The sequence below is a fragment of the Sesamum indicum genome, linkage group LG1 (assembly GCF_026168435.1).
Source record: "Sesamum indicum cultivar Baizhima isolate 11 linkage group LG1, ASM2616843v1, whole genome shotgun sequence".
Taxonomy (NCBI): domain Eukaryota; kingdom Viridiplantae; phylum Streptophyta; class Magnoliopsida; order Lamiales; family Pedaliaceae; genus Sesamum; species Sesamum indicum.
In genome coordinates, this window is record NC_142657.1 from 15,521,823 (window position 1) to 15,643,325 (window position 121,503).

The 121,503-nt window shown below is 35.3% G+C and overlaps 14 protein-coding genes across 28 annotated transcripts; 11 read left to right on the forward strand and 3 right to left on the reverse strand.

The window, feature by feature from the left end:
* The first annotated feature begins 4,853 nt into the window (after positions 1-4,853).
* LOC105162853 (pectinesterase 1) lies at positions 4,854-8,077 on the forward strand. The gene is made up of 2 exons (XM_011081010.3): positions 4,854-6,037; positions 7,289-8,077. Exons 1-2 carry the CDS (start codon positions 5,005-5,007, stop codon positions 7,963-7,965), a joined length of 1,710 nt encoding a protein of 569 aa, XP_011079312.1. The 5' UTR covers positions 4,854-5,004; the 3' UTR covers positions 7,966-8,077.
* Positions 8,078-9,555: 1,478 nt separating this feature from the next.
* Positions 9,556-14,545, forward strand: LOC105162863 (alanine aminotransferase 2). Its single transcript, XM_011081020.3, has 15 exons — positions 9,556-9,883; positions 10,663-10,713; positions 10,827-10,877; positions 11,002-11,067; positions 11,152-11,213; positions 11,650-11,728; positions 11,822-11,926; positions 12,080-12,190; positions 12,395-12,532; positions 12,646-12,720; positions 13,059-13,179; positions 13,266-13,420; positions 13,618-13,692; positions 13,947-14,150; positions 14,260-14,545. Exons 1-15 carry the CDS (start codon positions 9,665-9,667, stop codon positions 14,374-14,376), a joined length of 1,629 nt encoding a protein of 542 aa, XP_011079322.2. The 5' UTR covers positions 9,556-9,664; the 3' UTR covers positions 14,377-14,545.
* Positions 14,546-14,998: 453 nt separating this feature from the next.
* On the reverse strand, positions 14,999-18,342 carry LOC105162872 (proteasome subunit alpha type-5). Its single transcript, XM_011081034.3, has 10 exons — positions 18,186-18,342; positions 18,067-18,112; positions 17,891-17,972; positions 17,715-17,795; positions 17,174-17,287; positions 16,988-17,089; positions 16,353-16,411; positions 15,780-15,882; positions 15,445-15,510; positions 14,999-15,348 (listed from the first exon to the last, which is right to left on the reverse strand). The coding sequence occupies exons 2-10, from the start codon at positions 18,078-18,080 to the stop codon at positions 15,256-15,258; spliced, it is 714 nt and encodes a 237-aa protein (XP_011079336.1). The 5' UTR covers positions 18,081-18,112; positions 18,186-18,342; the 3' UTR covers positions 14,999-15,255.
* Positions 18,343-18,899: 557 nt separating this feature from the next.
* Positions 18,900-30,589, reverse strand: LOC105162882 (1-phosphatidylinositol-3-phosphate 5-kinase FAB1B). Of its 2 annotated transcripts, none has more exons than XM_011081053.3 (12): positions 30,478-30,589; positions 29,028-30,316; positions 27,405-28,163; positions 25,560-25,713; positions 25,071-25,415; positions 23,884-24,720; positions 23,437-23,768; positions 22,927-23,050; positions 22,660-22,830; positions 20,378-21,901; positions 19,684-19,950; positions 18,900-19,585 (listed from the first exon to the last, which is right to left on the reverse strand). In XM_011081053.3, exons 2-12 carry the CDS (start codon positions 29,624-29,626, stop codon positions 19,226-19,228), a joined length of 5,472 nt encoding a protein of 1,823 aa, XP_011079355.2. In that variant the 5' UTR covers positions 29,627-30,316; positions 30,478-30,589; the 3' UTR covers positions 18,900-19,225. The 2 variants fall into 2 exon arrangements, with proteins under 2 accessions (XP_011079355.2, XP_088737030.1); XM_088880904.1 differs by lacking the exon at positions 30,478-30,589 and adding an exon at positions 30,403-30,421.
* Positions 30,590-32,699: 2,110 nt separating this feature from the next.
* LOC105164541 (protein LURP-one-related 11-like) lies at positions 32,700-34,417 on the forward strand. Its single transcript, XM_011083199.3, has 4 exons — positions 32,700-33,040; positions 33,132-33,386; positions 33,632-33,806; positions 34,095-34,417. Exons 1-3 carry the CDS (start codon positions 32,819-32,821, stop codon positions 33,764-33,766), a joined length of 612 nt encoding a protein of 203 aa, XP_011081501.1. The 5' UTR covers positions 32,700-32,818; the 3' UTR covers positions 33,767-33,806; positions 34,095-34,417.
* Positions 34,418-35,055: 638 nt separating this feature from the next.
* LOC105162900 (uncharacterized) lies at positions 35,056-37,953 on the forward strand. The gene is made up of 5 exons (XM_011081074.3): positions 35,056-35,683; positions 36,169-36,321; positions 36,428-36,569; positions 37,046-37,287; positions 37,461-37,953. Exons 1-5 carry the CDS (start codon positions 35,351-35,353, stop codon positions 37,665-37,667), a joined length of 1,077 nt encoding a protein of 358 aa, XP_011079376.1. The 5' UTR covers positions 35,056-35,350; the 3' UTR covers positions 37,668-37,953.
* A 1,969-nt stretch (positions 37,954-39,922) lies between these two features.
* LOC105162906 (uncharacterized) lies at positions 39,923-40,911 on the forward strand. The gene is made up of 2 exons (XM_011081085.3): positions 39,923-40,357; positions 40,468-40,911. The coding sequence occupies exons 1-2, from the start codon at positions 40,071-40,073 to the stop codon at positions 40,682-40,684; spliced, it is 504 nt and encodes a 167-aa protein (XP_011079387.2). The 5' UTR covers positions 39,923-40,070; the 3' UTR covers positions 40,685-40,911.
* Positions 40,912-47,335: 6,424 nt separating this feature from the next.
* On the forward strand, positions 47,336-49,983 carry LOC105162917 (ethylene-responsive transcription factor RAP2-12). 2 transcript variants are annotated; one of them, XM_011081094.3, is made up of 3 exons: positions 47,336-47,710; positions 48,698-49,635; positions 49,759-49,983. In XM_011081094.3, exons 1-2 carry the CDS (start codon positions 47,428-47,430, stop codon positions 49,588-49,590), a joined length of 1,176 nt encoding a protein of 391 aa, XP_011079396.1. In that variant the 5' UTR covers positions 47,336-47,427; the 3' UTR covers positions 49,591-49,635; positions 49,759-49,983. The 2 variants fall into 2 exon arrangements, with proteins under 2 accessions (XP_011079396.1, XP_011079401.1); XM_011081099.3 differs by having other exon boundaries at positions 48,698-49,594.
* Positions 49,984-56,054: 6,071 nt separating this feature from the next.
* Positions 56,055-59,616, forward strand: LOC105162932 (Chaperone DnaJ-domain superfamily protein). Of its 4 annotated transcripts, none has more exons than XM_088885924.1 (6): positions 56,055-56,639; positions 57,083-57,176; positions 57,580-57,717; positions 58,321-58,377; positions 58,769-58,999; positions 59,102-59,616. In XM_088885924.1, the coding sequence occupies exons 2-6, from the start codon at positions 57,126-57,128 to the stop codon at positions 59,249-59,251; spliced, it is 627 nt and encodes a 208-aa protein (XP_088742050.1). In that variant the 5' UTR covers positions 56,055-56,639; positions 57,083-57,125; the 3' UTR covers positions 59,252-59,616. The 4 variants fall into 4 exon arrangements, with proteins under 4 accessions (XP_088742050.1, XP_088742049.1, XP_011079413.1 ...); XM_088885923.1 differs by having other exon boundaries at positions 57,591-57,717; XM_011081111.3 differs by having other exon boundaries at positions 56,067-56,639; positions 57,644-57,717.
* A 4,137-nt stretch (positions 59,617-63,753) lies between these two features.
* On the forward strand, positions 63,754-65,036 carry LOC105162947 (dormancy-associated protein homolog 4). Its single transcript, XM_011081129.3, has 3 exons — positions 63,754-64,113; positions 64,234-64,333; positions 64,811-65,036. The coding sequence occupies exons 1-3, from the start codon at positions 63,864-63,866 to the stop codon at positions 64,836-64,838; spliced, it is 378 nt and encodes a 125-aa protein (XP_011079431.2). The 5' UTR covers positions 63,754-63,863; the 3' UTR covers positions 64,839-65,036.
* Positions 65,037-69,956: 4,920 nt separating this feature from the next.
* On the forward strand, positions 69,957-81,337 carry LOC105162955 (uncharacterized). Of its 5 annotated transcripts, none has more exons than XM_011081147.3 (11): positions 69,957-70,391; positions 70,938-71,124; positions 71,214-71,396; positions 71,481-71,580; positions 71,662-71,683; positions 73,659-73,701; positions 74,298-74,450; positions 75,229-77,335; positions 77,475-78,858; positions 79,884-79,967; positions 80,570-80,778. In XM_011081147.3, exons 2-11 carry the CDS (start codon positions 71,066-71,068, stop codon positions 80,635-80,637), a joined length of 4,203 nt encoding a protein of 1,400 aa, XP_011079449.1. In that variant the 5' UTR covers positions 69,957-70,391; positions 70,938-71,065; the 3' UTR covers positions 80,638-80,778. The 5 variants fall into 5 exon arrangements, with proteins under 5 accessions (XP_011079449.1, XP_020553537.1, XP_020553547.1 ...); XM_020697878.2 differs by having other exon boundaries at positions 71,007-71,124; XM_020697888.2 differs by having other exon boundaries at positions 69,958-70,391; positions 71,007-71,124; positions 71,303-71,396.
* A 1,542-nt stretch (positions 81,338-82,879) lies between these two features.
* LOC105162982 (protein CORTICAL MICROTUBULE DISORDERING 1) lies at positions 82,880-87,320 on the forward strand. Of its 5 annotated transcripts, none has more exons than XR_016066720.1 (6): positions 82,880-83,091; positions 83,268-83,923; positions 84,056-84,289; positions 84,504-84,595; positions 86,169-86,361; positions 86,620-87,320. XR_016066720.1 is itself a non-coding variant. In XM_088883350.1 (5 exons), exons 2-5 carry the CDS (start codon positions 83,276-83,278, stop codon positions 86,182-86,184), a joined length of 990 nt encoding a protein of 329 aa, XP_088739476.1. In that variant the 5' UTR covers positions 82,880-83,091; positions 83,268-83,275; the 3' UTR covers positions 86,185-87,320. The 5 variants fall into 5 exon arrangements, 3 of the variants coding, with proteins under 3 accessions (XP_088739476.1, XP_011079481.1, XP_011079473.1); XR_016066723.1 differs by having other exon boundaries at positions 86,169-86,328; XM_088883350.1 differs by having other exon boundaries at positions 86,169-87,320.
* A 2,712-nt stretch (positions 87,321-90,032) lies between these two features.
* On the forward strand, positions 90,033-93,558 carry LOC105163004 (25.3 kDa vesicle transport protein SEC22-1). Of its 2 annotated transcripts, XM_088875126.1 has the most exons (6): positions 90,036-90,198; positions 91,408-91,616; positions 92,033-92,193; positions 92,299-92,445; positions 92,712-92,788; positions 93,092-93,558. In XM_088875126.1, exons 2-6 carry the CDS (start codon positions 91,429-91,431, stop codon positions 93,173-93,175), a joined length of 657 nt encoding a protein of 218 aa, XP_088731252.1. In that variant the 5' UTR covers positions 90,036-90,198; positions 91,408-91,428; the 3' UTR covers positions 93,176-93,558. The 2 variants fall into 2 exon arrangements, with proteins under 2 accessions (XP_020553480.1, XP_088731252.1); XM_020697821.2 differs by having other exon boundaries at positions 90,033-91,616.
* Positions 93,559-98,153: 4,595 nt separating this feature from the next.
* Positions 98,154-109,744, reverse strand: LOC105163013 (nuclear pore complex protein). Its single transcript, XM_011081215.3, has 24 exons — positions 109,530-109,744; positions 108,619-108,944; positions 107,743-107,812; positions 107,154-107,269; positions 106,453-106,484; positions 106,174-106,299; positions 105,403-105,561; positions 105,030-105,122; positions 104,789-104,956; positions 104,302-104,400; positions 103,991-104,226; positions 103,851-103,908; positions 102,785-102,873; positions 102,439-102,570; positions 102,218-102,340; positions 101,704-101,802; positions 101,417-101,605; positions 100,853-101,027; positions 100,608-100,764; positions 100,228-100,430; positions 99,697-99,838; positions 99,102-99,262; positions 98,810-98,926; positions 98,154-98,394 (listed from the first exon to the last, which is right to left on the reverse strand). Exons 1-24 carry the CDS (start codon positions 109,607-109,609, stop codon positions 98,326-98,328), a joined length of 3,219 nt encoding a protein of 1,072 aa, XP_011079517.1. The 5' UTR covers positions 109,610-109,744; the 3' UTR covers positions 98,154-98,325.
* Positions 109,745-121,503: the final 11,759 nt, after the last annotated feature.

Genomic DNA, 121,503 nt, shown 5'->3' on the forward strand with positions numbered 1-121,503 from the left:
TCCGAGCTTACTGATGAACTTTGCAGGGAAGTCACAGCAATGGAGGTCAAAGACGCAATATTCAACATCAACGACAACAAGGCACCCGGCCCCGATGGATATTCCTCATGCTTCTTCAAGAAAGCATGGAATGTGGTGGGTGACCAAGTATGCAGGGTCGTTCTGGATTTCTTTAGGAATGGACGGATGCTACGGCAACTGAACCACACCGTCATTGCTCTCGTGCCCAAATCAGAGCATTCCTCTTCCGTTGCTGACTACCGACCGATTTCGTGCTGCAACGTCATATACAAAGCCATCACGAAAATTATATCGGACAGACTTGCACCTGCATTGGAACACCTAATCGACCATTGCCAATCTGCATTTATTGGAGGTCGCAACATCACCGACAATATCTTCTTGGCGCAAGAAATGGTGCGCAGTACTCGAGGAAACGGATTTCACCTCGATGTACTATCAACATCGATCTTCGCAAGGCATATGACTCGGTCTCGTGGATATTTCTCTCCCGAGTACTTCACGGGTATGGTTTTCCCCCTATGTTTATTGCCTGGATAATGGAGTGCGTCTGCACCTCATCATTTTCTGTATCTTTGAATGGTTCCCTACACGGATTCTTCCCGGGGAAGAAAGGCCTAAGACAAGGGGACCCGATGTCGCCAGCCCTCTTCCTACTTGGCATGGAATACCTGTCCCGCATGATCAAGAGGAAGACTTGCAACTCAGACTTCAACTATCACCCGAAATGTGAAAAGTTGAAAATCACCCACCTCCTCTTTGCTGACGACTTGATGCTTTTCTCTCGAGAAGACCTTCCATCTATCCACATCCTGATGGAATGCCTGAAAGTTTTTAGGGACGCATCCGGCCTTTCCGTTAACACCTCCAAATCGTGCATTTTTACGGCAGGCATTCAGAATGAAGAACTTGATGAAATCCTTGCTAGGACATCGTTTGTGAGGGGTGAGATGTCAATCCGATACCTTGGCATCCCATTAGCGGCACAACGACTTTCAGTCAACAACTACTCACCGCTTGTGGACCAAATTGCCAAATGCATTTCGAAGTGGAAGTCGAAATCATTATCTTACGCAGGCCGACTGGAACTCGTCCGTTCGGTTATTCAGGGCGTGGAGTGTTTCTGGCTCCAAGTTTTTCCCCTTCCAGCGGTGGTCATCGAGAAAATTCACCGTCTTTGTAGGAATTTCCTATGGAATTCTAGGAGGGCGCCAGTCGCTTGGGAGGAAATCTGCCATCCCAAGGAAGAAGGGGGACTCGGTATTCGGCACATACAGTCCTGGAACGTGGCTCTACTTGCTCGTGTATTATGGAACATTCACCGCAAGGCAGACACGTTGTGGGTACAGTGGGTCAACGGTGTCTACCTCAGAGATGCATCAATCTGGGACTGGCAACCGAAGAAGGGGGATTCTCCACTCCTTCAACGGCTTGCCGAAATCCGCAACAGGATGATCACCGAATTTGGGTCTTCAGAGGCAGCGATTGAGCAGATGACGAGATGGTCCACCCTAAAGGGACTCCAGACGTCGAAAGCCTATGAGTACTTCAGGCCAAAACTTGCGAGGCAGCCTTGGAAAGCAGCTATTTGGAAGGCTTTCATCCCGCCGAAGTACTCGTTCATCATGTGGCTTGGTCTGCGCAACAGATTGGCTACACGGGACAGACTCGAGTTCCTCCATGAGGAGGACTTATGTTCACTTTGCATCAACACCAAAGAATCGGCCAAACACCTTTTCTTTGAGTGCCCGTTTAGCACCTACGTTTGGTCACATATCCGAGTATGGCTTGGGATCAACCGACGTATGTCCACCTTGCACAGTGCGGTGAAATGGCTCAAGAAGGAGAAAACCGGATCCTCCGTTCATAACAAAGCACGACACCTCGCTTTGTCATGCACAGTCTACACCCTTTGGCGGCATCGTAACGAATTCATTTTTGAGGGTGCAGTACCCAATCCCGAGGGCCTTATTATTTCCGTGAAGATCACTGTCTATAGGGTCCTCTTGTCACTTTTCCCGCACGGTTTAATTGCTCTTTAAACTTTAGTGTGGGTCTTTTGTATCTCTCCGGGTATGCCCGGAGTACCTTGTAAATATTACGGATGAATGAAAACTTACAATTCACCCAAAAAAAAAATGATATCCTTGACTTGAAACTGCTAACATCAAGACTTTAAATGTATATTTTACGATCATCGTCATATGCGCAACCATGCTTCATATTCATAATTGGCCTAAGGATTTCATTATGTCGTGCATATATATATTTATAAGACACATATAAATGAAAAATGCCATATATTATTAATGTGATACAAGTAAAATTATCATGCACTGACTATGAGCATTATACTCCACAGGGCGGACATACCTCCTCATTGCATATTCTTTGGTCCTTGAGTAGGTTTATCATTTTTATTAGCCGTGTTAAACCCTCGTGCCTATCCATTTCCATTTTTGGGTGCCTTGTTAGGCCACAGCTCTTCTACTTTATCCCCAATTAAGCTATGGTTTGATTTGGTGTTTTTCCTTCTAGATTTTTGTAACGCAATGGCCGCCGTCTCGTAGCCTTTGCTTCCCAGTAAAGGGACTTGGATCTCCCTCATTATTTGGATTTCCGCATACCATCTATGAACGCCTTGTCCCTTTATGGGATGGTTTTCCACTTGCAATCCTTACTTTAAGGGAGATCGAGCTAGGTTGATCTCCACCATCACTTAAGAAAAAAGAGAGCTCAGTTTTTGCCCTTAAGATAGTTGCGCTTAAGCTCTACCTTAAATCAAGTTTTGTATCGCAGCAATTCCGAAATAACAGATTGAATCGAAAATAATATTTGCTACATAGTTATATCCAACAAGCTAATGGCATGTCGGACACTAACCCAATATTTAACCTTTTCTTTCGTTTTTTTTTTTTTTTGTTTGAATAACTTGTCAAACTCTCTACTTTACTTAACTGTTGACTATAAACTGTTTTAGCCTATTGCTTTTGGACCAAATAATGGAACAGTAAGGGCCCATAGGCCCTAGGGTGGCCAGACCATAGGATATATTGGCAAATTCATATCATTAAACACATATAATCAAATGAGTACATAAGGAATCACTCTCTCTCTCTCTCTATATATATATATATATATACACATAATAATCTTTTCTCAATTTAAATTAACAAAAATATTAAAATCATTGATGAGTGATACATCATATTGATATAGATGTATTGACTACGTAAGAAGAGTTTGAATTATTTATAAATCTTAATATTTTTTCATAATTATATATTTTTCAAAATAAAATCATAAGGATTATAAAATTTGAACGGACCATACCCATATAACAAAATACAAATAGCGGTGCACGTAACATCATTTGATGTCATATGTAACAACAACATAATGTGTCTATTCTAAGCTCCTCGTCCAAAAAATTGATGATATATAGACATCCTTTCTATATGGATGGACTCTAAAAAATTTTTTTAGTAAGAACACTTTCCCACAACTGAAAACTAATAACTGTACATGCTAACATCAGACGCATTTATTAATTTGATGGTAATATTAATTGAAGGCATTGTGACAACCAATTAATTCCAAAAAGTCATGAAATTGGGGGAGCCCATAGGAATAGGATAGCGTGTTGGAGGAGAGAAAATTGCGGAGAAATGTGAGTTCGTGCCGCGTAGATTTGTGTCTCCCTGGCTATGTGGTGGGATGAGGCACTGACATGCTCAAATTTACATTATAAATATATTATATTTATTATATAATTAATTTAAATTTAATTTAAAGTATAGAATTTAACCTGTCCATCTCTATCATCCCTCAGTTGTCCCGTTAAGCTACAGCTGGGATGTCAATATGCCCCAACCCACCCACCAGAACTAAATTTGTGTGGGTGGGGTACAACTCCTCCTCCTTCTGTTGCCGGTCCTGTCCTGTCCTGGACATCAATATCATTCATCATCACACGTCACTATTCTTGGAGAAGGAATTGGTCAACATAAAATCAACATGGATTTCTTACTCTGTCAACCCAATGTGCGCTCAACATATGGCCATCCACATTCAACACTACTTCAATCCAAAACATCATAACTTCTCTCTCTCTAATGAACATCATAAGTACTTGATGCATCATTAAACCAAACTCTCAAATCTTAATCAAATCAAAGGTTTTAAATTATATGGACTAACTACATATATATTCAAGTCATTTTTTACTATTAATTGAATAAAGGAATAGCAAAAATTGTTAATGTTTTATGCGTAAATTATAATCACTTTTTCTAAAATTTGATATAATTATAAATATCTTTTTATTATTTAAAAAATTAGTTGTACCTTCTTGATTATAACATATGAGTCCATTTCTATAAATTTCATTAGGTTTTCATTCAATTTTCATGATAAATTGTCAATATGTCCTTTTAAATTACGATTTATAATTTTATATATTTTTAAAAATTTTCTAAAGTAGTTTTATGGAATAATATGCTCTATGAGTTATATAATTATTTTTCTTTTGGGGGAATATTTATAACTTCCTAAATAATGAGTGGGTTTTATGATTATGTCAAAACTCATAGAAAGTTGTTATAATTTCTCTGAAATGCAATTATTAAAATTTATATTTCATGTTACAATTTTTATTCATAAAACGTGAATCCAACAGCACCTAACCTGTGCATTTTAATCCAATGGCCTTGGAAGCGCGTTATGAATTTTTATAATAAAATGAAATCAACAAGATTTTCTCCAAATATCAGACAACTTGTAGATCCATCTTATCTTAACTAAAGAAAATAAGCAGAAGCTCCGCACTTCCTATAAAAAGACAATAATGAAAGCATCACCCACACCCACACCCACACAGCAACACCCAACTATCAAAACCTCTCTCTGAATCTCACCCCAAGAACTCTCACATTCCCGACACTGATATCCACCTGATACAATTCGTGCTCGCCGCCGCCTGCAATGGATTCCGTCAAGTCCTTCAAGGGCTACGGCAAAGTAGACGAGCTTGAAGCTGCGGCATTCAGAAGAAAAACCCGCAAGCGTCTCATCGTTATTTCAATCTCAGTAGTTCTCTTGGTAGTTCTCATTGTCGGAGTTGTCGCCGGAACTGTAGCTCACAAAAACAAGAAGAGGGATTCCGGCGATGCTTCCGCCACTTCCACCGCCGCAGCGATTAAATCCATCTGCAGCGTGACCCAGTACCCAAATTCGTGTGTCAGCAGCTTGGAGTCTTCCAACTCCTCAAACCCGGAGCGGATTTTCCAGTTCTCATTGTCGGTGGTGATGGATTCTCTGGAGAAGCTGTCCACGCTTCCCGACGAGTACATGAACAGAACGGAAGACCCGTTGGTGAAAGAAGCGCTGAGAGTGTGCGGTGACGTGCTAAACGACGCCGTTGACTCCCTCAACGACACCATATCCTTGATGCAGGACGGCGGCCGGAAGCTTATCTCCAGAACCGACGACTTAAGGACGTGGCTGAGCACCGTCGTGACGGATCAAGAAACGTGCTTCGACGCTCTGGATGAGGTAAACGCGACTTTCGTGGAGGAAGTCAAGCTTCTGATGAAGAACTCCACGGAATTCGCGAGCAACAGTTTGGCCATTGTGTCCAAAATCCTCGGCGCAATCGGGGATTTCAAGATTCCGATCCACAGGCGGTTGTTGGGAGCCGGGGGGTCTGGTTTCCCGACGTGGGTTGCGGCGGGCGACAGGCGACTGCTCCAGGAGAGTGCGCCGAAGCCGGACGTGACGGTGGCAGCGGACGGCAGCGGAGATGTGAAGAGCCTGAAAGAGGCAGTGGATAGGATTCCGAAGAAGAGCAAGACGAGATTCGTGATATACGTGAAGGCGGGTGAATATGTGGAGAATGTGGTGTTAGACAAATCCTACTGGAATCTGATGATATACGGCGACGGCAAGAATGCGACCATCATCTCCGGCAGCAAGAATTTCGTGGACGGTACTCCCACTTTCTCCACCGCCACCTTCGGTAAGTTTCTAATTGTTACAGTTAGTTAATATCTCAATTCAGTGTCATAAAATTAGGTTTAAGTTTGATAGTGTTGGGGGAATTGGGGATAAATCTGGAGATTTATGATGGAAAGAAAGAAAATGATGAGTAGTAGGAAAAGAACACCACATTGACATAGATCTTGATCTGATCTCACATTACCAAAACCCATGTGATCACTCATCAGCTCATGCACTGATGTCCCCACCTGAAATACCTGCCAATTTTCTTCCCATAATTAAGAATTTTAGGTCTCATCATGTTAGCAAATCTTTACATGTAAAACTTACAAAAAAGAAATTCCAAATATCAGGTAAGTTCTTACCGCACAATATATTTATTATGTGATTTATCACTCTTTTTCAACTGAACAGTATGCATATACTAAGTGAAGTGTATTTAATTTAGGTCTAGTCGAAACTAATTTGATTTAAAATTTCTCTTAAAATATACTATAATTATATTAAAGCATGAATATATATTAATTAATATAAAATTGACTCTTAATTAAGATTCTTTTTGGGAGAGGTGTTCAGGAACCTCAGATTAAGTCAATTAGTCATGTAAGTATAGTGATGATAATTTTAGTTATTTACGAATTTCTTTTTTTTGATAATTTTATTTTGTAATTTTAAAAGTTTCACATATTGAGAATAAAAATAGTTGGAATTTGTCAAAATGGCATCTTTTTCAGCTATTTTAGCAAATTCGGCCAAATTTTATTCACAAATTGTAAAACTTTTATAATTATAAAATAAAATTAATAAAATGAATTCATATGAAACTAAAATTCTCAGTACCCCACGTACTTAGGAAACTAACATTACAAAGTTTTGTTATTAAGGATTGGTGTGAATGAACCCGGTTCCCAAATAGGACAAATATATATGACAATTAATGGCAAAGGCATCTTGGTTAGACATTGAATTAAGAGTAAAAATCATAGTATGTAAGAGACCATGTCAATGGTTGCAGGCAGCTACCATGTGCCACTCTCATCATATGTCTCCATTTGAATATTACAATTTTTGGTATTGGTATCTGTCCCAATCTTGTTTCCATCAACTATAAATTTTACTTAGTCTTGTGCCATTGATGAATTGGTCACATGCATGATACCATCATCTTCCCTTCCCTTTAAAATTGCACTAATGTTATGATACATGCATATGCATGCTTTTAAAGTTTTATTGAGTCACCATCAAAACTTGTTGATTTGTCATTCATCAGCGATTGCTGGAAGAGGATTCATTGCTCGAGATATAGGCTTTAGAAACACGGCTGGAGCGGCCAAGCACCAGGCCGTGGCTTTTCGGTCCGGCTCCGACCAATCCGTGTTCTACAGGTGCTCATTCGATGCCTTCCAAGACACTCTCTACGCCCACTCCAACCGCCAATTCTACCGCGAATGCGACATAACCGGGACGATCGACTTCATCTTTGGCAACTCGGCAGTTGTGTTCCAAAACTGCAACATCATGCCCAGACAGCCTATGCCCAACCAGTTCGTGACAATAACTGCCCAAGGAAAGAAGGATCCGAATCAGAACACTGGGATTTCCATCCAACGGTGCACGATGAGCCCACTTGACACTCTCACTGCCCCAACGTATCTGGGCAGGCCATGGAAGGATTTCTCAGTGACTGTTATTATGGAGAGCAGCATTGGTGGATTCTTGGACCCGAAAGGCTGGATTTCATGGGTCTCCAATGTGGATCCACCAAACTCCATTTTCTACGCGGAGTATCAGAATACGGGGCCGGGTGCCAGCACTAGCAACCGGGTTACATGGGCCGGGTACAAGCCCACCCTTACGGCGGATCAGGCCTCCAAATACAATGTGGAATCCTTCATTGAGGGGTCGTCTTGGTTACCGGCTACAGCGGTGACCTTTGATTCAACCTAGTCAAACACAACCCTAATTGTCTATACTTGTTTTCTTTTGTCCTCTGGCATTTAAATCTTGTAACATTAATTTGAATTTTGATAATTGTGTTTCTAATTATCATTTTTATTTATTTTTGCCTCTTTTGATGAATTGGTCAAAATTAGTACCAAATAGGGGATGACAATGGGGTCGGATTCATTCAAAGTCATAATCATGCCATGTCCAATGCAAATCTCGAATTTGGTATTTTTTATTAGAATCAGAATCGGATCTAATTCTTTTTTTTTTAAATATATATTTTACACATAATATATAAGGAAAATTGACATATAAAAAAAAATGTGAATCGATCGGATTCAATGGTAACATGGTGGAGACAGGCTGAATCCCGAATTAATTTCGATAATAAAGAAATACTTTTCAAATTCGATGTGTTTATCATCAATTTTTGATAAATACTTTTCAAATTAAACCGGTTGTCATCCCTTGAATGGCGGAGCAGGCAACTTTAGAAAAAAATGTTAATGAACCTTTGATTTGAGATGGTCCAATCTCAAATCTAACCGGTTATTATTTTCCAAAATTCCCTTCAATATAACATAATCAAAATGCATTGTAATACTTTATTGGTGCATTTGAATTTGAGGAGTGAAATTGGAGAAATAATTTTAAATGACTCTGTTTGAATAAAATATAAAATATATTAATATTCAATAAAATAAAATTTAAAATTATTTAAATAAATTCAAAAATATTATAATTTCAATTTTTCCTTTTTAGTTCAAATGCAACCTAATTTGAAAGTAATAAAAATGTGTGTGTGGTGCATCATCATCATCGCACAAGATAATAACGATTAAAGAATTACAATCCAATGGGCAGAGCACAGAATCAGAGGCTAATGTCGTATTCCACCACTTAAGTCTGACTGAAGATAGCGGTCACCATCACCGACGCATTGGAATTTTTATTATTTTAAAATACGATAAGCTTTTTTAATATTTTATTATTTATAAAACATTATTACTAAATTATAATGAATATTTTTAGATTTTGATATAATTATAAAATAATTTATTATTATTTATAAAATTATTGATATATTTTTTTATATTTGATGAAATTATGTAACAATTGAATAGGAATTTGAAAATATTTATTTTATCATTGTATTTTTTTCTTATTAAAAGTATTTTAAACATTTGTAAAAAAATCTGTTGCAGTGAAGTTTTTATTTTACCTTCTTGTTCATAAAATTTCTTTAGAAAATTAAAAGGAACAAATAAAATTATTTTATTTCAATCAGTTCACCACAATAAATAAATAAAAGCTAGATGAAAATTAATAGAAAAAGCTAATAATCATGCATATGTTAAAATTCCCCACTTATTGTCCGACTCATCCATAATTTTCTTTCCTTTACATATGAATTTTTTTATTTTATTTTAGTCGATTATATTTTGATAATAAATTATTTTAATATAATAAAAATATTATTGTATTTACACATACATCGAGTATGCATTTTAGAACTAGTACTTACTATTATTGAAAGTTGTTTGGAGAAGAAGGCAAAGCAAACGTGCTGGTGCTCCTCCTCCTGGATTGGTCTGCGGTTCTTTTTTTGTTTGTTTGTTCTTGCATGCACAGAAATCAAAGAGGGAGGCAGTTTCCCACCACCAACCATTCCACTTTTATAATCGTCCGCTGATTTAGAATGCGTAGATTCGCAGTAGAAAAGGCCAGAAAACTTTTAGCACCCCACACTGATATTTTCATTTCCGCGTCGCAGCATCCCATCTCTTCTTCTCAAAAATCTCTTCATCTTTTGTCTTCTGCTGCGTTTTTCCTTCGTTTCTTGAACACCAAGGCTACTCCTTATCCTTCTGATTCTATGGCTTCCACTCCCCTCACTCTTGATACAATCAATCCCAAGGTAGTTCTTTTTTTTTTTATGGGTTGTTTTGTTTGTGATAGCCTTTTTTTCCTTTTGTTTTCTTGAATCTTGATCTGGGGGTTTGCCATGCTGTATTTACTGGCTTTCGGGTTTCACTTTCTATTTTATGGGAATGGTTTTTCCACTGCGATGCTGGTTGTGGGTTTTATGTGTTCTGTTTGTTATTATGATCACTATGTATGTTTTAGCAGGTCCTGATCATGGTTCTTGAATCTTTTTTAGAAGAGAGTATCTAATTTTATAGCTTCATTATGAATTTATCCTCCATTTTCCTATCTATCCCTTTTTTTTCCAGCAAAAAGGTGCTTTTCTGTTCTTGGACTTCAGCGGGGTTGAGTTTTTTGGTGGCTGTATGGGCACCACTCTCTCTTTTCCCTTCGTCATCATGGATGGATTTATGATCTCTCCCTCATATTGTTTTTTTTATGCAAATAAGACTTCCTTTTAGAATTTCTCAAAAAAAAAAAGACTTTCTTTTAGAAGGTTTAGTTGTATATGCTTGTCTTCAAATCTTCAGGTGAATTTTCTTATATTTTATTGTTCTTGATAGTCCCACAATTTATGTTATTTGGTTTGTATGGTCTGCCCTGTTTGCTAATTGGACATATATATAGCTCAATAAATATACATCTACTACAAGTATCACACTGCCTTTAATTTACTTTATAATTTATTTATTCTAAGTTTGGTTCTGAGGATTTCTATTTGAGCACTTGCTAAGTCTTTCAGAATATGTGCAAACCTTTGTTCTTTTCAAGGTTTTGGAGTGTGAGTATGCAGTCCGTGGAGAAATTGTGATCCTTGCTCAGGTAACTGATTATATATTTTATAGTTGCTACAGGTATTACATATGTGATACTTTTTAACCTAAGCCAGCTACCTACTCTGCGGGGTTTTTTAACTCACGTTATTTCTTTAACAGAGATTACAAGAAGAACTCAAGAACAACCCAAATGCTCATCCTTTTGATGAGGTTCCCTTTCCATTATGTATAATTTCATTTGCTACGATTCAACTGGGTCCGTAATCTGATTCTAAATTATGAAAAGAGAATTTCACACTTACCCTTAATTATTATTATCATGTTGTCTTCTCAGATACTGTACTGCAATATTGGAAATCCTCAATCCCTTGGCCAACAGCCAATCACTTTTTTCAGAGAGGTGTGTATGTTGCATTGTCATATTGGATTTCAGAAAGTTTGATCATGTTTGTTCTACTTCTAACGTATTCAGTTCTAATTTCAGGTGCTTGCCTTATGTGACCATCCTGCTCTTTTGGATAAAGCTGAAACACGGGGTTTGTTTAGGTGAAATCTTCCACCAAATATACCTACCCTCTGCATAACATCCATGGAAGTTTGCATTGTCAGACCCATGAGATTCCATGTCAATAGTGTTGTACTGGATAACTATTTTCTCTTCAATACCTATTTGGAGATCATATTGTTGCTATTTTCAGTATATGCTATAGTTCACTGAGAATTAGCCCTCATCTTAATGGATGGATACTTCTCTGAGTCATGTAGTTTATGGTAGCAATAGCGAGAATAAGAAGTTTTAGCTGTTGCAAAAGCCAAAACTCATTCAAGTAAAATTGCAAGTGAATGAACCTGACACAATATGGAATTCCTGTCAGCATGAATTGAGTGACAGATTTGGTCTAGTTTTCCACACTATTATATTTACCTGGTTTCTCTTTCTGATAAATTCATCTTCCCCTCTCTTTTATGGTGGATTCTCTAGTGCTGATTCGATAGAACGAGCATCTGAGATCCTACATCAAATTCCTGGAAGAGCAACTGGTGCCTATAGTCACAGCCAGGTAACAGTGGCCTCCCTTCATACCTCATTCACGAGAAGTGTTTGTGACTGGTCTGCAGATATATCAAACATTTCTTTTATTCTATAAAATCAGGGTATCAGAGGACTGCGTGATAAAATTGCTGCTGGCATTGAAGCTCGTGACGGGTACCCAGCTGATCCAAATGATATTTTCTTGACAGATGGTGCAAGCCCTGCGGTATAGATATTATGCCTCTTCAGATTTTACAGAGGATAGCAATTCCAGATGTGATAGAATTTATCATTCAATTCACCTTACTAAAGATGAAACAATGCACTTCTATTTTGGATAATAAAGGAAAGATATAACATCTTCCCACAATCTTTTCAGGTTCATACGATGATGCAATTACTGATACGGTCAAAGAATGATGGCATTCTCTGTCCCATTCCTCAGTACCCTCTTTATTCTGCTTCAATTGCTCTCCATGGAGGCACTCTTGTACGTTTTACGTGTAATTTGTTGAAATGAGAAATTTATTCGTCGAACCTTTAGATTTGTTCCTTTGATGATCTTTTACAATCTATTCATGTCTAGCCTGAAGAGAACTAAACCTTAAACATATCATATTCATTTCCTACGGTTAAGTTTTGGCAGGAAATCCCTTGATTGAGCTTCTGATTGCAGTTTTTCAATATTTCACAGGTTCCTTATTATCTTAATGAAGCAACAGGATGGGGACTGGAGATCGCTGAGCTTAAAAATCAGTTGGAAATGGCCAAATCAAAGGGTATTAGTGTCAGGGCCTTGGTGGTTATAAATCCTGGCAATCCTACAGGGCAGGTGAACAATGATTAGATTTGTGGTTTGAGATTGAAGATGTGTTTCTTGAAATTGATTGGTCTTTCAAGGTAGGACATTCTCTAATGATTTTCATTTCAATGCTTCCTCTGAAGGTTCTGGCTGAGAACAACCAAAAGCAGATTGTGGATTTCTGCAAGGACGAAGGACTTGTTCTTTTGGCAGATGAGGTGATCAGTCTCCTTAAAGTCCCAATCCTGTTCTGCCTTGGCTTTGCTCCAGAAAGTTTTATGGCTTATTTAGACTGAGTTTGGATTGAAGGATTTGGGTCAAGATTCCAAAGACACTAACAGTAGGTGGATTTCATCCATCATCATATTTGAAAAAATAATAAAAAAGGTTCCTTAAAAGATTTGAAATCCACAATAATTCAGAATTATTTTGGATTACAAACCCTTAGCTATCATTGTGTTGATAGTAACTGTTACTGTAATGTGGCTTTGAAAAGGCTCAATATCATAATTTGAGATAATGCCATTCTAGAATGATGTTGCTTGGCTCTCTGCAGGTGTACCAGGAAAACATTTATGTGCCGGACAAGCAGTTCCACTCTTTTAAGAAAGTTGCACGATCTATGGGTTACGGGGAGAAAGATATCTCCTTAGTATCTTTCCAGTCTGTGTCGAAAGGTATTGTGGTCAGAATCTATGCATGTGATTGTACTATTAAGTAACCTGTTCAAAGTAGATGAGAATCTGTTTCTTCTCTACCTCAGGTTATTATGGAGAATGTGGGAAAAGAGGAGGTTACATGGAGGTTACTGGTTTTAGTCCTGAGATAAGGGAGCAAATATACAAACTGGCATCAGTTAACCTATGTTCTAATATATCTGGACAGATTCTTGCAAGCCTTGTCATGAACCCCCCAAAGGTGAGTCATTCTTGGTCCCCAGGCTCGACAGCCTTGTCTGGGCTGGGTTTTCAAACTGTTTCAAGTTCCAGTATCTTTGTAGTGTTACAAGATCTGTAGCAAGCCTCTGCCATGTGAGCTTGTACAACTTCCATTAGAATGTAATGTCTATGCTCTATTATTCCTGTGACTGGAAGTTTCTATTTTACCTGATGCAGGTGGGAGATGAATCATATGAGTCTTATTTGGCAGAGAAAGATGCAATCCTGTCATCCCTGGCTAGGCGTGCCAAGGTTAGCATTTACTTTAGACTGAACTCTCTCTCTTTAAGAAAGCCATACTCTAAAGAGTTAAAAGAAACCCAAATCTAAATACCGAAAAGGAACGTTGTATGGCAGCCTGATTTAAGTAGCTAAGTCATTCACTGAAAAGGCAATGTAAGCATTGAAAACGGAGAACATCATCATGATCATATATAAACCATTTAATTGTTTGTTTTAGTAGACATAAATTTTCATGTTTCCTAATTTGTGTTGTTGATCTTCAGCAACTGGAAGATGCATTTAATAGCTTAAAAGGAGTAACCTGCAACAGGGCAGAAGGAGCAATGTATCTCTTTCCTTGTATTGACTTGCCCAAAAAAGCAATAGAAGCAGCCAAAGCTGTTAGCACAGCCCCTGATGCATTTTATGCACGTCGTCTCCTCAATGCCACTGGAATAGTAGTTGTTCCTGGCTCTGGCTTTAGACAGGTAAAATTTACCTACCATTATATCTCCTGTTTTATCTACATTAAGGATGATCCCTAGCAATGTTAGAAAGGATAACGATGGTCGCTTGTGGTGCATTTTCTTGTGTTAGGTTCCTGGAACATGGCATTTCAGGTGCACAATATTACCTCAAGAGGACAAAATACCAGCCATTGTTTCCCGTCTCACCAAGTTCCACAAAGGATTCATGGATGAATTTTGTGACTGATGGCTCTGCAATTGAGCGTCTAGAGCATTTTTTTGCTTTCAAGATTGTCGTCTTTCGAATTTTACCCTCTTTTGTTAACTTTTATCTCCACCTGAGGCCGAGGGAATCTCTTCTGTACTTCATAAGTTGCTGAGCATTTCAGAAATGTGGAAAGACGTTTTTCTCGATATTTTGTTGATTGACTTGTTAAGAGCATCAGAGATATTTTGTTGATTGACTTGTTAAGAGCATCAGTTGGTTCGGGCCTCGCCTTCAGTGATGATTCAATGAGCCCCTCAACGATTTGTTATTTCCTTGACTAGTAATTGAAGAGATGGATTTGCAAATATAAACCATGCTGAACTGTATAGTTTGAGCCTATTTTACAGTCACATCCATGAATCTCATGAGCGGTTCAGTTGGTCCTTTGGGAAAATTACAATCTGGATGAACTTTCTGAAAATTATAGTATGTTTTTAAATTGATGATGAAAATTGTGAAATTTGTGTTTCAAAGCTCTGAAATTGTATTACCGTAATACGCATTACCTACTGGATTGTTTAAAAAGGTTGAATAAACCCAGGATGGGAGCAGAATATGTTTGCTAACATGCAATCTCAGCTAGCTAAATGCCATTCCGATATCATAAAGAGATGCTATCAATTAGCATTATCAACCAAATCGCTAAATGAAATACAAAATGGGTCAATGAATGCCCAGAAATCCACAGAAATAGGTCGATATAATTTTTCAATGCATATAAGAAGGTTGACAGAGAAAAAACCAGCTTCCCAGTTTAATTTTGAAATTGGCAAAATATCTAAGTCTTACAAACGTGTTCAAGCATGGAATAATGGAATGTGGATCACAGGCAAACGTCTGAAAAACAGATTGGACTTCTCATAGACGAGTGATAACTGCTTCAACTTCAGTGGGGGTGTAAAGATGGTAAGTAGGTGATACCTTTGCAATATCAACATTGTTGGGTGTAACCTGAAATCCAATGAGACGAAATTGGTGATGGTTCTAGAGAGAAGCATATAAATCGGATCAGAGCATTAAATTGAAATCACACTATTTCCAGCATACCTTTTCCTCCATAACTTGCTTCAGGATGGAAAGTGCAATGGTCTCAGCTTCTTTGAGGGTTAAATCCTGTATCCAGACAAAAAAAATTGGATGGCATAAATGAAAAGGAGAAATATTTTTAAGGTTGGGTGCTGCTGTGGACGCTTATCCTTGGACAGCAGAAACCTTATGAACAGCTTACCAGAATTATACACGACTTTGCATCAATGCGACTTCCATTAAAGGTATGATCCAACAAGACCACAAGGACTTATATTGGCAGTTGAATAAAATCTAGCAAAATGTCCTGAGGTTCCAGGAAAATGTTGCTATCGAGATAACAACAAATAGATTACCTTGTTATACTGCTCTTGCAAAGAGCTATCAGCACCTTCAGACCCTGATCCAATGGCTTTTGCGTTACATTGCCAGAATGTGCCAGAAGGATCAGTGTAGTATCTGTGCACGACAAGCCAATTAGGATTCATAGTCTCTATAGCGTGAAAATGAATTTACTACAAAAATAATAAAGAAACTGAAGAATTGCATGATCCTTATTATCAAAGTGAATAAGCCACACCTTTGAGATTCATGTTTTGATTTTCCTATGACTTGATCCTGAACGTGCTAATCAATATGTAATAACAATAGCATGCTTCCAAATAAGCCAGATGTTACTGAACTCTACACATTCCACAACTTGATCCCAAATGTAACCTTTACAAGCTAAACTGGCACAACTTAATCATTGACTGTAATCAGAAAGCTCCAAATGTCCTTTGCAGCATAGATAATGTAAGATCAAAAAGTAAAAATTCCAAAACTTCACCACAAGATCTTTTCGGTGTAAACCCAAGGTGGCTATGTCAGGAACACGAAAGAGTCCAAGGACAAGGATTTAATCAAATTTAAACAGAAGAAAAGCTTACAAGCTGGGACCATTCTCATCATGACCAGCAATGAGAAGAGATACACCAAAAGGTCTTGACTGCATAAAATAAAAGAAATCACAATTAGAGAGAGAGAGAGAGAGAGAATAAAATTAAAATTTAGGGGAGGAGAAAAGAGAGAACGAAAAAGCAGTTAACAAAAGTTAAAGTCATAACCATGGTTCTGGAACTCATTCACTGCGAAACTTCTATTTTTCAATCATGCACAAACTATCAAAATTTGCTCCGGTGATAATTGTGTGTAGTCAATAAGAGGTAATACTATCAAAAGTCAATGTAAGCCTCCATTCAAACACATGAAGGTATACCCTTGGCAGGACCAGGTCTTAAAGATACAATTTGCACAAACATGAAGGCTAATGATTACAGCATGACGGCCAATACTGTGGCACCAGAATTACATGCTTATAATATCTCAAAGTAAAGATGTGAGAAGGTAAGTAACAAACTTGGAATGGTAAAAATGACACCAGTGATAATCGTTTGTAGTCAATAAAAGGACTAGATAATTTCAGCAAAAATAAAAGGAATTAAGTGAACAAGAAAAAGAATACTCTGGACTGACTGATATCCCATGCTCAAAGAACTGTAAACAAGTGACACGAGAGGCTAACCATTGATTCTTCATCCCCCTCACCAAATCTCAAGGCAAGATCACAGAGAGCTTGTGTAGTGGACTCAACTGTCATGGGCTCACCGTATGAGAACCTATGATTCTAGAATAAGTGAAATTCCCTATTAGCATTTGATGATACTGACAACTAATAGACTGTGATAGTAAAATTGTACACTAGAAGTACCTGAGTTTCGACTCGTGCATGTTCAACCAGTGTACGTGCATCAGCAATTAAGCCGCTCATGGCACAACCAATATGTTCATCAATTTCCATAATTTTCTCAACGCTGCTAGGCTCCTGCAGGAGGTTAAGAATGTGATATAAATCAAAACAAGCATCATCATACAACAATAGAACGTTGCTAAGTTTAGAGAAAGAGCATGAAATAGAGATACAGCAGAATGATTGGAGAAATCAAGGGACCAGGACATCATAGTTTGTAAACCGATCCCAATAGATATTACTTGATTTCATCACACTCCACAATCTTGCGGAACTTGTTATTCAGACTCAAAACATAGAGAACATATATCTTGTACACATTTTACTAACTCACAGTTATCAGCACGCAACAGAAAACACGTTCTTCCAAAGTTGAAGAAAAGTTAAGGAAAAAACAAGCTCAAAACAAAGGTTCCACTAATACAAAGTTTGCATTCATTCAGTCCCTCGAGCTACAACAAACTCTTAACGAAAATGACGGGAAAATAGATGACAAACATACCAAAAGTGGCGACGTGATTCGCTTCTCAACAGCAAGAACCACTCCTTCCTTAGTCTTTATTCCAATAGCAGTTGAACCCAACTAAAAGAGAACACAGAAACTATGAATTTTAAATAGACCCACAAAGTATAAACTCGAAAATAATGTTTAACATATGGATCAGCAAGAGAATAAACCTTGATAGCTTCAATGGCATATTCGACTTGAAACAATCGGCCTTCCGGAGAGAAAGTGTTCACTCCTCTGTCATACTCAGTCCTTAATTCAACAAATAAATAAATTCAGACATCACCCCAAAAATAAAACCACCTCAAAAGACGAAAAAACTGACTACAAAATGCGAAAATTTCACCTTGTGAGGAACATTTTCGACCCAAAAAAACTACAGCCGCAAAATCCTGCAGGGAGATTAAAGTACGAGTTAAACTGAGGTAATTAAAAAAAATTACAGTGGATCTGAGTCCGACCCACCTTAATTTCAATGAACAAGAAACAACTGAGCTGAGCAGGAAAGAATTTCTTCGGGGGGATTTTGATGTTTTGAGGCGGAGCTGTTCTTCTTGTCGAGCAAGGGAGCACTCCAAAGGAAAAGGGCGGGTATTCGGGTGACCCGGATGCTTCTGACTTTACAATTGGGCTATTAAAGAAAGCCCAAAATTAATGCTGAAAGAGATTCTAAGCCGAATGTTTATTTGTAGCTTTAAGCCCAAATCAGCAGTCGATTCTCTCTTAATTTTTACATACTTTGGATTGGAGGTCTAGAATGGCTGTAATATTCTACTTTTTAAAAAAAATTGTAAAAATACCGATAAAGGTGGATGAAAATTTTTAAAATTATAAAAGCATTATCCAGTTAATTCATAAATTAATTAATTTTTTTAAAATAATAAAAATTATAATTCATAGTTCACACTAGGTCAATTCCTAATAAAAAATGGATAAATATCTAATGAAGATTAATGAATTAGACTAATTGTTAGACATCCGTTAAAATTAAAAAGTATTGATATTTTTTTATACAACTAGGAGTATTTATAATTATGTCAAATTTTAGAACAGCTCGTTGTAATTTACCTTATATTAAATCCATCAATTGTCAATTTCATTTACCCCAAATACAGAACAATCACCTGTCCATACATCAAACTGATCATTTCGAGAAAATAGTAAAGAGAAAAACCAAACTATTTCAAAACCTTGTATTTTACAAAAATTGCACTTACATTTTCAAATCATATACAATATGAGTTCCACGTACAAAATCATGGGGTGGGGATGGGGTGGTATCAAAAAAGAAGGGGTCTACAACAAAACCTTTCCGGGGAGGTCATCCAATATGCAGGCAGGCAGTTCTCATGACCTGAACTGCCTTGTTTTGCTTTCTTTCTTCTAACAAAATAATCATGAATTCCTAATTCTAAAGAAAAACCAAAAAGTAAAAGATGGAAAGTATATATAGAGATATATATATAACATAGAAGAAACTAAGATGGTGATTGAATCCCTATGATTTAGTAGGACCTGGGTGGTTTTCCCTCAGAGGAGGTTTTAATTTGTTGTGTCTTCTTGTTGTTCTCTTGAGACAAGTCAGCATGAGACTTGCTAGGAATGATTGTAGGAGGTGACCATTGATCTGGAACCATCAAAAAATAGGTAGTCATGGCTTTCCTGAATCTCCTCTTGTATTGCTTTGGAGAAATTACTGTTGGTGAAGCATTTTTGGGTCCCCCAAGAATGCCTGATGCCTTAACCCAAGTCTCGAGGTGCTTGTCCCATGTATATTGTCTCATGAAGTCGATAATCCCAAGAACAAGCTCGTGCTTCTCTTCATCAACCCCAACCAGTAGTGAGTAATCCATAACATCTACCGACTGCAATAAGAATTTTCATCAAAGATGGTTAGTGGAATGGGAGTGCAGTTAAGTCTGTACATGCATGCATGGTAATAAATGATACTCAACAAACTTACGGCGAGAAAAGCAGTATCATTCCAAACCGCTCTTTCTAATAGTCTCTTGGCTTTATTTCCAACAAAAATTGGGGAAGTGGGCATTGCTTCTATCAAGTTCTGATCCAGTAAAACCTTATTACTTCCAGAAGAATCAGGATTGTACCGTGACCTGGAAGATCCTTTAAGATCATAAAGCCGTGATGGGTTTCTACCAAAAAGAAGATTCTCCATAACTAGCACGTCCATTTTTGATTCCTTCCCTCCTTTGAGATTTTTGGATGTAACCTTTTTCAATAGAAAACCAGAAAATCATCCATGTGTTTCTGAGAATTATGTCAAGGCAACATATAAAAAATGTATTGACATAGTTTTTCAACAGGATTACCACACATCCATTGTCATTTAGAAAGCAAACTAAGTTTAACAATCCTAGAGGAAAGCAAAAATTGGCTAACTGTAATTGCACAAACTTTCATGTGTAATAAGTTTAGTAAGCAGTTGTGTTGAAGAGTGGACTCTGTTTGGTTCTATAAGCTTAAAACATGACGTGTACAACACATTTGGAAGAAAACATCTCTGTTTTCTTTCTTTTTCTTTTTCTTTCTTTTTTTCTTCTATATGCAAGTGATCAGCATTTAAAAGAAATTGCTTATTTTATGCAACAGCCAAAAAAACTATTTTAAGTAATCTAGATTCAGTTCCTCAGATGTACCTGATAGATACCAAGAATCTTTGCCAGGCATGTTGGACTTCCTGAGCCAACTGATTCAGAAAGATATTTAAAATATCCTGGAGCAAACTTGATGAATGATTCCAGCTCAGTTTTAGTCACTTGCTTAATGATAAATCTGTCGTCCAGAGTTTTTGCAAAAAAAACATTGCTCTTACCACCTTGGGCTCCCCATTTCTTACAACGGCTAAGAGATCTAATGAAATCAATCTCGGATGGACAACATATCCTCCTCAAGGCCTCAAAACGCTTTGCATAATAACAAGTAACACTGTATTTCATATTCCCAAGGGGACCATCATCCGTAAAAGACATTCTGGCATGCAAAGCTTTTGTATATGAGAGTGGATCCAAAGGCAAAGAACTACGAGAAGCTGTTAAGGGCAACATGGTATCATCTACAGATCCAAAACTTCTGTAAGATTCCAACACCATCTCATCCAAAGAGTGAAATGATTGGAAATGTCCTGCATCCATGGACTGCATAGAAAACAGCGCGTCAGAAGTGTCCTTCGGTCTCTCTGGCTCATCAGACAGTTGGACAAGATAATCAGGCGAGAGAAGTGCATAAGATATAATGCTGGTAGGCTCATCATCATATATCGGAACAACAGTATCATTAACTCCCACAGGCAGGAGTAACCTGGCCCCACCTTTGAGTTCAGACTCCCGGAATGATGAAATGTATACGGGATTATATTCACTGAGTGTATCGAGTTTCTGAGCACTCCCTAAGAAATTTTTGTTTAATGATCTGTAGAAACTCATAAATGACATGCCCAACCAGCTTACAGCGTCTTCCATGTTCTCAGATTTAGAAAAGAAAAAAGATGGCGAGCGAGAGACCTTAGAGACGCTGAGATCCTCCGTGTTGTCTTCGACGTCCAACTTTTCAGATGTTCCAGCAGTGGATAGATTATCGGCTTCAACTGATACGGATAAATTATTGTTCTTGGTGATCCCAACACCAGGATAATTTTCACCAGTCCATGCTGCATCAAGAGTATCGGATAAAGAAATTGGAACTTGCCCATCAGACAGGACTCGAGGAACAGTGACATTAGATTCCCTAGTATCAGATTCATCATTGGGTTTTAGAGCAAGTAAATTTTGATTCCCAAGGTCAGAGGTTAAAAGTGCATCAGTTCTGTGATGAAGCTCCTCAGGACAATGATTCGTGCTCCTTTCACTTACCCCATGTTCAGGGCTTTGATCAGGCTTTGCATCTGGAGCAATATAACCAGAAGTTTCTTCACTTGTCTTAACTGGAACATTGATATCAAGAAGCTTCTGTGTAACAGCTTTAGGTGTCTGAATGGATTCTGAACAGGTGACCTCAATGTCATCTTGTTGGCTCTTGTTATCTAAACTATCTGCATAAATCAGGCGGTGGTCCCACATGTAAGACTGGAACACAAGTTGTCTTCGGAGACGATTGAGCTCAAGAATATCAATGGCTGATTGTCCTTTTCTTGCTTCCTTGTTCAAAACTTTTTGTAGCGACTCCTGTCAGTTTGCGACCATTCATTACCACCCATGTACTGAAAAGATGGGTCTCAATGTAGTTTGGCCAAAAAAGGCTTCTCAGTCCTGCCAATGTGACTACTTTTGACATATTGCAAAGAGAAACACTATTCCTTACTTCCCATTAAAACTTCCACAATAATGTTCTGAAAATCAAAGCTATCTCCAAGGTGATTCTTGTTACGATTTCTGATCAGAATTAGGATCACAATCTAAAACTGAATCCAAATGTAACTGGCAATGCATAATAAGTGGGTTTGCAATTATAAACATGTATGCCAAATTCAAGAGAAAGCCTCCTTTCAGATGCATTTCTTCAAATAGTTTGCAGCCTTGAGCGCAAACTGTATGAGGTGAAAGAAATATTTTTCTCTTAATAAGAGTTTCTTCAGCCACAGGGTCTATACAGTAGGAGATAGCTGCTAGAATATGGTCTCACTCCTACATATATTGCAGATCACATGAATGCATGCCCCTCTCTTTCACACTTATGAAATATGAGTTCAACCTGAGAGGATTAAATTTTAGATGGCTTTATTACCCAGAATTAACTACATAATCTCTCTTTCACCAAAAACATAAGCAAGATATGTGATTTATTAAGAAGATTAATTATGTTAACCAACCAGAATTGAGGTTTTCTCTTAAATGACATCCATATCAGTCATGAAGATAAATATACCAGACAAATGTGATATACAACCAGCGACAACAGTAAACAAGTGTAATCAATACCAAACCTCAAATTCTGACTTCTCTTTCTGCAACATCCCTTCTAGATCTACCAAATGGTGCCTTGATTCAGGAACTTTCACGCCACCATTGAGCAGACTAGAGCTAGAATTTCTTTCTACCAGAAGACGAAGAGCATTAAGCACTTCAGAGAACAGAAGCTCAGCTCGACTAGCCACCTGTTAGATTAGATGGATGGATTTAGGTAAATCCAGGGTATTTGACATCCAAGGAAATCTGAAATGAAAAGCAAAGAAACAAGCAAATCATGGTACCTCATTAAATTCTTTTTCTATCCACTCCTGACTTTCATAGTTGAAATCAAGTTTCGGAGGAGGCAGGTGCACTGAGTGAACATCGATTGATGCATAACGAAAGCAAGCTACCATTTTCCCGAATCTGCAGGTAATGTAACATCATAAAGTATACATGATAGACCACAGGAATTAAATAATAAAACCAGTTCAACAGCAGCATGCTTTTGTATTGTGTTCTAGTAGCTTGCACAGATAAAGAAGGCCATCCATCAAGGATCTCCTTTTTCTTTTATGAAAGGCATCAGGGATCTTTTTGAGATTTATAGAAAAATACTACAACAGTTGGAGGCAACAAGATGGCTCAGTTGAAAAGATCTTATTCACTAAATAGTGTAATTCATCTCAGTACACACCACGTTCTACAAAGAATAGAACTAATCAAATCAGACAGTCAAAAAGAGATGATGTACATTAATGACTCTCAAGATGAATGTAACTGTGCAAAAGAAACCAATGAAGAGATCATACCCATAAAACCGAAGACAGTCTCTATGTAAAGAATGACCGCAGCTTGCCACTCTGCTAGCAGCGGCATGGTTTGAAAAGCTTAGCTCCAAAAATTTTCCGAAGGACAATCCCCAGGCAGCATCCGACATCACAACCCTTCGTGTTGCAGGTGGGAAGCCATTAGTTCTTGGACACTTCAGGCAACGATGCCACATCCAAATCTTTCCGTCCCTCTCACCACGTAAAAGAATTTCTGGGAGTTTCTTAACCGAGATCGTAAGGGTACCTTGTCGATGAGTATAGCACTGAACATGAGCTTCTGCAGGCATCTCACATGAGCGGCATCTATAATTCTGTAACAGAAGTTAAAGACTCTCAGTCCAGACGAGGCTAGAACATTCCTAGCAACAGATAAGGCAGCAATGCTTATCTATAATTCTCTTTTTAGAGAGAGGGAGAGACAGATACCTGATCAAACAAATGATCCCGTAGAAAACGACCCAATGGCTTGTCAAAGTTACCATAGTATTTGATCCGAAAAAGATGGGATCTTTCACAGACAGTTCCCTTCCACACACATCGTGATGATAAGGAAACCAAGATGCTTTGATGGTCAGCAGGGGAAGGTGGAAAGTCTTCTTTTAAAGTTGATTGGTCCTCAAAGATTTGTTTTCCATTAAGTTGCAAAGGCTGTGGCTTCGAAACATTTCTCTTAGCATAAACATCAGAGCAATCACTCTGCCTGATTTTGACATCTGAATCTCCACAATCACTAGTGAGGCGGGAATCTCCTGTAGCAGCCAGTCTATCTGCTGGAAAACCTTTTCCTTCCAAAGACACGGCTAAATCCACAAGTCCCGGTTCTTCTGATGCATGAAAAGAGGGCTCGTTCAAACCTCCTGCAGAAGATGAGGCAGCGGGCTCCACGAACTGAGAGCTCATTGAAGTGGGAATGCTAGTCTCCGCATATTCATTTCCGTGAATGGAAGCATTTGTTACCTTGACCAGATCTGAAGCCGGAACACTGTTTGACCTCTGTGGTTCATCGCCAGGTTGCGGGCCAGGAGTTTTCTCACTGTCTGGAACCGTAAAACCAGGTATAGTTGAGATGGACCTTTCAATCTTTGATCGCTTACCTGGAAGCGCCACTGTGATTGGGGTGTTGAGTGGAATTTCTGGCAGAGTAGCACCTTCATCAGCAAGAAAAGATGTCTCCAAAGCTAGGTGATAAGCCGCAAAAACTCCATATTGCAGAACATGCTTCACTTTCTTCAACTCATCCCCATTGGCACCCCGAAGTAAGATCTGAAGCAATTAACGAGATATATTGGATTTTGTTGAACACAGAAGTAGATATTATGCACCCAAAGGTAATATATGACACATTCGATTTTCCACTGACAGATATTAACCTTAACAAGATGCAATATCAGAATCTGACACTTCAGAAAACTCTGAAGTCAATACAAGAACTCCAGCAAGATTTTCAAGTTGTAATTTCAGTGAAAAAAATTAAACAGCAGTTGAGGCAACATTTGCTGTAATCTTAGTATGATGTTTGAAAGGATAACTGATATAACATAAGAAACCTATGTAAACTCATCTAATATCAATGTCACTATTGTAACTCTTGTTGTAGGTCATAACAGACTGACCGTGCAGCCTAGTGGCTTTGGACAACCTTCAAAATACATCAATGTTTTCACCAGCTTCTTTCCATCCTGACCAGCAGTGCCGTGCTCTTCCAAACACTTCTCAACATGGAACATGTCACAATATCCTAATTTCTGGGATGACAGGTGATCAATTGAAGGAACTATTTGGGCACCAGTGCACCGGGCTATACGCTCCAAAAGTGGCCTTTTTATATTTAGAACAAGTGAGATATTTTTTGCAAGAAGGTACTCCTGTGCATATCGTGAAACAGATTTTTCGACAAGAAGAATGTCAGGATGATGTGCATCTATTTTTGCAACAGCCATCTTAAGATGATCCATTTCCTGGGAAGAGGCACAAATGAGTAAGAGCAAAACTCAAGAGTCACAGGCTTATATTAGACAATATGTATAAGAACAAACTATAAATTACCAACAAACTAAGATTTCCTGGACAAATAAATGATCAAAAATGCCAATGGACTCCACCTGCTGCAACAGAGTATCAAAGCTTGAGAGAGCATTGGAAACCCTTTGGTATTCAAGAGCCCCGCCAAGGATCAACAAACGAGGGCTCTCAATTTTCGATGTCATCCGCCGATGAGCCACATTTTTCTTGCACACGACTCCTCTTACCACCATACTGTTACAGGAAAAAAGATCACCATGAAAACAAAGAAATTTTTAGAACGATACATGAGAAAAGAAACTAAAAGGACAAACCAACAGCAAAAGTTGAATAATGAGGCAATCTTAAAAATCCTGAGAATAGCTATCGCTGTAGGCCTCAACAAAGATCTCATGATGGAGACAGATGCTGATGTAAATGTAACTAATCCATCACCAAAGAGTCATATTTAGATATCCTTTGGCTAGAGTTCATACATCAAATTCGGATCTGTAAGAAGTAGACAACACTTTAGTTCAAGTCATATCTTTTTTGTATTAAGTTGATATAGAACATTGTCATTCCTTGCACAAACCAGAAGTTATCGAGCAAAGTAATTGAATCTTCATCTTAAATTAATAGAGACAAGTTAGATCCTCACTCACTTCTGGATAATATAAATATTGGTAGCTTCTTACATAGAAGACATTTCCCATAATAATATGAATTTTGCATCTGAGTACTAAACTATCTGCATATTAGATCTATAGATCCTGCACGTTCAGATTATCAATGATGTTTCAAGAGTAACCTTTCAGTAACTTCTTAACAATGAGTGTATAAGGTGACACTCCAGACAACAAACTTGATAGTAAATTAACATTTTTATCTTACATTTCGTACTTCGTTCCATAGATAAGTTATTACATAAGCATACATGAGTGCCAAGTAGAAGAGAAGCTTGCCATTCAACAATAAAATTGTGATGCTTACGATAAAAGATATAAAAGATATTTAGCAGTCTTGACTTTTAAGAAGTATGAGCCAATGTACACTAGTTTCTATCCGAAAATATTACCTGCCAACTCATTAATTAATGGTGTTCATGTCTAACTGAAGCAGAGTCTCGAAAAAAGTTGGTGTCCCAAGGGTCCTGTTCTCGGAAGAGGAACTGTTGGTTTCTCTGGCTTGCTTAGGCTAATTTTGGGGTTTGAAGCTGACTTGAGTACCAAAGTTTATATTGGACTTGGATACCAAGACGAATTGGTCTCTCATCTCTCTTGACATGGCATTATCTTAGTTGTTTTTTCAGCTGTGTGATGCATCTTCTTTCTTGCTATACCTATGAGCTTATCTTCTTGTTGTCTCTTCTTCCCTATCCTCTGTCGCTGTTTCCTCTAAGTTAACCCCAGAATCGCAGTTCTAAAAATACCTCGAAAGCAGAATCGTAATCTGACCCTTCCTCTAGACATATCCCTATCATTTACCTCAGGTCTCAGATTCCTGAATTTGAAGAATCTAAATAGCATAAATTACTAAAGGTCCTACTTAGGACTGGCTTTCAACCGTCCAGGACAACCTGCACCAGACAGCTGGATTATATCTTAAATTTCAAGGGAATGAACTTTTTGGAACGCGACTGCTAAGTTGTCATAAGTATCCATTTTAAAACATAGAAAGAGAGAAAAGAGAACGGCAAAGCGATGGATAAATGATGGATTAGGCATGCAAAATAAACTAATAAATTCCCTATCATGGCTGATTCCAAGAGATATCCACTTCAACCCATTAACTCTTGTCATTTTCTCTCTCCAGAGTCGAAACCCTTGTCAATACACTATAATCGACATCAAGGGATATTTACTCTGACCCCCTCACTTTAAACAGAGAATTTATCAAAAATTTACAGGATAGATGTGGTATGATAAGCAAAATATAAAGATTACCTCTCACTTCGACGTCCAGAAGCTAAACATTTTACTTTAACATAATTCCCTGGGTCCATTTGCGCACTTTTGCTCATATCTGGCTTTAGTAATAGAGCACCCTCCCACGACAATGCCGTGACTATTTCCAACCAACTCTCTTTATCATTTTCCTCCCCTGCAGGAAGATTCTCTACCTGTAAGAGTTGAGCTACTAACGCCCGAAAATGACCATCAACCACATTCTTCAGGACTCTCTTTTGCTCCTCATTTGGCTTGTCTTTGTTTCCGTACTCTCCACTTCCAAAACCGCGTGAACTGCGTGAGTGTCCCCATTCTCCAGCACTATCCTCATCATCATCATCATCATCATCATCATCCTCAAATAGAAGTACTTCCTTTTCATCTTCTTCATCTTCTGGCTCAGGAGGGAGCCAGAGAACTCCGTTGTTTTCAAAATCCACAGGTTCAGTATTTACATCTTCAGCAACATATATAGAAGATGGTGCCTCACCTTCATCACTAATATAATGTTCAGCACTTCTTTGAGCAACTTGCTCGAGTTCTAGGGAATCATGGGAATCAAACCTATTCTGTGATGAAGAGATGTTCATGGTTTCTGAATCAACAGCATCTTCATCAGGATGCAAATTATGTGATTTATAGTCATTCTCGGTGTCATCAAAGTGAACATGATCAAAGTAGCCATGAACCTGTGACAAGTGACTTGTTCCAGAACCTACGCAAGATAATCCAGATTCTTCATCTTCATCATCACTTCTGTTAAAAAGGATGTGTATGCAATAGTTAATAATTATAGATGAAAACTTTAGTATATATTAACTGAATCAAGAGGGCAGCAGTTCTAGGGCTTAGGAGATCACAAATTATCTTCACAGGTCTAAGAGCTCTCAGGATGTTGATGGCATAAAAATCCAACCTGAACAACAGTATATTGTTTGTGCTAAATGATAAGCATCAATGACAACAGAACCAAATCACTCCCCAAAGTCCATAACCTTGAGAGCTTACTGTATAAAATTATAGATGAAGACCAAAAAGAAAAGTTAATTTCTTAAGAAAATTTGGCAGCAGCGGTAGCGATTCTTCCACCCAGGCAGAACCAAAAACATCGAGAAGAAGTTACTATTAGTAAAATAACCTTCCTCAAAAGAATACAAAACCAAGTAAACAAGATTATCCATTAGACTCCAAATTAGTATCTTATGGTGCATAGTGGTAGTCCAAAGTGATCAATCAGTGAAATTACATGCAGCATACAAAGATGCTGTAACCAAAAAAAATAAAATGAAGACGCGTGTTGTAACCAAAAAAAATGAAGACATGTGCACATAAAGCGTTACTCTGAAGTACTTTATATTTGTACCAAGTTCTTTCACAAAATGAGGGCATCACAAGCAATAGACCACTGATTCTACAGGAAGACCATTAGTTACACACAAATTTCAGGTTTAAATGCCTATGTTCAAACCGCACCTAGTTTCATGCAATTGGGGACAAAATCTTAAAGGCACTTGCTAACCACATGATTTTCTATTTAGGTAATTGGCAGTCTACTCATTTTAAACATGAATCAAGGCTATCATAAACTTCACGCAGTCAAAAGGGAGACGCAGAAAGAACCTGGTTGGGTAAAATTCGAATTCATCTTGGGATGGGTTCTGTTCTCCTATGTCCACAGCATGGACACTGCTCACTGCAGCTGCAACACTTTGTCTTTCCATAGTACTATCCAGCAAAGCTGATTGATACGGGCTAAGTGCAGCCGACTGTGGTAGTGACACAAACGTCATGCTACTGCTGTCACAGGATTCGCTGGACTTGGTGCTAATGAAACTAGAAGCTGAGGGAGAAGTACTGATGAGATCCAGGTCGGCAACCTGGAGCCCATTTCCAACAGATCCTGTCAATCCCTGTTCCCATTGCTTGTAACAATAGTTACAGACCCTAATCTTATCCCACTCTTCCAGAGGATTCGTTGGCTCACTGGATAGCGTAGGAACCCAATTTGAGGTACACTTGGCACAGAAAATTCGTCCACAGAGCCGACAATGGTGCCTACGGTTGAACAAGTTGAACTGCGAATCACACTCATAGCATACCCTACAGCTCTGATCAGGCATCCAAAAATCCCTCGACACATTTGCAGGCTCGGACCGCCAAGGGATCCAAGATTTCACAAACCCTACGAGATCAGAGAATGTCCAATTCGTGGCATCCATTGACTTAAGAACTCGCTTTTCCCACTCATCATGATATTCTCATCTCCTTCCAACTCTAACATCCATTTCTATACCCTGTTTCCCCCAGTATCAGAAAAGAATAATGGTCAAAGAACAATCTGGAAAATAATCTAGTTAGCGAGAACTGTCAAACTGCCAATTAACAGCTTTCACTGCAGCCCTTCAGATTCGTGATCAATTGCCCGAAAACCCTCTATATTCAGAAACAATAAAATGTAAATTTCAGGATATCAACACCGAATATCACCAAGTCTCGGTTCCACGTAAATCCACGATCCACTGCTCCCTAATACTCAATCAGACACAAAAGCGAAATCCCTGGATCGATTTCCTTAACAACAATTCAAAAATTCACCATGTGGAGAAACCAGCCAAATTAGAAAATCTCATGTATGAGCTTCTCAATTGCGATACTGACCCAGTAATCAAATTCAAAAACGACAAAGAAAAAAGCAAAAATCCACAATCAACCCTTTTTCCCTCCAAAAACACAGGAGAAGAATGGAATCCAAATCAAACCTTCATGCATGTAAGCCTTGAAGCAAAATAAAGGAGAAACCTGAATCCTCGGATAAAAATCAAATCAACATTCAATGTCGACCCAGAATTTCAGGTGAATTCCGTTCTCATTCAAAGAAGAGCTCCCCCAATCTGCTGATTATTTCTTCCCTGAATTTAAAAAAAATTCAATTAAAAATCAAACACAGACAGCATATAAGCATTCATCAAATCAAATAATGATGATGATGCATTACACATAATAACAATAACACTAATAAAATATAGATATTGATGAAAGCGACTGTCCGAAATTGTGTGCTTGGCTGTACCTTGTTATTCGATCAATCAATAATCAGATTATTAATAAGACAACATTATGAAATTTATAACCCAGAAAAGACAAAATTATTGGGAATGAGCCCATAACAGAGATCCACGTGGCATCAGAACTTCAGGTCAGGGATTTCTTTGATAATTCATTTCATCAGTCAAATCATGTTCAACTGCTTCATTCCATTTTTTGTCTTTCATTATTCAACTCAAGTGTTTTTCTTAACGTGCCCCCAGGGCAGTTTCGTACTTTCACATCAAGTTGAATTTTGGAGCTCTTCAAATCTGTCCTACTCATTAATGATAGCTTCTTTTCTAATTTATTAATCAATATTTAATTTCTTGGTCACATTGAATTCGTCATTAATGGGAAAAGGCCACCACAACACGCTATTCTCTTGTCCTAATTACACCCAACTCTCAAATACATTCATGATTTTAATGTTAATTTTCATTTCTTTGTTTAAGGCTACATGATTCATTTATATAATTATATGTAAAGTGGTATCTGCTATGCTACTTGCGAATAGTTTTTTCGAAAGTATGATCTTTGAGTATAATTTTTTTGTCAGTAATCGTGTCTTCAAGGTCATTACCTCTTCATCTGCTCAAAATTTTCTTTTATGACCCATTTGCACTCTAATTGAACCCATTTCGGATCTCATGGCTTCAAGCAATTTTTCTAAATAGATGTCAGACACCACATCTCCAAACGTCATTAGATCATTATCCAATGTGCTAATCAATCCTAACATACCGTATTTCTCAGGCTGAAGAGATACTCTAGTGACCTAAATATGTGTGTAGTTAGCAGGAATATCAAGAGTTAACGATTAAGCCAATTTTTGTGTGAGGGGTTGTTTCACTTAACTCTTCAAGCAATAATTCCTCACATTGAACTTCCGATAGAAATCTTTTTTTTTTTTTTTTGTTTTTTCAGAAATACTGCATTTTTCAAAACAAACACATTTGATTATGAGGGATCATAAAAGAACCATCATGCAATTTTCTAGAAAACCCAAAAATCTACGTAAACTGGATCTTGAATTCAAATTATCTCTCTCTAGTCTCTAATCTTGCTCATATATTAAGGTATTTATAAGAAGGTTTTGCTAGGCCATATTTCATATGGAGATTGAGGCATAGTTTTAGATGGTGTTATATACAATAACTTTGAATGGAAGATTCAATTTTATTCAATCACAGGTTGAAGGGTGCCTGTAAATTGAGAATTGGCATCATTGATGTTGGTTGTTTTAAGGTAGACCCTGAACGAGAGAATCTCCTCCATACCCCACGAACTCCTATTTTAGGCCCAGCATGGACTTGCTCCTAGCCAACCCATGAGGCCCAATGACAGGGAAATGGCAGATCCACAAAAGCTTACGTGGAATTAGAAATGCCCTTTAAACTGTACATAAAGGTACAAGGGCAATGCAATGAATGAAGCCGAATACACATTTGGGGGTGGGGCAGTTCATCATTACATCCTCTGCTTATGTGGATGATGCCTGTCCAAACATGCATGACAAAGCTGACACCCACAACATTTGCATTTAATATTGAGTTCCAAAATTTAATCAAACCAATGACGGATGCAACGCCTTAAATTCTTCAAATATTAATTCCAACTTGTAATTAAGACCCTCTAAACTATGAAATCCCATTCACGAATTATTAATTCAACTAGACTCAATTTTTTTTCTAACAACTCCACGCATTGAATAATTAGACCACAAGGACTAGCATTTCAAGAGGTAGAATGTAGATTCATATTGTAATATATATATAAATATTAAAGGGAATTAATTATAATTACATCGTGTATTTCAATCATTAATTTTAATATTACGTTAATTATCAATATCAAATATGTACAATTATTCAATAACAACTACTATTAAAGTAGATTAATACATTGGTGAGATTTGAACTCATAACCTCTTGATTATATGACCTCTGCATTAATATGTATTGAATATCACTAATAATTTTAGTAGTGTACTGCTCACTTAGGTAATATCTATGTCAACTTATACATGCATTAAGACATCCTAGTTTGTCCAAATCTATCTATGCAGTGTGCACATGCCATAGACAATATTTACAATGTTTTAGGTCAAGTAAGACAAAGGGATGATGCATCTAGCTAGCTTCCTCCACCAAAAGCTTCTTTTTATGTCACACACACAGACATACATGTGGGTGTGTGTGTTTGTACAGCAAAAAACATAGTATCAAAATCACCAATCACCATCATGCATACAAGAAATTGGCCCCCCAAAGGCCCTTAATAGCATTCTGGAGTACACTAGTTCTGCACACTTGTTTCATACATACATGGCAAGAGTGCACCCTCAGGTGGTTGCTAATTCCACTTCAACCAAACAAGAAGTGTTCACTGTCTGGATGAAGTCTCTGATCCTCGGCAGCAACGGCTGCGCTGTCTTCGATTCAGACGGTGAAATCGTGTACCGGGTGGACAACTATTGTCACAAATCCAGCAACCAAGTGTATGTCATGGATGCTACAGGCAAAGTGTTGTTCACGATAGTTAAGAAGGTAAGAGAGGAAAAGCACATAGGGTTTTATATTTGAATTAATCCATTGATGATGCTAGTTTTAATGGTGGATGATGCATGATGTGTATCAGAAATTCTCTGTGGTTGGGCTGTGGGAGGGCTACAGATCAAGAGGCGGCAGATGTGTTAAGAACAAGGAAAACTTGGGATTTCGAGTGAGGAAACTGGTGGGGATCAGAATGATTCTTGGACTTCTTACAGGGTATTGGCCTTACAAGGTTGTGGTGAGACTGAGCCAAGACCAAACATGTGAATATGTTATGGAAACTCATGTTTCCAGGCCATGTTGCAAGATTGTTGACAACTCCGGAGGGCTTGTTGCCGAGGTAATTAACTAACCTCTACTGATCTATGGTCTATTTACATAAACTATGTCGGTCATTTGAAATATTAGATACGGGCTGCCAAAATGGTTAACCGGTGAAAATGTAATTATCCCTAAATCAGACACATGAAATTTTGCATAAATGGATGATCACTTAGGCGTTTATGGGGAGTTTTGATCATTCAAGTTAGAATTAATCAAATCTTTTTTTACTTGTGTTCTTGACACACACACACACACACACAGGTGAAAAGAAAGATAAGTAAAAGTGGAGTTGTTCTTGGAGAAGATGTGTTGACAATGGTGGTAGAGCCTAACATTGATCATTCTCTGATCATGGGTCTGGTGGTTGTTTTTGGTCTCATCAACCATAAATTGTGAAGCAATCGGTCTGATCAGAAATACCAGGATACTTCTGCAGGTGTGTACGCGCGACACGTATATCATGAATCTCTTTTTACGATGGAAGAATTTCATTAAAAACGAAGTATCAAAAAACTCTACATGAAAAAAAAAATTGAAATTCATCAATATTTCATATCAATACAGTTCAAAACGAAAGTTTTGGAATTTGAAATCATTTGTAATATAGAAATATTCAAAGGATCTTGTTGTAATTAGGGACTTGAAATGATCTCTAATTTCAAATTCCAATCTCTTTTTGTTTCTTGTGTAAGTATTATTATTGATTATTTGCAAAATGGTACAGGAATCATGGACTAATTACGATGAGTTGAAGTAGTTGGTGTCATGATATATGACAAAACTCAGAATTTTTGTCAAAGGAGGATGAGCAATTACAGCAAATTAAAGAAGAGGAGCAAGAACAAGAACAAAACTAATAGAAGAACTAGGACTAGTATATTTGAGAACTCCCCTTGTAATCTTCTCCAACTTGCAGCTTTTAAATTTCAGATTAACATAATCTTTCACTAATTGTATGCAAAACTTAAGCCACCGTGCTAATTTGGATCGAAGCTGGATAACTTTGGGTTAATTATATGTAGGGATAATTACACTCTCATTTCATGAGATTTGGTGTAATTACACGTAAATTTTCTGTAATTTGAAAATTTACATATAATATTCTTGATGTTTGCTTTTATTTAACAAATAAGTACCATCGTTAGTTAAAATTTACTTAATTTGCTGATATTAAGAAAAAAATTAATAAAAATTGATACTTATCCTCAATTAATTTATTGTAGTCCTAACATTTTTTCCGACTAAACTAACTTTATAACAATCAAGATATACATACTCACATGCATGAATACATGAAGAGCCTATGAGGATAATTTGGTTACAAAAAGATTTATTTAACCTGCAATAAATCAATAATAAGTTGATTGGGGTAAATATAGATTTTTTCTTACTTTTTGTTAATATTAGTTAATTCGATTAATTTTGACTAATGAAAAAATTTATTTGTTAGACGAAAACAAAACTCGTAGGTACTAGATGTAATTTCTCAAACTATAAAAAATTTACATTTATTGTGCTATTAATGCAGAATTTAAAAAAAAATAATATTATATTATAGATGTTAAGTAAGTGCAATAATCTTGTCATTCAATTAAATTAGTATACACAGAATGATCTAAACCAATAGATACACACAAAAATACCTGCGATTTAAATTATTTAACATCATTAAATTTGAGTAGAATAATTCGAAAGTGGGAAGATAGTAATTAAGGAAGTTTTGGTTGGAGTAAATAGTAATTAAGGAAAGAAAAAGAATGAGACCTGAGCAAACCGGAATCTTTCCAAAATTCCTCGCCGGAGACTTTTGCTTTCCGCAGAATCGCACAAATTCTCATACTCAAAAGATTTTTTGCTAACAAATAATGAGAATAGATGTCTACAAATCAGCCTCTTTCATTCTCGAGACACCGCAACTACGGCGGAGCGACCCCGTAACGAACCCCCAAAGGGCGCCCTCTCTTCGTTGCCTCCACCTTCATGGCTGCCGAAAACCCTAATCCTAAAATCTCCCTTTACTATCAAACGCGCGCGGCGCACCACGGCGTAGTGACGAGTGATTGGCTGGCCCAGGCGCAGGCTGCCGCCGGCGGACGCTCAGACGACGTAGTTTCGGAGAATTATTTATCTAGTGGTGAGGAGGATGGTAAGGGGTTTAGTGTGGTTGATGAGTTTAATAACTGGCGGAAACAGCCTGAATTGGCGGAGGCGGTGGCTGCGATTAGGGCTTTGGCTTCAGTTATTCGATCGAGTCAAGCTACGACGATGATGGAGCTCGAAATTGAGCTTAAAAAAGCAGTTGATTCACTGAAAGTACGTGAAACTTTTCGATTCTTTTAAGCTCTCGTTTTTATCTATGTGTGCTTGATCTAGCTCCTTAAATTAAACTAGAAAAAATATAAAGCAATACTATGTTAGAGTTCATACTGCAGAAAATGAAAAGCCTGTTATCTTGTCCGAGTTGAAGCTGTTGGAAATTTTGTAAATTCTGATGAAATTTCTTGCTGAATTGACTAAGATGCAGATGAAATTCGAAGGCTGAATGTAAAATCTTTTCAAGAAATGCATCTTTAGAATCATAAGTTTCCACCTAATCAAATTATATGAGATTGAGAAGCTGAAAACAGTTGGCAAATAAACACTACATATTCACCAATTAGTAATGTGTGACTATGCTATGTAATGATCACCTCCTCTGGATCTTTTCGGGAATGAGCGAGTCAGATATCAATTAACCACTTCACTAAAGGATGTGAACATGAGCTAAGTTCCATGGATACGATCATTTTGTGATGCAGTCATGGGACACAACCTCTATATCTTTAACAGCTGGTTGTGATCTGTTCATCCGCTACGTGACAAGAACTTCTGCTCTGGAATATGAAGATTTTGATTCAGCAAAATCTCGGCTTATTGAACGTGCTGAAAAGTTTGGTGAGATATCATATAAGGTATCCATTGGCTCAATAATTTTGAATTCTCAGGTCTTGATACTCTTCATGTTCTCATTTATTTTTTATAGTAACTGAAAGGTGTTAACTAATTTTTTCCTGTCAGGCTCGGAGAATAATTGCGATGCTTGGTCAAGATTTTATTTTGGATGGCTGTACAATTTTGGTGCATGGCTTCTCACGAGTTGTGCTGGAGGTTTTAAGAACTGCAGCTCAGAATAAAAAACAATTTCGGGTTTTCTGCACAGGTAGATTTCTTTGACATCAATATCCCCTTATCTGATTATATAACATGAATAAGGGATTTGACTCGATAATGAAGGTGCATGTTCCTTGTTCCTTGTTTCCTTTGTGCCAGAATCTAAATGCGGCAAAAATCTGTTCTGGACTTCTATAAACTTATAATAAGGCGAAACCACAAAAAATTTCCATGATCCTATAATACATACATTCACACAAAGAAGTAGCATCTCCATTCCTTGAATTCTTGTAATGCGTGTGGGATCCATCCAAAGACACTGATGATATATGGTTTGTCGGACATTATTTTAGACATTCCTGTTTCTGATAGTAGCAATTGATATAGGGCTATGAGAAGTCGAGAGCTATGTGCATGTATGATCAAGATTTGGTTATCAAGTATGGATAAGCATATCCATCATGTCTATTCGTTGGTTTAGCTCGTTTAGCATGATATTCAATATCAAATGTCTACAAACTTCAGAGGGCAGGCCCGACAGAACAGGACTAAGGTTGTCCAATGAGCTCGCTAAGCTTGATGTTCCTGTTAAGCTGTTGATAGACTCGGCCGTGGCATATAGCATGGATGAAGTGGACATGGTGTTTGTTGGAGCAGATGGAGTGGTTGAAAGTGGAGGTATCATTAATATGATGGGTACCTACCAAATTGCACTGGTTGCCAATAGCATGAATAAACCAGTTTATGTTGCTGCTGAGAGTTACAAGGTAATAAAAATGATCTATCTTGCCTCACTTGTAAACAGAATTCATGAAGTTAAATGAAATCATTTGAATTAAAATGGGAACTCTATCTTCATCACTTGCGATTCGTTGCGATTATTGCTTTGCATCATCTGAACATGGATTAGTTTAGTTAAGAAGAATGTTTATTCTTGCAGTTTGCTCGTCTCTATCCATTGGATCAAAAGGACATGGAGCCGGCCTTGCGGCCTATTGATTTCGGTGTACCGATTCCGTCCAAGGTTGAGGTTGAAACATCTGCACGCGATTATACACCACCACAGTATCTTACATTACTCTTCACAGATTTAGGTGTTCTAACGCCATCTGTGGTAAGCGACGAGCTCATCCAACTATACCTATAACAAGCACTACATCAAATTGCTGAAACACATTATGATGCCTCCATGTTACAATACAATTAACTAATTAGGCACTATTTGCATTACATTCATACTGTATATCATGTGGTTGCTCTGTACAATAAAGGTTCCCTTTTAGCACATTATACAATATCTTTGAAGGATAAAGCTACTCTTGGTTGTTCTCCATATATCTCTAGCATGTGTGTTTATTGTGGACAACATCTATGATACAGAAAGTTGGTGGTTGTTTTATTGTTTGGATCAAGGGCTATTTCACCACTCTTCATCATGTCTGGACTACAATTTAAATTCATTATTCAGCACATTTTAGTCGTTTAACGTGGTTGTTTTCCTGTGTCGTTTGGGGCAATTGAATAAAGTATTATGCTGGTCTGGTGGCCCAGAAAAGAAAATGATAGCAGCTAGCTGTTAAACAACTGGGACGTGGTATGATTAATACTAAAGTGCTAGAAAGAAATGAATGGATACATGATGTGTACATCCAAAACCTGCGGGCTCCTGAGGGACGACGACGTCCTCACACCACATGTTTCCCGCCTTTCCCATATATCATCCATTCTCTTCCTCTCCCCACAAACAAAAAGAAGAGTTTAATATTATTCATCCAAAAGTTGTCATAGTTCTCGATTCTGATAACCCATATGATGTGGTTGTTACTTTTATTCCTTAGTTGGGTTGGTACATAGGAATAATATTTAATTAGAATTTACTTTTGTTGTATTCTTTTGTACAAATAAATATGACACCAATTTGCTACCATAGTAGATGGTTTTTTACCAAATTTCACATTTACACTTCCTTGGGTTGAGATTCATTGCATTTGTTCTTCGTGCTATGATGATATTATCTACTAATTTAAAATAAGGGATAGTCACATTTACAATCCTGATCTATAGTCTAGTTATACAAATTATTTTTTTTTTTTTGTATAATTATAAATTTTATTGTAGCAGTCAAAAAAACAAGAGTAGTTTATATAATAATATTAATGTTTATTGGAAGTGTAATTTTTCAAAAAGTAATAGTAAATTATGTAAATAATATTGATAGTTTTAGTGAGTGTATATGTGTAATTTTTTAAAAAATAATAGTATTCTGTGTAAATAATTTATAGGTGTGGATGTATTTATTCCTTAAAATAATAAAGTGTTGTGTTAATTTGTTTTCGACCAAGATATTAATATTTTTTTCACTTGTACTTCTAATTAGAATAATCTCAAGTATAACTAATAAACTCAAAGTTATACATTGAGGAAGGTAAAAAAAGAAAAAAGGGCAGGGGCAGTGCGAGTGTCAGATCAAAAGTCACCGGCTATGGACGGTGGAGAATATGTGGTGCCGATTAAAGTAATTATAAATGTAAAACCCCCATTCGTAGGTAAGCAATAAAAAGCACGACTTTCACGTTTCATTCCATTCCTCGTAAAAAAGGTAAACGCGCTTAAATTAACACTATCCTTTCTTTTGAGTTCCCTTTTTTCTTTTTCTTTTTTCCATATAAGAAATTTACTATCCAAAATTTGTTTTTCTAAGTATAAATTGTTAGAGAATATGTTCAAATATATTTTTCCTGTTTGCACTCACAAGGAAAAAATTTATTATTACCTACATTTTAATAGTTATAAAGTAAAAGTCATAATAAATTATTATTATTAATCATAATTAAATAAAATAAATATAAAAATTTAACCTATCAACTATAAAAAAAATATTTAATATGACTTTTGGCTAAGACACATATTTTTAATCTAATCGCAAAAATTATGGCCAACAATTGTATAATCATAATCAATAATTATTTACTATAATTATTTATTTTTAACTATTATAATTAATTATGATTAAATATTATACTCTATGATTTATTTTCCACGCAGCAATACGAGATAATATTTTTTACTTTCCTATAATATTAACATTTCTTGCTCTAAAACCACTCTAATAACTTTAAATAGTAATGCAATTTGCCTAACTTTCAATTATTATAAATTGTTGGAGTAAACAAGAATATGAAAAAGCACTCAAAACTTCCATGTCAAGACTTGAAATACTTTTTCGGACAAGAGAACATATATATATATATAACATATATAATATATATATACACAAACATAGTACCAAATTAATAATGCACGTGTTGCTAATTTGTGCAACTTTTGTTGTTTTGTCCCTTTCCACACCCATTCCATTAATAAATATCCTCCAACACCTCACTACCTCATACCCGTCATCTCACCCACAGCACACAGATTTCCATTTCATTCACACACACACCTCACTGCACACAGTTTCACACACCCAATCCCCAACACGCAAATACTGACACATTCATTCAACAAAATAAAACGCACCACACACACTGAAATCTGAAGAGAATATATCATGTTGTCTACAATCTGGTGCAAGAAGAGAAGGGTTTCTTTTCTGGGCTTATGCAGTGATGAAGGCCTGAGGGTTCTTACAAAGCTTGCAAATGGGAACTCAAATGTTGTCGTTAAGCCCATTTTCTTGCATAATCGAACTGTTAAATCTGCTGTCCATGTCTCTTGTTCTTCCTTCTCCGATGATGATGATGATAACAATGATGATGGTATTTCTTACTGTTATCTCAAATCATGCCATCTTTGCCACAAGCCCTTGTGTCTTGACAAAGAAGTCTACATGTATATGTAAGAAAATCAATCAATCGAGCCCTTGTTCGAATTTTTGCTCAAGAAATCTTTGTCTTTTTTTGGTTTTCTGAATGGGTTTTTGATTTGGTGTTGTTATATATTTGCAGGGGTGATCTGGGATTTTGCAGTGTGGAGTGCAGAGAGAGGCAAATTTATCTGGATGAGATGAAGGAAATAGAAGCCTCCACGCACAGAATCTTGGCTTCTTTCCGGCAGCGCCGCCGTGACGGCGGTGGCCGGTGTGAGACCACCAACCTTCTTGTGGAGTTCCGCCGGCGGCGCCGGCCATTTACATCGGAGAAAAGTGGAGTAATTTTCTCGTAGTAGCTAGAGATAATTAATCCAAAATCGGGAATCCGGGCTGCCCTTTTTGTATCTTTAATTTTGAGTTTGAGTGAGTGATGAGTGTTAGTGTAGAATTGGATATGTAGATGCATATAGCAAAATGATGAAGAAGGGAATATCTATGTACATATGAGGTTGAAATTTTTTGTCTCTTTCAATCAATGTCGTGGAATCCGACGGTGGAAATAGGAATCAAGTTCTTCTAACACGAACACGTATGTAGGATTCTTTCTGGGAATTCTTGATGTAGGAGAATGGAATCTTTTGTGCTTTGGTTGTCTACTCATGATCATCAATTCTGAATATTTTGGCAGTTTATTCTTTCTTGTTTCCAGGATGAACATCACTCACTCACTCACTCACACACACTGCAATCTCCACCTACTCGAGAATATTTACCATTTCCATCTACATATTCCAATTGATTATATATATATATATATATATATGTGTGAATGATTTACGAAACAGATAATTCTTTATTTGTTCATGTGAATTTGTAATTTTATAGACTGTGAATGAATCATTGAATTAACACATGATGATGGTATCATATATGATGTCTATAACTTACGTAAGTATAAATTTACGTGAACGATTTTCTGGTCCCCTACCCTTTAGACGTAAACGCTCTCCTATAACACTGTAATTGAATTAATGAACGTTGAAATCTTTGACAGCATGGTTTTTTGATCGGATTGATAAACGTTAAGATATTTCTGACGGCATGGTTTGTGAACTACATTGATAGACGTTGAGATATTTCGAATATATATATATATTTAATTTTGTTTGAATACAACGTCACATTATAAACCTTTTGTTTTTCAAAAATTTAGTATTTATTCGAATTATATTTTATAATATATTGATTGATTTTAATTTTTTTATTAAGATGGAGTTATTTGTCATTTTCTTAAAATTCATCTCTTAATATCAAATGTAACTAATTTTCTTTACATAGCAAAAAAAGAATTTTTACCCGAAAAGAGAAATTACGTATAGAAAAAGGGATTTAGTTTTTAGGGTGAGGGAAGTATATAAGTGAATTTACTGTTTTGGACAAAAGGTTGAATGAAATTATTAAATTGTTTGATAATTACAATATTGCTAAAATAATATACAACTTAAGGGTGTAAAATGTGAACTAAACATGGTCTAAATTATACGTTAGGTACAAATTGATTAAGATTAAATGGGGCGTATAAAGAAATAGCAGACGTTGATTTATAATACTTGATTCAATAAAAAAAATTAAAATTAATTTTAAGGATATTAGTAAGACTATGATAATTAAATTGTCGAATGACCATCTCATTTTAATAACTAATTAAACTGTTAGAAATGAAAATCATTTGATGTTAATATTTAAAACGCACCCATTACATATAAATTTTATACATAACACCCCCACCCCGCCCCCCTTTTTTTTTGTTATAAATTGATGAGAATGAGATTCGAAGCAAGAAATTCTTATTTGATTTAATTTTAATATTATTTTAAACGACTATCTTATCTAAATATTTTAATTATTGAAGATGAGAATCTTTAATATTTTAACATAGATTGAGTTGTTTCTAGATGACATTTGGAAAATAAATTAATTTAGCATGTTCATTTATGTTTTAATTTTCAATTTTAAGTGAGGATTATATATTTTTAATTTCGTATAGATTTTTATCTAAGATGAAAATGTATTTAAATTAATTAATATAATTTTATTTTATATTAGACTGTAATATCAAATTAACATATTTTCACCTGAATTGTTGTTTTAAAATTTTAAAAGTGAAAATGAAAAAACACAAATGGGCTAAAGTGGTTCTTGAAATTGAACTATAATTTTGGGCTTTTGCAATTGGGTTGGATACATTGATTTGGGCTTGGCCCAATAGAAACCCAACAATGAGTCTATTCATTTGGAATTTGTGCAGTAGGCCCATTTGTTCTGTTTATTGAGGAAGCGCAGACTGCAATAGCGAGGTCGACGGGACCTCAAGGGCAAAAGTAAGGCAAGAAACGGTAAGAATCACATTGAGAATGGGCCGATTATAACCCTTCAGATACTTAAATTAGCAAAGTCGTAAAAGAATAAATAATGAAAGTCGAAGGAGCAGTAGGTAATAAAAGTGGTACTTGAGAAACGGAGGATTAGTATTTATAAATTTTGTGAATTATACGATTTCACTGAAATGAACATATCCAACGTGAATTGAATAATCATCGGGAGCCCATACATATCAATAGTTCAAGTCAGATTGGTCACTTTTGTTGATATGTTATTCGCTGAAAGCAATCTGAATTCATCGTTAGCTATACTTTTACATTTTTTTAATTTGGAGAAGATATCTTGCACTCAACTATTTTTTTGTTTTTTCTATAAATAATATCGTTTTAGATTTAGATATTGTAATATAATTGTTTATATCAAACGAATTATATAATACAAATAATATATTTAATTATTTTTTATTTTTTTTAAAAAAGATAGTATTGTCATTTTAAATTTAGGTACTTTAACATAGTTTTCTTTTTATTTAAAATGAATTATATAATACAAATAATACAATCAACTAATTTTTTATTTTTTATATTTCTTATATAGAGTTTAGTACGTACAAAATCATTTAAGAACTTATATCTAATACCATAGTTTTCTAATAACTAATTATATATAAATATATATATATATACAAAATCGTAGATCATATCGGACTGTATGAATTATACGTAAACAAGTCAGGAACTTTACAAATATTCACAAAAATAATGGGGGTAGACTTGTCATTTTGGTGGAGCAAAAGAAAACAAAATAATAATAATGTATTAGTGGATGAAGATGACAACACAATGTTGGGACTTGGAACCTTCAAAAAATTAATAAAGGAGAATATATACAGTCATGTAATTATTATTAATAATTAATAATTGAAGTATAGGACAAACGCAATTAGCGATTACTTTTAAAATGGACGTGAGTTGGGCACGACTTTTGACAAGTTGCTACCCTGAGATACAACTTATTTGGGAATTGGACGTTTGACCTTGATGCCCGTCATCACCCTCCTCATCTTAATTGCAGTTTTTGTCGTGATAAGATGAGACGATTCCCCTCTCGTGACTGTCCAATTAAAATCGGGTAATCTTTTATAAAAAAATAATATTATAGTCGTACCTCTTTAACAATTTTATCTTTCTAATTATACTTTTAGAAGAAAAAAGAAGGCGTCAATCAAAAAATAATTATATAAACTCTTAATTTTGTCTCTCATTCAAAATTCTGTATAATTTATTAGTAAAATTGGCTATATTGTCCATAATTTATACAGAATATTGAATAGGGCGTAAAATTAGAAGTTTGTGTATTTTTTTATTTCAGCCTAAAATTAATATTTTCCGTCCAAGTCATAAAGGAATATAATTGTAAACAAAGATTCCGTTAGCAAGTGTGATTTCAAATATTTTTAAGTGTGATTTGATATTTTTAAAAATGGTCAGAGTGTAATTAACTATTTTATTTAAATACGTATAATTTGATTTTTTTGAGTTTATTACCCATCAAAAAATAGTGTAAGCCACATACACGAAGTATAACAAATAATGTGAATCATTGATTATTGTGGCTCAATAATTAAAGTTGAATGTCGTCAAACACATAGTATTGATTTAAATTCTACACAAAATATCTAGTGGAGCTAAACATAAATTCTGACCTATATATGTGTGATGATCAGTGACATTCGATGTTATTATGTAATTGATCAAAAATAGAGATCTTAGTTGGCACACAAACTGCACACGCGATTCTCTTTAGTACTTTTATGGGTTATCAGTCTTGTTTTATCATTTTTGTAATGAAAGGATTAAAATAAATAAATAAATTACAATGAGTTTTTTCTAAAGTTTGACATTATTATAGATACCCTCTTATTTTTTAAAAACATCAATATCTTCCTGATTTTAACTGTCGTTCAACAACAATCCATTAGTATTCCTTAGATTTACATTTATTTTTTATAGTGATCCGATCAAAATGCATTTGTGAACTATAACTTATACTTTTTTTTTTATAAATTAAGTGGATAAGTTTTTATCTTATTAATTTTTCAAATATGTCCAAAAAAATTAAAAAAATACGGTACGAGTAATATTAATAATTATAGGTCCTATTCAAGAATTATATAAAATTCATCAAATATCAGGAACAGTATTGGTATTTTTTAAATAACAATGGAATATTCGTAGTAATTTATCGTAAACAAAATTAATAGGAAAGTTTACACTATTCAATTAAAAATCGATAATTATTTAATTTTACACGTAAATAATAAATCATAAATAAGATATGACATTAAATGGTGTGTAGTGAAGTGATGAAAGCACATGGGGAGGCCCATGCATAGGGATGGGCCAATGGCCCATAATACATTGACAAACATATCCAATCAGAATTTTCATTTATTTACACATAAGGGCCTGAAACAGAAATAAAGATAGTGTGTTTGCGGCCCCACCCATGTATCCTTGTACTGGGCCCTCTCTTCTTGTTGTGTGTCTGTTTTGTCCTTTTTACCTCTTTTAGTAGAGGCATGGGGTCCACATGTTCCTCATCCCACTGGCGGCTGGTGCATTGCATGCAATGCACCTTTCTCTATCTCCTTTCGAATTAATGACAATTTGTTTTGTATTTTATATCTTTTGACCAATTTATCCCCAAGTCATTCACTTTCAAATCAACACATCATATAAACTTTTTATACTTAATTCTTTTAAATAATCAATCAATTCAGGATCAACATGAATTTTTAATTATTTATTTATTATGAATATTAATAAATTTTGACTGATATATAGATCTATTTATTGAAAATAAAGATTTGTCAAGAGTATTAAATATAATTTTTCAAACTACAAGTATATATATTATGTCAAACTTTAGGGAATGACAGTGTAATTATCCCATGTATTAAATAGACTTTTCTCATTGAAACGAGGCAACATCGTGCAAAAATACGTAAAAAAATGTTAAGAGAAAATAATTAATATGTAATGTAAATAAGCGTTCCACATCAATTGCAGACGAGTAAGTTTAAATGACTTTTAACCCCGAAAGTCTCCTTACACTAACGAGATATCGTATGCACTTTGGTCAATTTCTTATTCCCCCACCCCCATATAAATAATAATTATATGATTAAGTAATACATTAATTTAATTAATATATCGATATATAAAGAATGAAATAAACTACTATAAATATTATTATGATCTTATTACCAAGTTAAAATGTTATGGCAAACGTACATTTATTGAACGAAAGGCGGAGATTATTTGCAAAAGTTGAACTTTCCACAAAATTTGTGCTAGGCGTTACATTGTTTTAAGGATATATTGTAACGAGTCGCTCTAAATTGACATAATTATGAATATTCACTTTACAATATTTGTTGAAATTATGTATTCTTTGACAGAGCCTTGAAAATTGACAAATTTGCATTTGCTTTGAAAATTGTAAAAAGTGGGGGGAAGAGCAATTAAAAGAATAAGAAATTTACTCGGAAAAAAAAATAAAATTATAAAAAATTGTCCGCATAGTCAATAATTTTTTAAAGAATAAATAAAATTATAATTCATAACATATAAGGCTATTTTGGTGATGTATTGATAATTTTTCACACAATAATAAAATATTTATAATTATGTTAAATAAAAGGAAAAAGTTTTAAATTACCTACATTTATTTATGATAAAATAATGTTGATAGAAAATATTCCTACATTGTGGGTCAACAAATTGTCAAAATCTGGTGTTGAAAATGATGCCACTTGTAACTTATTATTGATGTTGGGTAGGCAACAAAAGTAAAAATTGGCTGCCTCTTTCTATACTTTTATCTTTACCCAAAAAGTAAAATTTTCTTCATTCTTCATTTTGGGATGTTTGAATAACCTAAAGTAGTGTGCCATCATTTCTTCAAATTTGGAGAATTCAATATGGGCTAAATTACTATGATTTTGTTTTTTCAAATTTGATATAATTATAAATATTTTTTTATTATTAAAAAAATTATCAATATCTCCTGATTTTAGTGATCGTCTAATAATTAGCTCATTTCGTTAGTCTCTGCTAGATTTTTATCCATTTTTTATGGTGAACTGATCGAAGTACTCTTGTGAACTAAAATTATAATTTTTTTATTTTTTTATTACTTTTTTAAAAAAATTTCATCCATCCCATCTGATTTCTTTATAATTTTTTTTATAAAAAAAATAAGAAAAAATTACAGTAAGGGTAAAGTTGATAATTTCATATCTCTATCCAAAAATTATATAATTTTATCAAATATTAGATAGATATTTATAATTTTTTAGGTAGCAAAAAAATATTCATAATTATATTAAACTTCGTCGAAGGTTGATATAATTTACACTTTAATATATCGATAATAAGTTCACATAAAAATAAGTGAAATTAATACCTATTCATCAATGTACAAAGCAAGGGCATCTCAGTCTAACTTGACGACAAACCAAACCGCAATTACATGCATTCTACAGGGGCAAAATTGTAAATGGCAACCTCGTTCTTGCCACCCTCTTTTTGCTCGCTGCATATAAAACTGCTGAAAGGACATAAAAATAGCTTTGTAAGAAATAAAACCTGATTCCATTTTCATTCTGAAAGCCGAAAGTTCTGACAGAAGGTAAAAAGGTTTAGTTGAAATGTGTGGAGGAGCTATAATATCCGACTTCCCGCCGCCGGCCAGCCGATCGTCGCGCCGGCTCACTGCTGACTTGCTCTGGGGCACCGGCGCCGGTTACCTGAACAAGAATAAGAATCCTGGCAATTATCATTCCAAGCCACTCAGTTCTAAGTCGATCATTGATTTTGACGATGATTTTGAGGCCGATTTTCAGGAGTTCGAGGATTATTCGGACGATGAAGGGGAGATCCATGTGAAAAAGCCGTTCGCTTTCTCTGCTACGAAAGCTCCTGGCCCTAAAGGTAAATCATTTCGTGTTTTCTGATACTTTTTTCTTTTGTAAATATTTGTTAGTGTGATGGTTAATTTGTGTGTTTTTTTTTAAATGAAGAGTAAGTGGTGGCATTATTAGATTACTAGTGGTAGTCAAATTGTTGTGATATGGTATTTGATCGGATAGGGTGTAATTTGTCGGATGAAATTCTGATTTTTATGTACTTTATAATGCTATTTTTCAATTAAATAAGTTAATTTGTGTGGTAGCACATTAACTTAGTTAGGATGTCAATTTAGGGTAAAGTTCTGAGTTTTATGGTTATTTCTTTATTTTTGGAGATCTTGACTTAATCAGAGGATTCCGGGGGGGTGGGGGGGAAGAAAACATTGATGTGATGATACCTTGTTATCCCTTTTACGCTCGGGCGTAATAGATTTACTCTCTGGTTCTCTCAGTTATGAACTTATGATTTGGGTATTGGATTAAGTTCCTTTTTTTTTTTTTTGGCCGGAATTTATTGGGGGTGGCTTAAAACACTTCTGGGGTTTCAGTACGACTTCTGAAAATTTTGACCGAACCATGTGATTGGTCTGTAAGTTTTTATTCATTATCACTTGTTCTGGTTTGCTAATGAAACAACTATTCCATTTTTCTTTTGGGTGGGGGAGGAGTAACAATACTAGATTACTTGTAGATTATCTTCGCATTTTGGTCTCATAATGATGCTTTATATTTTCAGAAACAATTCGAGGCCTTTTTTGTTGGGCTGTTTCTAGTGTGTTGCTTATGATTCCATTTCCTCTGCCGAAAGCAAAACTAAGAAAAAAATTTGTTGGCTGAAATGAAAACTTTCGTTCGATACCTTGTTACCTTTTTTCTAAGCGTACATTGCGTCTGTTGTAATGACCGAGCGCTTTTTGGCATTTATTTCAAACGGATAGACTGAAACCATTCTTGTGTCCTCATCTCTTACTTCAACTCTTTGGTCTGAGCTTTTCTTTTTCTTGTGAAGGTTTGAAATCTGTTGATTCTGCTGAATCTGATGAGGATGCTGAAAAATCCTCAAAAAGAAAGAGAAAGAACCAGTATAGAGGGATCCGACAGCGCCCGTGGGGTAAATGGGCTGCTGAGATCCGTGATCCAAGGAAAGGAGTTCGAGTTTGGCTTGGTACTTTTAATACTGCTGAGGAAGCTGCAAAAGCCTATGATACTGCAGCTCGGAAGATCAGGGGCAAGAAAGCTAAGGTGAATTTCCCTGAAGATGCTCCAGGCTCTACCTCAAGACGTACTGTTAAGTTAAATTCAGAGAAAGTGCTTCCTAAGGAAAATCCCGATTTGGTTCAGCCCAATCTGAACCAAAATGCGAGTTTTACGAACATGCTAAACAAGGAGTACTATGATTCTTTAAGTTTCCTGGAAGAGAAACCTGAGATGAATCAATATGGCTACACTGATGCCTATTGTGCATCTGATAATGTGGGACTAAAATCACATACTCCGATTGATGGCACTAGTGTTTACTTTAGCTCTGATCAAGGAAGCAATTCCTTTGATTGCTCAGACTTTGGTTGGGGCGACAACTATGCAAAAACTCCTGAAATATCATCTGTTCTCTCGGCCGTTGTTGAGGATGAATTTCTGGGGGACGCTTGCCGCCCAACAAAGAATTCCAAGTTAAGTTCAGAGGGTGTGGTGACTGGCAACAAGAACACTGCGAATAAACTCTCTGACGGCCTCTCTGATTTTGACACCCAGATGAAGCTCTTTCAGATGCCATATATAGAGAGCAACTGGGATGCTTCAATTGATGCATTCCTCAATGGAGATGCAACTCAAGATGGTGGAAGCACAATGGATCTATGGTCTTTCGATGATGTTCCGGCTATGATGGGTGGTGCCTTCTGAGGCTGTATGACCCCTCTTGCTTTCTTTCTGTAAATAAGGCTGCGTGTTAGTGCCCTTTTGCCTAATTCCTTTTAGTAGTTTAGGCATATATATATATTTCTTGAGTACAGTTTTGATTGATTGAAATAATATTGTTACGGGTCTAATCGCTCCTCCTTGCCCCTGTAGGTGTGTTTGTTGCTGGTGATTGAAGATGGCAAAACTATCAAGCATGCTTAAGCCATGGATGGTGTTGTAGTAGGCCTGGTAAAATGAGCTGTACATAAGCAACTAGATTAAATCAGTATTTTAAGACTTGAAATTGAGGATGACTCGAGTTATGTCTGTATGAATATTTTACTTTGATGAGAACCGATGCTCAATAGTCAATAATACCTATGTCTTGTTTGTTAACCTATAGATATTAATTTTTTACATAGCGCCATATGCTTGCTTGAACTGTCTCCATCCACCATATAAAGTTTGCAGCTTCGGTATCTTGAACTGTGAGGCAACTCTTTAACCTCATTTCGTAGTTTGATAACTTGATCCTCTACCCTCCTTAGTAACAGTCAATCACAAAATGCTGTAAAGAGAGCTGCAGATGTTACACAAAATGTATCTTTCAATCTATAACAGATTGACGGTCGGTTGAGGGGTGCAATATGTGAATGGATTTTTCATTTGCAAGTGTAAGCCCAAACTGCTCAACTTTCTTCTATATCCGTTCAAGTTTTCTTCTTTTCTTTTTCTTTTGCAATATTTTTTCTTCTGATTTGGACCCCTGTTGCATTTTCAGGCTGTAGTTGCCCTTCGCTGGGCAATGTTCATAAGTGATATTATCACTGGTTTGAAATATGATTTTTTGTAATGTTAATTATCATGATTAAAAATATAAAATAAATGTGAGTACTTAGTAACTATGGTTGAACAATGACTATTAGTCATTGTTTTTGTAGGCGATGCCAAAAAGTTAGCTATAGCTAGGAACTGTGAAAACATTTTGGCGATAGATTAAATCATGTCAAATGTGGATTAATCGTGATTAAATTTAAATTTTCATGTTAGTTTTGTCTGACTGCAGTATAAAGTATTAATTTACCATAATTTGTATTTGTGAGAGTTTTGGAAAAGCATTTTCATTTTTTGGTTTTGAAAAACTACTTTTGTGGTGTTTGAAACGTTGCTTCTACTTGTAAAACTGTTATTAAAGCACTTTAAGTCAAAAATTAAGGTCCTAGCTGATTTAGTTTTTTTAAGGATAATTATATTTACACCCCCTCATCTAGTGTTTTTTTACATAAATTATCCTTACCTTTTGAAACGTTACAGAAACCATCCTTGACAACTTTTAAAATTCAAAAATATTCTTATTGACTAGGTTAATCTTTAAAATAAATTTTCAAGGACAAAAACGCCCTTAGGGATGTTTCTCTAATTATTAAAATGTAGGAGCGTCAAGGTAATATTTATGAAGATGAATAATGTAATCCTATATATATATTTTATTATTTACACTAATTATTAATTTATATGTAATTTGTTACATCAATTTTTTTATTAAATCTCTATATAAAATTTCAGTTTTTAATAATTAAAATATTAAATTATTCAATTAATATATAAATTATTCCTTAGTAAAATTATTAAAATTAAAAGATTACTTATCCTCTATTTTTATTTATTACTAAACTTTACTAAAATTAGAAATAATTTATGTATTTAATATAAATTATATTAAAATTAATAATAATAAATAATTTATTTATTAAAAAGATATATTAAATTATTAAATTATTTTATTTTAAAAAATTATCCCGTCTTTCCCAATCACACCGCCATGCGCACCCTAACCCTCATTTTATTAAAATATCTTTTTAATAAATAAATTTTATTTTATTAATTCTAATTAAATTTATATAAAATACATCAATTATTTTTAATTTTTATTTGAGTAAAACTTAGTTATAAATAATTTTTAATTTTAATAATTTTAAATAATTTATACATTTGTGATAATTTTTAATTTAAATTTATAATCTATTAATTAATTATATATATATATATTAATTGAATAATTTAATATTTTAATTATCAAAATGTGCATTTTATATAGAGATTTAATAAAAAAAAGTTAATAAAATAATTTAAATCTAAATTAAAAATAGTATAAATAATTAAAAAATATATGGGGTCATATTACATAAATATTACTTTGACATCCCTTCTACTTTTTGATAATTATAAAAATACCCTAAGGGCATTTTTGTTCTTAAAAAATTATTTTAAAAGGTGACCTAATTAACAAGGATACTTTTGGGTTTTAAAGGCTGTCAGGGATGGTTTCTATAATTTTTCAAAAGATATGGATAGTTTGTGTAAAAAAGACAATAGTTGAGGGGGGTGTAAATATAATTATCCCTTTTCTTATAATGGTTAATTAACTTAAAACCTTCTGTGAAAATGCAAATTAATCTCTTTCGTGAGGAAGTTTGAAAATTACACTTACACCCTCTCTGAAAATTTTACTGTCTACACCCACTTTCAGTCAAGGACTTGGCTAAACATCCATCATGCCTTAGCTAAACCCTAGTCAAATATCTTCATTACATAGTAGGGTTTTGTCGTCATTTGAGGCTTGACCATAATTTGAACTAAATGTATTTTTTTATTTTGAATTAATAATTAATTGGTCCAATTTGATTGAATTAATTGAATTAATAGGATCTCAATGAATAATTCACTTATTCAAGTGATTAATTTAAACTCCTTCGAATTAATCATCTCTTTTTCAGAATTAATTCAATAATTAATTACATAGCAAATTTAATTCTCTAATAATATTAGTATTTTGTGTGTGAACCTTGTAGGTCTATCTTCAACTAGTCTTGTACTTGTATCATACATATAATTTAATTCGTCAACTAGCATGCTTTAGATTAATTAAGGGATATTGCTTCCCTCCCTTGAGGTTTGGTGTATTTATACGAAGACTCCCTGTAGCATCACTGAGGTTTGCTTCTGTCTAACAAATAAGTCCATTCATTAGTCAAAATTTACTGAATATACTGATATTAACAAAAAAAATCGAAAAAAACCTAGAGTTACCCCCAATTGATGGTCAAATAATTTTTTTATAGCCAAATTACTTCACGCGTTAATGTATGTGAGGAGGTATAATTTCACATTTATAAAGGCAGTTTAGTCTACAAAAATTATTTGACCTGCAATAAGTCAATCGAAAATAAATATCAATTTTCATTCAGTTTTTGTGTCAATATCAGCAAATTCAGTGAATTTTGGTAACGACAGGATTTATTTGTTAAACGAAAGCAAACCTCAAGGGTGCTAGATGTAATCTTTCAACCACAAAGAGTTTACATATAATTACACCAAATCTCAGAGGAGATGAGTGTAATTATCCCTTTAATTAAATCACATTTAATTAATCCCCCTTTGATTGACACAACAATCTAATAATACCGATTACCGTTTATCAATGATCAATGACACTAAAAAATATGTGAAATTAGTGTCTACAAAAGACTTAGGTAGTATCTATGTAAGATCTGTAAGGTTTCACGTCCAAAGGCCCCAGAATAAAAAAAAGACCAATCGCCCCAATGGGGTTCGTGACGCCTTCAGTCAGAAATAACCTTTGAACCTTAAAGTTTTGAGATTCTAGATGAGGAAAGGCATCTCATCAATCGCTTTACAGAAAATTTGTATTTCCAAAAGATATCCTTATCTAGAGAAGGCATTTATATGTGCCTCCAACGATCTTGGGACTCTAACTATCAAGAGATAACCCTCTATCGATTCATGGGGGATTCAATCTAATCCAACCATCAAGAGACAAACCTCCACAAAATTTGTGAGAATTTTCCACCAAATTTATAGGAGTTTCGAGCTTAATCAACCAGTTGAGGGGTTGCCTTAAATAGCAAGCGGCCCAGGGAGAAAATTGAAACAACAACTTTAATTTCTTAGTTGAAGCTTAATATGAACTCGACATATAAGTATAATTTGTCATCCCTCAGGCTCAAACTTCCCATTCTAGATCAGTCCATTTTTGGACCACTTTCCAAATTCGGTTAGATTTCTACAAATAAGGAAGAACAGAAAACGCCAGTAGACATTATTGGTGCAAGAATCCAACCCTCTTTCCCACTTTCCTATGGTGTCCCTTTTTTGTGATCGGGAAAGCATTTACTCCACTTGAAGTTTTAAGGGTACCCACTCTTGGGGAATGAGGCTCAGTCTCCCCTCGTTTCCAGCACTTTCCAACCCCCTCCTGTGTCATAACATGACAACACTGCAGGAATTTTGGACCACTCAACTCCTACCATCAAGAACCCAACATTTCAGAAATAAAACATTATGGGATTGTTGTTAATTACTCTTCTGTGACTTCCATACCAAAAAACCAAAAACTAAGAAGAAAAGCAAAGTGAAAGTTGTGGAGAGGTAATAAATAGAGCACATGGGGTAGGAACATATCACATTGGACATGCATGAATAAATACCAAAGACTAAAGATGAACTCTAAGGCAAAGAGCCAAACAGTGGCTTCTACCACCCTCCTTTTTATATTTCTGCTACTGTTTTTGTCTGCTTCAAAATTGCACACATACACTCTATATAACTCCAACTTGCCCACTTGCTACTTTCCTGCAACTAAACCACAAAACAAAAGGAAGAAACACACACACACACACGCGCACAGTCATTAATAAACGAGATTCTTCTATGTCTTGCCCTGTTGCCACCCTCATTATAGGGCCGTAAATGATTCAACCCCAACACATTATTCTTCAATTTGACTCTAAGTTTAAACGAGTTTTAATTTGATCAAATGTGAGACATGCTAGAGCAAAATTTTGATATATTTTAAAATTTATTTTATTATATTTATCACATCAATTCTTATATTGGATTAACCGTCGGAATTTAGAAATATTAGTCAAAACAAAGAGCAAAAAAGGGAAATGAAAAATGATGAAATGGGCAGAAATTATTTGTTGCAAGTTGAGAAAGTGTGGTAGAAAGGAAGGTGGATGATAGTGCATAGTAGATCAACAAGTTGATGCATAGTTGAAGTATTATAGCCAGGGCCTCTTCCCACCAACCTCGTTTTCCTTGTCCCTTTGGTCCCACATCTCTTGCCCAACTTGCTTACTTTTTCACGTTGTTTTAATTACACTTAAACTCTTATATAAATACAAAATTATATTTTTTTAAAGAAATTTTAAAAAAATTTACTATTTATATTTGACCCTCATTCGTTAAGTTTTAATAAAAAATATTGGTCCTAGCAATAATTTAATACGAAAATACTTATAACTTTTGATCCAAGTCAATTTAATTTAAATAATTCAAAAATAAATATATATTTTTTAATTTATTTTCAACAATAAACTAATAATCGTTTATTTTAATCCGTTGGGACACCCATATGAGCAGGGGATTAAAAGTTGAGTTAGTTAAAATTGAGGAATGGTTGAAGCCAAGATTAGGATATTTTAATAGCTGGGTCCATTTTCCACATATGGTCCCAACACTTTTCTCTATTTTTTTTAATATTTTATTTCATGTGCCAAATAGAATGAGGCCGGCGGCCATTAATCAAATAATAATGGTCGTGACATAGTCAATAATGTACAAAGTAGAGCCAGAATTTTAATTAATGACATATGTAAATATAATATATTGATTATTAGATGTAAAATGTTTTTTTAGTTATATATTTATATATGTATTGTATTTTGATTTTATTTAAATTTGAATAAATAAATAAATATAGTATCATGAATTTGGTACAATGTATTTGTAAAGAATATTGAAGAATTAAAGTAGATAAAAAGTACAGTAAAGTATATAGGGGAAAAAAATAAAAATGAGAGAAACGAAATAAATAAATTGACATATTTTTTAAAGGTTTTTTTTAGAGAGTGTAATTTTATATTTTTAAAGTGTATTTAAATATAATTAACTGTAATTTTAAATAAGAAGCACACTAGGATAAGACGAGTTTAAAAGAATGTCATATATAATCAACTTTTCAAAAAATGCCATCAAAATATGGAACAATAAATAGGGTTGAAAAATAAATTAAATTACTCTATACAAAATTGATAAAAATTTATTTGAATTTGATTTGTTGAACTTAATAAGTCAAGTTATATAATAAAATATACAAAAATATCAAATCATTTGAGTTCAATTTATGTTTAATTTAATGAAAAGCTCTTTTGAGCTTGACTAAATTAATAATCAAATTTAAATATAATTTTTATAAACTCAATAATATTTTAAATAAATGTAAATAATAACGTGTTGGACTCGATTTGAATTATTTGCGGATTCGACGTATAAATCATCTAGAAATTAAAATTATTTAGATTTTTTCTTCAAAATATATAGAAAGCGGACAGAAAAGAGTTGATAATAATGAAGTATCACCGCCAAGAACGTTAAAAACAGGGGCAGAGAGAAAACACAACACAGTTAATGGAGAAGTTTCTGGAGACGAATCCCACCAAAAATATCTACCCAAACTCCGATCACAGCCGTTGATCCTCAACCCCGCGTCCTTATCTGAGAGCCCGCCTCGCGTTTTCTTTCTTTTCTTGAACAATTTTTTGTATTATTGAATGTTCAAATTCCTTCTTTCTTTCACTATTAAACTCTCTGCGTGTAAGCTTACTTAAAAACTCGGTTCTGGAGGTTTCTGAGGAGAGGGTTGTGTTCATCTCTCTCTCTCTCAAACTCTGAGGTTACGTGATGTAGCAGTCTTGATAGGCTTATTATATTTATATAGTTCAACTAGTTTTACGTATTGTATACATATATATGTATGTATGTAGTGTCGTGGAAGGTTGGTTTGTTCAGCTTGGAGGAATAGCTGTTGTAATTTGTCGACAAGATTGAGTTTTTCTGTAAGGAATATATTGTGGGGTTGAGGAATGGCAGCTGAGGAAGAGAAAAGCAATGATTTTTATGCTGTTTTGGGGTTGAAGAAGGAATGCACGACAGCTGAGCTGAGGAATGCGTACAAGAAACTTGCCATGGTCAGAATTTGAACATAACCCCTTTTTCTAATTTTTGTGTGTCTGGGTGTTGGGGAAGGTGCTTGACAAGAATGAGTTAAGAAATCGAAAATGGCGTGTGGTTTCATGATCTTTGGTTTAGTTTTCTTGATTTTGAGAAAAAAAGATTGGATCTTTTGCTGCTGCAGAGGTCTGAAGTTTTGGTTTCTTGGAATTATTGGTTGAATTGTTTTTTTCGAGGGAAAACTAGTTCATGATGACTTAATTTATCCGCGAAAAGTTATCCTAACATGAAGATCATATGATGTTTTTGAATTTGCTTAACTTAGAATGCGTTGTCAAAGTTGGGAGATTTTGATCAGGAATAAAATTTGTGGGTGATGTTTGAAATATTGCAGGATGAGTTATTTCCTTTCTTTTCCACGTTATGAATTGAGTTTTGTGAATCTTTGGTTTTGTGATAGAAATGGCACCCGGATCGCTGCTCTGCTTCTGGGAATTCCAATTATGTGGAGGAGGCAAAGAAAAAATTTCAAGCCATTCAGCAAGCCTATTCTGGTAATTGCACACAATAGAATATATATAATCCATGTTCTTGATTTGTTTGAAACGTAGAACCTTCATGGATCCCTATAAAGAGCTCAATTTTTTAGTTGCAGGTGCTTTACCCGTCGGAAAATTCCTTCTTTTTGTTTACCTTGATTCCTGGGAGATGTACTTGGTTAAATGGTGAAAAAATCAGTATAGTATAATAAATTGAGATGGTCGGTATATAGGAACAATGTCTTTGAAAAATAAAGAAAAAATGAGGCCTAATCTTTGAACATTGACGTGTTGATATCTTCTTTCCTATCCGCAATGCGTCTCGTGAACGAAAAGTTCTAAATTAGTTGTCAATCTGCCTGTCCCTTTTTTAATTAATTGAACTGTGATTTATTCTTATTGTTTATCAATACTATAGCACGATTGCAGGTGCATTTATTCTTGTATGATGAATTTGACTCACAAGATGCTATTGTTATTAGTGCTTTCCGATGCCAACAAAAGGTTTCTGTACGACGTAGGGGTCTACGACTGTGACGACGATGATGATGAAAATGTGAGTTCTGACTATATATATTCAACCACATTTCAAGTGACCCCTTTTAATTTGCGGTGCGTTATTATAGTGGTCCTGAATTCAAGAAACTTCTGCCTTTAACGGAATAAACCTTTTCTGATAGCTTCAAACGATAGCTTATCCCTTTCTTTGTCAGTGATGTACTGACTTGCATTCATAACATCTGTTACGTAGTGCTGGCATTTAGGCCCTGCCGGTGTCCAAAAGTGGAAGAAGTTGATATTTTGACTCACATTTTATATTGGTTTGGTAGTTAGAACAATATTAGAATCAATACTTTTGAACTGAATTAAAGCATGGGGATGTAGGTCTAGTTTCAAGTTCCCTTGCATAAAGGAAATAAATGGTGAATAGATGAGGACAGTCAGACGGGGACCAGAATAAGAGATGGAGCATATCTTAAATTGCAAAAAATTTTGTGGCTATGCTTCACTTTCCCAACTCTGGAAATGTAGGATTTTGTTTTCTCAATTATGATAATTAGTTGAGAGTTCCTTGATACTGGAAAGAAGTTTCTTGTACTTCATTGTGTTAGTTTGAGTAGTGATGATCTGGTGTTCTTTTGTTGGCGATGTGGTGCAGGGAATGGGAGATTTCTTGAACGAAATGGCAGCAATGATGTGCAAAAATAAATTGAATGTGAGTTGAAGTACTTCAGTTAGATGATTCATCTTCTTCGTTCGCAGACAAGTTGTCTACAACTGTTGTCCACTTCAGATCTCATAAATCTTAGTTATGTTATTTACGTCATGCAGAACACAAGTCCCACGGGACATCCTTGGTCCAAAGCTGAGCTTCCAGACTTCTTGTGCCTCTATATTTTGCACTTGTTTCATTGCTCTTGCCCTACATTGTATATCTGGAAATTACAAATAGAATCCCAATGTCCAAACTTTGACATTTCTAAGCTGAATTCTGGCACATCCTGTGTACTTTCTGGGAAAATGTTTATCTGCTAGTGTGAAAATTTTTGTTTCTGTTGGCTAAGTGGTGACATCATGTTGAAATGTTGTGCTTCGATGGTTGACAGGAAAGCAGCAATGAAAGTTTCGAAGAACTACAACAACTCTTTGAGGAGATATTCCATAGCGACTCTGACACATTTGGTTCTTCTTCTCGTTCAGCGACCCCACCTACCCGTATGTCGTCCCAAGATTCTTGCAATGACACATATAGCGTCTCGAACAAGAGGAACTCCTCTGACATGATCTCTGGCAACTTCACCATTGAAGCTACACACTGCAAAGGGTTTTGCATTGGGGTAAGTTTGTATGTTAGGCTTCTCGTTTCCCTTCCAATTCCCCTTTGCCTCATATCTTTTTAACATTGGAGCCATTTGGCAATTCATAATATATGAAGACAGGCAGCACATCAGGGAAACGTCAGGGTGGGGAGAGCAACCGAAGAAAGAATACAAGGGCAGGCCGCAGGTAGCAGGAGGGAGGACAGGAAGCAAGAGATTTCATCTGGCCAATATGTCTCATCCAACGGATACTCTACAATATCTGCCTAGACGTGATTCACATTGCTGGTTTAGTGGGAAAAGCATTACCGTAAGCTCCAACATTAGCCTAATTCAGCTTGTAGATGCCTAAACCAAGATGCAATATTACACTAGGATAGCTGATTCAGGTGGGTTCTCTATGAAATGATCGGTCGATGTGCTGCACCATTGTAGCGGCTGTCCAAGGTCATCTTATTAGCTGATTTGAGTGTCTTTTGTGATTTTCTATTAGTTCTTGTAAGATTGGGTAAAAGCTTCAGGAGTATAACATTTCAGATTCACATTCATTTGTACTTAAGCTCCAAGGGAAGTGCACATTCTTTTCACTTTACTGCCTAATTATCAGTAACCAATCTATATTATTTATTTAGATATATGCAGGGTCAAAATGTCCATTTCCACTTGTACAAGAGCACTTATTGGATTATGTCACATGATATAGTGTGTAATTCAATTAGTGTTTCGATGTACAAGTTATTGTTTGTTTTTGGTTCATGTGAATTTTATGATTTTATTCTGAAAAATACGTTTTGCTTGAAAAATAAGGTCTTTGAGGTTTATAAATTATTCAAACTTATCGTCTGTGATTTATACGAAACACGTGCCTATTTATCAAAAGAAACAACCAAAAAGAAAAAGGTAATCCAGCAAATGTGGATTGATAATCTCAGCTCATGAGGTGGGATTGATATCAAACCCTCGAACTTAACAGAAATGAATCAAACGGGATATTGGGTCGGATTTTCCTAGTGAAAGAATAAATAATTATTTAGGTACGTGCATTGATTGTAACATGTACTATTACTATTAAATTACTGAATAAACTGTCAGTAACAAGAATATTCAAAACTAGATGGACAAGGGTAGGGGATTAAAGGACTAAGCTTATGCTTGTTTGTTTGATTTTTCTCATATCTATCCAGAGGATGTGTGATTACTTGTGAGTAATATTTGTATAAAACATAGGGTAAATTACAATCACCTCTTCTGAAATTTGGCATAATTACGAATATCCTATCGTTGTTTGAAAAATACTAATACCCTTCTAATTTTAATGGTCGTCTAACAATTAGCACAATCCGTTATGTTTTTATCTATTTTTTATGATGGAATGACCATAATGTCCTTGTAGATTAAAAATTATAATTTTTTAATTTTTTTAAAAAATATTTTTTATGGATTAAGTAGATAATTTTTTTATAATTTTTAAATTTTTCCATCCCGGTTGATTTTTCTATAAGTTTTTAATTTAAAAATAAAAATAAAAAATTACTGAAAGGCAAACTTGATAATTTCATACCTCCATCCAAGAATTACATAATTTTATCAAATATTAAGGGGTATTTATAATTTTCTGAAACACCGAGAGGGTGTTCATAATTATATTAAACCTCAGGGAGGTTGTTGTAATTTACCCTAAAATATATTTTAAATTCATTTCACTATTCTTTTCAAAAAAATAATATGTCAACTATAAATGGTGTATATTTTTTTTCTTACCTAAATTTTTGCTTTTGATATTAATTACTATCATTATCCTTGATGGGTGTTTACACAATTAAAAGGACTCACAGAAAATTATTATCATTATACTTTATGGGGTTTACACAATTAAGAGGACTCACATAAACCTAATTGTTCCTGAAAATGCTGAAAACTACGAAATACGACAAGGTTCGACGCAACTTACCTGACCCGATAACCCATTATTAATACAGCCATTGATTTTGAATTCATTCAAGGGACGCCATCAAACACGTGGATTCATATATTCTTTAGACAATTACATAATTACATTCCTCTCTCTTATGATTTAATGTAAGTATACATAAATTTCTTGTGGTTTGAAAAAATACATTTAATACTCACGAGGTTTGCTTTCGTGTAACAAATAAGTTTCTATGTTAATCAAAATTCACTGATTTTGTTGTTATTAATGAAGTTTTTTTTTTAAGAAATCTATATTTACCTCTGATTGACACATACTAACTTATAATAGGTCTGTTGGAAAATTGGCTCAAAACCAAATTCGATAGCCTCAAGCCACAACCCCAACCCACCACTTAGAAGGCCTGATCCGACCTACCGACTTGACTCGGTTCTCATTTGTAGATGACTGAAACCCTTTGCATTCTTATTCTTTTCCCTTGGCCGAATTCATTAACCCTCCTCGTATTCTTCCCTCTTTCTTGGTTTTTTACGCCATCATCAATGGCTTCTCCCAATTTATATACTACCTTCGAAAAAGAAAAAGAAAAAGAAAAGAGAAATAAGTGAGGAAAAAATAAAGATATAGGTAATCCCGAGTGGTTTAATGGTGTCTTAATAGCCATGTATCTGCCTTGGTGATTGTCGTCCCTTGGTGGGTTTGAGGAATCAGTGGTTGGGTTGTCGACCTTCATGGCTGTGGGCTTCGCCATTCGATCCAGCTCACTGAGTCGAAATTATTTATCGTATCTATTTTTTCTCACTCTCTCTATTAATTTGTAATCATTGTTATATTGATTTGTATTCCGCTGTAATAATTGTATTTATTTGTGGACTCACTGTGGGGTTAAATTCCCAATAAGGTCAAATAAAATTTTTATGATCAAATTATTCTCATATATCTTCTCGCATTAATGCATGTGATGAGATATATATCAATGTTATAAAAGTAGTTTACCCCGAAAAAAATAATTTAACTTGCAATAAGTCAATCGAGAGAAAATATCAATTTTCATTCAATTTTTTGGTTAACATTAGCAAATTCAGTGAATTTTGACTAAAGAGGGACTTATTTGTTAGATAAAAGCAAATCTTAGGGCGACAAATATAATTTTTCAAACCACAGGAGGTCTACGTATTACACCAAACCTCAAGAGATTGAAATGTATTTATCCCTGTAATCTTTGACACGTTGCCTTTATAAGTATGGGGGATCTCCATAAGAAAAATATGCATTTATGAGGTCTAGTTCTTTGACTCCGATTGAATAAAGCGAAATAACTTAGATTTAGATAAATTTTAATTAAGGAACACCTTAACAAATTTAACTACTTGTGTTGCAGGTCAATTCACCTTTAAAATCGAGATAATGCACAAACCCACCTCAAGAAGCAAAAATCCGACTCAATACATCAGGTCATCATCTATCTGACCCGAATCAATTCTTTTATTTTTTATTTAATTGTACTAAAAATTAAGTTTATCTCCATTTTCTTTTTAAATAAGAGGAGATGAGATCATTATCTTAAGTTAAATAAGTAAAACATAGAGACGACTTGGTGTGGGGCCTATGGACCTGAACTTTTCCACACCAGATTTAGGTGGACATCAACATCATCAATCTTATCCAATGACGTGTCCGACTAAGAAATAAGGTTGCGCCGAGCTGTCAAGCCACATGATGACTAAGTCAACTTCCCACTCCAAGTAGCTTATCTAATCTTTTCTAGCTCCCAATCACATCATAGCTAAGCTCGTGACTCGACTCACTGCAGAAGCCAACATCATGTCCATCAAGAAAATAGGGTAAAAACTAAGTAATGTATAAATTTTTTACATAGAGAAGAAAATGAAGTTCAAGATCATTACCATAGCATGTTAAATCACATCTTAAAAATTATAATAAATCGATATTATCTATTATAATCAAATAAAATCAATATAAAAATTTAAATTTTGACTATGATTAATCAATATTTGCTATGATTTTACCTATGATCAAAATATTTATCACAGTTGACTCTGACAAATATTTTGGTCATAGTTTGTGATCTAGGTTGAATATGCGATCTCTTCGGTGCAGATGCTTGAGCTTGTTATATAGGTCCTAAATGTTGAAGTGTTTCATGAGAAGAAACAAGCATGTTAGGTTAGTCAGGGTTATCCTCAGCTAAGACTTTTCGACGTTCAAGTCAGTTCGAGTTCGAAATGGAAAGTAAGCGATTCAAATAATAAATAAGTTAGAAAGCAATAAATGCTCTAGAAGAAGCATATTTATATGCCAAAATGTACTTCACCAAGTGGCCCACGTGGCTTCATCTTGGAGCCTCTACTATCAGAGATCGTGTGGTGAGGCGACATACACATCATTCGAGTTTAGATGTCGGATTGGTGGAGTGGGTCGAGTAATGTGACTCGACCCGATTTTATTTGTGCGGATCTTGTGGCATTTTTTTTTTATGCTTTTTACCCTAGAGAAGGGCATTTTTATCCTTCTTTCTTAAGACCGTTATACTCCTATCAGTTTGTAATATTAGTAGCCGTTGCGTAGTCGTGATTAATTAATATTCAATTATTTTTTTATTTTTAATTATAATAATTAACTATAGTAAAAAATTATAAATTTTTTAATAAATGTGAAAAAATATCTATGTATTTTCAAATATTATTTGATCAGAATCCAATTTGAATTAAAATTTTCATAAATATATAAAGTAGTAAAGAATTTTGAAAATGATTAATTCCAATAAAGCCATCTTAGCCGGAGCCACCAGCTCAAATAGAGCCATAAAAAAATATCACCTAATTTTCCTTTTCACCTCTATATATCATCTCCTCCTCCTGCTCATATTTCTCCAAACTTTCTACATGATCTCAAACCAAAGAAATCGTTAATTGTTTTCCATAATTAGCCATGGAATTTCTCCACAAGCTCTGGGATGAAACGTTAGCCGGGCCGACGCCGGAATCCGGCCTCCCGGAACTCCGCAAGTACAACTCTTTCCCCGCCAGGTCCGTCGCTGCTCCGCCTCCGCATGCAGATGACAGCCACGGCCTTATCCAGAGCACCACCGCCGTCCGGAGTAATGCTCATCGTATCCTTAGTGTTGCAGTCGGGCCGCCGTCTCCGTCTGCCTCCAGCGCTCCAACCTCTCCGTTTTCACGTAAGAGTTCAATAAGCTTCTGTTTCTGCATGGAGATGTTATTCAAGGGTTGTGCTTGAAAATGGTTAACTTTTTTGGGGGTGTTTTTCTAATTTTGGGTTTCTTTTGGGGTGGTTGAAGCAAATAACCCTGGTGGGAATTTTAAGAAGTTAACGAGGAGAAAATCGACATCTGCAGCAGCGCACAGCTCTGAGTCCAAGAGTCCCACTGGCTACGATTGGTTGGTTTTCACTTCTTCCGGACATGTTTACACGCTTTGTCATTTTTGCCCATTAGTCCTTCAAGAACTCCATATTTATGTTTCATTTCCTATCTTGATATTTTGTTCAATATGTAAGTGGTTTTTGTCATAAATTTCTACTTTTGTGGTGAAAAATATTTGAAAACAAAACTTAAAAGTGAAAAAAATTAAAGTGAAATGGTTGAAAAACAACTTAATACTTACAATTTTACAAATAAATTGCAGAGATTTGTGGAGAGTTGTATATAATTTTTAATTTAAATTAATTTAATTTAAGCCGTCAGAATCTCTAAAATAAAAACACTATTTTCAACTATTTTTACACAAAATTGATAAGCATCTAAAATAAGCATTTGCAAATACCCAATTATAAGTATAAAGTAAAGTCTTAATAAGACGATAACACAAGTGTTGACAAGAAATCCAACATTAACATTTGCTAAATCGTGTTTTCAGGATCGTGCTAAGTGCTTTGGATCGATGAGAATGATCAAGGATGACAGTTTTGTTGGATCAAACAAGTGTTGTAAATATTTGCCTCAAAGGGTTCCCTTTTTCTGTATGGATTGGGCTTTTTATTTTAGATTTTATTGCATTTTGTATTCTATTTGACATAGACATGACATGTGTATAAAAATTAAATAATTTATCTTATATAAAAAAAAATCTATATACATTTTTATGTATATATTACATAAATTAGAATATACAACAAACTTTGGTGTCTAATTCATTTTATGTAACACATTTAATAAGATGGTTTTGCAGTTGAGGTAGCCAGAATCTCATACTTATTCGAATTTGGTCTAATCAAATCAAATTAATTACATAACAAGTGTGATTTACTTATTATATAATTGATTTTTTTATTATATACTAATCACACAATGAGTGTATTATAGCATGTTCAAATATGACCATATTTACCCTGTCTTTCGTAAGATACCTTTTGGGGGTGTTTCTAATTCTACATATATATATATATATATATATGTATACGTACGTGTTCTTTTCCCCTTTGAACAAAGCATTATTGTACTTGCGTGTTGTATTGGACCTTGTATCCTCTCTAATGGCCCAATGCAAAGTTTCTGATTTAAATTGGTATAGCATATTTAAAATACATTTAATCCCGCATAAAATATTTTTCTAAATATATATATAGATGATCTGTATTTTATTCATATAATCTATATTTATATATATATAAAAGTTACTTTCCACTTATTATTCCCTATTTATTATACCACAATATTAAATTTTAATTATTATGTTCTTGAATCTTTATATTAACTAGCCGTCGTACTACGGGGAGATTTTTTACATCTTAAAATATATTATAAATAAAAATAAAATATATAAACTAACATATCATATTTATATTAAAAAAAAGCTCGGGAAAAAAAAAGAAAACCAACTTAAGTGTATTATTGACGTAACAAAAAAATTAATATGACAACATCAAAAATCGACATTTGTGAATGAAAGTGCTTTATATGTATATATATATTAGTATATATATAGTTACTTATTTATTTCAAATGGATCATATCATCTTTTAAATATAAATATATTATCATATTTATCCTTCACTCCCACTCATATTAATTATTTAATTCGCTATTAATTATATATTGATTAAAAATGTGTAAGCACTACGTGTGACGGTACTAGTAATATGTATATATATATATACATATATAAAGTATTCCACAACATGTAACTATTAACTAATAGTAATTTGTAATAAAACTTTGTATTAATTGACAATAAAAACTTTATAGTTGTTACCGTAAAACTTAAATCTTGTCCCTTTTCTTGGACCATTATAACGAGCCTAATTAAAACCTTAAATTTCTTTGCACATTCAACTACTTATATATGTATAATGGAGTAATTAATGTTTGACTATTTCTGTAATTAAGTTTGTATAGTAAATATTTGGATAAAATTATGTTAACTCTATCAAGTTATATCTAATTATATAAATACTTTTTATTATTTATAAAATTAAGTAATTACAAGTATATCCCGTATTTAATGTGAAACTTTATACAAATACTCCCTGGGTACATTAAATTAACATGTCCTCAAAAGTTATACGTGTGAGTTTATAAAGAATAGAAAGTGTTTATATAATTAGATCTAACTTCAGGGGTGTCGATGCAATTTACTCTAAATATTTTAGCGAGTAGTAACTAGTCCAATTAAATTGTATTAGAATATGTATTTAGTCCCTATTTTTATATAGTATTTATTGCATGATTGAATGGAGTAAAACATTAATTATCGTACTCAGATGTGATGCTACATAGTAGAGAATATAATAGAAAATACATAAATAAAATAATACAGTTGAACTTATAGTTAATAATAGTCTCATGCAAGATGCAACACCACATTTATACACCGGAGACTAAAGTGTTTTTTTAACTAATACAAATCAATTTCAAAATTCTAATCTATTCACTGTTGCATCCACGACTTTGATAGGATCCTGTATGAACATGAAAAGGATAGCAATGTGACTGTCCCCTTTTGTCAGTGGCCGCATCTTAGCCAAGGTAGCGACAGTGACTCAAGGAGCACATGCAGGCGGTAATGGTGCCTCCATGCACAAAAGTACACAAACGAAGGTGAATATAAACTCTTACAGTCTGGGGATTGAAATACCATTTGAATGGGAACTCCCTTGAGGTACGAGGATGCTAACCTCTAAATATGAGGTCATTCCATGGATATTTGAGCATGGAGATATAAGGACGACAGTTAGGCGCCATCTTGTGTGCAATCAGGAAATTAACAAAATTAATTAAGGTATTTAACTATTTATTATTTGACTCTTTTTTAATTTTTAAGTATTAATTATTGTTATTGCATCTTATTTATCAATTTAAGTGCACCAGGAACACAATTACCGGCCTCTTTTCCGGATAAGTAATATAAAAATATTTAATATGGTGGAATTTTTATTTGAAATAAACCTAGCTAGCTAGTACCATCCGTATGAGATCGAGAAAATAATCAATTCATTTCTCGAATTTCACAGAATTAATTATTTATTAAAAATAATTACTCTCTTACGTTACAGGATAATTACATTGGCACTCCCTAATAATAGGTTTAATTACACAGATACACACTATCTTTTGTAAAATTACAAGTACATTTATTTATATTGTAATTGTAATTATAATTACACTCCATATTCGACGATAAAATTTTACACAAACACCTCTTTAATAAGTATACCCATAAATTTATAAAAAATATAAAATATTTATATAATTAAATTAAAGGTATCCATATAAATTACCCTATTCTACAGTAGGCCCATGAAGCAAAATGGGATTTGAATTCCTTCTGAACAAGTCCATAATTTACATAGATTTAGTTTATAATTTCAGGGTTCTGAGTATGAATAGCAGTAAGTAAAAAATACAAGAAGTAAATCTAACTATAACCAACAGTGATTTAATCACCATATAACCTATAGATTATGCGAAATAATTGGTGCCGTAGGATTAAAATCAGCAATGGAGTAGTAGTGTCCTGTCACTTTCACTAGGTTACTTTATCTTCGTATATATCATTGAACTTACAATCAACCCGTACCATAATTTTCTACAAAATTCCCCACTACCTTTAAAGTGGTCCATTTCAATCACTAGCAAAACTAACACCCCCCCCCCCACCCACAACCTAAATACATATATAAGGAAGAAAAAAAATAAAAAGATCAAGATTGAATCCCGACTATTTGATAGAGATTTGAATCGGTGACCTATCATTTTGGATTTTTGGTGAAGTTGACTGTTGGCATCTCCGGCCACTAATTATGAGCAATGAAATCTAGTGGGTGTTTGCGATAGCTTCGATTTTCTTTAGTAAAAATAAGTTGTAGAAAAAATTATAAATTGAGTCGAAGTGAAAATTGGTGAAAAATAATTTAATATTTATATTTTACCAATAAGTTGTAGAAGAATTGGTAAATCGTAACTTATAACTTTTGGTTTTAAATCAACTTAATTAAAATTGTTGAAAAGCAAAAATTGTAGGACACTCTTGTCTCATTTAGTATGGTTCGTTTTGCTAGACATCTGCAAGGTCTCACTTCGTATTTTGTACTGTATGTATATGAAATAAATTATTATATATTTTGAAAATAATTATTCATTATTTTATTTAATTGAATTTCATAATTCAAAAATTTTGAATTATGTATGTGAGGGAATTTGATGGAGATCCAAACTCATAGTAGTAAAATTATGGCATTTTGGTGTGTACTTTCATTGAAAACAATTACGGAGGTGAATATTAAATAATTCATCATAATTCTTAATACGTAATAATTTCAAGTAAGGGATCTCAAATCCAATTATGGCTTAAGCAAGAACCGAATCCATAACCCATTTTTAATCCATCTCAAATACAGATCAAATGAGCTGTTTTTATCAGTAAGAGAGGGATATATATATATATATCTATATATATATACTGGATTAAATATAATTTATCTTCGTGTGTTGAAAAAAGTCCCTGTGAAAATAAATTGCAATTTACCCCATTGTGATTTGAAAAATAATGCAATGTAATTCACCCCATTGTGATTAAAAAATAATGCAATTTATATCATTTTTTAATCACAAGGGGGTGAATTGTAATTTTATTTTTTCACCGCATTTTTTTTGTATTTTTTCATTAACATAAGGGTAAATTGTATTTAATCTTATATATATTAAATAAAAAGAAGAAAAAAAAGAAAATCAAAAGTGGATTTGTTGGATGATTTATCAAACAGGAAATGTAATTCACTTTTCAAAAAAATTGGACACCCATGGGCGTAACAGTCATTTCCACACACATCAACAAAACTGTTGAGTTTGAATATAAATTTTAATTTTTCTGGTTAATTACACTCAGGCCTTCCACTAAGAATAGAGATTACACTTTTTCTCCTTAAAAATATTCAAAATTGCACTTACGTCCTCTCCTTCGAAAATTATACATTTACAACTATACCCATTCTGTTTTGATTTTGACGAAAAATGCTGAGTTAGTAAAAAAAATTACGTATACTATCTTACCTCGTATTCAACATTTCGTATAGTTTTCTTGAGGAAAATACCCAAGTAATATTTTTATACTTATGGAGGGGTAAACGTAATATATATAAGTCAAAATTATGTAATTGTAATAAAATATGATTTCAGAATTATTGTCAGAATAGTTGTCGGTTATTAAAAAACTAATCATATTATCAATGATTTATACGAAATGTTGAACAAAGCGTAGAATTAGATGTTTATGTTTATCTTTTTTTTTTCTAAAGTGGGAATATTTTTTGTTTGAATCCTAATGGATGCGGTACAATTATAAATACCGAAAGTTTTATTTGGGGTGCGATTATAATTTCACATCTTTAAAATGGTAGAAGTGTAATTAACCCTTTTTTTTTTGAAAAAAAGAAAAAAGTTGATATGAAATAAAAAGACCCGTAAAAAGACAGTCATCACAGTTTCCAGCAACAGTGACTGTCTCTTTTGTCTTTCATTTACTTCCCAGTTAAAGATTTTCTGGCATTATTAAACAAATAACAAAAGTAAAACCAAAAGATACCAAAAAGATGCAGAGAGATAAAATTTCAATTTTTTTGTATGAAAATCACAGACCAGTATTCAATCACCGTTGTGAGTTCTTCATCCTTCACTCCACCACTCTCTCACTTTCTCTCTCTACACACACACACACGCACGCACACACCCTTTTTGTCTCTATTTGGAGAGAAGAAGCTGAGTAAAGAAGAAGCATTTACATACGCTATAACTATATATACGGTCCATTTTTAGTGAAGAAAGGAGTAAAGTGAAAGCGCCATTTGTAGGGTTTTTTTTTCTCCCTTTTTTTTGAACTCTTTGAGTACCTCCCAAAACCTCGCATTTTTAAATCGGAGATTCTGGGAGGTTTTGTAGATAATTGACCTTGAATCCGACGATCGGTTTCCGGAACTGACGATCTCCGCATTGACGTTGTAGAGGTTAGTTTTTAATTTTGCTCGATCGTCTCGTATTTGTTAGATATTACGTTAATTTGGATTTACTGGGTTCTTCAATTTATTTGCTTAGTTACTGTGATAAATGTTCAAATTTTTTGGTATTGCTTTCCGACTGTGCTGATACTGAGTTGGGGGTACTTCTGAGCTACAGGGGAGTTTAGCATTTCAGTTCTGGTTTTGTCTAGTCAGATCTGAGTGAACATGGATTTTATGCTCATTTTCTGATTGATATGTGGTGGTGATGTAGTTTAGTGCAAGTACATTGTACTTGTTCTGTCGACTTTTGGGTGTTGATGTAGTTCAATTTGAACTTCACCTTTTAAGCGTTGAAAATTTGAATTGAGATCTTGCGCCTGTTAGTTTTAATCTTATTCATGATGGCCTTATTTTGTAGTCATGGTATATGCATACTATTCGACATGCATTGTTATTTTGGGGATTTTGTTATCTGCACTTATGTGTACTTTATCAAGTGCATTTGTCATTTTGGTTATGTTTTTTTATCCAACTTTTATAATTGGAATGCAGGCTATGCTTGCTGTGCATTATGTCTTGGTTCTAAGAATAGCTAAATTTTGGTGTGTATCGAGACTTTAGGGCGTGAGCATCCGTATATGAAAAGACCCGTAAATAGTGCCTTTTGCTAGTTGGCAAAGATGAAGTCAGAAACACCTCTAGATTATGCTGTATTCCAGCTGTCACCTAAGTGCTCACGGTAAGAACTTTGATATAGTATGTTTGATTTCATAACCTTTTAAAGTTCCTAGGTGGTATTAGTTATTACTGTGAGCTCCTTCTGGCCAGATGCGAATTGTTTGTTTCCGGTGATGGGAGCACGGAGAAACTTGCTTCAGGATTGCTTAAACCGTTTGTTGCACATTTACGTATTGCAGAGGAACAAGTTGCCTCTGCTGCACAGTCAGTTAAGCTTGAAGTTGGGAGAAGTAAACATGCTGCAACGTGGTTCACCAAGGGAACACTTGAGAGGTAATGCTGTTTTCAAGTCACTAAGCAATTTGATCATTTGCACAGTTTTAGATCTAATACATATAATTTACATTTAATGTCCAGGTTTGTGCGATTTGTAAGCACTCCTGAAGTTTTGGAACTGGTCAATACTTTTGATGCTGAGATGTCGCAGTTGGAAGCAGCCCGCAGGATATATTCACAGGTATTTATTTCTTTATTTGAATGGTTCAATTTGTATTTGATGAATGGAGTTTAACCAAATTACTTCCATCATCAATTTCAGGGAGCTGGAGACCAACTTTCTGGTACGCATGGCTATTACTTATTGTTGATCTATGTCTAATTTCTCTCCAATTTGGATATCATTTGAAATCTAGATATGTCAAATTCATACAAAGTCGATATAGTTTGACATGAATGTACTTTCTGAAAATTGTCCCTTTGGCGGGGGAGCCGTGGGACATTGAGTAGTTCTGTGTAAGGTTCTTAATCTTTACAGACATGAGTAACTAATAGGTGAGATAATATAACTTTGTTGATGCATGCATAAATTTCTACTGGACAACCAAGTCCCTAACGAAATTATATTTCCTGATTGGGCATTCTTTACCTTGAACATATAGGCCATGTTTACTTTAGTTTATGGGATGAATGGCCCAAATAGTGAACATGTGATTTTATTGGTGATTAGTTGGTATATGACTGATTAGTAAGTCATTTATTAGTTTCAAAATGATTACAAGGCTGACAATTACACATGTGTGTTTACTTGTTTGGACAATTTGGTCGATTATGTATTATAATTACCATTTTGGCCCAATGTACAAAAACTCCCATCTTGTCAACCCATCACATTAATGGGATTTGTAAGTCTTCCTTCTTCAACTGAAATGGCTCCATTGTTTGGTCTCGCCAGAGAACCCACTGATTTTGCTCTCATTCGCTGAAGTCTTGCAGTTTTTTTCTCGTTGCCAGCGTAATGTGAGTTCGACCACTCAAATGTACTTTGAAGTTGATTGGTTCTAAGCATTAATATGTGATGTCCTTCCGCGTTCATTTCAGTAGAGGCTTACTGATATGGTGAAGAAAATATGTTTATACCTTGTCAATCTTCAAATCCTGTGATTTCTGTTCCTTGCTCAACATTTAAAGATTCACACATTGAGTATTTAAAGATTAAGGCATCACTGCGTTCAAAAGGAGGAAGCATAATGACTCGATAGAATTAACCGCAGTATTTACGAAGTAAGACAGATTTAGGGGTTGGAGGTATCTTAGTGGAGGATTATAACAGACATTGCAAGATGGCATAGGCTGAAAACTGATTGAGTTCACGAGTTTCTCCATGGAGTTTTGGGCAGAATGTCATACCATTGATTTCAAGAAAAACTCGTACCACTGTTAACAGAAAATCACGCCAAACTCGTACGATTTCTGAAGAAGAAGGTAGCAGAACACCTTGGCCACCATACCTGTGTTGTGGAGAAGAGGAGTCTGGTGCTGTTGAGATGTTGGCAGCTGTAAAAAAGAGTGAGTCAGGTGCACTAGTTGCACCTGACACAAAAGAGGGTATTTAGGTGAAATATAAGGATAAGAACGTAATTCACGACATAAAGTTGAGGGCATTAGTGGGAGCAAACATCAATTCCAAATGTGTGTGTGGGCAGGGGTGTGAGTGTGTGCTGTTTGGCTTGTAAAGTTGTGGCCCAATACCGAGCCAGCCACTTAATGACGTGCTGGCCAAAATACTAGTAAACACACCACTAGTGAGGATTGCTAGTGATATCACCCGTTATAAGTGGAAGTAAACATGGCCATAAAGGATGCAACTTATCAAATCTTTATGAGCTATGAGATATTGTTCATGTTTTTGGATATTATGTCTCAGTCCTTTATTTTATGTGTTTTATCTAAAGTTCAGATTGTTGAGTAATTGTCAATGTTTTGCAAGATTTTGATTATGAAACATTTCTTAAGTATGGAAGACATTTAATTGATTTGATAACATGTTCCCTATAGTGTCTTTTTGCCTGTGACATCAAGAAGTCAATTTGTTTTCCATTCAAACTGTATTCACATCTTTCTCTTGTAAGATGCATAAGGCCATCATGGCTGCTTGGACAAGTTTTAATGAACCCATTTTCTTTTTCTTTGGCAATGAGTCATGCAATGATTAATAATCACCGCTGATTTGATTACTGGTTGCTTTCTTTTCCTGCTGGGATAATCATTGGTTTGTTGTTAATGCAAAATGCGTACTGGATCTGTTAATTGCTCCAGGTGGAGGTGGATCTGGGGTTACTGCTGCAGATGATGCCACAAAGTATTACCTCCTCACTCCTCTATTATTAGTTTACTTTTTTTTCTGCTTGTGTGGATTGGAGATGATTATATTTCTTTGTGATTGAGATGCTCTTATTCTATTTGTGTGATCTGTTACCTATAGCTCCGATTGGATCTTTCTGCTGGTTCTGAGCTTCTATTTTGTGAATAAAAAACTTTGGAGGAAGTAACTCGTGGCTAGAAGTTATAAGATTATTAGGTCGTTAGGGTGCTTGTTAGTTGTTTAAACACATAAACAAATTGATATAGGTTGGTGGTGCTTTAGTTGTGAAACTCGTGAGACCTGATCTGAAGCTGTTTCCATAAATCTAAGCCAGATGGAGCATAGGTGATGAGAAAATTCAAAGAAGTTGTAAATATTATTCGTGTGATAAGGAAGCCAATTTCTATCCTTTTTGTTTTTTTTTGGTATTTCTGAGATCACTGATGGATGGCCATGAACATGAAACAGCAATTAGAGTATGTAAATGCTGTGTGGAGTTTGATCCTTGTTTCTTATTCCCTGCTTCCCTCTAGCTCTTTCCTCTCCTTTTCTCTTCATTGTTCTACTTATGGATTTGGTTCTCATAAATACAGGAAAGAGCTTCTGAGAGCCATTGACGTAAGGCTTGCTGCAGTGCGGCAGGACCTTTCTACCGCCTGCACTCGTGCTGCTGCTGCTGGGTTCAATATTGACACAGTCTCAGAACTTCAAATGTTTGCAGATAAGTTTGGTGCTGATCGCCTGAAGTAAGGACTCCTAAAAGTTCCTTGATTTATTCACAGTAACAGCCCCAATACCACATTCTTTCTGCCTTCCCATACCATTTGGATACTTAAGGAAAACGGTTGAGTTCGCTCTTATGAAATACTATAATCCTCTCAAAGTACAAAGGGCAAAAATAAGCGCGTGAATCATAAAAACGTTACATGGTTTGCTTTTCTTTTTGAAGTTTTAAATAAAAAGGTAAGTTCTCATTTTCTCGTTGCTATTTGAATTTTCTTTTCCTGTAAGAAAGAGAGGTTCATATTTAAGGGAGCTGTGTCGTAGCAGCAGCAATTAATCTAATAGAAGAAGATTGGGCCATAGAATAGCTCTTGTCGGGGGCCCACTTTGAGTCGTTTGTATGCTACCTATAATTTCATGCGACGGCCCACATATACAACAAGTTGACACGTCACTACAACCAGCAATTGAAAAACAATACTATTAATTAGAAATTTTTTATTTTAGTTTTAAGTGAAAAATATGCATTTTTAATTTTATTGAATATATTATAAAATTGTGACAGAATCGATAAAGTTTCAATAACAATAATAATAATAATATGTAAATATATATTTTTATTCTAATTACTGAATTCTAAAATCGAAAATAGAAATTTAAACGAACACAGGTGAAAAAACGGGGAGGGAATTCAGTTTTCCTGAAATGAATGCTATTATTATTCCTCGTTTATTATGTACTCATTAAATCACTGGTGCTACTCAACATAAGCAAGTCTTTGCTGTGGCTCTGCCTTTGCAGCGAAGCGTGCGGCAAGTTCATATCAGTAAGCGACAGCCGACCGGAACTCATTAACCCATGCAAATCCGGAACCCGGGGCCGGGCCCTCCGTTCCTCCTGCGGGTCGGACATGTCCATCGACGAGGACCCAACTACTCCCCCACCCCACCAAGGACCCCCCACGTTTCAGCAGCCAAATCCCCCACCCCTCACCTTCCCTTTACGCCCTACTTTCAGCAGAGAATCCAGTGTCGAAAGGGACGACGGAAACAAGCCAAATGATGCTGTCCCTGAAAAAGATAGGAAAGATGAGACCTCAACTTCTGATGAGACTGTTTCTATTCAAGCGGCTCAGCCGGCAAGGCGACTTAGTGTTCAGGACAGGATTAACTTGTTTGAGAATAAACAGAAGGAGAATTCTGGGGGTAATCCCGTTGTGGTGAAGTCTGTGGAGCTGCGGAGGTTGTCCTCTGACTTGTCATCATCAGCGGGGGCTGTGGAGAAGGCTGTCTTGAGGAGATGGAGTGGCGCTAGTGATATGAGCATTGACTTGAGTGCTGAAAAGAAGGATTCTGAGAGCCCTTTGTGTACTCCGGCCTCTACAGTAGTTTCTCAGGACAAAAATGTTTTTAATTTGAATGGTGAGATAACGGAGAGTTCTTCTGTTGCTAAGCCAGAGATAAAGGTTATTCCTAGTTTGAGTCGGGTTAGTGATAGCAGATTGAAAGGGGTTTCTTTTAATAACTCCGAACTGGCTTCTGAGTCTAATTCTAGTTTGGGTTCTGGCGAGAATGATGGTTTGAAAGATCAAGTGTGTGGCAAGAATCAGTCAAGGTCTTCTCTAAGCAGGGCTGATGATCGAGAAAGTTTGGGAGAGGATTCGACTGGTGTTAAAACTGAGGGCATCCTTGGGTTTGGGGATCTAGGGAAACTGAAGGATCCTCGAACTGGTCAAGAGGTTAGTGGGCCCCAGGCACATATTGCTAGCAAGGACCAGGTTTCTTCTTCAAGTCAGGTTAGGGGCTTTGTAAGCAAAGGTAGTGAGCAGTTTGAAATTCCAAATCACAAGGAGGATTCTAGATTGGGGAATGAGGCTGTTCAGCAAATGAAGGTGAAAATTGTGCAGAAGGCTGCAGTAGAACCAAGGGTACTTGAGGAGGTTGCTGGTTCAAAAATCCGAGAGGCCTTTGCTTCTCATCATAAAGGAACTGACAGGGATTCTTCATCTGCTCGGCAAGAGATAAGATCTGTTGGGGAAACCCAAGTAGCTGAAAAGAAAGCATCCCTGAGAAAGAATGAATCCCGCATCTCTGAGAAGGTATCAAGCAGTGAAGATTCTGGACCTCAGAGACTGAAGCTCAATACACAAGGTCCGACAGCTGAACTGAGTAAGAAGGCACGGGCGCAACAAGATGAAAGCAGTTTTCATGGAAACAGCAGGACACAATTTTCTGGTGAAGTCATTATAGAGGCCCAGGAAGGTCTTGATTCTTTTTCCACACCACCTCCAGAGCAAGCTCAAAGAGTGAGACAGTCAAAGGGAAATCAGGAACTTAATGATGAGTTGAAGATAAAAGCAAGTGAGCTTGAAAAACTCTTTGCTGAGCATAAATTGCGAGTCCCTGGGGAGCAATCTAACTCTGCGCGTAAAGGCAGGTCAGGAGACACACAACGTGAGTCATTAAGGAGCTCACACTTTGGAAAACCAGCAGAAGATACTGCTCCTCGATTGTCCGACAGTTACCAGTCAACTGAACGTACTAAGTTTTCAAAGAGCTCGACCAAGTTCAATGCTGCCTCTCCCATGACAACACCTAAGAGCCAGTACAATGATGATGCTATAAATGAGAAGTTCTCGGAACTTAGTGTTTCAGAGGGTTCTCGAGGGAAGTTCTATGAAAGGTATATGCAAAAAAGGGATGCAAAGCTCAGGGAAGAGTGGAGTTCCAACAGAGCAGAGAAAGAAGCCAGGTTGAAGTCTATGCAGGATAGCCTTGAGAGGAGCAGATCAGAGATGAAGGCGAAAATTTCAGTATCTGCAGACAGGCAGGATTCAGTATCAAGTGCTCGCCGGCGTGCTGAGAGACTCAAATCATATAATAGCAGGTCAATTATGAAAGGGGAGCAGGTAGATTTATAGTTATGTTCTAGAGATATATGTCTCTAATGAATCGAACCATCTTACTTCTGTTTTCTGAATTTAGGATTTACTGGAGTTAGTCTTCTGATGATCTTTAACCGACTGTATAAAAGTTTCATTTTGACAGCAACATTTAGATTTTGGGGATAGTGAGGATGATGAGGAAGCATTAGATTTTCCAGAGCAGAATCGCCTCCATGGGAATAGGGCTTTAGATGAAACCTCCTCCAGGGATGGTGTTCCTGGGGGTGCACAAGGGAAAAAGCATTTAGCCAATAGCAGAAATCTGTCATCATCTACTCCTCGCACCTCGGCAGCTCCTGTTCCAAGATCTGCTAACAAAACTTCCACCATAAATTCTGGGAAACGGAGAATGCAACTGGAAAATCCACTTGCACAATCTGTCCCCAACTTTTCTGACTTGAGAAAAGAAAATACCAACCCTTCATCTGGAGCCAGTAAAATGACTCGTTCACAAGTAAGAAGTTATGCCCGCAGCAAATATGCAATTGATGATGTGCCCATTGTCGGTGAAGATAAATCACACCGGTCGCAATCATTGAGGAAAAGTTCTGCAAATCCAAGTGACTTTAGACAAATGTCCCCTCTGGACTCCGATGGTGTTTGTTTGACACCAATAAAATTTGATGGTGAAGTTCTGAAGAATGTTGGGACCAAACCTTTTCTTAAAAGGGGTAGTCGCACAAGCTTTGTTGCTCGAACAAATATTGCAGGGCAGAAAGCCTCAGTGGGATCTGAGCTTATGAATGAAGAAGAAAATGAGGACATGGAATCTGGACTGGCTGACATTGTGAATACGTTGAGAGATGAAGGCGGGCAAGAATTTGAGACCTTAAACACTGAAGGTCAGGAGATTTTGGACAATGAGAAACCAAGTCTGGAGCTGGAGGCAGATAAGTTTGTAAATTCTGGATCAGAAAATGGTGATGGTCCTGTGACATTTTCTCATGTGGACCGGGCTTTGGGTTCTAAGTTGCCTGCTGTTCTTCCTCGGGGCTTCCTCCATGCTGAACCTATGCAAGATTGGCCAGAGGAAAGTCCTGTGTCATGGAATTCACGTACTCAACATCCCTTTTCTTATCCACACGAGATGTCTGATGTAGATGCTTCTTTGGACTCCCCGGTAGGAAGTCCCGCTTCATGGAATTCACATTCTTTGAATCAGCTAGAGGCTGATGCTGCTAGAATGAGGAAGAAATGGGGAACGGCACACAAGCCGATGTTGGTAGCCCATTCATCCAATAATGTATCCCGCAAGGATATGACTAGGGGATTTAAACGGTTGCTGAAATTTGGAAGGAAAAGCCGTGGCTCAGAGAGTTTGGTTGACTGGATATCTGCTACTACGTCAGAAGGGGATGATGATACTGAAGATGGAAGGGATCCGGCCAATCGGTCCTCTGAAGATTTGAGGAAGTCAAGAATGGGATTTTCTCATGTTCAACCTTCTGATGATAGCTTCAATGGAAGCGAGTTTTTCAATGAATCAGGTTATTTATGATTTCTATTATATGTAAATGTTTCCTTATCCATTCACAAGCAAAATTACTATCCAATTCTTCCATACAAGTCTGTTTTACTTGATTCAGTTTGTTGCTTTGAATTTTCCAGAGTTTCCATATGATTAGTTTTGCATGCACAACTGTTGCATTTCTAAGCTATTTTTGTTTACACGTAGACTTTTTAATGAGTAGTGAGTAATGAGTGCAAATGTTGAAGATCAGGCTGATATGAAGTGTGAAATATGTATGATTTCCCATTTTATTCCCTGGAGGTATTAGCTGAATGATATTTATTACAGTGAAACCTTCGTGCTTATATCCTCTGGTTCCTCCTTTCTATGTCTGCCAGAAGACTTGTTAAGAAGTTGATTCTGATAAACCGGCAACACCGTCTTCCAAGTATGGATCTACCTGTTTCAGGACAATACTTGTGGAGTGAAATGCTTAATGTCCCAAATCTTCCAGAATTATGGTTCTAATTTATTTTCCAAATCATTGAGTTGTATTTTGGTGCAGAGGTTAGTGGTGTTCTTAATATCTGAATAATGAGTTTTAGATATCTTTTAGAAAGATATCGCAAAATTCTTCTGGTGGCCGAATATCATTTGATTTTAGGATGTTCTTTTCTTGTAGTTTTGAGTATTTTCAACCACATTCTGCATTTTGTTGTTCACCATTGTCATTTTTGCGTGATGACCTCTCTGTCTCTCAAAACTCTCACACACTCGCTTACCTCTTGAATTGATTAAATAGGGTCAATATTCTGTTCCTTTATTGAGCTAAAATAAGTCGAGCAGGGTCCATGGTTTTTACATTGCTGGGGTGTTTGTCTATGCAAGAACTGGGGGGTTGATTTGGTCTAGTTTCATGTGTTGCCGTTTTGTTTCGGTGCAATATTCCTCAATTGGTCCCTGGATTCTTTGTTTTGTTACCTACCATTTTTCCCCTTCAATCTTGTGATTAGGGATAAGCATTCACGATTTGTTGTTGATGTGTGCCTTTTCTTCCCGCAGTTCAATCTTTGCAGAATTCTATCCCGGCACCTCCAGCCAACTTTAAATTGAGGGAGGATCACATGTCTGGAAGCTCAATCAAAGGTGAAATTCACAGTACCTTGTTTTCTTCATTTCAAAATCTATAAACATTATGAACGGAAGAAAATAGATGATGACTTATTACATGAATCAAAGAGCTAAAGGTTTTGTTTGATTTGACAAACTAGGACAAATGGCCATTAGGAGCACTTCTTATTTGTTCGACACTTAGCACATCTATACCTAAAAATGGTCTTCTACAGCCTATAGGAGATAGCCTGAGCATCCTAAACTACGTAATACAATCCAGTTACCTTACTAATCCCGAACAAGCTTTTGTGTTCTGAAATTTTCTCTGGAATTTTGTCTATGAAATTTTATATCTTGAAAAGCAAATCCTTGAATACCAGTTAAGTAGCTTCTCTCCTTTTCACTCCCAGGAATTGTGTTTTAACTAGTTTTGTGGTTAATCTTGTCCGGACCTTTGATCTTTTATCTCCCTCCTTTAACTTCTTTCAAGTTTGCAAATGGGTGGCTATTATTTCCTTTGTGGTCTTTCCGAACAATTTATATGAACTCTTTTGCAATCAGCGTCCTAATGCAAATCCGCAATGTCTTTCATATGCCCGAGTTATTCCCTTGATCAATATTACTATATGCAGCAGATGTAATGGGATGCTTGTTTTTGCGAAGTCCCTTCTCTGAAGTTGGAATGGATGCCCATGAGCAATGATGCCAACTTTTTGAAGTTATTATATCCTGAGAAGCCTACACCTGTTATTTTTACTTTTTTAGTAATTTATATTATTTTTCTTAGGGAGGGGATGCTGGACACTGGTAATATGCTTGGTAATTTAATTTTTCACTCTTTCTAGTTGATGTTGATGGTATGAGCATACTTTAGTATGTTGTAATTTGATCATAATATTATGATAGTTGATAAAAGATTTGCCTTTGGGCAAAAATGTAGTCCTTAATTAGTATTGCCTTCGGTAAAAATGCTTAAAAGACTTCCGTGAAAATGGAGATGTCACAATTAGCTAGTATACCTGGCGATTTGGCTGCTTATGCTTTACTCTGAATTTTCAGCTCCAAGATCATTTTTCTCATTATCCACATTCCGGAGCAAGGGAAGTGACTCAAAGCTTAGATAGTTTTGTCCCAAGTAGAAGATCCACTGTACAAATGCTCCTGTCTGCCTCCTTGACACAGCCAACGATGATTATAGATATGCGAGCGGACCGTTGAGGTTGGCACTGCTTTTAGTAAATATCACGGTATGCTGCATATCTTCATGGATTTTTGAGGCTTTCCCTCAGAGAGTTATTTCTTGTAGATTCAAGAATGGCACGTTGTATATTGTAAACAGTTCATAGTTCCTATTGGTGGAACAAAGATATGATTTTGGTAGCTAAATCATTCTTTTACACTAATGATATTCGTGCTGGGCTTGTATGAATCTTGTTACAAAAATCATATGTCAGGAAGTAGGGGTAGCAGATGAGTCAAGCCGGCTTGCGAGGTTCGATTCTGAGCTCGACTCGAGCTTGAGTTCAATTCTCTCTGTTCAATTCGCGAGCTGGTTTTATTTTTTTTATTTATATATATATATATATTTATTTTTAAAATTTTTATATATTTAATTGCATAATAATTTATCAATTTTATATCATAAATTTTATTTTGGATAATAATAAATTATGGTACTTTTATTTGTACATTTAATTTTTATACAAAAATAAATTTAATCAACAACTTTGTAAATTATAATATTTTTTATAATTAAAATTATTATTTAATATAACACATATAAATTATATGTTATATTTTAATATATATTTGTATTGTATGATACTTTTTTTATATTGATAAGTAATTCACTTATGATTTTTGTTATCAATTTTTGAGTTTTATTTTATATCAAGAAACATACTATGCATTATGCAATCTATTTTATTACTTATAAATTTATGAAAAAATTGAGTGATTCGATCTCATGATTTAATTTAATAATAATAATAATAATAATAAATTGTACCGAGCTCGAGCTCATCATATAAGAATCGAATATGAGCTTACCAAAAAATATCGAGCTCTATTTGAACTCGACTCGTTTACATTCCTAGTCCACAGTCGATAGTAATATAAAATGTAATGTTACTGCCCTTGGTGAACATGGTTACTATGATAATAGCTGCTGCTTTCGTTATACGAGTAAGAATGATGATGCTGGATCTATGGATATACTCATGGATTGTTTTCAAATCCTTTGTTTAAGGCTATCATCAATGGGTAGGAACTCACAGGCAGGAGTCCGAACTCTTAAATTAGAACATAATGATGTCATGAAATGAAATACTCATCTTATTACGCATGATCAAAGGTTTACACTCAAATTGAGCTGCTGCCCACATGGTTGGCAATCAACCTTCCATGTCTGAAAATCCTTGTCAAAAAAGAGTATTTTTAAGGACATAAAGCTATTCTTACAAATTTCGAGATATTCTGCAATTTGTCCTTAATATAAACGACATAGTTGTTACCTGCCAATACATTTGTTGTATATGATGCGTCGAATATATGAAGCTGTCGTGTTGTATCTGACGAGAAGAAAGAAACACTATTTTAAAAGTATTCAAACATCATGAACCATCATGCATTGACTTTAACTTACCAACTAATGACTTGTCCTTGGCAAAAGGGCAGTCACATTATTAGTGTAGAAGTTGGTACATATAATTTAGCATATTATAATAATTGATGGATTAGGATATTGTAATATCCTCACCTTTCGAAATGGAGGCAGCCCCTCTTCCTGGACATGGAAATGTCAACACTTAGCAGATATCTAGGCAAATTTCCAGATCAACCCATGTACTATATTCAAGACATTGTTGGATGGAGGCCAAATTTGTAATTTTCATTACTCTATAGAGGGCCCTATCTTACTTTAAAGAAAAGATGGTCTCTTGGCTTAAAAGCCAAGAAGAAGTTTTGATGGTTACGTGCCTCCCATGTAAAGAATGCAACAAACTTCATGGCTTCCACCACGTTTGGCTTTTGCTATCCCACCATTTCTCTTTTCAAGATTTTCATTTTCCACTATTTTCCTCTCAGCGCAGAAACTGTCTCAAAGTGGCTCTTTTGGATCTAATTTTTCTGCTTGCCAACAGTTTCAGCTTCTGAGGTACTTGTTCATCACTCTTTCCCAAGAACTCTATGTTGCTTTCTTGCAACTATCTTCCGGGCATTGGAATTATGAATTGCATTATGTTCTTCAGAGAAAACATTAATGTCTTTTCTTGCTTTATAGTTCTTGCTTTACTATGCAGGATGATTGTTCAGTCTCATGTTTTGAAACAGGGAAAACAATGGCATCTCTTGTTCCTGGAGTACTAATCAAACTCCTTCAAAGTATTAATTCCAACTTAAAGGTTCGTGGGGAGTATCGGTCCGTCCTTTTACAGGTAATCAGCATCGTTCCAGCTATATCAGGATCGGAATTGTGGCCCGACCATGGGTTTTTCATCAAGGTTTCAGATTCTTCCCACTCGACTTACGTCTCCCTATCTAGAGAAGATACTGATCTAATCTTGAACAACAAATTACAACTAGGCCAATTTTTCTATGTGGAGAAAATGGAGCCTGGGACTCCAGTTCCTATCTTAGTCGGCGTTAGGCCGGTTCCAGGTCGACATCCATTTGTGGGCAATCCCAAGGATTTGATGCAATTGCTGGAAGCATCTGAGGGAACTCTGCAAGTTGATCAAGAAAATGGGGTGAATGTGAAATTGAATGAGTTGCTCGATACAAAAGAGGAAACTGCCAAAAAGAGAATCGTGATCAAGGAGGAGAAAACGGCTGTTGCCTCTCGATACATGCAGGGTTTCTTGAAGCAGAAATCGGAAGGAAAAGAGTCGGATCAAAGTGGTGGAGGAAAGGACAGTGAGAATGAGAGTGGTGGAGCAGCCAAAAAAGTTGGACCTCTAAGAGGGAAGCAAAATGAGCTTAAAGGTCAGGTATGATATTTCATTGAAAAACTTGATAATCGTTGAATTTGTCTATGTGCCAATGACTCTTGTGTGATACCATTTTTTGGATGAAATCAACTCCAAAATCATAACAATTTTCCAGTATTTGTTGCATTCCAGTCACGGGCATCAAGTCCTTCCCGGGCTCGTCCTGATGCATTAACACAGAAATCAGATACAGATTCATTTAGCAGCAAACCAGATGTGACAGCTTCTAAGTTTCTGGTAGTGAAATGCACGAATAAACAAGAAAACATCAACTTCAACTGTTTGCCAAATAGCAGTAACAAAAAGCAATCTCCTGAGGCATTATCCTGGTCCAATCTGCCACCCACACTTCTTAAGCCTGGAAAGGTATATTTCTTGTCTTAAATCACTCTGAAGAACGGCCTGATGTGTGTCTTGCTTTTCATGCTTTGGATATGGATTCAGTTGAAGTTGGAGGCTTATGAGTTGAAAGATTAAAAAGAATGGATGTTGCTATTATCAAGATGATTCCGTATTCTGTCATGCAAAAATTGAAATACTTAATTGTTCGTATTTATACTTGTCATTGCATCATTACAAGGGAATGCTTAGAAGGGGAAACCTGGCTTCTTTGGTAGCTGCAGAAGCACAAAAAGAAGCTAATACAGCAGCAAATCTCGCCAAGTGCCTCAGGTAAGTTTAGATGTTGCAAGTAAATTGTCATCACATTACACATACTAGCTCTTAGGTATTGGTACAAGCTATGATTTCATTTTGATACGGAGCGACTTCTTGGTATCTCCTGATTTTCTTAGGACTCCTCTTTATTGTCTTGTTTTAGTATGTTCGCCGATCTTTATTCCTCCGCTTCTCCAGAGAACCCCCATCTCTCTCTCTCCAAGTTCTTTACACTCCAACAACTGATAGAAAAAGCAGATGTAGCCATTCCAACAAAAGATGTATGGGAGAATTTACAAGTAAACTCAACACCGCAAGAAAAGGACAAGTCCAGTAAAAAATGCGGTCCATTGCATCGTAGAAGTGTGAACAGAACTCTCAGGACCTCATCAGAACTTACTGGGGCTGATAAACTAGAATGGTCTAAGGGAGATGGTATGAAAGAAATCACGGAACTAAGAAAGATTCTTGCAAACGAAATGCAATCATGGTTTCTAAATTTCCTTGGAGAAGCACTTGAAATAGGCTTCCGCGGGGGTAGCCAAGAAAAGAAAGGAAAAGAGAGCGCTGCGCGAGTTGTGGAACAAAATAACCACATTGCATCAACGTTGTCACAGCTAAAACAAGCAAATGAATGGTTAGACAAGCTAAGGAGCAACTCAAGCTCAGAGAAAAGTGAACTTCTTGAGACCATTGATAGATTGAAACAGAAAGTTTATGCCTGTTTGCTGGTTCACGTTGATTCTGCAGCATCAGCTTTGGAATGTAGAAAGATACCCTGAAGGGAAAATGCATCCACAAGAACAAACTGACAAATGTTGTTACCATCTTAAGTTGTAAAAGCTGATTAACTTATTCTGCTTTATGTTTGAAGATTTCAAATCCCCTTAACTTATGGTCACTTTTTATTCAGTAAATCACCAGCCACATCCTTGTAACTTTGGAGAGAACCTTTATTGTAAAGATTGATTTCATTTATGAAAATCTGTTTTCTCTCCTGTTATTGTCTCATTCAAGTCAAGTGAATTCGAAGCTAAAAGTAATTTACCTGCACAACTTCGGTTTCCTCTGGCAACGGCCTCTTAGCTTGTCCGTACTCCTCAGGAGAGGGATGAAGCTGGAGAGCTAGAGCACATGCCGAATTCTCAGAAGAGCAATCGAGCAATTAGGCATGTGCCCTGCTTCTCCAGCTTCAGTCAAACCCGTCCCATTTTCCTTTCGTCTTTTGATTTATCAATGAATTAATATACGAAAAGATCTTATGTTTCCTTTGCCTAACTACTCTAAAGCATCACCTGAGGGACAGAATAATGAAAATCTTGAGAACCATTTGCTTTAGGAGACCTGTACTTGAAGCTAACCTTAGACAAAGTAACCTTACATCTTAGGAAAACACATAAATCTACTAAGTACTTGTATTGAGTTAAGCAAGGTTTTGATATGCTTTATATATCATAAACTTTGTCTCTGTTCATCTCTGATCGACCCCCACAAACATGATATGTTGAACCCTTTTGTTGGTTGGATCGGTAGATAAATTCTGGATGTTTGCTTAAAAACTTAACCTTCACTTTTCCCTGTTTTTCAGATCTAACCAACTGTAGCTTACATCTTCCTCTGGTGATTGTTGGAAGTTTGGCCGCCTAAAAAAGCAATGAATTTATCAAAGGAAGATGAGGTCTATCACCTGCCAACATAAAGCTCACAGAGGCTGGCCATCCACCAATTTGGACATCAAATCTCAATATGTCAGGACTATGTGTATATATCTTTCATTACAAGTGATGTCTATGGCTTATACTTATTTCTATGGAATCACAAATGATAAATGCTTATGCCTTCTTGCCTCCTTAAGTCTGTTCTCCTTGTATCTTTGTTTTTAACCAGAATGCTCATGCTTTATTAATGTAAAGAAAAGAAACATCACAATGATCAAAGATGAACCATCTTATGGGCAATACATTAGCATTAATCGAAGTCTCTATCTCCTTAACTTCTCCTTATTTCATGAACCATGCATGGTGGCGGATATTTTGCAGCTGATTAGGCCGGAACCACAAAGGACATTGGCCCGGGAGCAAGAACGAGCAATTGTCCGACCAACGCATCGATTGTGCCAAGAACAACAACAGGGATCCTCAGAACACCAGAGGGAAGGCTAAAGAAGCAAGAGCCGGATGGAATGGCGGCGGTGAGGTAGCAGCTTCCAGGGTCAGCCAACACAGTGTCGAGAGTGGTAAAGAGAAAGTTGTAAAGTCCAGCAGTATCCGTGACAACTGATCTAACCACTTGTGCCAATGAGCCACTCCCACAGACAAGATTCACTCTTGCATGTGAGATAACGGGATACGTCCCGACTATGGCTATGGATGTGTTAGTACAAGTGAGCACACCTCCAAGAATCCCAGCGTTGATGATTGCAGCTGAGGACATGGAGGTGGCTACGGAAAGGAGAGTGATGAACACAAGCGTCGCACGGAAGGCCATTCTGTTCTTGAGATTGTTGCTCTCTTGTGCTGTAAAGGGCTGAGAATCATGCAAATTTATAAGGGAATGTAGAAGAAAGCAAGGGTTCGTTGGGCATATGTGATCAAGTCCATAACAGGAAAAGACTATGGATTGCTCATCCTGAAAATGGGGTTCATCATCATCTTTAAAATACCATAACCTCTATACCAACTTGCCTTCAATTATCTATTTTTAGATTGAAATACATTAGTAAGAACTGAAAATGATCATCCTAATTGAGATCTTGATTCCCCCCACCCCGTTTCTCTTCAAGTACTACGTTCCAGCTCCCTCCATAATTTTCAAATTAAAAATAAATAACTAATGTATAATTCTTGTTATTTATATTTTTTTGTTAGTTTCTTGAATTAAAAAATTCAAAAATAGACGAGAAGTGGATTAATTTATAGTGGGTACTCGAGATTAAAAAGAATATTTATAATTAGTGAGAGTGAAGGGAAGGGAGAGACACGAAATTAAACAGAAATAAGAAAATAGTTTGAGGAGAATTCAGAACAAAACTGAAAAAGAAAAATACCTAAAGCTAAATTTGTCGTGTGAAAACTTTACAGCACACATTAACGTATGTGCACAATTTAGGGATAATTATATATTTCATATCCTAATTATATTTTTATTTCATTTTTTATATTTCATGCATAACGTTTGTTTTCTTTGTTAGTGTTGCTATTCTCCGTCAGTTTGATATCAACCCCTTTTAATTTTAAGAGAGAAAAATATACAGGATTTTCAATAAGATGCCGTGTTTGGCAGCCATAGACATCATTACACAAGACAAGTTTGAGAGAGTTGAATTCGGAGAATTTAGCAAAACACAAGAGGAATGATGAAGAAATCAATTTTGATCTTTCTCAAAATCGAGTATGGGATGGTTTGTGTAAATAATATTTTTATTTATAATGGGTGTATATGTAATTTTTTAAAAGATATGAGTGATTTATGTAAACATAGTATAGATGTAATTATCCCATATTTTTACTATGAGACCTCAATTTTATCACTAAAAAAAAATTTTCGTTACCTTTATTTTTTGTTTTAAATTTTGATAGTTTGGATTATAATCATAAGTTTTGTAAGATATTAAAGGAATTTAGAATTTATACAAGAATTAAAATAAAATGGGCTCTATTTAATTTTCTGTGGATATTTTTGAAACATAATTAGTAAAAATAGTTTTTGATCAAAATAAAATTAATTTGGGTTTTTTATTTGTTACATAAACATTTTTTTTTTCATTTTAAAAGATAGAAAAGAATGTCATATAAAATTAAGAGAGAGATAACTACAAAAGATAGTGGAAAAGTGGGGACTTAGATAAATAAATTAAAACATTAAATTAAATATTGAAAAAAAAAAGACAAAAATGGTAAGACAGCAAAAGGTTCTTCTTCCTTAATAATAAAACTAATTTTATGTGTCATATTTAATATATGTGCACAAAATATTTTTAAAAAAATAATTAAATATCATTTCCTTTTATCTTTTTGCTTTTGTTTTATGTAGTTATTTGATTGGCTTTTTAATAAATGAAGGAAGACAAATATAATATTGAAATGAAATAAAGGGAAAATAAATTTTAAGCGAAAATAATACCATAAAAAATTATGATAAAAAATGAATAATTTAAAAAGAAAATATTTAAAGTAGGAGAAAGAAAAAAAAATTAATTAAATAAAAATAACTAATTAAAAATGTAGTTTTTACTACTTGTAGATAGTGTGGGAGAATTTGTAAAAGTTATTGGTTGAAAAAAAAAAAATTAACAGACCATAACATAGAAGGGTGCTGGTCAATAATTATATAGTATAGTAAATGTGGTACATTCTATTTATATGCATAATTTTTAAAAATAAATTAAAATAAAATATTTATATTAAAGTACCTAAAGATGTATATTAAGATTATAATTTAATATAATTATTTTAATTTATAAAAGAATATTGACAAACAAAGATAATAAATAATGTTGGAAAAATAAAGAATACTTTGAGAAAAAAAAAATAATTACCAAAGGTAGTTATAGAAAATCATGATAAATGCAGGAGTTTAAGAATAATTAATTAATTTATAATTTAAAAAATATATGACAGATCGAAATTAAATGAGATAATAAAAGGGTGCTCTCACTTAATAATAAAATATAAATAGATGGTATAGATATTGATTAAAGAATAATTGTAATTTTTATTTTAATTGAATAAATAGAAAATATTAAAGAAAATTATAAGAAGTTATGGAGAAAAGGGGGGAGAAAAAATAGAATGTGGAAGTTGAGAGAAGTGAGGAAAGTAAAAAGATTGTGAAATATTTTTCAAAATTAAAAAAAAAAAAAGAATGTGGAAGATGAGAAGAGAAAGAAAAAAAAATGATAAAATAATTGAAAAAGAAAAAAGAAAAAGCAGATAAAAAACTTTAAGCTACCAAAAGAGTGCTATTCGGCTATAAAAAAATACATACATCTCTTCGCATATATTAACATGTGAAAATGTGAAAGAGTAATTTGATTATAGAAAAAAAAAAAAAATTTTTGACCTGTAATAAATCAATACAAGTCAATTGGGGACAAATACAAATTTTTATTTGATTTTTTGCTAAAATCTTTAAATTTGGTGAATTTTGATTAACGGATGGACTTATTATTAGACCGCAAGCAATTTTAGAAATATTAGATGTAATATTTTAAATCATATAAGATTTACGTTTAATTACACAAAATTTCATGAGAGTAGAGTGTAATTATTCTTTAAATATATGTTGTAGGCTGATATGAGGCCCAAAGATTTGGACCCAACTCGTGAAATTGGGCCACGCCTGGGACTCTCGGCCCAATTCACATTTCATTCAAGAACATTTGATTTTGTTCCGTCCCACGGCCCACAGTGAAACTGCCATTTCTTCAAAATTTGCAAAACCACCCTACTTCTGTTTTCATTTTGTATTTCCCCCATTTCAAATCCTGTAAATTGCATTCATTATCTCAATCATCCCTTCAGATCGCTAAATTACCAGGATCCTTTCCGAAGACACGAGTTTCGTAATTTTTTTCGGCGAATAGGCATCCGACGAGGGCTCACATTCGCATGTGATTGGTATCTGTTTTTTGTTATGCATTTGTCTTGTATGTGAATACCATGTTCGAAGTGCGGTTTCGCTGTTAATTATGTTTTGTTATGGTTTTATTTTTTATGTGTGTGGGGGGATTAATTTGTGTGTAAGTTTTAGAAAATATGCAGGATTAACTTTTAGTTTGCCTTTGTCAAAATGTGGGATTATTTGGGCTTTTGTGGCAGACGCTGTATTGAAACAAGATTTACCTGATTAAGTGAAAAAGAAGGGAAAGAAATTGAGTTTCATGTTCTTTTCCTTTGTGGAGTATATAAACTCTCCAATTTTAAGTACTTTCTGAGTGTGGTAAAAATAAATCAAAAAGAATAGAAATGCATGCTTACATCCAGTCTCTCATAGCTATATTTGTATAAGCATCTCTTTGATGTTTTCCTTTAAAATCAGATAATGAAAAAAGATTCTTTTGAGGATTTACTAGCATGATTCTGGTTCTAGTGTGTAATTGAACACTATATACTGCTTGTGCCATGTGATCGCAAGCAGTGGTGAAAACACAAGGGAAAGAGCAGTACTTGATTGCTTGAGTTTATGGTATTTGCTTAATGCCAAGCACAAAATCTTATGTGAATATTTCCTGGATTGCCCTATCAATTTGCATTTGTCCTGCCTGATAAAAGCATGTTTAAAGGTGGGCGGACTCGTGCTTACATGCCGTTGCTTCATTTGCATGTACAGCATTGCCATAACCTAATGTAGATGTGTAGTCCACACCTGGCTCTCAGGATTGCAATAATGATAGGATCCCACATGCACTTTCTAAGCTTTTTGTATTTGGAATGTGGCATTTTTGCTTTTCCTAAAGCTAGACACCGCTGCATGAGGACCCAAAAAGAGAAATTCTTTTCACACTACATGTTTTCTTGTTTATGTTGGGATTATTTTTCACGTTTAAGTAAACTTAAGTTCGCATTCACTACCTACTTCTGTACTTGGGAAAGCATTGGAAAATTCTAACATGCTTCTGAAATGTAATGTTAACTCATTCCTGCTTGGGATGTTACAGGAACTGCGATCTACATATTGTTGATGCAGTTTTCATTTTCTCTACTGTCTCATGTCATTTTTCTTGACAAATGGCAGAATTAGAAATGGAAAGAGATACATGTTAAAATGTTGGCAAACTTCAATTGGAATTTCATCACTTAAGTAATTTTGGTTAAGTATCTTAATAGGTGTGAGCTCGTGAAATAAAGATGGTGAAACTGACACTGATAGCTCGTGTTACTGATGGCCTTCCACTAGTAGAGGGACTGGATGATGGCCGTGATGTGCCTGATGCTGACTTTTATAAGCAACAAGTTAAGGCTTTGTTCAAAAACCTCTCAAGAGGCCAGAATGAGCCGTCGAGAATGTCAATTGAAACAGGACCCTACATTTTCCAGTATCTTTTGCATATTTGTTGAAGGTTTTTAAATTCTGAAATATTTTATTAGGAAAGCACCTATATATGCTGTTTTGTCACTTTATTTGGAAAAGAAAAACTCAACCATGGATAGTAATCATTCCTAGAAGCTGCTCCTCTATCTGAATCTGGTCTGTGGTTTGCCAAGGATCTAGAGGTTATTGCAAAATACTGGAAATGGATATTTTGCTTCTTTTCATCCATCAGTTGGATATTTTAAATCTCTTTGCCATTATGTTGTGACGGTTCCTTTTGAATTAACAGTTGGCAGCCATTCCCTTACGTAGTTTAGATAAGACTTGGCATCTAACATGTACTCAAAACTTCAATTTGTGTAAGTAGTATTCTCTTTTCCTCCGTTGGTGCAAAGTTAATTCCTTAATTTGGGAGCCTAGTTATATCATTGAAGGGCGTGTGTGCTATTTGACAATGTGTGATCGTGCTTATCCTAAGAAACTTGCCTTTCAATATCTGGAAGACCTCAAAAATGAATTTGAGCGTGTGTATGGGAATCAGATTGAAACTGCTGGGAGACCATATGCTTTCATTAAATTTGGTAAGTTTGTGCATTCTCTTATTTCTACATGTAGGTAGTATTTTGTAGTACTTCCTTTTCATATTGTTTTATTTTCTTATAACTGGTCTATCCTGCTTTTGCCAGATACATTCATGCAGAAGACAAAGAAACTGTACCAGGATACAAGAACTCAACGGAATATTGCAAAGTTGAATGATGAACTGTATGAAGTGCACCAGATAATGACCCGCAATGTACAAGAAGTTCTTGGTGTTGGTGAAAAGTTGGATCGTGAGTGATTTTTTTCATCAATTCTTTTACTATTGCCGAGGTCTCCGTTGTTGAGCATTGGTATACGAAAGTAATTATGGAATAATAAAATAACCTGGCCTCTCAATACTTTCCTGGGTTGTCCTCTTTGCAGGATCAAAATATATGAAATATGTACTTCATTTCCTTTCACGTCAGGACTTTTTTTTTTTGGGCATTATGTGTACCTCTTGTTTCTTTCCCGCTGAATATTTAACATTATATCTTTCCACTATCAACTTTTGCAGAGGTCAGCCAAATGTCCAGTCGCTTGACATCTGAATCCCGCATATATGCAGATAAGGCAAAAGATTTGAACCGTCAGGTTAGTTTGATAACTTTTCCGGTGCAACAGGTTCTGATTTATGGATTTGACGATATGGATCTTACTGCACTGATGTTTCCAATATTTTCTTTGTATAACTGGAAAGTCGTTTTCCCACACATGTCCAGCAAGCAGTGAGTTTAAGGCTGTGTGTCTGAGACTAACCTTGTTTTTTGGCACTGAAGAACGAACATCAGTGGCAGTTCTTAAGTTATTAATTTGGAATGTCTCCATTAACCCACCCTAAAATAGCACCGGTTCAATTTCCTTGTTCACTTATAAATGATTTATCATTGACTGTAGGCTTTGATTCGGAAGTGGGCCCCTGTTGCTGTTGTTCTAGGAGTTGTTTTCCTCCTCCTTTGGGTCAGAAACAAGTTTTGGTGATGCTGCATCCGTTTGCAGTTGATGGAGCTGTTTCAGTTTCTCTAAACTTCTTTTGCAGTTTCCTCATGGTTGCATTTCAACCTACACGATCATGTCGAAAAATCTGTTACAAGGACACCCGATTTTGAGGATACTACAAACTAAGCCATGCCAGCTAAATAGGAATATATGATCGAGTGACAAATTGATAGTAACGTATCAGAAAAGCCTACCTGTTTGTGGGCTTATACACAGTTTATCCACAGTCTGTTATAAACATCTTTTCAAGATCTTTTAGCCTAAGAATAGTGCGTGTAAGTTTTGCGTCAACATTGTAATATTGAGGTGGTCATGTATGCTATCAACCTGCAAATTAGTACAGAAACATCTAATTTTTGTGCAAATTTATGGGTTCACAGCTGTAAGAATTAGGGGTTCATTGATCATTGTATTTCTCGAACCGTCTTTACCACAGTAACTGGCAATTTCTTCATAGTTATTTTCTTAGGTTCGAGCGGTTCACTTTATTGATGTGGTTGCCTCAATTGAATTGTTGTGGAGTCACTGTGCGGTCAGAGTTTCAGAAGGGCTTCATCTTCCTACTTTGGAGCACTTAGGTGGGTTCGGGGCATTAATGGCTTCAGATCAGTATTGACTTGGTCAACCCGTCAACAGTGTTTCTTGTTAGCTCATTTTATCAATCACCAAAAAATCTGATGGTTGTCAGAGACCACTACAAAATGTTGTAGTTTTGAACCCTGAGCTTGGTGGGTTTAGCTATTTTGATTTCCTTCCTGCTAATAGCAATCTCTATAATTTTCACCCTTAAATCACATAGTAGTTTCTGTAGCATTATCTTGATTTTTGGATTCCCGCATAGAAGAGGGAGAATGATCCTTTTGTCCAGGAATAATTAATCATTTATATATACTGTAGTTGATGCTTGACTCATGCTGCATTTCGTTTTCAATTTTATCGACCAGAAACTTGAGAAGTTTTGCTGAATCATGCCCCCTCCTTATTCCGACTTTTTCATTGCCTTGTCTGTGCGTCTTTTTCTTTTGTGTGTGTGTGTATGGTGTGTGTGCTTATTATGTGTGTGGGGGGGGGGGGGGGGTTGTTTATTATATGAGTGTGTATGAGTGTGTGGGGGGGGGGGGGGGTTCGTGTGTGTATGTATGTATCACAGTAGAACATGTTTTACTTCCAGTTTCAAACTAGAAGTGAGATGTTGCTTTTATCTTATGCACCAACGAATGTCATCTGCGTCTTGTTACATTTGTCATTCTCCTTCAATTTTTAAGTCTTCATTTCTATCTACAGGTATTGTGTAGGATGTCACCATAGTTTCGCAATATTTTATGATGTATGGATGATTGATAAAATCTGATAAATGCCTTGGGTGGTTATGATCTGCTAACCAATTTTTAAATTGGTTGCCAGCGACCACTACAAAATGTTGTAGTTCTGAACCTTGAGTTTAGTGCGTTTAGCCATTTTGATTCCCTTCCTGCTATTAGCGGTCTTTATAATTTTCACCCTTGAATCACATAGTAGTTTCTGTAGCATCACCTTGATTTTTGGGTACCTGCATGGAAGAGAGAGAATGGTCCTTTTGCTTGGGAATAATTAATCAGTTATATATGTTGTAGCTGATGCTTGACTCATGTTTGTGCTTACATGTGGCTTACTATTTATTAGGTAAAGAACTAATCATTCACCTGCCCAAGTTTCTGTTATTTTTCTGCCTTCAGGTACTTATGGGCAGTTTCGTACATATTTTTAACAGTTTCCTAGTAATGTGGTTTTGGTATTGTAGAAACTAAGATATTAGGCCTATAAGTTGTTGAATCTGTGGTGTTGCTTGATAAATGCACAGCTGTACCCGTGGCTCTTCTTTAGAAAGATAATTCCTTTACTGGAAGGAGACATTAACTTTAACTTTTTGGAAGAGAGATAAGTTTCATGAAGTAATCAAAATCCATTACAAGTTTTATGCTAACTTTGTTAAAGATTGAGGCGTCTTGTGTGATTTATGTTTCTTGTCGCTTAAGCTTTTGTTGAAATGCCTTAGTAAATACAAAGCTAGCCCAGTGCTAATTGCTTTTGTTAACCATCCCATGTATTCATAGCATTTTTTATTTTGGATTACTTTCTGATCTCATGTTGCTTTTGAGCAGTATGGGTAGTTGGATTACCTTGAAGGTTCTTTTCTATTTTTTTTTTTGTTTTTCTTTTTAAGGAATTGAAGGCACTTTTATGAATTAGGTAAATCGCAGAAATTGAAGCGCTGGCGAAGAAAAAGGAAGAGTAGGAAGGAGAAGGGGAGGAGGAGGAGTCACCATCATTCTTCTAATGATTCTGTTGATCTGCGGCATAAAGGGAGGAGTAGAAGGCATATTAAGACTATGATTCTGACGCCAGTACTTTAGATGATTCGCGAGTAGTAGGGGCAAGGAGCGGTCTAAGAAGAAGAGCAGGAAACATCGTCATGAAGAGGACTAGCTTCTAGAGTGGGTGATATGTCTTGTGCTTTTAAGGTTCCTCTAAACTGTTGCTAAGTGTGCCCTATTCAATCTTTAATCTGGTGGTTGATGAGCTTCTTGATGAAAACCACTTTAGTTTAGTGGACAATGCATTAGTATGGTGCATTTGCTATTTTTTAGTTTGATATAATGTATCATTTTAATTGCTTTGTTCTTCTGGTTGTAAAAAATTCTGATATTTACTGAGTATTCTATTTGTGATTCCGACATGTGATTGGTCCTGTTAGTTGAAATATTGCAGTAATGCTTTGAATTTTATTGAGTTTAAAGTTGTTTTAATTGTCGGTTGCTATTCGATACTTTGGGGGAAGCCAGCCTGTGGGCATCAAGAAGAGCTTAAATACTTTGGGGGAAGCCAGCCTGTGGGCATCAAGAAGAGCTTAACTATTGTTGCTCTTTTGAACCCAGTGCTATTATTGGAGCAAAGAAGGTTGCAGCATTTTCCAGTGTGTTTTATATATGTAATTGTATTAGGGCAATAATTTTGTGATTAATATTATCTAGTTTCTGGATCAACCTCTCTAAAAATAATGATCTGTTATAGCAGGTTTCTATTGAGATCATGATGTCAAGGAATACATTATTATATATTCTAATCAGCTACTACATTTCTTTTTCAATTTTATCGACCACAAACTTGAGAAGTTTTGCTTAATGAAGCCCCCTCCTTATTCAAGCGTTTCCATTTTCCTGTTTGTGCATTTTTTTTTTTTCTGTGTGTGTATGTGTGTGTGGTGGGGGTGTGTGTGTTTATTTTGTGTGTGTGGGGTGTGTGTGTATGGGGGGTGTGGGGTGTGTGTGTGTGTGTGCGCGTGTGCGGTGTGTGTCTCTAGGGTGTGTGTGTGTGTGTGTGTGCGTGTGCGGTGTGTGTCTCTAGGGTGTGTGTGCAGTGTATGTGTGTGTGTGTGGGGTGTGCGTGTGTGTGTGTGTCACGGTAGAACATATTTTACTTCCATTTTAAACATAGAAAAAGTGAGATATTGTTTTTATCTTCTGCGCCAACGAATGCTATCTGCGTCTTTTTACATTTGTCATTCTCTTTCAATTTGTAAGTCTTCATTTCTATCTACACAACCCTTTTTTCTCGTGCAGGATGTCACCATAGTTCCGCAACATTTTATGCTCATTACGGGTATTGTGTATCTTTGTGGTCTATTTATGTCCTTTGCAATATTTTTATGTGGTTGCATAGATGTGTACTCTCATTTTTGTTTACCTGATATGAAAGAGTATTTATTGAAATTAAGAGCAACAACATGACAGGAGATAGTGCATTGTCCCTCTTCTTTTCCCTTTCAATATATCTCGTTAGTAAGAGTGGTCTTAAATTGATTTACTTTACTAGAAGAGATATATTGTGAGAAAATGTATGAATGATTGATAAAATCTGAAATGTCTTATGTTGTTATGATTTGCTAACCAATTCTTAAATTGGTTACCAGCGACCACTACAAAATGTTGTAGTTTTGAACCCTGAGTTTGGTGTGTTTAGCTATTTTTTATTTCCTTCCTGCTAATAGCATGAGTCTCTATAATTTTCACCCTTGAATCACATGGTAGTTTCTGTAGTATCACCTTGATTTTTGGGTACCCGCATGGAAGAGGGAGGATGGTCCTTTTGCTTAGGAACAATTAATTAGTTATATATGCTGTAGTTGATGTTTGACTCATGCTTGTGCTTACATGTGGCTTACTATTTATCAGGTACAGAACTAATCATTCACCTGCACAAGTTTCTGTTATTTAAGGGTGTGCGTGTGCGTGTGCGTGTGCGGTGTGTGTGGAGGGGGGAGTACATTTTGAACATAGAAGAAGTAAGGCATTGCTTTTATCTTCTACGCCAACGAATGTTATCTGCGTCTTGCTACATTTGTCATTCTCTTTCAATTTCTAAGTCGTCATTTCTATCTACACAAATCTTTTTCTCGTGCAGGATGTCACCATAGATTGGCAATATTTTATGCTCATTACGAGTATTGTGTCTTTGTGCCATTTATGTCCTTTGTAACATTTTTGTGTGCTTGCATAGATATATATTCTCATTTTTGTTTAACTGATATGAAATAATATTTATTGAAATAAAGAGCAATAACATGACAGGAGAAAGTGCATTGTCCATCTTCTTTTTTTCTTTGAATATATCTCATCGCAAGAGTGGTCTTGAATTGATTTACTTTACAAGAGGGGATATAATGAAAAAAAAAGAATGAATGATTGATAAAATCTGATAAATGCTTTGGATAGTTATGATCTTCTAACCAATTATGCAAGTCTGAGATAGAGCTGTAGTTCGAAACTGCACTCTGCTAGATGGAATGGGAGTCGCTGAGTCCGCTCAGGACCCTCTTTCACCTAGATCACCAATTCACCATGAAAGCTGGATCTTATGTCCGCCAACTTGGGTGATACAAAAACAAGGCGACTTTGAAGAATTTAAAATATTACGCAGTAGGTTAACGCAAATCATTGAGAACGTCGTTCCCCAATTTTTATAACAAACATGAAGGTGATGGTGACTAGAAATGTTGTTTTGCACCGTCCAAACGAGATAAATTACAAGCAGTGCCAAAACATGTAAAGGAGCGCACTGCTATATATTGTTTTGCACATCCTCTTTTCTACAAATCAAGAACTTGGCAACTCCTCAAGATCCAATTCATATATGGAATAGTCTCTCTCAAACAATAGGAGTTCCTACACATGAACACGTAAGTGCTGGTCAGATGGATGAAACTGTCAGCGCCAAAATTAACAGTAGCTCAAACAGTAATTTTTCAAAATTATGAATAGAACCAAACATGCTTTAGAATTAAAAAAAAACTGACAACATAGTGACGGAACAGGAAAGAGACTGTCAAAAAATAATCCTTTGTAGTTATAGCACCCAATCTTTAAATAGTTTCCGCTGATTTAAATTTCAGTAATGATGGTAGATATTGATATATTTAGCTGAAGCCACTTCAAGAGAAGCGATACTGCAGCTATTAAGTAATATAGATTTATGAGGGAGGCACGATATCTGGTAAAACTCAAGGAGGAGTTTACCAGTGGAAGGATGATCTGTTATGTCTTCCATAGTTTCATATACAAAAACCAGATGTAAGCTTACCTGCAATTGGTGCTGGCTGAATAAATGAAGAAAATCAGTTTCAGGGGAGGTGACTAGTTCAATTAACTCGTGATGCACATCTGGTGGATACCCATACTCCATTAGTGAAACAGAGACCTACGCGAAGTCAGTAAATACATCAGATAAGGAAAAAAGCACACTTGCTCCACTTGACTCTTACAGAAAAGGTTCAATACAACAAATGAATAACTTAAGAATAATATAAAACAGATATAGCATGTAAACGCATTTATGGGAAAAAATATTAAGCAAAGACGTTATGATGAATCACCTGCATGCATCGAAGAAAAATTTCTGGAATGCAACATTTGCGACAAAGGCCCCGAACTATATATGTTGCTGGCCCTTCCAGTGAACCATCACTGCTTGAATACCAAGCATCTAAGCGGGAGATCTCCATTGTTACTCCTGCTTGAAATCGAACCAGCTCCCCTGCCATACAGAATTTCGTTTGTGATGCACGTGGAATGGTGCAGGGACAACAGAACATAAATGCAAACATCTCATTTATTTCCAGCATGACTGAAACATTATGCAGGTATTCCTAAACCCTGAAATACTAACCTAAAAAGATCAAATCAACTACTCAACAAGGTTTTGCAACTTTCGTAAACTAAAAGTCAGAGAACAATAACGGGAGCCAGAATCCTTCAAAATCTCTAGAAATAAATCGGCGAAGGACCCCTTTCAAATCCCCAAAAAAGGATGGAAGTTCTATAAGGTAGAGAGAATCGGCTTCATTTCACACATACAAACCTGACATCAGAGCGAAAGCCTTTTCTCATATGCTCCACTAGATGATCAATTAAACCAATTGCACATCGCACACACATACTACAATGATCAAAACTACTGCAAGATATTACCTTTGAAGCCAGCTGCCATGACACTAGCCAGAATTCCACCATCATTGAGATCATGTGGTCCAAGTCCATCACCATCCACCGCCAAGCAGCGAAGAACAACTTCAATGCAAGAACTATCCCTTGATGAGATAGAAACATTCACCTGCACATATGAGAATAATAAAAACGACTATAAAGCAGACCAAACAAGAACTCAAACTTCCATGCCAGAGTAATATAGACAAATATCCAGCATAAAGCAGTTGAAATGACATTGACTCTAGATAAGTTAACTTAGACATAAGTAGCCATTACTCACATACTACAAGTGAATATCAACTAAACATACAAGCAGCAAGTGAGAAGAAAATTATATGTGGGATGTTTTGGCTTGCTACAAACTACAGTAGGACATATCAGCTGCAAATAACTTTTTAAACAGAGAAACATTTACAAGGCAGCAATATTATACAGACTTTGGTCAAAAACTGTGGAAGGAAATCTCAATTCATTTTTATGGTTTCTTTAAAAAATAAAAGTTACAAAATTTACCATTAATTCTCGATGCAGAACTTCTTCCTCGGTTACTGATGAGTAGAGGGCACTTGTTAGTGTTGTACATAACGTAGCATCCGGGGACAGACACTCACCAGAAGGAAGACACAAAACAGCTGTAGCATGCAGTTCCAAGTATACAGGTTCAGCCGATTCATGTAAATGATCTTGAGTGGGAACCAGCCAAGGGCTATCTTTTCCTAAAGCATGACCACAAGCATCAACAATTATTAGACTTGAAGCACCACAGTAAGTTTTTTAGATGTCTTGTATAAAAAACACAGATCTAACAGTCCTAATAGAGAGAACAAGATAACCACATCTAAATCAATCCACAATATTCTTCACAATGTTATTAGTGGAATGAAATAACTCACTTTTTAGCAATAACAACGAAGATGTAAGAGTTTCTCCAGCTGCCGTGACTTCACTCTGCTTTTCCTCGCCTGAGAGTTCACGTGGTGACACCTCCGCATTGGTCAGTTGAATTTTTAGCCAGTTACGATATTTTGCATCACAAGAGTAGTACTCACTCTGATTAATTACAAGAAGCAATGAACTGAATCAGCAATAGAAGTCATTATATTTTCACTAACATCAACACTGAATGTCAAAGGCATACCCAATCCTGGAACTCTCTCAGACTCTCGGAAACATCATTATCCTCAGTGGAAAGAAGAATTTCTGTTGGTTGTTTCAAAGGCTCAGCAAGTAAACTAAGCACCGTGTGAGCCCCAATAGGTATTGCGGGCACCCTCCACATTGAAATAAGAGCAAACTCCCGAAAGAGTATATTGCTATAACAATAAAAGCAGGTTTAACACTCAAATATAATGAAAACATGAAGAGGATATACAAAGAAACCATCATGTAAGAAGAGGAAAGATCACTTTTTTTTTCTTTCATTTTCATTTTCTGTTTTCCATTTTCTCCCCTGAAGTGGCCAGGAAAAAGTAGTAATCAACAAAACTAACCTAGATCAACTCAAGCTAGGTAAATGAATAAAACAAGGAAACTCACAGTGTCAAGTATGTGCCAAAAATGTTAAGGAAAACCTATTGAACTTTAGTTCACTAAAAACCACTAGAAAATAAAAGGAATTTGTATCCTACCAAAAGATAACCTGATTCAGGTTTAATACAAGAAAACAAACGCCTAGATAAACAGAACAGAGAAAACTAGTTACCTATGCATCAATGCGCGGAGAACAAGTTTTCCAGTAACAGCCTTGGCATCATTTATTGTGGAAGGAGGTGTAAAACAGAGCCACTGAATAACCATAGCTTTCTGTAAGCTCTGCAAACGATGTTGCTCTGCAACATCAGATGACTTATCATATTTTCCAGCACCAATTTCTCTAGATCTTGACAAAACTCTGTGAAAGGGGGAAAGTTTGAATGCAAGAACAGTGTTATTAGAGAATATCCCACGAACGTATTGAAAAGATGTTTTGAAATGGCATTGTCATTATACCTCTCAATTATTTCTTCAAAACTGCCTTTTGTGTCATCTTCAGGAGAAAATGGTAAATATTCGACAGCTGAAAGGAAGATCTTGTATCTAACATGGACGCTGTAGATTGAAAAACATGCAAGGAATAATATTATACAACTAAATTCTGGGAACTATTGAATGAAGATACAAATTTACTGATGATTTTATGGTTTTTATATCTACAGATTCTACACAATTCATTGATAACCATCCATCTGAAAGCCAAATGGGCCATAAATACAAGAGTTGCAAATGCATATACTGGTCCAAGAAATACCAAATCAAAATAGAAAAGCATATTTAAGAAATACAAGAGTTGCAAATGCACCCCCACTGGAAGAGCATATTTAAAGGAAAAAAGATAAAATAATCTCAAGAACGTTAATTATCAAATACACCAAAATCAATAATGCTTACGCTAGTTGGAGACATGGATGTAACTAACTTTATGATGATTATCTAGAAAAACTGCTAAGTGCGTCTAACTGAAAACCTGCTATTCAGCCTCAATTCCATCATATGGACAAAGAGATCAATGCAACGATGCCGAGCAAGCTGAGAAGCATAGATCCCAACCAACTCCTCATGCTGCTTAGTGAAAAGAAACATTGCGTACCTGGAAGACATCAGGAAAGAGATAGCAAAAATTCACACATGATGTATATGCATCTCGAAAACCCCCAAGCGGGGAACACTAGCTAAGCATCCACTTACATGTGAATAATAAAGTCACCAACTGTCATTATCTTCTCTCTAAAAGTATCCTTCATCTGATCTGCAAGTAAGTACCTAAGCACCAGCACTAGGTGTGCACCAAAGCGCATCATCTGCGGGTCGCCATGAGGCCTGACAATTGATAAATTATATACATCCACATTCTCAGAGAATTATCAACTTAATTCTATTCTGCATGAATTAGTGTACTAGCAACTCAGAATGGCCTATATCAAAGTGGGCAAAGAAGATATCAAATTGCTGAAGGCAACTAGAAATAAACTGGACAAATGATTTGTGCCTAGAAAATCTAAGTTCATAAATGATGAGTAACAGTGTATAATACCTGAAGATATTCTCGTCATCCGCTGAAGGTGATATCCATGAAAAAATGAGGTCGAGCAAGTGAGGTATGTCTCCTAACATAAGATTCATCTGTATGAAGGTTTTGTCATCAACGCTCTACTACACTTGCATGTTTTTCTACATTTGGAGTATGATTTTGAAGAATAAAGACACTTAGATTTTTAAAAGAATCACAACAATAAGTGAAGAAAAAATAAACGAAAACCTAGCTCAAGAATTAACTCTTTCATGCTTAAAACAGTCAACAGCATTTCAAGGGCAACAGAACAAACTATCCTGTCACAACATGCCATGGGGATAATTATATATCTCATCCATAGATGTAACACAGAATAAACTGAGAAGCAGCAGTTAAGTGACAAGAAAAGATGATACATCAGAGTATACGTAGTATAGCTTCTGCCAGTATCAGCCTGCAGGAGAGGCCACATCATCACAGATTGGATCCCAACTAAATCAGAATTCCAAACACTTTTACCTCTCCAATCTAAGCCATGTTACATAATCCCCAGGTTTTCAAAGTTGTAAAGCAGTTATTTCCTCTAAAATATTAGGACCTTTCCCTGTGCTATTTATGCACTAAAATTAGCAACACTGGAAGCCATGAGGTTCATGCAGTGGTCAATATCACATCAATCAGTTTATGCATCCACCAAAAAACAGGTCAAATAAAAAATCTTAAGATGCTATGCGGCCAGCTAAATGATGCCGCTTAGGATCAACATTATGTAAGGAATAATTTTGTTTATGTTGACAAATGTCACTAGCAAATATTGGTTATTTACTTTCAAATTTAAGACATTAAGTAAAAGGAATATCAATAAAAGCAAGAAAAGGGAGTGCTCAATGAATTTTAGGGTAAATTAGCAAGCATAATGGAAAAAAATATTGGTTCAGTCCCTATTGTTCACATGTATAGGCAACCATCAATATTTTATTCGGTGAACAAGCATCATTCAGAAGTTAGTGACTTTGAGTACTGAGAATTCACAACAGCAGCATTTGTCAAAGCAAAGTACAGAGCTCCCTTAAATAAAGATAGTTACCTCAATTTGCCTCTGCTGCTCCTTGCATGCTCGAGTAACAGCTTCATGAACAGTGTCGCTAAATTATGCACAGGATGGGTATAACAAAATGAGTTGTCCAGAATAACTGAGAAAACACATTCAATAAGACACACTCTTACCTGGAATGAAGCTTCTGGAGAAGGGAAGAAAGATTCCTAGGTTGCTGATTCAAAACTTGAAGTGGCCAACTATCTGGTCCACTTGTTGGCTGAGAAGCAAGGTCTCCTTGCCCTGGACTTCTCTCAATTGCTTCTTCAAAACTCTTGAATTGATCCATTCCCCCAGGTCGCAGGCGAGCTACCGCAATATCAACTTGGACATCAAGCCATGACTTGGACATTGCCCAGCATGCAGACTGAAATAGAGCAACTGACTGTATGAATAATTAGTGTAAGAAAATGAATTTGCATGATTGAAAGACTGAAAATACCTCCCAATCAGTACAAACTGGAAGAAGGCGCTTCAAATTGCTACATTGGGCTGCATATACTGCTCCTTCATACTTTCCCCCGTCTTGCTCAGCAATTTTCTTCAATAAAATGAGAAATCAGAAAAATACCAAATTAGTAAATACAGAACATTGACAACATTAGTTAGAAAAATCTGCAGATTCTATAACTAGAACTTAATATGCTAAAAATCAGCAACCACCATTCAATATACTAAGATTCTCAGCACTCATCACTCCATGCCCAATCTTGCACAGTTAAGTGCATCATTTTTAAAGCCTAAATAAAGCAAGGCAGATTTTCCAGGGCCAGAACCAAGCAGTAAAAATGGTGGCCATGGGTTAAAGGAAAAAGAGTATGTTAAATAAAGAAGCAGCTATAACATTGAAGAAGAGCTTCAGTTTTAACTTCCACATCTGTATATCAGATGCACGAGCTAAGAAATTATTTTGATTAACTTTTACTTACTTCGGATGCACAGTAGGAGGCCCATTTCCAAAGACGCCATTGATGACCGATTCCACTTTCGAGTTCAATGGCTTGAAGCATTCTGTTCTTGCCATTTCTTTCAAGGGCTTCAAGAGATGGGAATAAATTGAGCCCCCCAAAGGGACATAAGCTTGCAGCTCTCCATGGCTGACAAACCAAAATGTTGTAGATAAAGAAAGAAGGTAACAAAACTCTCAAACTTTTCAACAGATCCTCATACCTGTCCGGCAGACCTGCAAAGATTACATGCCTCTCCTAGTCTTCCAGCTCTTAGAAGAGTCCATATATCTTCTAGAAGAGATTCATCTTCTTTCTGTCATGAAGAATATGTCTTTAGTACAACTGGATATCAACAAAACAGTAATTAGCTGATTTACAACAGAATTGGTAAGAGGAAGCCAAAGCAAGCTACATATCAGCATATAACAGTCATTTTAAGCAATAAATGACCCAAACGTTGTGCATGCATCAATCATGCAGCAATCAAAAGAACCAGAAATTATAAAGTTATGGATGACAGTAAGTGAAGCTACATATTGGCCATTATCAAAAATTTCATGCACATGCCAAAACTTCTTGTGCTTAGGGTGTACTTTGTCATCAGGCAGTTGCTGAGAATTTTCACGAGTTGGAGCATCAAAATCCAAGTGATGAATTGTCTTCAGATTTGAGCCACCTCTTTTAAGATGCCGTTGCGTATGATTCCAAACTCCAGAGCTTGGGAGGTAAGTGCCCACATGAGATCCTCTGACCTGAAACAAAAAAATGAAAGCAGCAGCTAAGAATATATAACTCTAGTCAAGACTATTTGTAGTTTATACAACGATAAATAAATTCTAGCACACTTGCTACGCATTATAAAATCAAAGTGGCAACAAAGCACTGCTCACAATAAAAAGCTCTTAGGCTCAATCCATACTGCGATAAAATGCATATATACTCCCACCCTCTTATTACATTTGGTTGGTTGATGATGTTAAACATTTTGTCAATTGCCTTATTTCCTTAGTAAGAAGCAAACATTTTTCTGCATGAGGAACCTCAGTCACACTCACACTCCTAGCTTCTAAACACATACAATAAGAAGGCAGGCCACCAATCCACATACCCTATCAGAGGATATTATACCAACCTTAAACATATTACACATGCAATACGACAACACAGAAAAAATACCAGCAAAACCATAATATTAACTTGCAATGGCTACTGTCTAAGCTATTGAAAATACTGAGCAATCAAATGATCACCAATAAAATTTATTGATCACAGTTATTGCAAACAAATGTAAAACAGGAAAGTGGGAATGCTTCCATTCTCTTGGTTATCTGGTAAAACTGAAAAGATACTGAGACAGCCATCACCTTATTATCCAAATCAAGTGCTTTGGACGCTAATCCTTCAAGCCATTGAACAATCCTGAGGCATAATTGCGCTGTATGATTTACTGAAACAAATTGGCTTGCCTCCAAATGTGAAGTTGTTGGGAACTGTCGTAGAGCATTGTATTCAACTTAGATATTTCAAGATAATGTCAATGATAAGGACAAGTCACTAATGAGTAATAAATCCAAACCAATTTCAGCCATGCTATGTATGATGATAAACATTCATAATTAATTTAATAAATGCTTGACAATCACCAGGATTAGATTTTCAGGGAGTTCTTCATTTCCTGCAGGAAAATAACAAAAGACTTTAGCCTCAAACATTAAATTTCAGAAAGGTAAATATAATAAAGAGCCCCAACATGTAAGGGGAAAAAGAAAAAGAATTAACTTGATAGATGAACCGTTCGAGCTACATAAGTTACTGTCTTGCTGCTCCACTAAACAACAAGTGATACAAGATGTTTTATTCAGGATGGAGAAATTCATAAAATTTTCTATATATTCTGAACTCAAATAACTTCAGTTTGGACTTTGGAGCCTGAAAAGTCAAATATCTAAAATTAACCGACTCAGTATTTAAGAAAACAATTTATTACTGAAACAAATAACAGAAATGTATGGATGAGCACAATGAATAAGTCGCAGGATAGATGAAATGATTGACAACTGGCTTTAATTCTGCATAAAAAGAAATTACAGGTGACACATTATCTTTTGCTGTACACTTCAATAGTGTGGAATAATTGCTGTAATGTAATCATGCTAGTTTCATCTAAATATTTCGTTTGTATGCAACTCATTTATATGCATCCTATGTGCCAACTTGATGAGAATAAGTCATTGTCATTTAAGGACTTTCACATATGACAAAGAGAGCAAACAGCTTATGAGGAAATACTTGGAAACAGGAGATACAAGAGTAAAAGCAATTAATTTTCGTAATATTACATTACCTTTCCCGTAAAGGTACCACAAAAGAGACCAGGAAGCAGCTTCGTCAAGCAAGAGCCGAGCTCTCTGCCTCATCAATCTATCCTCGACAATTCTGTACCTCTCATTGGCTCCATATCTGTGCAACAAAAATGGCAAAAAAGACATGGCCAAACTATCAGATTGGCACTATATTAAGATATATGAAAATTCTTAAAAGTGTTTCTCGAGAAGATGAGGCAGCAAATACAGCTGGACATACAGGTAAACAATGAATGAGTTAATATAGGCACTTGCAGAAAAATATTTTATAGGTAGAGAAGTTTGAGAGTGGGTCTTAGTTTACAACATGAGCTACAATTTGTCCAGGATTTTGGTGAAGGGAAGAAAACACTATTCATAAAGCAGGTTCTCAACTATTTTCTTTTCAGCACAAGAGCATCCAGATATAAGAAAAGAAATCTTACAACATAAGCTAAATAGCAATATACAACTTTTGCAAGGACCAATTATCATCAAGTTGATCTTATAGACCACCTAGGATTTCCTCCCAACAGTCCCATTCCAAAACAGAAATGGATAATAATGAAACTTAAGTACTCAAGTAAATACCTAATTGACTCTGAAACATTCCGGCATGAACTCTCAAATTGTAGAATCAGATCAGGGATAGGCATCAACCCTGCAGTATAGGAGCAGCAAACTTCCAAGTCAGATTCTCACATAAACAAAGATCATGGGTGGAAGTGTGTCAAAGCTGGATTTAAGTATTGACTTCATCTCCTGTAGAATAGACAGGTAATGTCCCAGAAAAAGGTATATGAAACAGGCATAAGCCTCCCAACTTTTTGTAGAAAAAACAGATGCCTCTCAACCATAGATGTGTGGTAGAATACCAAAATTTGTGCATTCATAACAAAGCGATTGGAAATACTTGACATGCAGATCCAAACAGCTAAAATCAAATTTGACCATGAAGTAGAAACATAGACCATTTGTTGCTTTGTGCTGACAAATGTGACAAATCATTGTCAAGTATTGCTATGCATAGTGGGTTAGTTTTATATGACTGAATATAAGAAATTCAGGATTCAGTGCAGGGTTATTCCACCCCAGATATTTACAATGCTCTCTTCTGGAAACAACCATGAGATACCCATGTTTACGCTTTCAGGAGCAGCTTGACCAGCTGGTAAAGTTCCAAAGAGTGAGTATAATTACAGATCTCATGAGGTGGAGAAATTAATTTTTGACATCTATAATGTACAATTGAATCCATCCATCTGTCTTGTCTTATCTAGCAAACAGCCTACTGGAGACTTGAAATTGATTCTATCCAAAGCAATATCCAAAGAGAAGATCTAGGAAGTAACACAAACCATCCAAAGCTCAGTCTTATAAGCAGAAAAAAATTTGTATCTGCAGAGAAATCCAACATAAGATTAGCAGAAGAGTCAAAATGTTGGCAAAGCATCTTCATTCAAGCACCTTGAAGACCAGAATCCAGCAGAGAAGCAAATAAAGAGAAAGTAGTATCTCCACTTTCAAGTTGCTCATGCTCTTCCTGCTTGCAGACCTTTAGGGATTCACTTCCCCTCCTGCGCATTGCATCAGCAGCACTGTCAAACCTGGACACTCCATGACTTTCAATGGATGTTCTCCTCCTAGAAATGGATTCATAAGGTGTTCCCCCAACATCTGTGTCAAGACTCTCAACCTCATTCTTTATATTTTCGAGAAACAGTGCAGCATTACTAAATCTTGGGGCTGAATTATCATGATGTGGAGACAGGCTTGACCCTGGATGACGTTTCCTGATCATGTTAACTTTGCTTTAATTCTAGTATTTGATCAGCTAAAATCCATAAAATCAAGAGACTGAAGGTTTAATAATCTGCAAAGAATTATCCTTCTAGATCATAATTCCTGCTTATCAATAAATTTTGCACACTTTTGCTCACCATGGATAAATCTACCGATGACCTTCAAAAATCAATAAATGAAGCATTATAGCATATAGACAGATACAATAATTACTCAGACGATATCAGCATAATCTCTGTTCACCATTTCTTTAGTTTCACACATTCCACTACAGAGACTTCATGAAATACAGCAGTTCACCCACAAAAGGACCTCCAAAAATTCAGAAAAACCAGCAGAAACCAGGCATTGTGATTCATATATGAAACCAAATAACGTGGCACCGAAAAGGGTAAAAAATTCTGGCCAAGCCCCAGCAGGGGACTGAGAATTTTCGAATTTTTCCAAACGCATTATCAGAAGTCCTTACCATACCACATAAAAGCTTAAATAATCAATCACTGGTAACAACTTATAAGCTCGAGATTTTATTTCTATTGCACTCAGAGACGCTGTTGCATTACTAAATCAAATACCCGTATCGACGGAAGCGCTCTCTGCTGCTAAGATCCTCGGGATCAAAATAGCTCGGAGAAGTCTCCATATCCACCTCCATAGCTGCAGAATTTACCTCAACAATGAAGGTTCCTTTGAGATTCACTGAGGTGTAAAGTGTTGGATTTTCGCACAAACCCTTATTTAGGGTTTTAGGCGCGGGAAGGGTTTTATTTAGTGATTACTTTAGTCTAGAGCTGGTTTAAAGAATGCGTAAATTGCATAAAATGCCCTGTGTTTTAAAAAAAAAATGTAAAAAATCCCAGGTGTTTCTAAAATGTTACATATTCTCCCCTTTTGTTAGATAAGCTAAATTTTTACTGAATTGATCTTTATACTTGATCTTCAATGATAAAAAATGAATGATTCAAACCTTAAGTAATTTAAATAAATAAAATATATTTAAATTAATACAAATTTAATTGAGTTAATAATATATAATTATTATAAGTGACTTTTATATTGCATATATATTTTTAATTTGAAAAGTGAATTTTAATATATATATATATATATATATGTATTTGTTGGCGGCGACGGTGAGATTGCCCCGCCAAAGGGGGTGAGGCCTTTCCGTTGCCCCTGCCGCCCCCTTCTGGAAGGGGTGCCGACTAGATTTGGGTGATGGTGGTTGCCCAAGTGCCGTGGCTGACCACTATATGCTGGCAATGGGGAATAAGGTAAAAAAAATATTTTTTAAAAGTAAAGTAGAAATAATTTAATTTTTAAAATTTTAATATTTAATTTAAATAATATAGTTTAAAACAATTGATATTAATTTTTTTAAAATTTGTATTGTGTTTTTTAAATTCAAAATTTTATTTTTTAAAATATTTATATACTTTTTAGGTAACTTTATATTAAATTAATATATGTTATAAATAAATATAATTTATTGTAATATATTTGGAATCAATAAATAATTTAAATTAATTATTAAATAAAATAATTTAAAATATATTTAAATATGAAAGAAAGGGACATTATACATTTAAAATAATTCCAAAAAAGTCCAAAAAATCAGGTCTAGGGGCACAATAAGTGAGTGTCACACGCTCTCAGTTAATTTCTAATAGAATTGGGGTATTTTGCTGTATTTTATAAAATATATGGAATTTTTTGCTTATATTTTTAACACATAGAGATTTTTAACTAAATTTTGAAAATAAAAGAAATGTTATGCAATTTACCCTTTGTGTTACTATCGAAAATGGAGTCGACTCCCACTTTTCCTAATGTTTTTTTTTATTATTATTATTTATGTGGAGCTTATTATTGCTTAAGGGATTCCAAAATTAAAAAATTTCGATAATTGCAAGTCCTTAATTTGTATGTTGTTTATAGGGGAAATTGCAAGCGTTGTTTTTGTGTTAAGACGTATTGAGTATTTGGTCCGTCATATAAAATTTTGCGGTTGCAGCTTGCAATGCCACACCAAAGATTAGGCTGCATGAAGACGCATTTTGCTATGGACTTCTGGGATTGGGACCAACAAGATGAATATGTTTATTTTTGAACAAGTGGTATGCAAAAATGTCATAACCCATTCGTCTTCTTAGATTGGGACCAAAAAAAAAAAAAAATTAAAAATTCATTCTTTCTTTTTTTTTTAAATAGAAATTGGTAGTGTGTTGTTTTCGTATTGATTTTATTTTAAATTCATATCATTTTTAAGTATAATATAAATAAAATAATAATTATCTGCTATTATATAATAATAATACATAAAATTCAACCGACCAAAAAATAATATTATATACATATATAAATTCGTATAGAGGAAACATGATTTTACCGTGAACAAAAATTTTTGTCCTCCCAAAAACAAAATCAAATATACAATATATATTTTAAATTATTTTAATTATCATAAATAGTAACACAATGTTTGAATAAGATGGGCCAAAGCACAAAATCATATTTGGTTTACAATTATGCACACTTTGACTAGGTGTTGCAGATTTTATTTTTAAAATATTTTTTTTCTCTTTTTTCTTTTTTTATTGTATTTCTTCCTTCTCTCTTTTTTGTTGTTTTATTCTCTTTCTTCTTCCTTTTTCCTATTCCAATGAAATATTTAAGAAATTTGAAAATCGAGGACAATATACCAATAATACATATTTCTTTCTAAATTTTTTATTTAAATTTTATATATTATATTTTTTCGTTCCAAAGATAAAGTCTAATAAAATAATTTTGGAGACAATACTACAATGTATTATTATGCATTAAATTTATAATTATTATTTAAAATATAAAAATAAATTCATCAATAAAAAAAATTACTTAACATAAATATATATATACTATATTTCACTAACAAACAAAATACTATATACATACACATATATATTAATAGATATATATATTCAAAGACATGATTTGACAATGAATAGTAACTACTGTCTCCCAAATTCCAACATCAAACCTACACCACTTATTTTACACTATTTTATATTATATCAAAATACAAATTCAAACATACCATCTATTTCAAAAACACATACTTACTTATTTCTATTTTTCACTCTTTATCTCCAAAACACCAAAACAAAACATTCAAAATACTAATCCAAACATAGTGTTATTAACTAGGCCTATTTTTTGGGGCCCAATATAGCATTGGGCTTGACCTTTTTTTCAATTATAAATGGTACAAAATAATAGGTTAGGCTGGTCTGTTGTCCTTTTTGATTTAGCAGTTCAGTTTTATATTTCAAATATAAAATCAAATTTATTTTTTAAATTATCAGGTTGATAAAAGCTTTATAATTTTTAATATACCATAATTTTTTTTTATCTAACTACATATTATGTTTATTAAATAATTTTTTGATTCGTCATTAACCTTAATAATGAAGTTATCTTTGAAATTTAAATTTGCATAATCAATTATAGAATTTTGAATTCAAACGGTATAATTATTATTTTTTCCAAGAAAATTATGTCATAATTAATTTTCTAATACTCAATTAAAATATTCAATTATGTAACTATTCAGACAAAAAAAAAAAAAAGGACAGAATCACATTTACAGTAGAATTAATTGTTTAAAGAGAGGAACTATGTTTTTTAGGAATTTTATCATCCCGAAACCAACCATGCATAAGTAGTATAAAGCCGAATTATTTATAGGGATTGAGAAAGAAGGGAGGACTTTTTAATCAATCATTTTCTTCAAAAAATGATAACTTGAAAATTTATGATGAATTTAAGGGAAAATTATATCTACATTTACTTATTTAAATTGTCTGTTTATATAAATTACTCATATAATATTGAAAATACATCTATGAATCAGATGTCAGGCTGACTTAAATATTTAAGTCAGTTAATAATTATGATATTATAATAAAATAATAATAAATGTTCGTAATTTAATGCAATTAACAACTCACCAAATGAAAGGTGGTATCGGGGTACTTATAACATTCCGCACATTATATGATTTGTATATGTTCTCTTCTAATCATATGTCTATTCATGGTTGCCATTCAAGGTCAATCGGGTATGCCGGTCGGATGTTCCGACCTGCTGGAAGGTACATAGATGCATAGGTAATATATTTAATTGTCCTTAGCCATTTCTCCCATAAAAAAATGGATGCATATATCTGAAAATGACCTTTTAAACATACAAAAAAATAATCAGAATATTTTAAAATCCTCTCTTCAAAGACGGAACTAAGAAGACGAGAATAAGTATATATCAGTATTTTCAATACTATTCCAATCAAAATATTCAAGATGCTATGAATACAAATGAAATTAAAAAAATATATATATATAGTTCACGTTTGAATCGATGATCGATATTTACAAATTATTTATTAATTGCTTCACTTAAGAAAAATAAAGGTGATATATGATTAATAAGAATGAAAATGGGTTGTGGTACTCAAAGTGGTCAAGATCACTATGTACAAATATAATTTTTTTTTTCTCTAGTAATTAATGACATATAACACTAACAAATACTTGAAAAAATCAAACAATTACAACAAACCTAGCTAGGAATTCTCTCAATCAATGTCAATTAAACTCAAATATGAAACAGCCATATGTCAAACCCTAATTGTTTCAAGTAGTAGTAGTAGAGAAATGGCTATAATTTGAGGTCAAGCTGCCCCTCATCTCCCTTGGAAGGAGAGGCTGTTGCCTGTCCTTCAACTTGATAAGGCCCTCCACCAGCAGCGCTACACCATAGACATATGGAAGAAATTTCAATGTGTTAGATAATTCAACATAACTGTGAAATTTATAACCATTTACTATCCCAAGGAGTAGCAATAACTGGGGTTTTGTGATGATATTTATTTATTATTAAAGTTAAATTGTTCATCGATTTTCATATTTTTAGATTAGATCGAATACTAAAAAATTAGGGGAAAAATTCAGGAACCCTCTCTGATAATGAAAATGTTTAAAAAGATTCCTATGAAAATTAGTCCCTTATATCAATTTCTTGAATTTAGCATCTCTAAACTTGAATTTTTATCTTAGTTTAGTCCCTCTAATCATTTTTGATGAAAATATGGCCGGAGCTTGACTTTTTGGAAGGTAAAATGGTCAATTTAAGTTTGATTTTATCACTTTGGTCCTTTAAATTTGTAAAAGATTACCAAATCAGTCCTATTTTAGAAAGAAAACTATTTCTTTTTGTATTTTATATAGTGAATATGCTGTAATTATCTTGTATAAAAATAAAAATTTTAAATTTTTGTGAACATAATAATAATAATGCTTCACTTAAAATAAAATAGTTTTTTTTTTGTAAAAAGAATGAAATATAAAATAGATTTAATAAAATTATCTGATCTAAAAATATAATAAAAAAATCTAAGTCAAATTTTTTATCTTAGTAGTTAAAGGTATACTTTTAATAAAATTAAATGTTAAAAGAATTTATTAAATATTAACAATTACGATCTATATATAAACGCTGGTTTATCAAGACTACACAAGAAAAGCACTTCGAATTGTTGATTAATCGTCAGAGATGGCTTAGAACCAGTAGTTCATTATCTAATGGATCTGTCCGTTCTAATACTCTATCCGAGAGTTGTCAGTATTTATCAACTCTGTTCTTATCTAATGCTATTGGATCAAATGACAAAGATATTGTTAAGAAAAAAATGGCTTTTTCCGGATGAAATGAAAATTGGATTCATGTAATAGGAAAAAGATTTCCCATTCCTAAAGCCGGAAAGATATGTGGCTATGAAAGAGGGATTAAGTGGAACAGAATTGACTGGGTGGTAGAGTGGTGGAAACATTTCTTTCTTCCATATTTTGGACCTTAGCTCCATGGAACAATATGTTACTGCTGAAACACGGAAGAATTGAAATCTTAGATCATACATAATTTTAAAAAAAAAGTTGGTGGAATATGCTTTTAATTAGATTGATTGGTGGATTTCAAATATAAAAAATTCATTTTAAGAGTTTTTCTATGAAATGGCACTACTAAGTAATTATATATATATATATATATATAATACTAAAGAATCTAGTTAAAAAGCATAATTTACCTTCTTTTTATTCAAAAACTCAAATATTTTATAAATATTGTTAAGGTTTAATTTTTTGGACTTATCTTTAACTTTTGAAATAAAAAATTACTGATTTAGATTTTTTTATTATAATTTTAGATTATATGAGTTATATAAAATTTATTCATAATTTTAGTTTTTAATTTTAACTACAGAAAAAAAAATTATTTATTTTAAGTTAAACAATATATTATTATTATGCTGACAAGAAATTCATTATCCACATAAAATAATTAAAATATATCAACATAACTCGTTTACAAAAAGATTAACTTGACAGTTTTACCAATTTAAGGGGCTAAAGTGATAAAATCAAAAAATTTTAATCATTTTACCCTCAAAAAAATTAAAATCCGGCTATATTTTCTCCGAAAAATGGTTAGAGGACCAAATTGAGACAAACACTAAAGTTTAAATATGTTAAAGTTAAGAAATAAACTTGAGGAATCAAAATAATTTTGAATAAAAATTTAAGGGATCAAATATAGCGTTTATTAATATTATTTTTTAAGTATATGGTTGATTAAAATGACATACAAGACTTAATGTTAGGGTAGATTCTCCTACTAAGATACTTTATTAGTTTGTGTTTGGACTATAATGATTTGCAACTTGCCCACTTACTCATCTTTTAGTCCTTTTCTCCCCCCTCATTTTTATGTGTTCATTTGGCCTTCCCATCAGATAAATTGAATCTACATTTTGAGTGTAAAAATAATGTTTTGTATTGTTTTTGTTATTTTTCAATTTTTTTTAAAAATTAAGTTTCATCGAAACCACTTTTTTTATAAAAAAAAAAGAAAAACTCAAATTCAAAGCAATTCCCCTTCGAAAAAAAGAGAGAATATAAAATTAATTTCATACTCTTTTTTCGTATCATATATCGTAAATTATTCAAACACAGACATAATTGCATCGAAAAAAATCAATGATCCATACTCATATAAAAATATATATATTTCATTGACAAACATTTTTTTATAACAATACAACACCTTTTTTTTTATTATGTCGATAATACTCCTAAGTTAATTCTTTTATTTATTTATTTTTTATAAAATATAATATATTAATTTATATATTTTGTTTTTATTTATAAATATTTTATTTTAAAAAAATATTTATTATATATAGAGAGATGACCGCTAGTTGTAATTAAAAAAAAAAAAAAAAGACTTTTCTTCCTAGTTCCGAAGAAAAGGAAAAAAGACAAAGCCCATAAGCGTCATTTCCCATATTCCCACATTTTGCACTTTTCTACCAGCCCTCCAATTAATCAAAAGGCATTCAATGAAAATTGCAGAAACCCCTGTTAGGAAATGGATCGGGTTAAGATGGATAACAGGTGGAATATGAAGGCGATAAAAGACACACGAATTTGTTAACCCAGTTTGGATATAAATCCTACGTCTGGGGGCGATACCAAGCCAGGAGAAAACACTCAAAGAGGAGGAAAATTGAGGAGTACAACACACACACACTTGTATGCAAGTCTTCACCACACGTGAAAAACAACACTCACCCTCGTCTCAACTCTTTCTTTTCTCTCTACTCTATTCTACTTTGCTCTATAAAACAATGCTAATAAGAGTAGTATATATAGCCATGACTTATCCTTTTTCCAACTCAACTTGGGATTTCTAAGTTGAATGAGGTTATCCTTCTCCAACTCAACTTTGAATCGGGTTATCCTTCTCCAACTCAACTTGGGAATTCTAAGTTGAATCAGGTTATCCTTTTCTTCTTCAAATCAATCTTCACAACTTAACAATCTCCCACTTGAAGATTGATTAGCTTTTCTCCACTTCTTTCTTGGTACCGCCGGGTTTGTCCACTCTAGTCATCAAGGCCAGTCGAAGCCGTACACAGCTTCAACTTCGCCATCGCAACCGCCTTGGTCAGCATGTCCGCAGGATTCTTTTCTCCTTGGATCTTCTCCAGCTGCAGTGCCTTCTTCTCCAGAAGTTGTCGGATGAAATGGTACTTGATCTCGATGTGCTTTGTCCGCGAATGGAACGCGGGATTCTTTGCCAGATGGATCGCACTCTGGCTATCGCTATGAAGAATCACATCTGCCTGAGGTTTCCCTAATTCACCCAACAAGTGTTGCAGCCAAATGAGCTCCTTAGCTGCCTCAGTAACTGCCACGTACTCAGCTTCCGTCGTGGACAGTGTGACAACCTTCTGCAACTTTGAGACCCAGGATACGGCTGTACCGCCATATGTGAACACGTACCCTGTAGTGCTCCTCCTTTTGTCATAGTCACTCCCTGCAAAATCAGCGTCAACAAACCCAAACAAGGTAAGCTTGCCCTTACCAAACACCAATGCTCGGTCCTTAGTACCCCTCAGGTACCTAAGAATCCATTTCACAGCTTCCCAGTGCATCACTCCTGGATTGCTCATAAAACGGCTAACTACTCCCACTGCATGTGCTATATCCGGTCGAGTACAGATCATAGCATACATCAGGCTCCCAATTGCTGAGGCATACGGTGTGACTCTCATCTTTGCACGTTCGGAGTCAGTCTGGGGCGAATCACTGTTGGATAGTTTGAACTGATTTCCCAATGGCGTTCCAACCGGTTTTGCATTTTCCATCTTGAATCTGCATAATACCTTCTCAATATAATCAGATTGAGATAACCATAATTTACCAATACCTTTGTCCCTTGTGATTTTCATGCCCAATATCTGTCTTGCTTCGCCAAGATCTTTCATGTCAAACTTCCTCGATAACTGATCCTTGAGCCTATTGATCTCCTTGACATTTGATCCTGCTATCAACATGTCATCAACATACAGGAGTAGAATGATAAAAAACTCATCGAACCTCTTCACGTAGCAGCAATGATCAGCATTGCATCTAGAGAAACCTATCTCTAGCATGAAGTTGTCAAACTTCCTGTACCACTGCCGCGGAGCCTGTTTCAATCCATACAGGCTTTTCTTCAGGCGACACACCTGCTGATCATCTCCATTATACCCCTCTGGTTGTACCATGTATATCTCCTCCTCAAGATCCCCGTGTAGGAAGGCTGTCTTTACATCCATCTGTTGTAACTCCAAGTTCTCTGCCGCTACCATGCTCAACACAAGACGAATAGTAGTTAACTTGACAACAGGTGTAAAAACATCAGTAAAGTCAATACCGTATCTTTGTTGGAATCCCTTTACTACGAGTCTTGCCTTGTACCGCTTCTTCCCGTCTGATTCTTCCTTAACCCGATAGACCCATCTGTTCTGTAGGGCCTTCTTTCCTTTTGGGAGCTGACACAATTCCCATGTGTTGTTTTTCTTCAACGAGTTCATCTCGTCGTTCATCGCAAGCTCCCACTTGCTCTTGTGGACATCATTGACTGCCTCTGCGTAACATTCGGGTTCTCCACAATCAGACAAAAGCAAGTAATAAAGAGAGGGGGAGTACCTATCTGGGGCCCTTCTCAGCCTCGGTTCTCGACCTAGTGCCAAGGGTGTGCTGCTTTCAGTAATCGGTTCCTCCGATACTGGTTCTGGCTCTATCTCCGTTTGTTCGGTTTCGTCCGTCTGAACTCCCACTGAATCCGTATCTGCTGGTCTCATGATCCCGGAATTTGAAATATCGAGATCAACAAATTCCCTTTCCTTCTTGTCATCGTCCGGGCTTACCTTCCTGTCGTTGTACATTACATCCTCATTGAATATAACATTCCTGCTACGAATTATTTTCCGGTTTTGATCATCCCAGAATCTATACCCAAATTCGTCAGTCCCATACCCAATGAATGTACATTTAATCGACTTAGCATCCAGCTTAGTCCGATCATCGTTCAAAATATAGGCTGAACAACCAAACGTACGTAAGAAAGAAAGATCCACTTTCTTACCACTCCATACCTCTTCTGGTATCCTGTTGTTCAACGGGACAGAAGGCCCTCGATTGATCAAGAAAGCAGCCGTGTTGACTGCATCTGCCCAAAACATCTTTGGTAGTCCGCTCTTCAATCGCATGCATCTCGCACGCTCATTCAGTGTTCTGTTCATCCTCTCAGCAACGCCATTTTGCTGAGGTGTCCCCGGGATTGTTTTCTGCATTCGGATTCCATGGTCGGCGCAGTAATTCTTGATACCTTCACTGTTGTACTCGCCACCGTTATCCGATCTGAGACATTTCACTTGTAGACCTGTCTCATTTTCCACTAGTGCCCTCCATCTCCTGAATGTATCAAAGGCATCAGATTTTCTTTTTAAGAAATACACCCATACCTTTCTAGTGGAATCATCGACGAATGTCATGTAGTACGTTGATCCACCAAGAGATGACACTGGTGCTGGCCCCCACAAATCGGTGTGAACAAGCTCCAACTTTTCTTTCCTCGGAGTTCTTCCTGTGGTCAAGAAGCTCACCCGCTTCTGCTTTCCGAACACGCAGTGTTCACAATGACCCACCTCCACCGATTTTAACTCGGGCAACCGTCCTTTCGACTTCAGCACGTTCATTCCTTTCTCGCTCATGTGGCCCAAGCGATTGTGCCACAGGTTAGCCTGCGATACAGTTCCTGCAAAGGGAATGTTTGAACTAGATCCTCCCGCCATGTAGAGCGTTCCCGACTTTAGTCCTCGAGCCAAAGTCATTGCTCCCCGACTGATCTTCCACTTCGCGTCTCCAAACGTCGTGTGGAATCCATCACTATCCAGCTGTCCGACTGAGATCAAGTTCCTTTTCAGTCCTGGTATGTGTCTCACATCATGTAGGGTCCAGCATGACCCATTCGTTGATTTGATCCGCACATCTCCCTTTCCTACAATCTTGAGGGGTTTGTTATCTGCAAGATAAACTAAGCCAAAATCACCTGAGGTGTATGGCTCCATGATGTCTTTGTTGCTGCATGAGTGGAATGAGGCCCCTGAATCCACAACCCAATCATCGGAAGAACTGCTCACACTCAACAAGAGTGCATCCGTGATCTCCTCCGTCGCGGCATTCGCTGTTCGGCCCTCCTTTTCCTTCTTTGGCGCCCGACATTCGCTTTTCATGTGTCCGGGCTTCTCGCAGTTCCAGCACACCATCTCCTTCTTGCCCTTGTTCTTCCCCCTGGACCTTGACCTTGACCTTCCACGGTATTTACCCCGTGTGTCAGGTCTCCCTCTGGACTCTGTATGTAGCGCAGAGCCAGATGATCCACCCGTTTGCTTTCTACGGGTTTCCTCGTTCAACATCATGTCTCTGATGTTGTCGAACTTCATCTTCTCCTTCCCAGACGAAGTGCTCACTGAAGTAACAACCACATCCCAACTGTCAGGTAAAGATGAAAGCAAAATTAACGCTTTTACCTCATCGTCAAACACGATATCCACAGACGCCAGCTGTGTCGTGAGTTGGTTGAAGTCATTGAGGTGATCGGCCACCGACTTCCTCTCCTCCATCTGCAACCTGAATAGTTTTTTCATCAGCATAACCTTGTTCATTGCTGAGGGTTTCTCGTACATATCGGCAAGAGTCTGTAGAACTTCCTTCGTGCTCTTTGCTCCCTTCACATGATAGGCGACATTCCGAGAGAGCGACAGGATTATTGCGCTCATCGCCTTTCGATCGAGCACCTTCCATTCTTCATCACTCGTCTTCTCGGACTTCTCTGCAAGTGGTTCGTACAGGTCCTTCCCGTACAGGTAGGCCTCCATCTGCATACGCCAAAACCCAAAGTCGGAACCATTGAACCGTTCGACTGGAAACTTTCCCTCCATCTTAACTCCTTGAACCAGGCTCTGATACCAGTTGTTAGGAAATGGATCGGGTTAAGATGGATAACAGGTGGAATATGAAGGCGATAAAAGACACACGAATTTGTTAACCCAGTTTGGATATAAATCCTACGTCTGGGGGCGATACCAAGCCAGGAGAAAACACTCAAAGAGGAGGAAAATTGAGGAGTACAACACACACACACTTGTATGCAAGTCTTCACCACACGTGAAAAACAACACTCACCCTCGTCTCAACTCTTTCTTTTCTCTCTACTCTATTCTACTTTGCTCTATAAAACAATGCTAATAAGAGTAGTATATATAGCCATGACTTATCCTTTTTCCAACTCAACTTGGGATTTCTAAGTTGAATGAGGTTATCCTTCTCCAACTCAACTTTGAATCGGGTTATCCTTCTCCAACTCAACTTGGGAATTCTAAGTTGAATCAGGTTATCCTTTTCTTCTTCAAATCAATCTTCACAACTTAACAACCCCCTCAACTCTCCAGTATTTACTCCCACGGTACCTTTCCCGATTAAGTAATCCCATCCATCCTTCACCAAAGTGGAAGCCCTCTTGTGATTGGTCGTTTAAGCTACCCATAAATAATTTTAGTAAAATTCAATTTGTACTGTACGACAAAATATGTACTTGGAAATTTCATTTTCTAATGATTGA

Excerpts from the sequence above, each read along its gene's own strand:
- LOC105162853 (XM_011081010.3), top strand. The coding sequence starts at position 5,005 with ATGGATTCCGTCAAGTCCTTCAAGGGCTACGGCAAAGTAGACGAGCTT. Across the intron at positions 6,038-7,288 it reads TTTCTCCACCGCCACCTTCG|CGATTGCTGGAAGAGGATTC; the intron begins GTAAGTTTCTAA and ends GTCATTCATCAG.
- LOC105162863 (XM_011081020.3), top strand. The coding sequence starts at position 9,665 with ATGCGTAGATTCGCAGTAGAAAAGGCCAGAAAACTTTTAGCACCCCAC. Across the intron at positions 13,180-13,265 it reads TTTCCAGTCTGTGTCGAAAG|GTTATTATGGAGAATGTGGG; the intron begins GTATTGTGGTCA and ends TCTCTACCTCAG. Across the intron at positions 14,151-14,259 it reads CTGGCTCTGGCTTTAGACAG|GTTCCTGGAACATGGCATTT; the intron begins GTAAAATTTACC and ends TTCTTGTGTTAG.
- LOC105162872 (XM_011081034.3), bottom strand. Across the intron at positions 17,796-17,890 it reads ATGCCATTGAAGCTATCAAG|TTGGGTTCAACTGCTATTGG; the intron begins GTTTATTCTCTT and ends GTTCTCTTTTAG. Across the intron at positions 15,349-15,444 it reads AGCAAGTTATGGAGGAAAAG|GTTACACCCAACAATGTTGA; the intron begins GTATGCTGGAAA and ends ATTGGATTTCAG.
- LOC105162882 (XM_011081053.3), bottom strand. The coding sequence starts at position 29,626 with ATGGATGCCACGAATTGGACATTCTCTGATCTCGTAGGGTTTGTGAAA. Across the intron at positions 25,714-27,404 it reads TCTGGACGTCGAAGTGAGAG|TATGGTGGTAAGAGGAGTCG; the intron begins GTAATCTTTATA and ends TTCCTGTAACAG. Across the intron at positions 21,902-22,659 it reads AAGAGAAGTCAGAATTTGAG|GAGTCGCTACAAAAAGTTTT; the intron begins GTTTGGTATTGA and ends GCAAACTGACAG.
- LOC105164541 (XM_011083199.3), top strand. The coding sequence starts at position 32,819 with ATGGCAAGAGTGCACCCTCAGGTGGTTGCTAATTCCACTTCAACCAAA. Across the intron at positions 33,041-33,131 it reads TGTTCACGATAGTTAAGAAG|AAATTCTCTGTGGTTGGGCT; the intron begins GTAAGAGAGGAA and ends GATGTGTATCAG. Across the intron at positions 33,387-33,631 it reads CCGGAGGGCTTGTTGCCGAG|GTGAAAAGAAAGATAAGTAA; the intron begins GTAATTAACTAA and ends ACACACACACAG.
- LOC105162900 (XM_011081074.3), top strand. The coding sequence starts at position 35,351 with ATGGCTGCCGAAAACCCTAATCCTAAAATCTCCCTTTACTATCAAACG. Across the intron at positions 35,684-36,168 it reads AAGCAGTTGATTCACTGAAA|TCATGGGACACAACCTCTAT; the intron begins GTACGTGAAACT and ends TTTGTGATGCAG. Across the intron at positions 36,322-36,427 it reads TTGGTGAGATATCATATAAG|GCTCGGAGAATAATTGCGAT; the intron begins GTATCCATTGGC and ends TTTTCCTGTCAG.
- LOC105162906 (XM_011081085.3), top strand. The coding sequence starts at position 40,071 with ATGTTGTCTACAATCTGGTGCAAGAAGAGAAGGGTTTCTTTTCTGGGC. Across the intron at positions 40,358-40,467 it reads AAAGAAGTCTACATGTATAT|GGGTGATCTGGGATTTTGCA; the intron begins GTAAGAAAATCA and ends ATATATTTGCAG.
- LOC105162917 (XM_011081094.3), top strand. The coding sequence starts at position 47,428 with ATGTGTGGAGGAGCTATAATATCCGACTTCCCGCCGCCGGCCAGCCGA. Across the intron at positions 47,711-48,697 it reads GAAAGCTCCTGGCCCTAAAG|GTTTGAAATCTGTTGATTCT; the intron begins GTAAATCATTTC and ends TTTCTTGTGAAG.
- LOC105162932 (XM_011081111.3), top strand. The coding sequence starts at position 56,535 with ATGGCAGCTGAGGAAGAGAAAAGCAATGATTTTTATGCTGTTTTGGGG. Across the intron at positions 56,640-57,082 it reads CGTACAAGAAACTTGCCATG|AAATGGCACCCGGATCGCTG; the intron begins GTCAGAATTTGA and ends GTTTTGTGATAG. Across the intron at positions 58,378-58,768 it reads TGTGCAAAAATAAATTGAAT|GAAAGCAGCAATGAAAGTTT; the intron begins GTGAGTTGAAGT and ends GATGGTTGACAG.
- LOC105162947 (XM_011081129.3), top strand. The coding sequence starts at position 63,864 with ATGGAATTTCTCCACAAGCTCTGGGATGAAACGTTAGCCGGGCCGACG. Across the intron at positions 64,114-64,233 it reads TCCAACCTCTCCGTTTTCAC|CAAATAACCCTGGTGGGAAT; the intron begins GTAAGAGTTCAA and ends GGGTGGTTGAAG. Across the intron at positions 64,334-64,810 it reads AGTCCCACTGGCTACGATTG|GATCGTGCTAAGTGCTTTGG; the intron begins GTTGGTTTTCAC and ends TCGTGTTTTCAG.
- LOC105162955 (XM_011081147.3), top strand. The coding sequence starts at position 71,066 with ATGAAGTCAGAAACACCTCTAGATTATGCTGTATTCCAGCTGTCACCT. Across the intron at positions 71,581-71,661 it reads CCCGCAGGATATATTCACAG|GGAGCTGGAGACCAACTTTC; the intron begins GTATTTATTTCT and ends CATCAATTTCAG. Across the intron at positions 79,968-80,569 it reads GTCTGGAAGCTCAATCAAAG|ATGTAATGGGATGCTTGTTT; the intron begins GTGAAATTCACA and ends TATATGCAGCAG.
- LOC105162982 (XM_011081179.3), top strand. The coding sequence starts at position 83,276 with ATGGCATCTCTTGTTCCTGGAGTACTAATCAAACTCCTTCAAAGTATT. Across the intron at positions 83,924-84,055 it reads AAAATGAGCTTAAAGGTCAG|TCACGGGCATCAAGTCCTTC; the intron begins GTATGATATTTC and ends GTTGCATTCCAG. Across the intron at positions 84,290-84,503 it reads CACTTCTTAAGCCTGGAAAG|GGAATGCTTAGAAGGGGAAA; the intron begins GTATATTTCTTG and ends CATCATTACAAG.
- LOC105163004 (XM_020697821.2), top strand. The coding sequence starts at position 91,429 with ATGGTGAAACTGACACTGATAGCTCGTGTTACTGATGGCCTTCCACTA. Across the intron at positions 92,194-92,298 it reads ATATGCTTTCATTAAATTTG|ATACATTCATGCAGAAGACA; the intron begins GTAAGTTTGTGC and ends TGCTTTTGCCAG. Across the intron at positions 92,789-93,091 it reads CAAAAGATTTGAACCGTCAG|GCTTTGATTCGGAAGTGGGC; the intron begins GTTAGTTTGATA and ends CATTGACTGTAG.
- LOC105163013 (XM_011081215.3), bottom strand. The coding sequence starts at position 109,609 with ATGGAGGTGGATATGGAGACTTCTCCGAGCTATTTTGATCCCGAGGAT. Across the intron at positions 102,874-103,850 it reads AGCAGCAGAGGCAAATTGAG|ATGAATCTTATGTTAGGAGA; the intron begins GTAACTATCTTT and ends ACCTTCATACAG. Across the intron at positions 99,839-100,227 it reads TTCTGCATCGAGAATTAATG|GTGAATGTTTCTATCTCATC; the intron begins GTAAATTTTGTA and ends TCATATGTGCAG.